Genomic DNA, 143,430 nt, shown 5'->3' with positions numbered 1-143,430 from the left:
AAGTGTTGTCCCAACAAAGATCCTACCCGCCCAAATGCTTAAAGCCATTCTCCGTTGAAGACAGAGAGGGACCTTAGGTGCAAAGGGCCTTGTGGTTGGTTTTTTTTTTCAATACTGATGATGAAATATTTCAATCAGCTGTAAGACACCTGGGTTGGGTGCCCTTGTGCCCATACATGGCTCTGGGGAATCCCACTGTTTTAATTTTCTGGTTCAGATTCTTTGTGGAAAAGTCAAAGGCTCCTGATGCCTGTGAGGCTTCTGTTCTGTCCTCAGGGCCACGGGAGCACCTGCAGAGCTCTCTAGACCACAACACTTAGAAACTATTGGGAACAGTTGGTAAAACATCCTTTTAATGCACAGCTGGCTTGCAAGAAAGGAAGGGGAACCCAGGGAGCCAGAACCCTCAGGGGGGAGAACCCTGGGGCAGCAAGCAGAAGCCCCTGGCAGCCCTGATATGGGGCAGGAGGGAGGGTGGCTAGGGGAGATGTGGCCCTGTGTTAGGAAGTGTGGCCTTAGCCACCCAGGAAGAGGACCTGGGTTTTGGCCTTGCTGGGGGTGAACTCAAAGTCACCCCTCACACCGGCACATAGAATTGGAGCTCTCTAAGAGCAACATTGTATGACACACAAAGAGTCAACAAAGTTCATGCAGGAAGACAAGGGAATTGTCTCCCTCAGCCTGGCTTCTAGGTGGGAAATGTCTAGGATTCTCAAAGAGATCCCCGACGTCACAATTCATTCATTCTCCAATTTGGGGAACTCAAAACATTAGGCTCCGAGCCTATAATATCCCTAAGTGAGCTGGCATCGGCCAAGGAGCAGCCTCCCTGGGACCCACGCTCCATCAGGCCTCTCAAGAGCCCCCGAGGCAGCGCCCTGCTTAAGAGGAACTTGTGTTCGGGAGGAAGTGCCCCTACACTGTCTGCCACCCCCCTTTCATTTTTCTCCTACTCTTTTCTGCTACAAGTGTCCCCTGTTCTGTGACAGAGCCTCACTTACATTGCTGTAGTGCTAGAGATGCTGCATCTGAACTATTGTGACTTTCAGTCCCCTCTTTTGTGCCATTAGGAGTTGTCTTTACCTGCCAGGAATTAAGTGAAGTCAGGGTTGGTAAGAAGAAAGGCAAGGGTAGCCATCAAATGATGTTTGGTACATATTTCTACTTTTACAGAGCAGAAGCATACCCTCAGAACCGTGTGCCCAGCAAGTACTTTATGCCTTCCAAGCCACTCCATTTTTAGTCCTGAACATGGTTTTGTACTTAAAACTGCACTACGCGTGATTCCATAGGTCACAGCCACACTGCCTGGCATCTGGAGCTCACAGACGGCGAGAACCATGGCCAGAAGAGAGGCCTGCTGGTGCAGTCCTGCGGAGTCAAGAGGAGCGTGCGGTCCTCTGCTCCTGGCCTCCTCCTCCTGCTTGGGCCTCATTAGTTTACCTCTCTTTTTTCTGCAGCCAACACTGGCAATTTTAGAAAGAGCCCGATTTCTCTGACAGTGCGACAGTGTTTTAGCAAAGTATCTGAGCAATATGTTTTTTAACTGATTAATGCCCAAGATGGATGATTCTTGACTGCTTATTATACCCATGGCTTCTATAGAAGACTGGTGGGGTAGGGGTGTTGGGATCGTATCCTGAAGTCCATTCATGAGGGGTTGGGAAGTCACATGTGATCAAAACACATGGTCAAGTGATCCACTGAGGACCTCTTCCATCACCCAGAAGCTGATAAGCCCTGGGGTGGTGGGCATAGCGGGAAGGGGGCGGGGGGCAGAGATAACAGTGTCATGAAAAGGCTCTCTGTGTCTTGCTAGGAACTTGCTGCTAAATGAAGTGCACTTTCCACGCTCTTGACACAGGCTGAGTGTCACCCCCACTCTGAGTGAAGGCAACAGAGGACCTTCCTGGCATCCCAGTGCCAGACTGTCGTCAGCCTGTTCAGGGAGGGCACATGTCTGACTCCACAGCCTCCTATCCTGAGCACTCCAAAAGAGAGCCTGATTCCTCTGTCAGCACCCCAGCAACAGAGTCAAATGGGAAACCCAATGTGGGGGTCAGACAGGTTGCAGGGTTCCTGGGCCCAGGGTAACCTGAGCATCCCCAACTCTGCAAATCCACAAACAAGTTAGCCGAGCTGAGGAGGAGAAGCGAGAGAGCTGAGACATAGGAGGAGCTCTGAGTGCCCCACAGGCTGGCCGTCCCCTGGGAAAGAGGTCATGCTGATGGCCGCCACTGTCTCAGATTCACCGCCCCTCAGCTTATGCCCCTTCCCAACACTTCTTGGATACTAGTTTTCTGTGCTATGTGATACCAGCGTCTCCCCTCTGCCTGACCTGCTGAGGTGCCCACACCTGTATGCACAGTCTTGGTGAGGATCGGGCTGCTGATGTCAAGTGTAGGAGAGGCAGGAGAGAGACAGCCCATAGGACTGGCACGCCGGCAGGCAGTGCTGGCTGGAGGGTCAAGACCTCTTTCCCAGGGCCCGCAGTCGAGTGGTGGTGCAGGCTGGGGTCTACCACCTGGAGCCAGGAGCACAGCACTGGCCTCATTTCCTTGGTGCTCATCCTGCTTGGGCCACCACTGAGGGTGATTGTCCCCCTGCCACTGGACTCAGTCTCTGTGACCCAAACAGCACTCTCTGTGTACCCTCTAAACAAAGTTTATGGGTTCCAAGTCCCGAAAGAGAAGGGAGGGCAGTGGGGAGACCCTAGAGAGAGGCATTTTGAGCTCTGAAATCGTTCCACACACTTCAGCATGAGCTCTAGTCTGCTATGAGCTGTGTAAAACTCAACTCTGACCGTTTGTCATTGACACGTTCTTCTTGTCTTTCAGGGGGAAAGTCACACTTCTTCTGACTTTCCTTAGTTATCCTGCCTACAGTCAGCCATCTTGAATAGCTGGACTCCCTTCTGCCTGCCCCCTGCCCTCCTTCCTGGTCATGTTACCTGTGCCGTCCTCCTTCCCAGTTCTCCTCGTCTGTATGGAAAACTGTTGCCACTTGTCCTGTTTGTCACCCAGGAAGTATCAGCTCCCCCAGGAAGGCCTCTCTGCATGGCCTAAAAGGACTAAAGTATTTTTCTGTCACCATGGTCTAGGATCCCCTTTCTAGGATCCTTGCTCCTGGAGGTCTTGAAGTGACTTTTTAAGTAAAGACTCGAGACAGCAAGGCCAGCAAGCCCCTGAGACTCTCCCTCCTGCAAGGCAGCAAAGCAAACCAAGCAGACTCACAGGGGTGGCTGACCAAGGCTTACCTGCTCACAGGAGCTCTTCCCCAGCCAAGCAACACATGAGCGCTCTCCAGCTCCGCCCGCACCGCCTGCTGCAGTACCCAGCACCTCAGGCGGGGCTGGTGAGCAGAGAATGCTCTGCCCAGGTGGGCAATGTCACCCGCCCCCTGCCACAGCAGCCCAAACATCTTATGTTTGTCGTCTGGTCTGTGCCTGTGTCCTCTGCTCATGTAAGCACTAAGGGGACCCCTTGATTAGCCCCAAGAAGAACCACCTTGGCCCTTGGCTTCTTGTCTCAAGTCCAGGGAAATATGACAGCAGAAAAAAAAATCCCAGGATTGGAAGGATTCTCCATCCTCACTGGGAAAGAGGAGAAAACTTCAAATCCCAGGGAGCGGAGGCCACACCAAAAGTTCTAAAAGGACAAGGCAAGTGGCCTTGGAGCTGCCTTGGACACATAGCTCTCCCTTGGGACTGAGATGCCCTGGTGCCCAACCAGCTGCCAGGCCTGTGTCCCCTAAGACAGCCACCCCCTTGGGACAGGGATTGCGTCTTCCTTGCCTCTGCCCCCCTGTGCCTGGAATATGCAGCTGCACAAGGGATAGATAGAATTAGTGAGCTACAAGGGTCCAGGCCTATTTGAAACCCCCACTTGTCCGGGCAGCCTCCCTGAGCTGTCCCTCCGCCATTATCTGCCTGCACAGAAAGGAGCTGGCCTTCATGCAGCTCCCCAGATTCTGATGCCCACTTGGCTCCAGGAGTGGAGATGGGACGCACATCAGGAAACAAGACCAACACAGTCTAAAAACCAAGGAATGCAGGTGCACATCTGCTCATTGGAATTTGTACGTCCTCTTTGCTGCAGACGACGAGCCAATTGTCATGGGGCCTGTGGCTTCAGGTGCCTCTGGTGGGGGCCGGGGTCGTGGGGAATAAGTGAGGGAAGCTCACCCTCAGCTCGGTGTTCTGTCCCCGTTTGTGCTGGATGTTTTGTCCTGTTTGGGTTGTTATCATATTCATGAATTTCTTTTTTAAAAAAAGGAATCAAAAGCCAAATGTTAAGCCACAGGGAAAACCACAAATTCCAAAAAATGCAGAAATCCCCAAAGGCGGCACACAGTCACACTCCTACCCACAAACAATAGATGTCTCCAGGGCAGCCACATGGGACTGGCAGGATGAAACAGAGGCGCAGCCGGTCTATCCTCGCATAGTAAATGGAATCAAAAATACCATAGCAGCTATGTTGAAAGTAAGCAAAACACCTTAAAATAGGATGAAAGCAGGATTTCTCAAAGGAAAATTCTTTGATTTTAATGCTTCTGTATTAGAAACGACAGAGAGAATAAAGGAAGACAAGAGGCCAGAAAAAGGAGGACCTGGGGAAAAATGAGGGAAGGAGAATAATCTTCCCAAACCACCCTGACCCTGTAAGAAACTGTGTTTGCCAATCAAATTCAGTCCTGGGCTGTCAGCAGGAGGAACACTCAGTTTTCATTCAGATCGGGCCAACTGGTTTCACCCTTGACCCAGTCTCAGTCATCTCCAATCCATTGGGAAGTAAGGGATTGACTGCCAAAGATCTGATCCTGCCATATCTGAACACCGCAGTGGCCTCCCCAGGGGTATCCTCTGGACGTGCTTTGGAATCTTACCTGTGTCCAGCTCCCTCCTCTGCTCCTGCCACAGCGGCCCATCTCCAGGCAGCTCACACATACTCTGGCCTGTCACGCCTTTGCATCTGTCTGTCTATCTGATGTCCCACCGACCCATCCCCACTTCTCTGCGGTGTCAGATGGAACTCAGCCTTTCGGGGGTAGCTCAAATGTCCCTTTCCCTGTGGGGCTGTGTTCAACTCTCCCTGGAAGTTCCCCTCTTGCATGGGGCTTTGTTTGTACCCTAGAGAAGTGTATGTTCACATGTTTTGTGATGGGAGACGGCAGCGACTGTCTTGTTCATCTTCACATTCCTGGCTCCTGCCACCCCCAGCCTAGGGCCTGGTGCCGAGAGTCCCCTCGGTGAAGGCACATTGAGTATCCCAAGAGACTTCTCATAAGAAGCTAAACAAAAGTTAGAGACTGCCCCGCGAACACGCTCTGCCCTCCATGGGTCTCAGAGACACTGCTGTCTACTAGGACACCCTGACGACCCCTCTGCCAGATGGAGCTTGTGCTGTTCACTCTTGAGGGCCCAAGTAGACTGTGGGGGAGGGGGCGGGGGGGGGGGGCATCTGGACTTTGTTAACAAATGACTGCTTCTTTCCCTGTGGTTCTCCTTGTCTGCAATGGATCTTGCCCAGATGGGTTCCCCAGGGCCCCAGAGCTGGGTCTGGGCTTAAAGCTCCATCCAGTTCGGATGCAGGGTCTCAGCCTGAGAGGAGAAAAGCAGATGCGTCCAATTATGTACCTGGTTGTTCTGTGCCACACCTCCTACTCTTGGACAACCCAAACTGAAATGTGTTACACAAAAAGGGTTGGGCACAGTGGCGCACGTCTATAATCTTAGCTGCTCGGGAGGCTAAGCCTGGAGGATTGCAAGTTCAAAGCCAGCCTCAGCAACTCAGTGAGGCCCTAAGCAACTTGGCAAGACCCTATCTCTAAATGAAATATTTAAAAGGGCTGGGGATGTGGCTTAGTGGTGAAGCACCCCTGGGTTCAATCTCTGGTACCAAAAAATAAATAAATAAAAAATTACACATGAAGACACTGTTCCATGGTCACAAGAGAAAAGTGCCACAGAGCCACCAGGCTCTGAGCATGCAGGTGGTGGACCTTCAAGCAACAAGTGGTCATAGCACTTCAAGGCCAGGGCCCCTGCATCCTGCGCCCTCAGGAGAAAGCCTGGCACACTGTCAGTGTCCCATGCACAAGTCAGGTAGATGCTGCTCCAGCCGGGTCTGACCAGAGGCTACAGGCCTCCGAGGGACACAGTCCCCCTAACCCAGTGTGACCTGTAAGTTCATGTTCAAGGAAAGCAAGTGGTAGGCATGAAGAGAAAGAACTGAGGTGGGAGCTGTTCTCAACCCCCAACCCACAGCTACCAGGGCATGTTCAATCTTTTGGAAGTCTATATCCAAAAGTTGCTTTCTCAAATATTTTTTTAATTTTTAAAACTTATATTTTTCAGTCTTCAAAAGAGTTTGTTTCAGAGCACAAGCCTCTAGAAGGCAGGTATTTCTGTGTAACAGCATTCATTACTCATAAATGTTATTTGATAAGACTGATACTAGTAGGTGAACAACCATTCCTGCTTGGGAGGGAGTTCCAAGAACAAGAACTCTGTGCATCCGGTAGGAAATTCTCTATTACCTCAATGGAGGGCCATAAATGGGTTTGCTTCCAACATAACCCTGCCAAAGAAATCCTTTCTAATAGCACTGAATTTGGAGTGCCCTCCAGAGGCCAGAGAGAATATTTTAATTTTAGGACTCAACTGGTTTGTTTGGGGAGACTCGAGAATGTGAACCATGGCTGTACTCTCTGCCTCCTGTGTTTGGACGCCTCTAAAGTTCTCTAGCAGAAAGGAGCTCGCTAGCCCTCGAGAAGGGTTGCCCATCTTCCCACAGCTCTAGCAGGATACCTTTCCTTAGGGCCAATCCAATTCTTCGACCTTAGAGTGCTGCTCACCAACTGGAACAAAACCAAGGCCAGCACCAAATGCTGGCGGAGTTTAAGTCACCTTCTTGCATTGCAGGGGCACTGTGTGTGTGAATTGTATTCCAAACCCTTTAGCGAAAGACTGCTAAAGTGCACAGGCACATTGTTGGTGAGGAATTTGACCGTGGCTTTCTGCAGGGAATGTCTACTCGATTTAAGCATCGACCCTGGAGCTCTTAAGACTCATTTGTTTTAATTTTCAAAAGAAAGAGGCTGCGTTGAATACTTGTACTTGTTTAAGTTGATTGAAGTATGACTGACTACTATGTTCTGGCCAAGACTTATCCTGCTCACAGGAAATCTCTTTCCCCAGCCAAGCAACTCACTACCATTCCCATTTCCCACATTAGCCCCTTCCTCCTGCTGTTGTACCCACCCCCGGGGGAGGAGGGCTGGGGAGCTGGGAAGGCTCTGTCTGTGCACAGGTGGGTTGCATCTTGCCCATTGCCAATTAGCCCTGTGTTCCAAGAGCTCCTGGGCCATCTTGCACTGTCCTTTGACCATGCCCTCTGCTCATTAACACAAAGGAACCTCTTACACACCCAGGGACGGGGGGCCACTCCGAAGAATTCTGTTTCAAGGGGAAGGCAAGTGGTCCCAGGGTCTTTCTGGACAGACAGAATTTTTCCCAGCTGTCAGCTGCCAGGCCTGCTGCCCACAGGACCGTGAAGCCCTCACAACAGGGAGCATGTCTTATTCACCTTTGCTCCCCAGGCCTGGCTTGTGTGGCTATTCAATGACTAGAAGCATCAGATGGGACCCAAAGTTCCAGGGAAGACCCAGTGAGGGTAGATAATGCAGATCTTTACAGCCCACAAAGGTAGGGTTGGCACCCTGGAGGTCATGATGATTAGCGGGACAAAGAGCAACCCAAGACACCCAGCTAGTACAAAGCTCATTTCTTCTAACAGGAAACAGATGAGTGGGTCTGGGGCTTGGGTGGCTGGTGGGGATTAATGCAAAGGGACATGAGCAGAAGCCTTCACCCAGATTATGATGATAGCTACAAAACCATAAGTATTTCCAAAACTCTTCAAGCTCTACATTTTAGACAGGTAATATTTTATTGTATGTAAATTATACCTCCATGAAATTCATTTTTTAAGAGTAACTGTAATCATTTTCTGAATATCTCTGCAACCTCATCTCTCATGTCCTATCCTCGGAACGGCCCTCAGAATGTTAGTGTGTCAGGGTCACCTAGGAGACCTGTCTCAACTCCCATCTTCCCAGGACCATCTACAGAAGGAGTAGATGGCAGGTCCTGTGATCCAGCTTTTAACAACTGTACTCTCTGCCTCCTGTGTTTGGACGCCTCAAAAGACTGGATGCCTCTGGGACATGATCCTAGCGTCCTCTGATCATTGGAAAACTAGCCCCCTTAGTGAAGGTGGGCATCAGATCTGCCTCCTAGATAAGAGTCACACCATGTCTGATCATCTGGGCTGCACACTCATGCCTTCAAGAGGTGCCCTCATGCCCAGCATTCCCAGTTTGGGCCTACAGCTAACATGGGAGCTATGGGTGGCAGAGCGTATAACCTGAAAGACCACAGATTCAGAGAGATACCTGGGCATTATGCCATCTTAAGTGACACTGATTAACCCCTGTGCAGGGATCTGGCCCACACCTGTAATCCCAGTCACTCAGGAGGCTGAGGCAGGAGGATCACAAGGTCAAAAACGGCATGGGCAACTTAGTGAGGTCTTGTCACAAAATATTAAGAGTCTGGGAATATACCTCAACTGTGGAAGACCCTTGTTTCAAAACATAATACCAAAGGGGAGAAGAAAACCCCTACTGATGTAGCCACACCCCTTAATAGAAAACTTCAGTTATATGGTGGTTGCCCACATGGACTTCCTAGGAAAGTGAGCACCAACTGAAAGTTGTAGTATAACTGTCAGCAGTTGGTAGGTTAAGCTCCGCCCATGTTACCAGGGTAACCAGGGAGGCTGAGACTGACCCAGGCTCTCAGGCTCAGTCACCTGGGTGCTGTAGGCTGTGCAGGACAGAAAGGAACAGCTCCCAAAGGAGCCCTCACAGCTGCTCCTCCACCAAACCCAGAGCTTGGCACAGGCTTTCAAGATGCACAGGAAGGGACTAAATAGTCTCCCCAAGGGTTTAGGACAACAGGACCTAGTAGAAATCCAACATACAAAGGGACCTCCAGGAACCGGCTCACAGGGAGGCCTTGGAGCTGCTGCCAGGCCTGAGAGGATCTACCTTCAGAACCATGTGGAGGAGAAAGCCTGAGCGGTCCTGGAGGGAGGAATGTGATGGGCAGATCCCCAGGTGGGGAGGCCCAGGTGTCTCTAAGGGGTAGAAGTGATCAGGGCCATTAGACTTGGCCCCATGATAGGAGAGACATAGGGCTCTCCCAATCTCCAAATGGATCACCTGGAAAATATATCCAGATATAATAGGACCAAAGTGCATCAAGAGAGAAGAAGGAGGGGAAACAAAGTTAAGCAGAGAAACCACCCAAAGGGATTAGGCTCGGAGGGCTGGGGAGCACGCACAAAATGTGACTCAGAGCAGGGAAAGGGGCAGATGTGGACTTAGACCTTTGACCAGGAGAAGGGAGCCTCAGCAGCAGGCTTCAGGGGAAAGGGGCTTTCCTGGCCTCTGTGCGGGGCAGCATCCTTGAGTCTCCACTGACCTTTCTTCCAACACCACCAGCTCTGACCACTACAGTGCCAAATTGAACATGGTAAAAATGAGAACATGAAGATACAGGATGTTGGGCGGGGGGAGGACTGCAGAGTGCACAGGGGCCTGGGCCGCACTCCCAGGGCACCACCTTCCCACCTGCAGATGCTTTCTTGGTTGGATTTCCTCTTTCTTCATTTCATTTTCTCTTAATAAGTTGGCATGGCTCGGTGGGTTGCTTTTTTTAAGAGAAAGTCTGAACCCATTCTTATATTTATAACTAAAACATACCAGGTTTTTGGCCAAGCAGACAATTGGGGAATCCCCGATTGAGCAGGTCCCATAATAACCATCTCATTATTAATGGCTCTTAAATCTTGCAATAATCTCTATTTACCAGATTTCTTTTTGATGACAAAAATGGGAGTATTATGGGGAGATACAGAAGGTTGTATATGTCCCTCTGCTAATTGTTGTTTGACCAGGTCATGGGCTGCTTGTATCTTTTCTTTAGTCAGGGGCCACTGAGGAACCCATACTGGTCTTTCTGATTTCCAAGTAATTTTTATTATCTCAGTGACCCCTCCTGAAAACCCAATCCATGTCTATCTATTTCTTGATCATATTTGTATTGGTGCCACTATACTTTGTCCTTTTTCTTCCTATCCTTTTTGTTTCCTAAAACCTTGTCTAGCCATAATAGTGGATGCATTTGAATTGATGTTATTTGTTAATGTTAGTCCTAATTGATCTAGTACATCTCGTCCCCATAAATTTATAGGAAGATGATCCAATACATATGGTTGTATGGTTCCCTTACATCCTTCAGGATCCTTCCAATCTAATACCATTGCACTTCTATGGGGATTAGTTGCCACTCCTAGGCCTCGAAGCGTTTGAGTGGCTTGTTTTAACAGCCAATGTTTTGGCCATTCTTGAAGAGAGATGATGCTAAGGTCTGCACCTATACCCAGTAGCCCATTAAATTCATGTCCTTGAATATTTAGTTTTAGCATGGGGCGAGAATCTAAATTTAAAGAAAGCATAGCCCAATCTACACCTGTGGAGCCTAATCCCCTGGAACCTCTTTCTACTGTATGACTGGAAAATTTATCATGTAGGCTGGGTATTATTAATAACTGTGCTATTCTATTTCCTGGTGAAATTACTGATATATCCTTTGGAGAACTGGCTATAATTTTTATTTCACCTTCATAATCGGGATCAATTACCCCAAGACTTATCATAAGTCCTTTTAGAGTAGAAGAACTGCGTCCCAATAATAAGCCTACTGTTCCTTTGGGAAGAGGTCCTTTTACCCCTGTGGGAATGATTTGAACTCCCATCTCTGGAGTTAGTACTGCTCTGACAGAGGTGCAGATGTCCAATCCTGCGCTCCCTCTAGTTTGTCTGATGAGGGATCTGATGGATAATGTGTCCTGGGCACTACCCTGATGGGGTTGCTGGGTTCCTCCAGTGCCCCGTATATTTGTGGTCGTGGGCCCTGGAGCATTAGGCCCCCCTGTCCGTTTTTTGGCAATGGAGGCCGATGCCTTTCTCCATGATATCGTGGGTAAACACCTGGTCCTTGTCCATTTTTTTATAATGGAGTACCCTCTATGGTGGTTTGAGAACGGCATTCATTAGCCCAATGTCTCCCTCTACGGCATCGTGGGCAAATACCTGGTATTCTACTCCTTTGATACCTAGTTTTGTTAAACCCTCCTCCAATGGGGCAATTCCTTTTAAAATGTCCTGTTTGTTCACAAATGTAGCATGTTTTTGGCCTGGCATTTAAGCCTGTTGTACTGCAGCCTGCCAAGACTTGCCCTTGTTCATTAATGTCTCTACATAATTTAATATATGTGTTTAAATCTCCATGTTTCCATGGTCTAATGGCCTCCTTGCACCATCTGTTTGCTTGTTCATAGGCTAGCTGTTTAATTAATGGCATTGCTTGTTCTGTATCCCCAAAAACTCTGATAGCTGTTTGAATAAGCCTATCTACAAATTCAGCGTAAGGTTCATTAGCTCCTTGTATTACCTTAGATAATTGACCTTGTAAATCTCCATGTCCTTGTAAAGTCTTCCATGCCCTAACCACATCTGCAGCAATTTGTGAGTATATGGCAGGATCATATGCAATTTGTTGCTGCTGTCCCTCATAAGGTCCCTTTCCTAACAACATATCTAGATTTCTCTGAGGATAACCGGCTGCTGCATTTCGCCTAGCCGTCTCCATGCAAAATTCCTCATTGGAAACCTTCCATAACAGGTATTGTCCTCCATTTAGCACAGCTTTACATATACTAGTCCAATCTGCTGGCGTCATGTTCAAATTGGTAATGGATTCGACCATGTTTACAGTGAAGGGGGCTTGAGGACCATAGGTTGTTACAGCCTCTTTTAGCTGCTTCACTGTTTGAAATCTAAAGCATGGTAAATTTGCTGCCCTCCTGCCTGCTCAAATACAAGGCATGCTAATCTTTGAGGTCCTGTCTCAGGATCCCATCTATCAACTACGGGGGTTGGGGGCCTCCCAGCATATGTTGTCTCCACAGGTGGAGCTGTTGGTTGGACACTTACGCCCTCTGGTGATAGAAAGGTGTTAGTAGCAGCCTCCTGTTGTAACTTCTCCCCTGATAGCCCTTCTTCCTCTAGACCTTTTTCCTTTGTCTGACTAACTCGAGAGACTTCCTCTTTTACTTGATGTAAGATGTCTTCTCCTAGACTAAGCAAACAAGATTGTACCAACATCCATAATGGTAATGTGCCAACTGGCAGAGTTCCTGGGCTTTCCTTTTGTATCTTTTTTAAATCTTCACCATGATGGTTCCATTACGATATATTTAACAACCCCTCTTTAATGAACCATGGGCTACACCTTTGTATCGTCTTAACGTATGCCCTAACTGTTCTTGATTTTACTGAGATGCCTCCTTCCTCTAGCACTTTACTTAACGCCCTTTTGGTTAGGTTCTTACTAATTTTTAATTCCATATTTCTGTGACGAAGATACCCCTCACTAAGATAATGCAAAAGAAAACCGAGACAAAATGAAACAAAAATGGAACAAAAATTCATTATATCAGCATTTCTATCCTCCTGAAATGTCCATCTGTCCTTTCTCCCTATCTGTTCCTCAGACGCAAATAGTTTTTCCTCAGATGTGAGCGGTTTTTCTTCTGTCTCACCCATCTCCAGGGATAGGCAACTTAAAACAAAAGCGAAACAAAAAACGAAAGAAGAATCTTAAAATGGCTACCCATCCTCTCGCCCTGCCCTCAGGGGCAAGCAGTTTACTTTATCACTCACCCTTAGTCATTCCCCATACGGGCCACCAAATGCCACAGTCTGGCTGGGCACAATTCTTGAGCCACTTGTCAAGCAGGAACGAACTTTATTTTTAGCACCATGCAAGCTCTCTAGGAATTCCCAAGAGCTCAACTGCCACCACAGGCACTTCCAGCAAGCACTCTCAACTGGAACTCTTAGGTCATTTTCAATTTTCCTGCTCTTGAGGCAGATTGGCTGGGTCGTGTGGGCGGAGCCAAAAGAGTCCCCCAATGAGCAGCTCCGTGGTCTGAAAGGGTGGGGAAACAGCCCTATAAGCCTCACCGCAGAGGAGCTAATCAGCTGGAAGTTTGCTGGGGCCGCTTCGGCTGCGGCTCTCAACAAGAAAGTCTGAACTCATTCTTGAGACGCCAACCTGAGATGGTCGTAGCTTCAAAGATGCCACATCTGAACTATTGTGACTTTCAGTCTCCTCCTCTGCCTTTAGCAGTTTTCTTTACCTGCCAGGAACTGTGACGTCGGGGAGGGTAAGAAGAAAGGAAGGAGTAGCACTCAAAGGAAGGTTGCTCCACATTCCACTGTGCCACCAACAGACAAGGTGGCACTGAGGTTTGAGTGGGATGAAGACTTGCAGTCCTTCTCTGAATGGCCACCTTGCACTGTCAACAAACCAGGCGAGAAGAGCTGGTTTTCTTGCCACTCACTGCAATGGAACCCTGTGCCATGACTGAGTGACTGACTGCACACGTGCCCAGCCTGAGGTGCTGGGCCAGAGCCCAGGACTTGCCTGTAACTGCCATTGCCCGGTATCAGAGAAGCCAAGCTTCCTGCCTGACCCCTCAAGAGTTGTCCCAACAAAGATCCTACCCGCCCAAATGCTTAAAGCCATTCTCCGTTGAAGACAGAGAGGGACCTTAGGTGCAAAGGGCCTTGTGGTTGGTTTTTTTTTCCAATACTGATGATGAAATATTTCAATCAGCTGTAAGACACCTGGGTTGGGTGCCCTTGTGCCCATACATGGCTCTGGGGAATCCCACTGTTTTACTTTTCTGGTTCAGATTCTTTGTGAAAAAGTCAAAGGCTCCTGATGCCTGTGAGGCTTCTGTTCTGTCCTCAGGGCCACGGGAGCACCTGCAGAGCTCTCTAGACCACAACACTTAGAAACTATTGGGCACAGTTGGTAAAACATCCTTTTAATGCACAGCTGGCTTGCAAGAAAGGAAGGGGAACCCAGGGAGCCAGAACCCTCAGGGGGGAGAATCCTGGGGCAGCAAGCAGAAGCCCCTGGCAGCCCTGATATGGGGCAGGAGAGAGGGTGGCTAGGGGAGATGTGGCCCTGTGTTAGGAAGTGTGGCCTTAGCCACCCAGGAAGAGGACCTGGCTTTTGGCCTTGCTGGGGGTGAACTCAAAGTCACCCCTCACACAGGCACATAGAATTGGAGCTCTCTAAGAGCAACGTTGTATGACACACAAAGAGTCAACAAAGTTCATGCAGGAAGACAAGGGAATTGTCTCCCTCAGCCAGGCTTCTAGGTGGGAAAGGTCGAGGACTCTCAAAGAGATTTTGAGATTCATGACTCCTCTCCAATTTGGGGAACTCAAAACATGAGGCTCCAAGCTTATAATATCCCTAGGTGAGCTGGCATCAGCCAAGGAGCAGCCTCCCTGGGACCCACGCTCCATCAGGCCTCTCAAGAGCCCCCGAGACAGTGCCCCGCTCAAGACAAGCTTGTGTGCAGGAGGAAGTGCCCCTACACTGTCCGCCCCTATGACAGTTACGGTTTCTCTCCACTCTCTTCAGCTACAAGAGTCCTTGTTCTATGACAGTAACCACTTGCTGTCACCAAGCAGAATCAGACCCTCAGAATTGCATGCCCATCGAGTACCTTATTCCCTTCCTCTTTGAAACGAGCCTCTCCATTCTCAGAGTCCTGAACATAGTTTTGTACTTAAAACTGCACGATGCGTGATTCCATAGGTCACGCCCACACTGGCTGGAATCTGAAGCTCACAGATGACAAGAACGATGGCCAGAATAGAGGCCTGCTGGCGCAGTCCTGCTGGGTTCAAGAGGAGGGTGCAGTACTCTGACTCCTGACCTCTTCCCCTTGGCCTCAATATTTGGCCTCTTTATTCCAGTCAGGAAAGTCCTTGAGCCCACAGGACTGGGTTTTCCCATCCAGGTGAGAGCAGCTGAGGCAGGATACTTCGGACACTCACTCTCTGGACAAAAGGAAATTTCTGGCATCTAGAATGGATTTTGTTCTTAGCGCAATTTCCACGACATTGCATGTGTGAAAGAACATGAATGAGTATGGAGAGAACGGTTCACTGGCCACACACACCCTAAGCAAATGAGAGTGAGTCCCCACTGATTTCCCAGAGGTAGTTTGGTTGGGTTTAGTAAGGAAGCCAAGACACTGTGCGATCCTAGGAGTCTCTCAGGGAGGCAGCCTCCAGTCTAAAGGCACCGACAATCCTTGCTGCTGCTGCTATTTCTCCTACTTTTGAGTATCTTGGTGGTTTTAGTTGTTATTTTCTCAGAAACTATTAGTCGGCCATCCTGGGCTGGGTTGCTGACCTCCTCCCCTCCCAGTGGGTTCATTTTCACGAATCCAAACATACATTCCCAGGAGTCCATGCTGAGGAGAATGTGGACGTCCTATGTCCTGCTCCTGGTGGCAGGGATGGGACAGCAGAGCTGCAAGGCCCAGAGAGCTGGGGGCAAAGCCCCATGCGCTGGTTGACAGGCTGCCCACCTGAAAAGAGCCAGTGAGGAACATCGAGCAAGAGGCCAGTGGTCCCTGGTATTTCCCCAGACTGGTTCTGTGTATGAACAAAACCTGAGGACCCAGCTAGATTGGTCTGGGGTGGCGGTAGGAGAAGTGCTGCTGGGACCTGGGACCCAGACAATTCATGGACATACCTCACCCAACCTGGTTCTTGGTAACTGGGTCCAGTATGGAACCTGCGTATTGGCAGGGAGGCTGTTCCCATACTGAGCAGAATCTACCTCCTGGAACTTATCTCTGAGTCTGTTCTGATGGCCCTTGAAGTGTTTGCAGCCAGTCATCTCATCCCACTTACATGATTCGTCCTCAGGTTTTGCTGTGGGGTTGAGTTGAGCAAAGCCTTTGGAGGGCAGCCAGGACCTCCAGGAACCAGACTGAAGATATCCCACCCCTGTGCAAGTGGTACACCCTGCTTTGTGAGTTCAGGCTCATGGTGCACTTTGTACTTGATCTAAACCTGCTCAGTCTCTGTGTCCCCAATTAGTATGCAGGCCCAGCGCTTCTCCTGGGACTTTTTAGTCCCCTTCTAGTTGTCCAAGAATTCCCAGAGAAAGGCTCAGCCTTTCCCTGGGGAAAGAATCAAACCTGTGGCTCCTCCTAGCCATAGAGTCGAGAAGCAGTGGCAGATTTCAGCTGCCTCGATCTGCTGCCTCTAGACAGTGTTCCCGTGGACCCCAGATCCCGATCAGGGAGACACTTTTGCCCACAAATAGGATGGTGTTCTTGATGGTTCAGATCCCCCCTGAGGCTGTGGTTCTGTGGACACCCAGCTGCCACGCCTCGTCTTCTAGGCTCCTCCCTGGACCACATGAAGCCTTCACAACAATGCCGCTCCCTCAGATAAGCTTTCTTTGTGGCGGTACTTGGCTGCAAAGGCCTAAGACCAAATCCAAGGCAGGCTTGCCTCCCAGGAGGAACGTGCGGTGAACCACCTGTGCACACGGGATTGGAGTTTGGCCCAAGCCCTTTTACCTTCATGGAGGGCCTACTCATCTCACATGTATGCAGCTGACAGGGGCTTCTTCAGAATTCTCCAAGCAGAGATCCTGACTTGGGCTCCACCTACACCAAGAAGCAGGAGGGTGCTTGGAAATTGCAGCTTTATGGATAAAACATTGGAAAATCAATTCTGCCAGACAATCGACCTGTGTGTATTTCTAGTAATCTGTTCTAGTTAAATTCTTTTTTTAAAAAATAAGAGTTTTAAGGAGCCTATCTCTCCAAGAGTTTATTGTATCCACTTTGGAAATGGGTCATCTCCAGTTCCTGAGCACCTTGAGGGTCAGGTTGGAGGGAAGGGGTAGAGAGCGCAGCATCCTCAGCAAGTAGCCAAAGGCAGGGACCTCTTGTGAGATGTCATTGTCCTAACTGAGCAGATGACTCTGTCTGCAGGATGCTGACTGGGCCATAATTACTAGTGCATGGGGTCACAATGCCATGTCATGTATGTGCCGAGATGGCTAATGACGATGCTGCCTCCATGTTGGAGGTGGCATCTGAAAGGCTGGCTCTCTCAGGTGTCTGGCTGTGGCATTGGCCATCAGCAGAGGAATAGCCACAAGAGCACCCATCCCTTCTGGGAAGAGGACAAGGACACTGGAAAGGCGCTGCCCTGCCCTAAGAACATCTTACAGCTAAACTGCAGAGGCCATGGCCCTCCTGAGGCAGGCTTCTGGTCCTCGTGGGTTGACCACTTTCCTTGGCCATGGGCGACCATACCTGGCTAATCCTCCAGACCATGGTCTCTCCCCTAGATGTAGCCCAGTGACCCAGGGATCGCCACCTTCTCAGCCAGCCTGGCAGGCATGGTTTCAACACTGCACGGTTGTATGACTTGAGGCAAGTTTCTCAGCCTCTCTGTGTCTCAGTTTCCCCATCTGTAAAGGGGGATAATAATACGTCCCAAACAGGGTTGGAATACAAGTCAATAAGTTGAATATCTACAAAGTATTTAGGAAGGTGCCTGGCACATGGGAAGAACCACATAACTGCTATCATTATTATCACTGCTTTTCTGGGGACATCATGCAAATGCTCTTCACCTCCTTTAGTTGTCCATGGCTGTGCTGCACAACAAGTTGAGAACCTCTGATTCAATACCTGGAGACCAGAGGGACTTGCCTGACCGAGAATCTCACCTCTTACCCGTCCCTCCATCTTGGGCTGGAAGTAATAACAAGGGACTGGGGGCTGTGTTCTGGCTCCTGAGGGCTCCCAGGCCAATCAAGGAACCTGCTGCTACCCTGGAGGTCAGGATGATAGGAGATAATGAGTCCTAAGCAGAAGCCAGCCCCTTGAGGGCTCTGAGACTTTGGGCAAGTCACTTTATCTCTGTTTCTTTATTCCTGATTTGGAAGACTGGCGCTGGATTATCTCTGAATCTCTTTCTTTTAAGCATCAATATTTCAGGAGTTGGTTTATTCTAAAAAGTCTCCAAGTGTCCCATGGATCTTTGTTATCCACCGAACCTAAATGAAGCGATTACGGAATACAAGAGACCCTCAGCAGAGACGAGCTCCCCCACAGCGTCCAGCTAGTACCCATGAGCCCACCACAGCAGGCCTGGGACACTTTGAGGCAGTTACCAACCCGGCAGGCGGAGCGGGGAGCAGTGTAAGCTCACTGGGGCCCTCCCATGGCCTGGATGAGATTTTCTCAGAATTGAACTGCAGGTTGAGGTTCTTCCTACTCAGTCTTCCCTTCCCTCTCTCCCCGCACAGGACCCAGACCTATCTTCAGTCTGAGAGCTGCCCTGCCTGCCCTGCTCCATCCCCGCTTGATTCACAGCCATTTCCCCAAGAAACAACTTGTGTGTCTCTTCCCATGTTGGCATCTGCTTCATGGAGGACCCAAGTAGATGCCTATGTTGGGCTTCCTGGCAAGCGACCTTCTAAAACTTGAGACTCTCCTAGATATGTGGCTTTGTAAATCTCTTTTTCTAATGCGGTTTTGAGATTTTCGGCTCTGTGGAACATTCTTCAAAACAACATTAGAAAATGACCTCACGCCATTACATGCTACCGATCCCGTGCTAACTAGTTATTGTCCTGTTAAGTCCCTGTCCTACACCTGTTGTGTTTGAAGCTGCCCAGCATCTTCTGAATAGCCTTCCTGCATGTGAGAAACTGCTGATAGTAGGCCCTGCCTTCCTGAGCTAGACACTCCCATTTTTCTTTGAGTCCCTTGCAATGAGGGAAGACATATGACTCTACCAGATGCTTTGGTGGGGAACTTGAATCAGTAAAAGGGCAGGGAATTGTGTGGGACGCATTCTCTATTAGTGGCAGTGACGGAGATGTTGGACTTTCCCAGCCATGGTTCCTGCTTCTTCTTCCTCCTTCAAAGACATCATCTTACTGGTTGTATGGAAACGGTGGCCCCGTGTATGGAAAAAAGGAAATGAAAAGTCAGACAATTCAGTGATTAAAGTGACCCAACCGCTGGCAGCGGAGGTGAAGCAGTGGAGGAGGTGTTTGACTCCCGAGGACGTGCCCCCCACCACCTTCGCCCTGAGTTATACACCAGGGCACAAATCACTTTCTGAGAAGCATCAGTTTTATGAGGCCTGGTTTGCCCATGGGGTATAAGAGAAAGGTCCCAGGGACAACACGGACTTGGCTTCAAAGCCTGGTTCTCTCCTACTTGGCTCTGTCTCTGGGCAAGCCTGCAGCCTTGTTCCTTGAATGCTGCCTTCACTGTTTGAGAAGAGCATTATGTAATGCTTTTCACAGCTCACAGACGATATGAAATGAAAAAGGAAGTCATCTGTATTAAATAAGTGGTGGTAAATTCCCACAAACAAGTTCTCTATGTGTGTGGCCATAAAAAGGAGACAGAGCCATATGTTTTGATGTGGGAAAATCTCCAAGGTGTTGGTGTTGGAGAAAAATCAAGCGGGTGGATTAGGATTATGTTAAGGGAAAATAGAGGGCAGAAGGCCAGCCTGTGAATGCATGCACGGACATAGAACTGTGTCTACTTGAATTAAGTAGGACAGGGGATGGAGGCACAGTCTCCTTCGTAAGCATTACTATAACGAGCATGTAGGCCAGCCTGCTTTGGGGAATGAAAACTCATTTCCTCACCACCTAAGTCTAAACCCACTACACTTTGCCATATTGCATCAATTGCTTAAAAAAAAACAAAAACTGAACCATTTCAGAGGAAATGACACTGGACACCTCATCTCTGAAGAGTCGAGTTCTCACTGCCATGACATGTCGCCCTGCACAATGCCATTAACCATTAACACCCTTATGTAACGTGTGTTTCCCTGATGGCAGAGAACTTGGATCCGTATTCAGTTCTTTTAATTTTCTCCCAGATAAACTATTTTTCTGGTATATGGTTAAATAAGCATCTGAAGACTTTCAATCTGACAGTCCCCCATCTACCTCCTTCCCCACACCTTTAGAGTACCAAAGAGATCAGAAATAGCCTTCATTTCATATTTGTCTGTTTGTTTCTTTGTTCTCCAAACTTCCTGTGAACTGGTTGTTGGACTAGATGGGGCAAAACATTTTTGGCAACGAGACATCACAGGTGAAACTGTGCACTTCTTTGTGTTGAAGCTATTCAGTTGGTGGATTATGAGATCTAGAGTATACTAATAGACAATGGTCAGCCCACAGACAAAAACTGAACTCTGACCCACGACCTGCAGCAACCCATCCAGGAAATCAGACAACCGCTGCAGCGATTTGGACCCAGTGGCCAGGACTTGATCAATGACTGACAGCGTCCCTAGTTTTTGCCCCTCCTTTCAGTTTGATAGGACCAACCAGAGAAGCTACATCTATTCCCCTAACCAGCCCCATAGGGTCGCCTTGCACATATTTAGTCCACCTACAGCTTTCCCATGCCTGCAGCCCCTGCTCAGTCAGGCACACCTGAAGACTCCCCTTCCCATCAGGGAGCTTCACCCACACACACCCCACCCCACCCCCGCCTGCCTTTGAGTTCCTGCCAGAGGCAAGTGACAGTAGCTGACTCCTTGATGCAGCAATCCAGGGAGAGCCTCTGCCTGTTCTCCTTTGGGTGGTCTACAAGTGTCACTGATGCTGAGCAACCACAGTTAAGGTGGTAATGGCCAGATCCCTCACAGGGTCGGTGACCATAAACTCTGGCTTTTCAACTTATACTGTCTGGATGTTTTGCCCAGGCACCTATATTTACAATAAAATGGTCTCATTTTTTTTCATCCAGAATTTGTGTTAATATGTGTGTCTATGGTGCATTGAAATCACATTTTTTTTTCATTTTCAGCCCAATCTATCAAAACAGAATGTGCTGTGGTTTTAAAATGATAAGGGTTGGACTGCTTTTCATTAGATATGTAGTTAATTACATTGATCCCATAAAAATAATTTTAATTTTATAATTTAAAAAGTATAAATACCATTGAAATGAGGAGGAAACCATGAGAAATGTCAAGGATAGTGGATGTGAAAGTCACCTAGTGTAGTGTAGTGAGTTGCTTGGCTGGGAAAAGAGACTTCCTGTGAGCTGGGAGGGTCTTGGTCAAAAATGCAGTCAGCCACATTTAAATCAACAATTGTAGATGAGTCCCGATACTGGAACTCAGAAAGACAAGGGTTTGCTTTTAAGCATTTAAACAAAAACAAAAACAAAAACAAAAAAACTCCTAAATCATCTGATCACCAAATACTTCCAGAGAGAGGTCTTCTAAGCCAAGGAGGCTTTTCAGCCCCACCCACTGGAATCCTGAAATCCATTATTCACTCCTCTCCCCAACCCATCAGGGACGTGTGTCCTTTCATGCAAAAGAGAAGACAGGCCCCACCTGGTCTTAGGGGCCATCTGAGGTGATGCAGGGGATGAGGCCATGCTTGCTGAGAAGCCTTTTCTGTAGCTACTTCCCAGAGCTGGGTAGGTTTGCTGATGTGGGGACCTGCGCTCCCCTCAACTTGGGGGGGATGGGGGCGGGGGTCTGGCTCTTCTCACTCCTACATTCTGTCCTGTAGGTTGGTTCAGTTGTCATACCGACTATGCCAATCAGTTAGAGGCCACTGAGTGTACCTTGGGGTGGGGGGGCACATCTCCATGCCGGGGCCCGTATGTGAATACTGAAGCAGTTTCAAGCATGGATATCATGACTGTAGCTCCTGCTGTCCTTTCTGGGGCTTTGAAGTCAATGTGCAAGAATGGGCTGTTTCTTGCTCCACTAACTAACTGCCTGGAATGGCTGGGAAACCTCCCCTGAGGTTTGAATCCCTAATGGGGGCAGGGGGCTGTTGGTGCCTGGCAAAAGGGAAAGGTTTTTGAGAACCTTAACCTCTTCCACTACAGCCAAGATTGGTTGCACATTGGCTGCACCTCGGGGGGGAGGGGGGGAGCTGCAATTGTTGCATGCATGTATTGCTCTGAGCATCCTCTAGCTGTGCCGGCTTTTGCCATTGGGTACATGCAGCCACCGCCTTGATTTGCTCGGCCAGTTTTTTCCCTGGGAGCTGGAAAGGTGGCACAGTGATGACCTTACTGAGTAGGTCAGTTCCTGTTTGCAGATGGATGTCCTAAAGGCTTTAATCAAACTCTTTGAACCTGATCAGCTCTGGCAATTATCTTCTCCATTGGATCCAACACAATGCCAAGGAGGTTGTCAGGAACTTGGTCCCAGCTACAGGAACACAGAAAGTCAAGAGTCCTATGCTTTCTCTCATATGCAGAAGGTAGAGAGAAAAAAGGAAAAGGGGGTTCTTACGAAAATAGAGGGGATACAAGTAGGGTCATTGAAGGAGAGCAAGGGGGTGGAGTGCAGAAGGGCAAGAGGAGGCACTGGGGAAATCAATCAAACTCAGTTGTGTGCATGCTTGAATATGCCACAACAAAAACAACTATAGTGTATAGTTTTACCAATTAAAACTCTTTCTTGTAGCAGCGGGGAGAGCTTTAAAGTGGGCTCAGGCCCATGAGCTGGGTCTTCAGCATTCTGCACATCTCTAGCCCCTGTGGGAGCATCAGCCTGCCCTGCTCAGTGATGAGCTCCGTGTCTGAGACTTGCCAGATCCTTGCACACATCTGGGAGGGTGACGTGTCCAGCATTACAGGCTGCTGCAGCTGCTCCTCCAGAAAATGTCCCAAAAGTATGGTGACGCATGCCTACAATCCAGCAGCTCAATGGTTAGGTGACCCTGGGATCAATCCCCTCAAAGGTTAATAAAATAGGTACTTGTCACTCGGTTTTTTAGGTACTTGTCACTCCGTTTTTCTGTATGCTTAACAAAACACTGTTGAAATCTTAAGAACTGTTTGCTAATCTTGTTCCCAGAATGTGCTGTCCCCAACTGCCAAACTGCAGAATGTAACTTCCCTCCCTGCCCTCTCCAAGAAAAGTATATAAGCTCTGCTTAAGCTGTTCTCAGGGCTCTTTGCTCTATTCGAGTGAGCTCTGAGCCCCAGCATGCTGGACCCCCAATAAACCCTTTGCTGTTGCATGAGACAGTCTCTTGGTGGTCTCTTCCTCCGACGCTCGCCTGACCTTTACATTTGGAGGCCCCAGCGAGATCCGGCAGCGGCGGACGTAAGACCCCAACGGGCTCCTCTCGGAGTAAGTAAGGCGCAAGACCCCAACGGGCTCCTCTCGGGGTAAGGCGCCTCTTTCTGGTTTCTGCTTTCTGGTTTCTGCTTTCTGGTTTCAGGTTTCAGGTTAGGGCTGGCAAAGTGGCTGTCGGTGAAGAGCGTGAGCTCTCTCCGACGGTGGCTGACAGACGTGTCACAGAGCCACAGGCCACGTCTCTGGGGGACGCCCCAGAGGACTCGGGAAATCGAGGAACAATAGTCTCCTCGACTCAGTGATATTTTGTTTCGGATTCGGTATTGCCAGCCCATCGGGTTTTGCCGGCTACTCAGTCCTGTCTCAGTGTTGAACGTTTACTGTCTGTCTTTATCGTCTGTGTCGTGTGTCCTTGCTTTCACTGTTTGTGTATCTTTCATTATGGGACAGAGCACTTCAACGCCTCTGTCCCTGACCCTTGATCACTGGACCAAAGTCCACTTAAGGGCTCAGAATCTTTCTTTTTCAGTAAAACGCCGGACCTGGCAGACTCTCTGTGCCTCAGAATGGCCTACCTTTGGAGTCAGATGGCCCCCAGAAGGATCTTTCTACTTCCCACTAATTCGAAAAGTCAGAGATATTGTCTTTGTCTTTCAGCCGGGACCACATAGCCATCCAGATCAACAGCTGTATATCTTAACTTGGCAGGACCTCTGCGAATCTCCTCCTCCATGGGTGAAGCCTTTCCTTGTCCCTGCCCCCGCTCCTATTCCTTCCCCCACAATTCTATCTCTCAAGCCTTCTGCTCCTCCTCCTCCTCTACCCTCTGTTCTCCCTGAGTCTCAAGATTTGACTCTACTGGACTCTCCTCCCCCTCCTTATCCCCTGCCCTCGTCCCCCAACCCCCAACACCCTCTAAGTGATTCCCTGCTGCTGACTCAGCCTCTCCATCATTGGAGGAGGCTAAGCCGGCCCAGCGCCCTCTAGATGACTTCCCCGCGGCACACACAGCCCCTCCTCCCCTGGAGGAAGCTAGCCCAGCTAAAGGAACTCGCCGGCGGCGAATGATTAAAAACCCTGAAGCCTCCGTGATACTCCCCCTCCATCCTTACGGGCCAATGATAGACGATGGCCATGGTGGAGAAATGCAAGCCTACCAGTATTGGCCTTTCTCCTCTTCAGACATATATAACTGGAAAAATAACAATCCCCCTTTTTCCGAGGACCCCACCCGGCTCACAGGTCTGACTGAGTCATTGATGTTTTCACACCAGCCTACTTGGGATGACTGCCAACAACTCCTAGGGACTCTCTTCACGACAGAGGAACAAAAGAGAATCCTCCTGAAAGCTAAAAAAAATATCCTCAGACCAGATGGGCGACCGACACAACTTCCTCTTGAACCGACCCAACTGGGACCCCAACACCTTTGAAGGTAGGGAGCATCTGTCCACTTATCGCCGGGCTCTAATAGTGGGTCTCCGAGCGGCCGCTAAGCGACCAACTAATTTGGCCAAGGTAAGAGAGATTATTCAAGGGCCTGATGAATCTCCCTCTATGTTTCTAGAGAGAATTATGGAGGCATATAGGAGATATACTCCTTTCGATCCTCAGGCAGAGGATCAAAAGGCATCTGTCACGATGGCCTTTATTGGGCAAGCTGCCCTGGATATTAAAAGAAAGTTACAACGCTTAGATGGATTACAAGATATGACTTTGAGAGATTTGGTCAGAGAAGCCGAGAAGGTATACTATAAGAGAGAAACTGAGGAAGAGAAGGAACAAAGGAGGGAGAAAGAAAAGGAGCAAAGGGAGGATGAGAGAAGCAAAAGACAGACTAAGGCATTGACTAAGGTCCTGGTCACAACAACAAAAAGGCCAAAAATTAAGAAACAGGGAGACAGGAAGGGATACCTGGGCCCACGCCAGGGGCCACCCCTGGCCTCAGATCAATGTGCCTACTATAGAGAAAAAGGACACTGAGCCAAAGAGTGCCCTAGAAAGAGACAGCCACGCCAGCCAGCCATTCTGACTCTGGAGGATGACTAAAAAAATCGAGGCTCGGATCCCCTCCCGAGCTCAGGGTAACTTTTGAAGTGGAGGGAACCCCAGTAAACTTTGAAGTGGATACAGGGGCAATATACTCAGCCCTTAAGGCCCCATTGGGCCCTCTATCAAATAAAAGTTCTCTAATTCAAGGGGCTAACGGCAGTAAATATCAGGCTTAGACAACTAAGAGGACCATGGACCTGGGGAAAAGAAAAATCCATCACTCCTTCCTAGTGATCCCAGAATGCCCGGCCCCATTGATGGGCAGAGATCTGCTCACCAAGCTCCAAGCCAAAATAACTTTTAACCCTGAAGGCCCCCAAATGAAATTTATAAATCCTTCAGTAAAAACTCCTATAGTCATGGCTTTAACTATGTCAGTAAAAGATGAACATCAACTCTTCACACCCCCCAAGACTGATCAAACAGGCAAGCTACCCCAGAAATGGATAACAGATTACCCGGATGCCTGGGCAGAAACTGCTAGGTTAAGCCTAGCCGTGAAACAACCTCCAATAACAGTAGAGTTAAAAACCTCAGACTCCCCAATTAATGTCAAACAATATCCTCTGAGCAAAGAAGCTAAAGATGGGATAGGGCCCCATATTCAGAAATATCTGGCCTTAGGGGTCCTAAGGCCCTGTCAATCGGCCTGGAACACTCCCCTGCTACCAGTAAAAAAGCCAGGAACCGGGGACTATCGCCCCATTCAAGACCTAAGAGAGATCAACAACAGAGTACAGGACATTCACCCCATGGTACCTAATCCATACAATCTGCTTAGCACTCTAAACCCTGAACGAAAATGGTATACTGTACTGGACTTAAAAGATGATTTCTTTTGCTTGCCTCTGCATAAAGATAGTCAGTTGCTGTTTGCTTTCGAGTGGGTAAACCCAGAAACCGGAACGTCTGGTCAACTAACTTGGACCAGACTCCCACAGGGGTTCAAAAACTCCCCCACTCTCTTTGATGAAGCCCTCCACAGAGATCTCAACAACTTCAGAACTACGCACCCCGAAGTCACCCTGCTTCAATATGTGGATGACCTGCTACTGGCAGCCGACACCAAGGAAAACTGTGAGTCTGGGACCTAAGCACTATTATCCGAGCTTGCTTAACTCGGATATAAAGCTTCTGCCAAAAAGGCCCAAATTTGCCAGCAAGAAGTAATCTTCCTGGACTATTCCCTTAGGGGCGATAAACGATGGCTCACTGAGCCCAGAAAACAAACCGTTGTGCAGATACCACCCCCATCTAACAAGAGGGCAAATAAAGAGGCAAAATTGGCAGCCCTAAACAGAGTAACCATGTTAACACTTTCCACACCGGGGGAACATAAGTCAGGAGATTTAACTACGTCGGAGCACCCCGACAACTTAACATCTAAGGACACTGACACTGAACTCCTTGACTTTACTGAGCCCAGCCTGAAATTTCAGAAAGCCCTACACTACGTTAAAAATGTACATCAACTCACTCACCTTGGTTCAAAGAAACTGCAGGCATTCCTGAAAGATCAAGAACAGAGTTTTCCACTAACCAACTCACAGCGAAAAGAAATAGCTGAACGGGTAACAAAAGCCTGTCGGGTCTATCAATTGGTTAATGCTTACCCTTCCAAGCTTCCTGCAGGAAAGCACCTATGAGGAACCAGACCAAAACAATTCTGGGAAGTGGACTTTACTGAAATTAAGCCAGCAAGGTATGGACTTAAATATCTCCTAGTCTTTATAGATACATTTTCAGGATGGATTGAAGCCTTCCCCACAAAAAAGAAACGACGCAAATGGTGGTCAAGAAGATCCTGAAAGATATTTTTTCCAAGATACGGCCTGCCTAAGGTAATAGGGTCTGATAATGGACCAGCGTTCGTGGCCCAGGTAAGTCAGGGGTTAGCCAGGACCCTGGGGATTAATTGGAAGTTACATTGTGCTTATAGACCCCAGAGCTCAGGACAAATAAAAAGAATGAATAGAACCATTAAAGAGAACTTAACGAAATTAAATTTAGAGACCGGCATAAAAGATTGGACTATGCTCCTGCCTTATGCACTGTTTCGTGCAAAAAATACTCCCTCTGTTTCTTTGTGTAACCTCACCCCCTATGAAATTCTCTATGGTGCCCCTCCTCCAGTAAGGGACCTAACTCCAACTCTAAGACCTAACAATCCCTTCCACACCCCCTTGACAGACTTAAAACTCTTGAAAGAACTCAGCGATACCTGTGGAAACAGCTGGCCACTGCCTACCAACCTGGGGATGAAAGGACTCCACATTAATATCAAGTAAGAGACTTCGTCTACGTAAGACGACATCAGGTGTCATCCCTGGAACCCCACTAAAAAGGACCACACCAGGTGCTACTTATAACACCTACAGCGGTAAAGGTAGACGGAATCACTTCCTGGATCCATGCCTCTCATCTCAAGCCTGCGCCCTGTCCAGACTCTGGCTAAAAATTGAAAAAAAACTGGTAACCCTTTCAAATTGCGTATTCACCATGTTGATAGGGCTATGGACTCTCCCCTTGACCACCAGTAGTCCTAACCCTCATCAGCCCGTTCAGCAGCGATGGCTGATCACAAATCCTACTGGACAAAAAGTATAGTCTATCTCGCATACAGCCCCCTTAGGGACCTAATGGCCATCTCTCCACCCACTCACTCCTCTCTTCTCCTGTCAGTGCCCACACCGGGTCCCACCAGGTCCTCTTACCAGCTAACCCAAAGCTCAAACCATCTGAGGACAGCCCTCAGACCCCTATCCAAGATATAATGAAAATGGCCTTTAAAGTTGCTTTGTCATCACTGAAAACGGGTTACTAAAAATTTAAAGTCCCTCACAGGCTTTTTGGGATACTCACTCCCGTCTTCCCCTCTGCTCTACCTGTTCTACTACTCAAGTTTTTGTTGCTAGGAAAATCCCAAACCCCTTTCCCATTATTCTTTTACATCTCTCCTTCCTCATTCTCAGATCCACGGAGCTGCTCTCAGCCCCGCCTTCCCCGTCTTCCCCCTCTGTACCAGGCCCACAGAAAAGTCTTAACTGACCTTCTCCAGAAGTCTTCACCATGGCTGACTTTAGGACTTTCAGCAAAAGGGTCCCTATAAAAGAGTTCAATGTAGATAAACTTCCTCTTTTCGTGTTGCCCTGTTCTACTTGGCCACTGGCTAGAAAAATCAGCACTCCTAAGCTAGACACCCCCTTACTAGTTTTTCACAAAATATATAAACAAGGCCTCTGGCCTTGAGCTGGGGCTTCACAGAGATGGCTACATTTCTAAGATAAAGAAGTTACCAACTGGGCTCCATGGTAACAGCTGGCAGGAAAAAAAAAGAAAAGAAAAAAAAGCTCTCCCCCTCCCAGGTATCCTTGAAAAGTTAACTTGCCCAGAACAACAACAACAACAAAAAAACAGAAACAAAAACTGCTTTTTGTGAACTTCTGCAGACTGTGAACTTCTGAGCCCCTTCCCTTACATGTTGGGTACAAAATTCTGAAACTACCTAAACTTGGGGTTCAGGGGATTAATTGATTACAACAGAAGCAATGCCCTCTAAATCCGCTTGCAACCAAATAGGACTGTTTCCCTGTCTTCGGTGCTATCTTAGGTACCTTGCCTTGTCCGTCCCTACAACAGTATAATTCTATATACTTAAACATTGTTTATGTTTTCATAAAATGGTCAACAGATGTAATTAATTATGTAATGGTGCAGATGTTTCCCAGAGTGCTCTATCATGACGCAGTTTCATTTAAAGATCAAATAGGGGGGCATAAAACCCGGTTCCGCCGGGAACCTGTATCCCTCACTTTAGCCATCCTATTAGGAATAGGAGTTACTGCAGGGGTGGGCACAGGAACCACTGCCCTGGTCCGTGGGACACAACAAATGACCCAATTAAAAAAACAACAATAGACCAAAACTTAAAGATATTAAAAACCTCCATCACAGCTTTGCAGGAATCTTTAACCTTTCTCTCTGAAGTTGTTTTACAGAACAGGCGAAGGTTGGACCTCCTCTTCATGAGAGAAGAGGGCCTTTGTGCTGCATTGAGGAAAAAATGTTGTTTTTATGCCGACCATACTGGAGTTATAAAAAATCTATAAGTAAATTAAAAAGACGCCTTGAAGAGCGTCAACGAGAACCAAAAAGGGTGATTTGAGTCTTGGTTCACACAGTCCCCCTGGTTAACTACGCTTTTATCAGCCTTGGCCGGTCCATTAATAATCCTCATATTATTGCTAACTGTAAGACCTTGTTTGCTCAACCATGTAGTTTCCTTTCTCCAAGCTCAAATTGGACAAGTTAAACTTATGGTAATCAGACAACAATATACCCCACTAGCAGACATAAAATGTGACACCCCCCAATAATCACTTTTATGATTAAAAGTAGCCAGAAGAAGTGGGGAATGAAAGGTTAATAAAATAGGTACTTGTCACTCCGTTTTTTAGGTACTTGTCACTCCGTTTTTCTGTATGCTTAACAAAACACTGTTGAAATCTTAAGAACTGTTTGCTAATCTTGTTCCCAAAATGTGCTGTCCCCAACTGCAAACTGTTTGCTAATCTTGTTCCCAGAATGTGCTGTCCCCAACTGCCAAACTGCAGAATGTAACTTCCCTCCCTGCCCTCTCCAAGGAAAGTATATAAGCTCTGCTTAAGCTGTTCTCAGGGCTCTTTGCTCTATTCAAGTGAGCTCTGAGCCCCAGCATGCTGGACCCCCAATAAACCCTTTGCTGTTGCATGAGACAGTCTCTTGGTGGTCTTTTCCTTCGATGCTCGCCTGACCTTTACACCCCAATAGTGCGCCCCCGCCCCCCAAAAAAACCCATACATTTTATACAGTTGTGGAAAACTATTGGAAAAAACAGGAAGGAGCAATAGAGCCAGCAATTGGAAAAGAAAATGGTGCTGATACTATGGAAAGTGCTTCATGAGAATGAACAAATTATGGCAATTTGAATTATGTTGGTGGAGAAATAATAAAGAGTAACGTGACATCCAGTTAGTAGAAGAAGTTAGGGTTAGTAGAAGAAGAAGAGGAAGAATCGCCTTGGGATTGTATCTCTGGGAGTCTTCCTCAGAAGCATGTGGGCATTTATCAGGAGCTGCAGACCACGGAGGGCAAAATACAGCAAATGCACAGGTTAAAGAATCTCTAGAGAAACACCCTCACTTGAAGCCTACCATGGAAACCAAAGACTCTCTGTGAATAAGGATAGGAGCAAGGGTGTAGGAGTCCTCAGAACTCAGAACGGAGGTGGAGGGGGTGACATCACAGGAAGCACAAAGGGCAGCATGGCAGTGAAAATAATCAGCCGCAGGTTAAAGGAAACAGGAAGAAGCACAAGAGTAAGGAAATGAAAGAGTGCTGCTGTTATTGGTGACGATAATCAACAGAGGAGAAGAACTGATAACCAGCAATCCTCCTATTAAGAAGAATGGAGAACATGACAGGTAGCTTGGGAACAACCAGTAGCTTTCACTTTGCCATTGAGATCAGCAGGGACTCTCAGCTGCTCCCCAACCTGTCCTTGGGTGTCCACCTCTAGAAGGACTTGTGCAGGGAACAACTGTAAAACAATTTCTTGCCCAGCCGATAAACACCCTCCAGAAGCAGGATATGCCTTGAGCGCCTTTTCTGGCTTGGAGAGACTGAGCTTTTAATCTAATTACAACTGTCAAGACCCAGAATAAATCCATCACCACTGCAGGAACCACGCCAACATTTTCAGCAGACCTCTGAACTCTTTGGGTCACGTGTGGTCCTTCAGATGCTAAGTGACAAAGACTGCTTTCCATCACTCTTATAATAAGTGTGACCACTAAGGACAGCTCTCTGGACCACAGAATGATGTCATTTTGGCTTCACTATGGCTGGGCATGGGTGGCACTCTGTATCTGATGAGAGGAAAACAGTTCCTTCAGGATCTGGAAGCAAAGATGGTAAAGAAAGGCACCCGTGTGGCCTTTACAGAAACACTCCATGCCACTAAATGCATGGATCAGTGCTCTCTCTCTCATGACTAGGACCAGAGTGTCACCCACAAGTGTGCACAGACTATATGATGATGGGGTGGGGGTGGGGGAGCTTATTGTTGTGGACATTGCAGGAAATTTTTTTAAATGGCAGGGAAGATGTGGATTATTCCAGAAAGGGGACAATATTAATGTGAAGGTTACCGCATGCTGTTCCCTTTCCCTTTTCATTTCCAACCACACCCAACAGCACTTTCTCAAGGCTGTTAACCCTTCCCAACTCCCGGACTTTTATGTAAGTAAACTGTAGTTCCAAGTGTTTGATGGCTCACCTCCTCCTGGTTCACTACGTGGCAAAGTTGGAGTCTGACCACCAAATCCTTCCTCAGACTTTATGCCAAGAAATGCCAAGTCGTGACTCCAGCTATTCCATCTTCAAGGCTGTGTTGGTATGCCCAAGTCCTCCTTAAAATGCTTTTGGAGACGCTAGAAAGAAAATCTCCAGGAGATGCTGATCACCTTATATTTCCTCCCTAGCAGATAAATGCCCTCCAGAAGCAGGACATGCATTGAGCGCCCAAGAGCATCTACAGACATTTTATTGAGGTGTAACACCATGTTTCCATCTCAAGATCAGCAGGATCAGATAAAATGGAAGACGGGCTCTTTCACACTGTGTACAGATATCTCTGTCACTGTTATTGGCATCTGGAGAAATCTGCCCCTGGGACCTTCAGTTTCAAACTAATTAGAAATTATATCCAAACATATTTTCTAATACAGGATGAAATGCTATAAAATGTCTAAATACGGGGCTAGGGTTGTGGCTCAGTGGCAGGGTGCTCACCTAGCAAGTGTGAGGCACTGGGTTCAATCCTTGGCAGCACAGAAAAATAAAGACATTGTGTTCCCTACAACTAAATATATATATATATATATATATATATATATTTTTTTAAATATCTAGGGGCTGGGGCTGTGGCTCAGCGGTAGCACACTTGCCTGGCATGTGAGAGGCACTGGGTTCGATTCTCAGCACCACATGAATACATAAATAAAATAAAGGTCCCTCAACAACTAAAAAAAAAATATATCTAAATACAACTCATGGCAAAACACAGGGAGATAAAACTAGGTTACAGCCATGCTTTTTCTAAGAATGCATCCAATGCAAGAAAATAAAGACAGCAGCTATTTCATCTGGAATACAGTATATTTTGTGGCACAAGCCCTCTTATTTAAGTCTAGTTTTGCAGGTCTGGCTCAGCATATTAAAATAGAATGTTCTGTGGTTTCAAAATGACAACCTTTGGCCATCTTTACATAACTTCAAAATTCCTTTTAATTTGAATTTTTTTTAAATGCCACAAAGTACCATTAAAAAACATAATAAAGCATTTTAATCCTGAGAAAATGTATACTGCACGTAAATGTCACCATGTATAGTGTCTGGCACACAGGAGGTGCCCTACAAAGATCAGAGCCTATCCCACAGCAGGACACAGTACACAAGATTCCAGGGCAGGGCGGCCCTTTTGTCTTTGGGTTCCATTCAGTCATGACCCCCAGGGCACTGCTGCCTCACAGCACTGAGGGTTGGCAGGAAGGCCTAATCCTCTGTGGAAACAACAGCTGCCTTCCTCTTGGTGACATCTGTGACACACTCTTCCCCTCCCTTCCCTGGACCACTGAAGACCAAGTGTCCCTTCCTCCAGCCTCCTCTCTTCAGGCTCAGAATACCATCAGCATGGAGGCCAGGTGAGCGCTCTTCCTGTAGAATGCCAGCAAAAAGACCTTCCATTTCCTGCAGCTGCAGGGCTGGGTCTTCTTCCCTTATCCCCCAACCCCAGCTGGGTGGTGCAAAGCAGGACCTGTGTCTGGCTCAACAATCAACAGATTTAAGTTCCCTGTTCTAGACTGCCTTTAAAAACTAACGCCAAACTCCAAAATGCTATGGGTCAGGTCACATGGCCCTAGCATGCCTATTCCCCGCCACACACCCACCCCCCCCACACACACCCTTTGGCAGCCTTCTTCTCTGAGGGGCTCTCTGGTATTTTAGTTGTACCTGAGCTCTGGCAGCCACAGGCCACACCTTCCAACTTCCCCTCATTTCCCCTTTCCCACCATCCTGAACACGGACTTGAAGCTCAAGCAGGCCATGTCAGGGGCCCTACAGTACTGGGTGATGCAACAATGTGATGCTCTGAGGTCCCACATGGTTCCACGCCAGGTAGGGGGACCCTCCCACCCAAGGCCTGAGAACATTCAGGGACCCCCCGCCCCCCGAGGGCTTAGCTCACGCCTCTTTGCTGCTCATGGCTCGGCCCATGTCTTCGAATGGCCCCACTGCAGCCAGCACCCCACAAAACACGGGACAGTCAGATGGGAAGGGAAGGGAGTCAGAGAGGGTGTGACAGCAGTAGGTAAAAGGGACCTCTGCCCACAGGAGCAGGAAAGGACCTCACGCACCGGCCAGTCCAGCCACATGCTGCACAGGAGGAATGCAGGGTGCACCTGGGGAAGGCGGGACACAGGGATTCAGGGATCTACACACCAGGCATTACTGAAATTGACCTTTATTTTGTTGTACTAAAACTTTTTGATACAAAGTAACATTTTAGTACAGAACATCCCAGGCTGTCAGATCCGTACCCGCCTGCACACCGCCCATCACAGCCCGACCTGCCTGCAACGTAGAAAAACAGCGTGCAAGCAATGCCTCGAGAATGGTCTACACTTTTTCTCAGTTGTCTGGGCTAGAAAACTTGTACCTGGAAAACAAAGGACAGCACTGAGGACTGAGACTTGTTTCTCTTTTGAACAGCTGTGCAAGAAAATATATCCCTTTTTTAAAAAAAAAAAAATGTCAGTAATGACTAAACTACAATCTAGTTTCTAGAATTACAAAGAATCAAATCAAAGACACCTTGCTATTAAAATGAAATGTTAGGAACAGTATTAAAATATAGGTCCTACCCCAACGACACTTATGCGGAGCCCGGTACAGTACCTATTAACAGGACACACTGTTTAAGGAGGAACCACATCAAATCTTCAGCCAGACTCGCCCGGCATGGGAAGTGCAAAGGAAAGAAAATGAGAGAAGCCCAAATGAGCCCAAAGTAACCCAACAAAGGCCAAAGTCAGGCCCATGCTGTGAGCCCTGGGACCAAGATGAACAAGGTCACAGGTTTTCTTTTTAGATATTCAATAGTGGCTACGCTAACCATTAAACTCCCCCTACAAGCTCTCATTCAAACATCTGAAACGTGAATGTTTTCACATCCAAAAGAACGGATGCGCCTGCCCTGCTCCGCGAAGCTGAAAAAGGCCATCGGGGCTCTCAGAACCTCGAGGGGTGCCATGGCACGCGTCCACCCTTGCTTGACACTCTGCCTAGGACCCAGCCCTGCGGCTGAGACCTGACGGGGACATGATGGACCAGGCAGAATGTTTAAATAACAAATACAGCTGAAAAAGAGTCAGGAGACCGATGAGCGCTTGGGGGGTGAAGAAACAGGAGGGAAAGGCCAAGAGGCGAGTTTGTGAGGATGCCCAAGCTGCCCTCCCGGGTATGGGAGGAAAATGCAGCGCCGGCGAGTTGGCCCCACCCAGGCACTGGTTCTGCCATCTCCAGCAGTCTGAGCACCTGAAGTGACAAAGTCCTTCCAGGAGAGGTACCGCCTCTGAGGAGCAGGAAGTCTGCCGAAGCTCTGGTCCCACTGACAAGAACCTCCTGAGGCGGGGCAGCCCGCCCCACCCCCCAACCCAGTGAGGTTCCAGGGTCATTTGGGGAACAAAAGCAACAGGGGGCGGAAGGGGTGGGGTGGGCACCAGCAGCATGGGGCGTCCACGTAAACATAACCACCAGATACTTAGAAAAGGCTTGTAAACTTGTGATCTGAAAGGCTCTCTGTGCAGCATCACTGATTGGCTGGCTATAGGAAGGTGGGTGTTGTACCCCTCTATCAAGTCTTTTGCGTTTTCTGCTTTGTTTTGTCTTAAAGCACATGTGAGAGGAGCAGTCTGCCGGCCTGGGCCCAGATCCGAGCCGCCAACCCCCTCTGTCTACACTACAAAGGAGGGGCTTCTGGAGTCCTGGTTCTGGATCCTTCCCCTGCATGTCCATAAACAGGCCCATCTCTGTTTTCAGCTGCTGGAGAAGAGCGAGCCGATCTCCCCACCAGCGGGCCGGTCCAGTCGCCGCCTGGTGCCCACTTCCCTTAGAGCGGGCAGGCGGGGATCCACAGGACTTTACTTTGTTCTTGATTGACGGTTGCCAAGATCTGAGTGCAAATGCTCGACAGGGCTCCTCCCTGGACGACCCCTGCAGAAGAGCCCCCCAAACACACACAGGCCATTCAGCTCCAAGGAAACACTGCTTTGAGGTCAATGAAAACAGTGTGCCCTCTCCACTTCGTGCCCAACTTCATTAAGCAAGGCAGGGCTCCTGTCCCACCCCACCCCGCAACTCTCCTCCCTCTGCCAGAAACTGGGCAAGAGAAGGAAAAGCAACTGCCCCTGAGGAGGTGACCACTCCCAAATAAAGTGTCTGCCCCACTACAGAGGGGTGACGCAGCACGTGGGAAGCAGCGTGGGGACGTGGCAATATCCCTTTGGCAGAAGTACTGAAGTACTCTACAGAAAATAAGGAGAGGTCTAAGGAACCAGGCGTCCGTGGCCTGGAGAAGAGTCCCAGCAGAGGTGAGGTGTGGAGCCGGGGGACCACTGACACCAGGCTAGGGCTGCTCCCAGTGTGCTCCACAGAACAGCATAGTTGGCAAAGCCCCCTCCCCCCCCCCCGGGCTGTGACAAGGAGCACTCAGAAAGTGACAGCATTTAGAATGCTCTGGGAATGGGATGGTGCAACTTTATGTCTGTTGAATGCAATAAAAAAAAAAAATAGGGATTTTTTTATAAGTTGTAGCGTTTTCATATTTCATTTTTCTAGGAGTCATTTACCTATGTGACTAAAGCACTGGGCGGTGGTGAAGTGGAAATTAAAATCGCATGCGTGCACAGTGCGTGTGCACAGAGACAAGACCACACTGGGTCCTGGACTTGCCCTACAGGAAGCACCATACCAGATGACAACGTTGCACAACATAGTTAAACCCCTGACCCCTCCTCTCTCTGGCCTCATGCTAACCCCATGCAGGTGGCTGATTCTACCCCAGCGGCTGAAATGCAGAAGGTGAGATGGCAGCAGGGGAGTGGGAGCCCCGCTTCTGCGGACCTGGCTAACTTTACAAAGCAGAGACGGTAAGAGCACAGCTTTTCCTCACCAAATCCCAAGGCAAAACTGGCCTCCCCTGGAGGGGTGGGGGACAGAGGCCACATGCACCGCTGGGGGCCTCTCAGGCTTCCCAAGTGCCCAGGACACTGCAGCTGTGCGGCACAGCGGCCTTGCTGCGAGCACTGGGGCAGACGAGGCCAGACCATGACCTGAGGCCAGCCAGGGGGCTGAGCGCTCCTCCCTGGGGAAAGCCGGACTCTGCCTGCAACTGCACCCCAACAACTCACCTGTCCAGGAGGGGGGCTGCCACCTGTTCAGACCAGGCTGGCTGTGGAAACCCGTGTCCATCCCCCCATCCAGGCTGGTCACCTACCTGTGAAGTACCTGCTGTACTCCTGTTCAATCTTCTGAGCTGTCTCAAACTGCTCTTTGGAATGCCTCTGTGTCACCTTGTCCCTCAGGTAGATGGGATCTCTCTGCTCCCTGTTGGGACAGTCGGGTAACCAGGCTGAGCCTCAAGTCTCCCCAGGGCGTTCGTCTTTGTCCAGGGCAGCAGGGGCTCCAGCAAGGCAGGGGCGAAGGCAGGGGCGGAGGCAGGGGCGGAGGCAGGGTGCTCCACCACAGAGCAGGTCCCCGGGGAAGGTGGGCACCTGGCACATGCACAGGCAGCCAGAAGGCACCGGGCACATGCGGGAGCACACAGCACAGGGAGGCCAGGCGTGGAGGGCTAGTCGTGAGCAGGACCGGGCAGACCCAGCCCCAGCCACCCATTGCACACTGAGAGGAAAGGGGGAGGATGGGAGGAGGGAGGCAATGCACACAGAGATGGCCATGCTCAGGAACTGGCCGGGTGGCCAGAGCCACAGCTGGCGTGGACCCTGGCTGAGCCACAGAGGCCAGGCACCTACTTGATGTGCTTGGCACTCTTGTAGTGGATGAAGATGACGATAGGGTAGATATGCATGTGGTGCAGGCGCTCGATGGCGTGGGGGGCGACGTCCAGGAGGCAGTGTCGGTTCTGTGGGGCGGGTGCAGACTAAGTGTGGAGGGCAGGCAGGGGCCAGTCTTCAGCAGACATCTTCCGCGCTGCTCTTCTGACACCAAGGGGGCGCCACTCCCCCAACAATCCCCACTGCCTCATCCACCTCTACGTCCCTCCACAACGGAGAGGAGATGCGAAAGAGGCAGCAGAGCCAGTCTCTCAGAGGGCCACACAGATGACCCGCAGGGAGACCTCACCCAGGAACGTCTCCCCACACGGGCAGTTCTGATAGCTGTCACAGCCCGGAACAGAGGTGAGTGGCTGGCCAGCCCAACTCCAAACTTCCTGTCCTATCTCTGCCTTGATGTAGGGACCTTCCTACAGCCCCAACCCACCCCAGCCCCACAGACACTCTGCCAGACTAGGGGAATGGGCACATGCACATTTGTGCGGCTGTGACTGGAATACATCCCACAGGTCCCCTGAGACTCCTGGGTGGCTGCTTTGCCAATACACCCTACAGCTGCCCCCTCCTCTTGCTGCCCAGTGCATAAACCCCAGGACATCAGAAGCATCAGATCCTGTCAGATCCTGCTGTCCTTCTTGGGAGCAGGGACCTGTCAGAATGTTGCTCCCAGTCCCTAAAAACTGCCGAGGAGTTCAGAGTCTGCTTTCAGGGTCCCTGTCCTAGGATGCCCCGCGAGAGGACTTCCCCCACAGTCCCGGGCTCTTCTCAGACCCCCTTCTCATGACACCACCGGGAAACTTGCGTGCTAGTCATGCCACAGGAGCACACACCCCGGGGCTCCCACAGGCCCTCGGCTCAGACCACAGGTACCTTTTCTGTGATCTCCTTTATTGAAGCCACCGTGGTCACATCAAAATGGCCGCTCCTCCGCTTATAGTCGACAAACAGGCAGTCTTTAACGCCCCGCTCAATGGCCTGCTGGGAAGCCTTCATCACCTCTGCAAGGCACAGGCATAGAGGTCAGGGTGCCCAGGGCCTGCAGAGCCCTGACGGAGCGAGGATGAACACAGCATAGCCACCCTAGGGGCCCCTACTGCTGTCCTCTCTGGGAGGCCACAGGCAGGTCCTGAGTCAGCAGGGGGTTGGCAGGTGGACAAGGACAGACACAACCCAGTGAATGGGCTCCAAGGGCAGCCCCTTACCCAGCGGGCATCTGCAGAACTTGCCAGGAGCCTCGTTTATCAGCATTTCCTTCACCACATCCAGCAGAGGCCCCAGAATCAGGACAGGCCTCAGGGAGGTGCAGTCCACCTTCTGGACCCGCTGATAGGCCAGACTCACTGAATCTGAGGGAGAGAGCACGGCAGTGTCACGGCCCAGCATGGAACAGAGGGCAGGGGTAGGACTGGGCACCCTGCCCACTGACCTCATCACCCCGGGTAGGCCCACCCCCTTCACACATGCAGAGCCAGGGAGGGTGGCACACCTGTCTGGTTTTCCTGGGACTTCCCCAGCTTTAGTGCCAGCAGTCCCACAGCCCGGGCACACGAGGGCACAGTCCCTCTTGAAGCCCAAACACACCCTCCCTCCCGGGCCATGGGTGCTGACCATCGCAGAGCTTCCTCGTGCCCCAGGCCTGCTGCACCTGCCAGATCTCCTGTGCTCCCTGACACAGCAGCTGTGACTCTGACCCAGATGTGCCAGTGGGTGACAGAGAGGCACCCTAGGCCCCGGCCCATGGGGCAGAATGGGAGGATGCTGTGAACCAGCTCTGACCATGCAGATAGGGACAATCCTTAAAATGACAAGCCTCATCTCACACCAGTCAGAATGGCAGTCATCAAGAATGCAAATAATAAATGCTGGAGAGAATGTGGAGAAAAATGAATTTTTTTACACTGTTGGTGGGATTGTAAATTAATACAACCACCTTGGAAATCACTATGGAGAAGCCTCAAGGGACTAGGCATGGAACCACACATGACCCAGCTATAACCACTCGTTGGTATTTAGCCTAAAGAATTAAAGTCGTCATACTACAGTGATATACACACATACCCATGTTTATAGCGGCACAATTCACAATAGCCAAACTATGGAACCAGCCTAGGTGTCCATCAACAGATGAATAGATAAAATGTATATTCACAGTGGAATTGTGTTCAGCCATAAAGATGTCATTTGCAGGAAAATGGATGGAACTAGAGACAATGGTGTTAAATGAAATTAGTCAAACTGAGGTCAATGGTTACAGGTTTTCTCTCATTTGCAGAAAATAGAGGAAAAGGGGGGGGGGAAGGTGGGAGCAGGTATCTCATGAAAATCAAAAGGGAGATGAGTAGAGGAAAGGAACCAGGAATGGGAGGCAGGGAGGAAGGAGGGAAGTGCTAGGGAGTGATACTGTCGGTCGTGTGCATGTACGAATATGTAGCCACAAATCCCATCATACGTACAACTATAATGCTCCAATTAAAAACGGCGGGGGGGGGGGGGGGCAAAAAAAATGACAGAGCCATGTAGCTGAAGGGACCTGGGACCTATGATGGTTCCCGAGACAGAGCTGCCTCTCCCCAGACCACCCTTCAGCTGAACCTGCACATGGCAGAGAAAATGCAGCCCCGTCGGGCTGAACCACTGCTATTTGGGCTCAAAGCAGTCAAACCAGTATCCCAGCTGATACATGAAATGAGCTTCCCCTCCCACCACATGCACAAGAAAATCCTTGCAGGAAGAGACTGCCTAGAACCAGCGAGCACAGTGCTCCTTGGCGTCTACCTGGAGTACACCGTGTGCTGGCATCTCAGACACAGAAGGTACAAATCCCTGCCATTCAAGAGCTCAGACTCTGACCAGGGCCATGAGATGGCAGCACCAGACACCAGGGCCAGAGCTGCTTGATGATTCCAGGCAAGAGCAGAGGGCCCAGGGAGCAGTGTGGTGCGGCAGCACAGAGGCTGGATGGGAGGACTGGAGACCACAGGGCAGGCCCTCGAGGATAGCAGGCTGAGCTGAGCCAAGGAGAGGGCGGAGGAGAGGTGGGGGACAAGGAGGGGATGGCTGGGTAGGAAGAACCTGAGTAGCTCTGCAGAACAGGCTGTGACAAGGAAACGGGAGCAGGGACCTGGTGCTGTGACAGGAGCAGCAACCCTGTGGGAAGCACTCAGGAAGAAGGGACAAGGCTCCCTGCCCTCACTGCACCCCAGCACATGTTGTTCTAAAATGGACGATCATCCACGTGCACCCGGCTTCCTGGGAAGCTGTTGCCGGCCAGCCAATCTGCTGTTTGAAAAGCATGGGGAGGACTTGGTGGCCACATTCACTGCCCTGGAACCCCCGTGCAACTTCTCTTTTAAAGATTAAACCTTCACAGATGAAGCCAGCACCCTCCTGTTGCCCATCCCCAGCCCCCTCCTCAGAGACCACCACTAATGTGAGCAGAAGTTTACCCTTCCATGTGTTATTCTTGTAAGGGGATTGCTATATGCTTGGGAAAAATCTAGAAAATGTATGTATGTGTGTGTGTGTACGTGTGTTCAACAAAAAAGATATGACACTGTACATGCTTTGCAATTCCTCCTCTCCCTGGGTAGTTTCTACAGCGTGCTGGTGCTAATTCATGCTGACCTCGATTCCTTCTGAAGAGCCTACATATGAACCTGCTTCCAACCCAGGTAGAGGGCTGCTACCAAGAGGCTGGGGACTTGGGCAGTTTTTGGAACTCTCTAAGACTGGTGAGACCAATATGGAGCTTAGGACAGCTCAGGCAACCAGAACTGAGAAGCCACAGTTCCAGAGGGAAGGGAAGAGGCACAGAACTGAGTCTGATATCAGCAGTTTTCCATGAAAACCACCTGCCAAATTCTTAAGCTGTGAGGAGCAAGAGGCAACAGATTTAAGAAGCCATGAATTGCAGAGTCCTTGCAGTCCTGTGGTACTGAAGGGAAATGCTCGTGCCCAAAGGAGGAGGGGCCCTGTGCAACGGCTCAGGCCCCCCAGATGACCCAGGCCCCCCGGACCAGTGTGAAGCAAACTGCACAAAAGCTGCTGCCAGTCTGAAGCCATCTCAACCCCTGCCTGGGCCAGGTGAGCTGCCACCAGTGCCGGCTCTGGAGCAGGGGTCCAGCCCTCTCCAGAAGATAGGAACATCATCCAGGGCTCGGACATTCTTAGAAGTTCTGACATTTTAATCAACAATGTCCAGGATTCCAAGCAAAAAGACAACAGACACACTGGCAGTTTCTGAAACTAAGAACACACTGGATATGACAGAAAAGGGGGATAATGCCTAGGGAAAAGGCCCCAGAAAATATCCAGGGTGGCTAAAGCACAGAGAGAAAAACAGATGGAAAGTAGAGGGGCACAGAATGCAGGGGACAGAGGCATCCCAAGGCCCATCCAAGAACTAAGGTGCAAGAGAGGCGAGAGGAGCACAGAAACAGTCTCAAAGAAATGCTGAGAGCCATAGCCCAGTAGGAATGACGCATGGCATTTTTGGTTGAGAGGTGACACCAGCAAGCCATTGAGATGATAATGGTTATGTTAAGATGCGTATTCAATTGGATATTAGACCCCTGCTGTCCTATGAGGGGATTCCCGGAGAGTTCCCATTGGTTGGGGAAGTGCGGGAGGAGGGATTTCCGGAGGAGGGATTTCCGGTTGGTGTGGTGTGTCCCGGGAGAAGGCCGCATGCGCGTCATTCGCAGGAGTTTGGAAATAAAGTTTGTTCCTGCTTGAGTGGCTTGTGGTTTTGTGCCCAGCCAGACTGCGGCAAAGAAACAATGGCAGGACTTATCCACAACGTCAAGCTACAGATCTAAAAAGTGTTAAGAAGCACGTGAGCAGGATACACCACCAAGGAAACTGCCCACAGGCAGACACCACAGTGTGACTGCTGAGAAACCGAAGATCTAGAACAGCCAGGAGCCTGGGGAGCGCGTTATCTTCTGCACAGAACTAAGAGAAAGCCCACCCTCCCCAGGAATACCAGGTGGCAGCCCCCAAAGTGCCCCCAGAATCGGCTTCCTAGCCCCCAGAACGTGTGACTGCTGCCTTCTATAACAGGAGGTAAGGCTCTCAAAGAGGAAGGGCTTTTCCTGGATCAGCAGGGTGGGCCCTACAAGCAAGCCATCAGGTGTGTCCTGAGAGGTAGAGGGAGTTTGGGGACAGACATGCATGGAGGAGAAAGTAATGTGAAAACAGATGACAGAGAGGTTTGAAGATGGTGGTGATGTGGCCTCAAGCAGAAAAATGCTGGCAGCCACCAGGAGCTGGAAGAGGTCAGAACTGAGGCTCTGCTCCATCCTTGGAAGGATGCCAGCGGCCCTCCTGACAGCTGGATTTCAGTCCAGGATGCTGATTTTGGATTTCTGGCCTCCAGAATCAATGAGAGAACAAATGCGTGATGTTTGAAATCACATAATTTGTGAAAATTTGTATGGCAGCCATAGGAACCGAATATGCAGTAAGAGCCACAGACGGTGAAGGACAACTTTAAAGTGCTTCAATTGTCAGTCCTTGTATCCCTGGGTTCTGTGTGCATGGATAACACTGCAGACTGAAAAGATTCTGGGGAAAAATTACATCTATGCTGAACACATACAGACTTTTGTCATTATTCCCAGAACAATATAATCTAACAGCAACTGACATCACATTTATACTGACTACATACTATAAATACCAGAGATAACTTTAAGTGGACAGGAGCATATGGGCAGGTTATATGCAAATACTGTGTCACTTTATATAAAAGGACTTGAGTCTCTGAATATTTTATCTGCAGAGGGGCATAGAACCAACCACCCACAGATACCCAGGGACAACTGTGAACACCAGTCATAAATTTCCATATCCAAAGAGTATTTCTGAAAACAATGTAACACAGACATTTTGAGACAACACCGTCTTCCACCTAGGGTGCCTTATATGGTGGGAGAGAATGCATCACCCACAAACCTGCACTACAAGGCATGCTCAAGGGAATTGTTCACAAAGAAAACAGAACCAGAAGGAAGCACAGAAGTGCAGGAAGGAACAAGGGTGGGGAAAGGGCACAACAGGTGGCTGTTCTACAAACCCATAATGCTGGCTTGGGTTTGAAACACACGGAATTAAAGTGGTAACAATACAAAAGTTGGGAAGGTGGTACATGGAGTTAGAGGGCCCAGTGTCACTAGGGCAGTGGTCACAGCAATGCCTTATGTTAGCAACAAGTCAAAGAAGCATGCTATGAGGGCTATGGAAGCCCCCACAAGATAAAAACCAGTAACTAAATAAAAACCAGTAACTAAGAACAAGAGATGTGGTAGGAACAGAATAATAAAAATAATTGATTGATCCAAAAAAAAAGCAAGAAGGGAAAGACAAAGAAATATAAAATGTGTTGGACAAACTACATTTTCATCAAGATTCAACACCCTGATTAAATAATAAAGGCACAAGGCACAGTGGTGCAAAACCATAATCCCTGCTACTCGGGAGGCTGAGGCAAGACGATTGCAAGTTCAAGGCCAGCTTCGGCAACTAAGCCAGATTCTTGTCTCAAAATAAAAAGGGCTGGATATACGGCTCAGTAATAGAGCACCCGTCCCCAGTATGCAAAACAAGCAAACAAAACCCAAGAATATTGCTCATTATGAACACTCATCCTGTTCGCTTTTCTGGAAATGTATGTGTACTCTGTGGTACACGTGTCACATTGAAAAGGCAGACTGCCATGTGCATTAAAACACACACACACACACACACACACACACTGCTTATAAGTAATATGTAAAGTCGAAAAAGTTTAAAAGGAAAAAGAAATTTGAGAACACCAACAAAGAAAAAACTAGTGGGAAAATAAAAAGACCACACAAAATAAACTTTTGGGCAAGAAACAATACTTGAAAAAGTACATTGTATAATGATAAAAGGGTCAACCTGGCAGGAAGAGGCAACAATCCAAGAGGCATATGTACAACTTCAAAATAAACAGTGCCCCAACCTGAAGGAAGAAAGGAAGAACAGGAGGAGGGGTACTTTTCAAAAATGCAAACACACCCACTATACACATGCCCACACAGCACAGATGGTGAGGACTGTGAGAGCAGAGACCAAAGGAATGAAGAGGGAAAAAAAAGAGAGAGAGAGAGAGACCTTGCCCTGACTGGCAGGTCAGCAAATTGAGTCTTAGAAGGGAAATATTTTAGGCTCTGAAGGTGAAAAGGCAAGAGGGAACCAGTCACCACCAAAAGGCCAAGGGTGGTTTCCACTGTGTCTAGAAATATAAAGTTCCATGCTTGCTTGACTCATCGGCTGTACAAAAACCAGATCTGGCCCAGGGGCTGTGGTCTAACGACTAGGCTTGAGACCTAATTTTTAAAATATAGAAGGAAGGACTAGGGTTGTGGCTCAATGGTAGAGCGCTTGCCTAGCATGTGCAAGGGCCTGGGTTCGATCCTCAGCACCACATATAAATAAATAAATAAAAATAAAGATATAAAAAAAATAAAATAAAGAAGGAAGAAGGGGAGGCTAGGATAGAGAGGGAAGGCAGCAGCCCTGCCTTCTGCTGCTCAGTGCCCCGCACTGTGTCCACCTAGGAGGACACATGCTCTGGACAGTGGACACACGGGGTCCCGGGAGCCACGAGGGCCCCCTGCTTCACGGGACAAATATGTCCTTTCCACGAGGCCCACATGCCAGAGATGCCTGACATTCCCTGATCCTCAACTCCAGCCCTGGCCTAGCACCCCGCCTCAGGAGGATCTTGTAAGAATCACTGATGAATACAGGAGCCAGAGAGGCCAAAGACCTGCAGACACGGCAGCCCCTGTCAATACCGAGCACAAACGAGAGGTGACGCATTTGCCTACCCACTCCCTGTCCCTCCTTTCTTCCTCGCTGCCGGAACCTGCGCTGCCCAGGCTGGCAGTGCTCCTGCTAAAACATGCCTTAGGCCTTTCTTAGAGATGTGAATGGCCAAGGGTTTGAAAGTGGAAGTCGCAGGTAGGTTCTCTGGACACACTGTTTAAAGAGGCCTGGTCAGCTGAGACACACTCTTGCCTTGCCCATTCCCTCCTGAAGCATAGATGTGATGTCTGGAGTTGCAATGATAGACGGCAGCCATGAGACCTTGAGGATGGAAGTGACACCTTAGGGCTGGGAGATCAGAAGACAGCAGCACCACCCTATCTACACAGGTGCCCACCTTGAGGCTTGTGTGCAAAAGCCAAGGGGACCTCTATTGTGTCTAAAGTCCCAGTTGTGAAGCTTCAGCAAACTGCACTAGGTGACTTGCCTTCAAAGAGCGGGAGGGAGTCGTTGGAGAAGGTGTCCAAGGCCAGGAGGTCTTTCCCGTCTTTGGACCCACTGCGTTTGTGCTTGTGCTTCCTTCGAAAGAAGGACCGGCGAGCGGCTGCTGACAGCGTCTTGGCGGCGCTACTGTCGTCTTTGACCTCGGACATGCTGAGCCTCCTGGAGAATTCTTGGTCCATCCTGCAGTCACAGGGAGTGGCAATGCTGGGGAGTGCCACGGAGACAGACCCTGGCCCACCTCCCAGCAAGGGAAGCCAGGCCTCCCCACACCACCAGGCACCTTGGGTACTACTGTGATGCCGGGACGGGCTCTCAGAGCAGAGAGATGGCCACCAGGGTGTGCTCACCTCAGTGTCAGAGGAGCGGCTGGGGCAGGCTTCACCTGCTGTCCCTACAAGTTAGGCTTTCTGCCTGGGAATTGACCGGCACAGGGCCACAGGCTGCAGGCTGCAGCGTGAAGGGTGCAAGCCAGACACAAAAGGTCACGCACCGTGTGGTCCCAGTCCCTCCAAGTCCACAACAGGGAAACTTGTCCAACTGTCTATTAGTGGCTGCTTAGGGCTGAGGGCCAAAAGAAGAGGGGAGGACAAAGGGATGGGGTGTGCTGTGGTTTGAGTGTGTCCCCCAAAGGGCTGTGTCCCCAGTGTAGCCATGTGGAGGTGGAGGAACCTTTAAGAGGTGGGGGCGTGGGGCCACACCCCTGTAACCCAGTGACCAGGAAGCTAGGGCAGGAGGATCACCAAGTTCAAGGCCATACTCAGTAACTTAGCAAGACCCTGTCACAAAAATAAAAGGGGCTAGTCTGGGTGTCCACTGACATATGAAGGAATGGATAAAGGAAATGTACTGACACGAAGAGTTTTATTCAACCATACAGAAAAATAAAATTATGTCCTTTTTCAGAAAATGGGTAGAACTGGAGACCATTGTGTTAAGTGAAATAAGTCAAACTCAGGTCAAGGGTCATGTTTTCTCTCATATGGGGACTCTAGAAAGGAAAAAGGAAAAGAGAGGTAGGGGCAGATCTCTTGAAAATCAAAGGGAGGTTGGGAAGGCAGGGAGGGAGGGGGAAGGCCTGGGGAGTGATACTGGCCAAATTACATTGTTACACTGTGTGCACGTGCCAGTATGAAGAACTATCCACCCCTATGTGCAGCTGTAATACGACAACAAAAAATGTAGAGAAAATAAATAAAAACGCATCCACGCCAGCAAAAAGAAAAGATTAAAGGGGGGGTGCTGAGACTGCAGCTCAGTTGTACAGCACCCTTGAGTTCTATCCGTAGTACTAACCTCCTCCACCCTACCCCAAAAATAGAGGTGCAGATTAGTGGAAGGTGGTTAGATCACTTGGGGCTCTACCCTTGGAGGGATTAAGGTAGTACTCATGGGACCTCAGTTAGTTCCTGTAAGAATGGGTTATTATCAAAAGGCCAAGCCTAGCCCCTGAGCTCCCTCCTTCCTATCTTGCCATGTGACCTCTCCTTGTATACAAGGCTGGTCCCTTGTGTTTCCCTACCACACTGTGATACAGCCCAGCGGAAACTCTCTGGAGACAGAACCGATGGGGCAGGCACCCTAATCTTACACTTTCAGCTTCCAGAACTGAAAGCTAAAAACCTCTTTTCTTTATGAATTATTCAGCCTCAGTTAGTTACAGCAACAGGAAACAAACATAGGTAAGACAAATGGGTATGGAGCTTCTTTCTGAGATGATGAAACTATTCTCCAATTAACTGTGAATATCGGTGAACACACTGAAGACCACTGAATTGTGTACTTGGGGACTTGTAGGATATGTGAATTACAGCTCCATAAATCTGTTTTAAAAATAGTGATGCCGGGGGCTGGGGACATGGCTCAGTTGGTAGAGTGCTCACCTTGCATGCACAAGGCCCTGGGTTCAGTCCCCAGCCCCACACACACCAAAAATAGTGACACCTCCTGACTGGCCACTCAGCTTCTGCACCCTGACTTATGACACCACCTGCTTTTTGAACATGCGACACTGGCAACAGGGATAGCCCAGAAGCTGACATGAGCAACAGGACCAGTCCTCCAGGAGCTCAAGCCCGGCCTTGCCCTGTGGGACAGCTCTGTGGCCGGTGGACCCTGCGGCCCCACCCAGGGAGAGACACTCACACATATTTGCTGGGAATCTGCCCACGCTGGATCTTCTGGGCGTTCTCATCCAGCTGCCACGCCATCCAGGACCCGAACGTGCCCTGGGGCAAGGTGTCGTCCACGTAGAGAATGTCGTCCTTCCTAAAGCTCAGCTCATGCTCCACCTCGGCCAGCCGGTCATACAGGGCCCTGGACCAAGGGACGGAGGGAGCTCCATCAGGATGCGGCCAGTGGCCAGGGGTGCACCAGACTCTGAAGGCTGTTGCTCTGCTTTGCCCCCACTCTGTCAGGAGCAGGATCCCATTCTGGGCTGGCTCCCAGGCAGGACACCTTGGCTATCCTCCCTATCACTGAGGGAGCTTCTAGCCCAGGAACAGGCTGTATCTTCCTCTTCCAAATGGGCCTTTCCCATCCGCCTCCCTCCCAGGAGTCAAGGCCCCTGGTTCCCACAGACAGAAATCTCTGGAGACACAGCCTCTCCCGCCCTCAGGACAAGAAGCGGAATTCATCAGCTTCTCATCCTTCCTGTGGTCTCAGATCGCAGGAAATGCAAAGAAAGCTCTGACCACTCACAGAAAACGCTTGATGCCCTCCCCACGTGCCATGTTCTACATGGTACTTAAGGGCACCGTAGACACCTGAAGCCCACACAGTCTGCACATCTCGGTCAGGAGCAGATCCAAGGAAAATGGGGCTCTACAGCCTCCAAATTCCCTAGGCCCCTAACCCTAAAAAAGGGAACTCAAATGTTTCCTTAGGTTCTCAAGCATTTTTCTAACTCAAAAGAATCCTACCTAGGCACAAGTAGTGCCAATCACAGCCCCAGCTTTGGGCACAGAGCAGAGAGGCAAACATTCACCAGGAGCAGTCTCCACTGAGAGCCCCTGCCTGGCCCTGAATCCCCAGCTGCTGGTACCTGATGTAGAAGCTGTCACCAGGCAGGCCCTTGATCCTGGTGAACTCCTCTGGGCGGTACTGCACCTTCAGGCGGACACTGTCTTTGGGCTTCAGCATCTCCACGTAGACCTCCTCCACCGTCTTATTGCGCACATCCAGGTTGCCATACTGTCCAGGGACAGAGAAGCCGGGGTCAGAAGGGCAATGGCCAGTATGCAGTTCTGGCACCCACCAAGGTGGAGATTCAATCCCTGATCTGAGACTGCCCACCTCCCCTGTGCAGGGAGGGCCAGGTCCTTATGGTCCTCCCAGAGCCTGAGATCTGCACACACTTCCTGGTCCCCCTGCTCTGCCTTCTACAGCTTCTCCTAGGAAAAACCCTCAAAGAAGGCTTTTCCCAACATGGCCCTGCCTCTTGCTTATGAAACTACCTTTACCATCTGTAAGCCATCCCCTGGGGAGACAGGAGTGCCATCGAGAAGACGGCAACCTCCCTAATCAGAGACTTGCTGCTGGCAAGAGACGCATTTCCTTTCAATGCCAGAGCCAGGACCAAGCCCTCGCCTTCTTTTGGTGGCCTGCCTTACGGCAGTGACACCCCAGAGGGGTGTGGCAGCATCGCAGGTTCGCAAAGATAAATAATCAGCCCTGTCAGGTCACCAGGTGAGGGGTGTGCTCCTCTGTCCTCTGTGCCACCTGAGATGGCACCAGCCCTGCCACAGGGACAGTGACCTAGCCCACTCAAGAGTACTCACCTCGAGGATCAGATCCCCTGGCACCAGGCCATCGGGACCCCTGGCAGGACTGTCATCCTCCACTTCGGCCACAAACACCCCGTGCAGGTTTCCACCACACAAATGCACCCCAAGGTCCAGTTGAGACTTCTTGATGAAGACAATGCGTGGTTCCGGGGTCTTCTTGTTGGCATCTCCCATGATCCTTTTAGGAAGGAAAAGGGAGTTTCTCAATCATGCGCAAGGTGGGAGGAGGACAGGAAAATAAGTGGCTAGAGCCCCAGCTGTTTCTGCTTGCTCTACGGGTCTCAGAGCCCAGGTTCCCTAGAGGCCCTTGCCACAGGCTCTAGTTCTACTGATGCAGGGCACGTGGCAGGAGGTTGAGGGGCAGTGAGGGTAAAAACATGGCTTAGGTCACAAAGACAGTTGGGGACAGAGGTAAAGCCGAGGCCTCTGCTTCCAGATCCAGCCATGGCTTTCACGCCTTGGGAGGCATCGCCCGCCTGCCCTGCTCACCTGCCTCAGTCCTGCCTAAAGAAAGGTAACGTGGGTCTCATGGACCAGAGCACAGCGGCTCACTTAGCAATGTCTCCCAAGCAGTTTCTGCAGACCAGGACCTGCACCGACTGGGAAAGGGACCTTGTCAAGGAGAATTTAGAACCAGTGAGGGCAGCTGGAAATAGGCTAGCAGAGAAACCTACTGGAGGGAGCGGGAGCAATAGTGGGGACTGATGAAAGGAATCCCAGGAGGGAAACCAGCCTATGATTAACATCTTACTGCTGCAGGTAAGTTCCAACGGGACACAGTGAAGAGTACAGAGCTGGCCTCATTCTGCGTGATGCCGAGGCTTTGCCTGAAAAGGGGGCCCTCTCTAGGCTCCTCCAGGCCCAGACCAGGCTGAGGGGCAAGCAGTTCTCATGAGGGCTCCTGCCTCCTCCTGATGCTGCTCCCTCCTCCTGCTCACCCTGAACATCTATCTGCACCTAGCAGTCACTTCTCCTGGCCACATGGCTGGTGTGGCTGTACATATCTGGGCCCTGGCCTGTCACCTCCTTGGGAACAATGCTGCTGCTGATGGCCAGAAACCTAGAGCCTGGCTGGGTGATGACTATGGGATTGTGTCTCGAGAAAGAATCAGAAAATGAGTGAATGAGAGGGGCTGGGGCTGTCGCTCAGTGGCAGAGCACTTGCCCAGCACATGTGAGGCACTAGGTTCCATCCTCAGCACCAGTAAAAATAAATAAATAAATAAAATAGAAGTATTTAAAAGAGAGAGAGAGACAGGGCAACAAATGAGTCAGTGAGAAAACAAGAGAAAGAGGGAAGGAAAGAAGGAAGAGAGGAAGGAAAAAGGAAAAGTGTCTCCCCCTTTCACCCTGGACACCTGGGTATGTGGTCGGCAGCACAGTCTGAGATCAGCTGCCTGGCACCCACACCCCTAAGGGATGTGTTCCATCCCACTCGGGCTAGGTGGACAGAGGACAAGCCCACAGCATGCATGTGCTGACCTGGAGCAAGGGGTGTTCTGCTTGGCTGGGGGTGTGCCAGGACCCTCGTCCTGCTCCATGAGCGGATCAATGACAGAGGGGTGCTCTGGGGTGGTGCTACCACTGCCCTGGAGAGTGGCGTGGGCACCGGCAGGGTCCAGGTGGGAGCTAGGGAGGGAAGACAAGAGGAGTAAGGAAAAGCACAGAACATGTGGCACACACCACCCCGGGGCCATGCCCCCACCAGGGACAACTGGGTTTGCACTGCAAATAGGGAACAGGTCACACAGCACTGAGCCCTGGAAGGGAAGATTCATCAGGTGCTTGGACTGTGTCACCTGCTCCACAGGACTGCCTGTCCTCAGCTCAGGAATCCTCTCCAAAGGCATCCAGCCTAGGGGACACATGAGGTCACTGTCCCTTTTCCTGGCTTCTGCATCCTGTCTCTCTGAGCCATGGAGTAGGACCCTGCAGGACACACTGCCCCTCCTATCTTCTTCCCTGTGACCCACAGCACAGGGGCACATAGAGCAGGCATCTGACACCCGCTCGTGGACAGAGCCAAGCACTGTGTATGAAGCCTGCTCCAGAGCCTCGGTTACTAGTTATCATAGGGCCCTACCGGCAGTGGGCCTCCCGCCACGTACGTATTCCCACACCCCATTTCAGGAGGAGAGATACTCTCAATGTGTGCCCTTTTCCAAAAGCCCAAGGCTAGTCAACTCCCCTGACCAGCAACAGAACCCCCAGCATTCGCTGTGGACACCCCAGGCCTCCCCATGGTGAGCAGCACACCATCACACCCACCCCTTGGCCCCCAGCACTCACCTGGAGTGGGAGTGGCTGCCAAGCTGGTGCATATGTGGGTTGTACTGGGCCAGGATGGTGATGGTGTCACACTGTTGCCCTATGATGAGCCGGGCCTGCTGCTCTGTGGCACTCCGCAGGTTAATGCCATTGAACTGGAGAGACACCCAGGGTGGGCTCAGGGATGGGGCGGGAGCTGTGGACATGGACTTCAAGCACTGCTTTTTCAGGGGTGGAGGAGAAGAGAAGAAGGGCCATTCCCTCCTACCTCAAGTAACTGGTCCCCATACTCAAGGCCAGCCTGGTGGGCAATGCTGCCGGTGGTCACTTTGGAGACGTAGATGCCGCCCTTCTCTCCACTCACAATGGAGATGCCCAAAGGCTCTGAGCCCTTCTGTACCTTCACATGGCGTGGTTCCTCCACGTAAGGCCTGGGAAAAGAGCCAAAGGTGTCGAGGACTCAGACACAAAGGACAGGCTAGGGGAGGCAGATCAGGCATGCGCTCAGGTGTACAGAGAGGACCCTGGAGCCGGGTGCTGCTATGATGATATGGCTGGATGGGGACACGATGAACCAGCTTCGATATGAAAAAGGATACATATTCCCAAAACTTCATGCAATACAAAACAGCACACCCAAATGGACAAGGAAACACCCAGCCCCAAAGACACAGGAACACCAAAATGCACGTGGGAGAAAACTCACATATCTTCATTTTATGAGAGAAGCTTCATTTATGAGAGAAGCTGCCTCACAGCATGCAATTTCCAACCCCTGAGGGAGGGGTCCTCATGACCACCCCCCCTCCAGGAAAAGAGATGGCTCCTGGGATGACGTTCACACCAAGAAGAGATGACATAAAACGTCAGTCTTTGTATATACTGGCTACATGGGGGTGACGCAAACTGATCATGGAAATTAAGCTGCTGCAAACCCAAGCCATGGAGAAGGAGGGAGAGGGAGGCAGAGAGCAAGGCTGGGACCATGCACCTGCTGCCCAAGGGCACCAGGAGGCAGGGGCTCAGGGGAGCCTCGTGTTGGGCCAACCTCAGACTCCTCAGCGAGGAGGACCTGGGCCTGGCGGCCACAGGCAGCCTCAGAAGAGATCTGTGGTGGAAGAGACATCTGGATGGCACCAAAGTTGGAAAGGAGAGAAGGGACACTCAGAAGGAAGACGACTCAGACGCCTACGACTACAGAAAACAGACAGCGAGCGACACAAAGTGCCCCCCCACCCCCACGGCCCGAGCTTCACCAGCCCTGGGCCTTCTTCCTCTGGGACACGAAAAAAAAAGTGAGGCCAAAAACTAAGAGAAGGGTGGTCTGATGCCCACCCTTGGGTCCCCTCTAGAGCCCATGGACAGATCTGTGTGGCAACAAATGAGTTGGGAGGGGGGCACTTGAACCAGCACCCCTGCCACAGAGCTCCGGCAGCCCACAACCTCAGCAGGCCTCGGCCTGGGTCCCGCTGCTTAGGGCCAGGCCCTCTTAGAATAGCAGAAATTAAAATGCTGGGCTGGGGCTATAGCTCAGTGGGTAGAGTGCTTGCCTTGCATGCACAAGGCCCTGGGTTCAATCCCCAGCACCTTAAAAAAAAAGACAAAGAAATTAAAATGCTTACAATTCTTTGTTCACTCCCACCTTCCAAACCTACCCACTTTATAATTCTTCCCTTGACCTGCCAACTGCACCTGAGCTGGCCTGCACCAGTCACTTGTACAACTCAACAAGTACTAGAGTGCCAGGTCAGGTGCAGTTGGCAGGTCAAGGGAAGAATTATAAAGTGGGTAAGTATGGAAGTGGTTTAGAGCGGTGAGAACCTGTAGCCGGCAGCCGCCCTAACGCCATCCACACAGTGGGGCAGGAACCAGAGTGGGCTGAGGCTGCCTTCTTGTGCCAGCCCACAGGCACTGCACAGCTGGCTTCTGTCTACGGCTCCTGGTTCCTCACCGTGACTACCCTGTCCTCTGCTCCACCTCCACCCAAACATGTTTCCCCACAAAGGAGCAGGTAACCTGCTCATATAAAAGCCACTATAAATGATCCTCCGAATCAGGAGTGACTAACACCCAAAGAAGTAGGGACCACTGTGGACTGCAAAAGCAGATGGGACAATGCCACACGGAGCCCACATGCATGTTTACGTCTGTACCTATGCAGATTTCTGTGGAGGGCCTTGCCCAGGAGTGAGTGTGGTGATCTGAGATGATCTTTATTTCTCAGTCTTCTGAATGATTTAAATTTTATACTCTACACACGAGCTTTCTTGGAACAACAATGCTGCTTTGTAAAACATGTTAATAAGTTATACTTATAATGCTCTAAATCACTTAAAATATAAGGTCAGGGTTGGGGATGTAGCTCAGTGGCAGAGTACTCGCCTAGCACGAGCAAGGCCCTGGGTTCAATCCCTTGTGCCACCAAAAGAGAGGAAAAAATAATAATAACTAGAGGAAACATGATTATGTATATAAGATGACAAATAATAAAACATACATTAAAAATGTGTGTGTGTGTGTGTGTATGTGAGTGTATAACAAGTGAATTTCTGAGGCTACAGGTAACTTTTTTCTTTTTTCTACTTTTCTAACTAACTCCCAAATTTCTATGAGTCTATGAGAGTGAACTTCAGAATCAGGAAAAAGGGATGATGTTTAATTAATAAGCTGTTGCTCAGCCAGGACACACGTGTTCAATCTTGTCTTTAATTGCACAATAGCACTGGGGGACAAGGATGTGCATACTTTTCCCTCCGGGGGAGCAGTCCCTGGCTCTTTTGCACGGCAGGGTGCTGACGGGTTGCTTGGTTGCATGTGACACATGCACCCCCTCCCGCTGGGGCCAGGCTGGGCCACAGTTCCTACATAAGTACCTCACAGAAAATACTAGTGACTTGCTGGAACAAGGTACATAGGTGCTAGATGACCTAAAGAAGATTGGCTGAGTCCCGTTTCAAATCAAAGCAAATTCTCCAACCCAACGCCCCCCCCCCCACGAGCAAGCCCACCCCACACCCAAGCACTGGCTAGTGGTCCAGATGTGCCATCCAGTGGTTGGCCCAGGCCACGGATTCCCATGCACACTCACCTGTCCTTCCTCCGCTCCCCGAGGGACGCAGGGTTGACAGCAATCCTGGGCAATGTAGAGGCAGAGGTCTGGGACTGGCTACAAGTGGACAGGGTGTCAATGTTGAGGGGCGACTGAGGAGGGGTGCTGCATTCGGAATGTGACAACGAACCTGTCAAGAGAGGAGAGGCGCGAGGACATGGGGCCCCACATCAACCGCAGGGTCTGGACGCTGGGCTGCAGCTGCCTGCCACCCCCCAGCATCAGGCCCCGCCTGGGCTCAGGACACCTTTTCCCACTGACTGAAAGGACTGGCAAACTACAATCTGCACCCAGGGAACCCAGGTGGGGACAAAAGGAGGCAGCGGGATGAGCAGCGGCAGGGGCATGCCCACAAGTGCTTACCTCTGTCAGAGCCCATGACAGACCGAGGGTACCTCGGCGTTAATGGGATCTTAATGCGTTCTGCCTTGAACTGCAAGTTACTGGAAGACCCTGTTCCAAAAGAAGATGGGACATCAAGCCTTGTGATTAAACACCACCCCCGACCCCTCCCATGGCTTGGCAGTCAGGATGGTAGCATGCAAAGCTGGGCCTGCCATGCAGCTCTGAGAGAGCCTGGATGTGGAGCAGTTGCAAGAAACAGATACTTGGCCTCTAGTATTGGCAGAAGTGGGCAGGCCTGGAGTCTGTCTCCAGAACAGGAGCACCACTCATGGAGACCCACGAGATACAGGCAGCTGCTCGGTCTCCTCTCCCCAACAACCAAGATTTCCCCAGGGTCTCCTTACAAGGCCATATAAGCCTCTCCTCTAGGTGACCCTGAGCAAGCAGCCATACAAACACCCCAGGATAGCCAACAAGTTCAGGGAGAGGAAGCAAGGATCCGAGGGGCCGCAGGCTGCGGGCAAAGAGCACAGCTCCGGGTGCAGCATGGGTGTGAAAGTCATCGGCCCTCGAAGGAAGGAGCTGTGCTTAGCCCCAGGAGAGAGAGGAGCTCATGTGGGCAGCCCACCACGAGATCTGGGCATTAGGATGCAGGTGCCCACTGCAGCCCAGGGTCCAAGCAGTAATTACCGAGGCGGGCGCTGGAAGGCAGCGAGTTGGACCCGTGGGAGGCTCTCATCTCAGCATAGTCACTGCTGGCCCTGTGGCTGAGGTCCAGGCTCAGGCGGCCCTGGTGCTGGACACTGGGAGAGAACCAGAGGGGAGGGTTTGTGAGGACCAGGACCAGAGGTGGCCACCAGGGATGAACTGTGACGGCCTAGGCCTCCCTCACCACAGGCCCAGGACAGCAGCCTGCCCCACCACTTCTCAGAGGTGGCATCTAAGAGGGCCACAAACACAGGGCAAGCCAGAGTCACCTCCAGGTCAATGGCAGGGACAGATTGCGCTCACTGGAAGGAAGGGTCTGCTACAAGGAAAACAGGCTCTGCAACCCAGGTGGGCCCAGAACAAGGACAGGGAGAGGCCGCATGGGCCCCAGGACCTTGTAGAAGTACTACATGAGTCACTCTCAACAGTGTAACCAGGAAAGCAGAGAGTGGTGGCAGAGACCCCGGCTCCCTGCAGTCAGGTTCCCACAATGTACAGAGACGCCACCTTCCTGCTTAAAGCCCTCCTGTGGTCTCCGCCATACTCAGAGTAAAACCCCAACTCTAAGCCAGGCTGCGATGGCTGTCTGGGACCCCAGTTACTTGGGACGCTGAGGTGGGAGGATCACAAGTTTGAGAACAGCCTGGGCTGAGGCCATGTCTCAAAATAAAAAATAAAGACCTGGGGGTGTAGCTCAGTGGTAGAGCATTTCTAGCCTGCACAAGGCCTTGGGCTCAATCCCTGGGACTGAAATGGGCGGGAGGTTGGGGGGCTAGGGAAAAGAAAATCCAACTCTTTATTATGGCTGTAGGTCCTATAGGGTTTGTGCTGGCCAACCTGGGGTCTCCTCCTGACTCACTGCCCACCTGCCAAGCTCCCAGGATTTCAGCCTCAGCATCAATGACACTTCTGTCTGGATGCCCCACTCCAGTTTGTGCAGTTTAGTGGTCACTGTCTTCTCAGACATAGCCCAGCCTGTCACCCTGTCTTACTGTCTTCAGAGCCACTCTGCACCACTTCAAAGTACCCTGTACATGTTTATTTGCCTCCCACACTTGAACAAAAGCACCTCATGAGTAGGAAGCTCATCTCTGTGGTCCACCACGGTCTCCCCACAGAACTAGTCTAGTTCTTGGAACATAAAAGGTACTCAATAAAAATTTGTAAGAGTGATCTTGAGTCAGCCTACCCACTTTTTGACAACTTGGGTTTGCTAATTTATTTAATTATTCATTTTAGTTTTTATTCCTTCCCCCTTTTTAAGTATTTATTTATTTAATTATTTTTTAAATTTATATTTGACAGCGGAATGCATTACAATTCATGTTACACATACAGAGCACCATTTTTAATATCTCTGGTTGTACAAAGTATACTCACACCAATTCGTGCCTTCATACATGTACTTTGGATAATAATGTCCATCACATTCCACCATCATCGCTAATCTCATGCCCCTCCCTTCCCCTTCCACCCCTCTGCCCTATCTAGAGTTGATCTTTTTTAATGCTAGGTTTCTCATTTAATAAATGAGATTCATCAGTGCTCTACACAATCCAAGGAAGTTGTCTAATAATGAAATACAGAAATGATCCCTGAATGCAGTTTTGCCCCATTCACTTTTGAAAGCTCTCATCCCTACAGCAGAGGCAATATAAAAGTATTTAGCTCAGAAGCCTGAGGGAAGAGGGTGTGGCTGAAGGTCTGAGCATGGCAACGGGACCTGAGCTGCTGTCACTATCACCTGTTGAGAATCCACGCTGGTGAACTCACAGAGGAGCCCCAGGTTCCCTGTCCCTTGGCTCCAGTGCTGCTCCACCCAGCCTCTTCCCAGCTAGCCAAGGAAGCTTCTCTGCCCACAGCCTCTCTGCACCTGTGGCACTGGACGACTAGAGCACAGGAAAGGGTAGGGTACCTTTGCATACCTGGGAGGCAAGCCCTGGGGACCAGTATCTCGGGGCACAGGTGGAGAGCTGCAGGGGCCAACCCTGTGGCTGCGCACAGTGTAGATGGGGTTCCGCAGGATGGAGCTCACAGCAGTGCTGGGGGTCATGCTCCGGGGAACAGTTCCTAGAAATGGGCTGGATGAGAACAATGGCCCCCAAAGCACCTGCCCCGACAGCCCTGGACTTGCCTACACCCTCTCCTGTATACCAGGGTGGTGGCCACGGTCTTTTGGGGGAAAAAACTCTATTATAGGGAAATAAGAGTTTTAACCACCAATTTGCTAACTGGCTTTGGCTATTGGACTTTCCCCAGCTGTAAAAAGGGAGATCCCTCTTGCACCATTGCCCAGGCTGCCATGGGGACAAGCAAGTTAGTTCCAACAAACTAAGATATGACATGGATGACCAACCAGTCTGGATAGGGCAGCAATTCCTATTTCTCTGGGCCTCGGGGTTGAAGACCCATGACAGCCATGAAATATGTGCCTCCCCTCTCCCTGGAGACCACACAGCTGACCCTTCTCCCAGCACCTGTCCAGCCCACTCACCCACGGATGGCCTGTTGGGGTAGAGCGGGGGGTTCCCATGCCGGCTGGAATGCCCTGGTGAGTAAGGGGACCACTCCTGCACCTCGGGGGAGAGCTCTCCACTAGCTGGGATGCACTTCTGCTCCTGTAGAATCAAAGACGAGGAGTATTTTCTGGAGATAGTGGGTCTATGTGCAAGTCAACTTCTGTCCCTCACGCAGGAGCTCCTTCTACTCCAGCATAGGAGGTGAGCAGTAGGGCAGAAGTCACCGCCCACTCACGTTGCCTCACACAGCTTCCTTCACAAGCCCTTCTGAAGACAACTGCAAAGGAAGACTCTACCCTTTCCAAGAAACAGCCTCTGGGGGTGGAAGGTGAGCAGGTGGGCACGCACCCGGCTCACAACTGCATGCCTCAGCATATACACTGGTGCCTCAGAGGGTCTTGGCTCCCGGCAATCGCTCCCTTCTAGAAACAACTACAGCACACATGATCAGACCACCCTGCTGCCTGTAAATAGTCTCACACATGTCGCTCATGTCTTCAAACCCTTCAAGTGCAAGTCTGTGTCACTTGACTTTGTGGTACAAGTTCAAAGGCTTCTTATTGAAAAAGCATATCAAACGCTATGTCCTCTGTGCTTCCCTCCACCCCAGCCCACTCCCCCACGTGCACACTAGTTAACAGTGAAAAAGCCTGTCAAGCACAAGTGGGGACGCCAGTGCAGGGCCACTCTGCAGGACTCCCATGGCCAACTCCCCCCACCTAGGGCTGAGCTCTACCTCCAGGAATTGAGCAGGAATCACTACCGGAGCAAGCTTGGGCCGAAAACTAGGCGCAGACTTTGGCCGGCGGCGCTTCTGCCCCAGCTCATCTGCCTTCTGGGAAGTGAGGTCCTCATCACAGGACTTCTTGGCTGGCAGGTAGGAGGAGTCCCCATCCCCTTCAGGGTAGTAGCTGGAGGCGATGCGGACCCTGGCCTTGCGAGGGGGTGATGCATGCATGGGTTCTCCGAGGTCAGCGTCCGGGGGCGGGGCACCTGGTGGGCTGGTAGATGGAGAGCTGCCCACCAGTGTGGCCTCTGACTCAGAACTGGTTTCCAGTCTGTGCTGGAACTTGATGGAGTCACTTCTCCTGGGGGGCTTTGGGGGTGTCAGAGGCCCCATCCTCTTGGAGGGCTGGGGGGAGTGAATAGGCCCAGGGCCTGGGAGCAAATAGTCTATTTTGGGGGGCGTCTGGGGACGTTTAAAAGTGTTTGGGTCAAAGATAGACTTTCTTTGCTTTGGCTTCTTGTAAACGGAGAGCTTCTCCGGCCCTGCTGTGGAGCCGAGCACGGCCTTGGGCCAGGTCCCACCACTGTTGGAGCCCTCAGCATCCACCTTGTCCAGAGGGGCCTCCACTACCCCACAGGGGCCCACCTCAGTCTCAAAGGGCAGCAGGGGCCGCCTGCTCCGCATGTCCACCAGCCCGTAGCCACGTTCCCCAGAGGCATCGGAGTGGAAGGAGCTCAGGCTGCGCTCGGAGGTGCTGGGACAGGTCTGGGGGGAGACTGGAAAGGGGCCCCCAGGGAATGGTTTGTGTAGAAAAGAGGTGCTGCCTCCGGGGGGCCCCGGCTCCTTCCTGTCTTCCAGCCCAGCGCAGAAGAGCTCCGTCTGCGTGGAGCTGTGGTGCTGCATCAAGTTCCGCTTGTGATGAGCCTGGGCCTCCAGGCCATGGCTCCGAAGACTCAGCATCTTATCAGAGTCCTTGATGTTTTCAAAGATGTTCTGGCCGCTCCACGAGGAGCTCTGAGGGAACACCTAAGCAGGGTTGCAGAGGGGTGAGAAAAAGAGGCAGCAGGGCCTGGAGTTGCCACTGGTAATCGTCCCCACAGCAGAGCAGGATGGGCCACCCCCCCACCCAAAAGGGACCCACAGGCACATGCAGGCGAACGCACATGCATGCACCCGGCCCCTGATGGTGAAGTCTCCTCGCGGCCTCCGTCACTTTGAATGCACAGAACTATAAAGTTCTCTGACTTTGAGCACTTTCTTTGATCAGTTGCACAATGTTCTATACACTGTCTAAACACTAAAAATCTCTCACAGAAAATGCAGGTGATGGTATATTGATCAGCACTAAAAGGACATGAGCTGTCAAGCCACGGAAAGACACGAAGGAACCTAACGCACGTTACTAAGTGGAGAAGGCCATGGGGAAAGGCTGACTGCGGCATGACTCCAACCACATGACCTACTGGGAAGGGCAAGAGTCTGCAGGCAGCGCAAGGATCAGTGGTTGTCAGAGGCCTGAGAAGGGAGAGATGACTGGGCAGAGCACAGGAATTTGCAGGGCCATGAAGCTATCCTACATGACACTGTCATGGTGCATACACATAAGGATACGTTTGTCAAAAGCCACAGGATATACGGCATCAGAGTGAACCCTCAGGCTGGGAGGGAGCTCAGCAGCAGAGCGTTTGTCTAGCATGTACAATGACCAGGGCTCAATCTCCCATATCACACCAAGGTGGGGGAAAAATGAATCCTCGGGTAAACTGTGCACTTAAGTTCACTAATGCATCAACACTGGCCCCTCAATGGGAACAAGAGTACCAACTAACACAGATGCCAATAACAGGGACAGCCTGGGGTGGAGGGTAGGGAGGTGGTGGGGCTTGGTTCAGGGAATACATGAGATTGCACCAACCTCAAACAGCTGCCCAAAGAGCCTATTAACTTGATAATAACTGAGTAGTTTAGAAAACTACTCTTAATGAAATGGATGGGCCTATTTTTTTCTAACTTTCTAAGATTTATCTTTTCAGCTAAGTAGAAAAATTGACAGGAAAGTATAATGAATACCCACCAACTGGACTCCATAAGATTTTACCAAGCTGTCTTGAATGTCTATCTATAGTGATATTGCAGATCACTGGAAAAGTTAAGCTGTAGCTTAACATTTCACTAACAACTTTAGCTTGTACCTCCTCAAATAAACTCATCCCCATATATAACTCCAATGTCATCATCAGACCTAAGTAATAATTCTCTATTGTCATCCAATTATCCAGTCCAGATTCAACTGTACCCACTGTCCCCAAAACGGTCTTTTCAGCTGTTTTTTGTTGTTGTTGTTTTTCAACCAGGATACAGCCAGGACCCAGCCAGGCCTTATGCACACTCTGCATTTTGCACATTGGTGCCTTTTTTTCAAGGATCCCCACGATGCTGAGCAGTATGCTGGAGTTGGAGCTGAGGTTCTGGCCACCGCCTCAGTGGTGAGAGCAGAGCTGGCTGCAGGGTCCTTACCTTCAGGAGGGAGAGGGTCAAGGAGTCCTGGCAACTGCGCAACAGAGATTCACATTCATTCAGGGACTTGTTGTCCAGTGCGATGCCATTGATCTAGGGCCAAACAGAGAGCTGTTCAGATCCACTGGCAGGGAAGCCTCAGCCCTCTTCTCAGGGCTGCCAGGACAGAGGCTCAGCCACATACCACCCATGGAGGACAGCAGGCCTGGTTGTTCAAGGTACCAAAGTCAGGAGTGGGTGAAGGAGTGAAAGCCCCTCCCCAGTGAGGCCCAGAGTCAGTAAGGGGCTTCTGAGCAAATGAAACCCAAGCCTTCACAGCATTCCGGAAGAAGGAGCCTTCCTCCTGGGACCAGAACACCAGAGACCCCAGGGAAACATCCAACCCTGGGATGCCCAGATCAGCAGCGTGGAATATCCCAGCTTCATCCTTCGTGTATGAAATAGCTGACAAACATGCATGTTGAGACCAAGGCCATGCAAGGTCGTGTAAGCCAGAAAACACCACAGGCAATGAGGCACTGCCACTGTTGAGAGGAGATCAACAGCCCGAGATCCGTCTCGAGTCTGTCCACATCCCTCAGATACATTCAAACCTTTCCTCAAAGTACACGTGTGACAGTAGATGGCTAAACTGTGGAACAATGTCATTACTCAGCAATGACAAGGAACAAACTGTTGACATATGCAACCCCCGATGGTCCTCACAGGCTTGATGCTGAGTGAAAAAAAGCCACCCCAAAGTCACCCACTATAAGGTTCCATTTAGACGACGTTCTCAAAATGACAAAATTATAACGAAGAACAAATCAGGGGCCAGAAGAAAGGGATACTGGGGCAGAGGGGGGCCTGACTGTAAAGGGGTGACAGGAGGGAGGCCTCTGTGGTGGTATCCCCTGGTCCACATCTGACTGTGGCAGTGGTTACACAAAACGATGTATCAGAAAACCACAAACCACGCACACCTGCTGCACCACAGTCAGCTTGCTGGCTTTGATGGAGGGGGAGCCGGGTGAGGGGCAGGTCAGACTTCCCTGTATTCTCTTAGTAACTTGTAACTATTTCAAAGTCCAAAAGTCTTGGAATGGTGAATGAACTATAACCCCTTCTGAGAAGGAGATGTTGAGGCAGGAGGATTGCAAGTTCAAGGCCAGCATGTTCAACTTATTTTGAAAATAAAAAATAAAAAAGGGTAGGCATATAGCTCAGTGGTTAAGTGCCCCTGGGTTCAATCTCCAGTACCACAGCAAGAAGGGGGAATAAAGCAAATATTATTTCTAAGTGGTAGCAATACAAATGTTTGTTATTTCCTTCCTAGACATTTTCTGTATTTCATAATTTTCTAGTGTTTACTGCAGTAGTATTTTGACACCGTTGGGGGGAATAATTACTTTTTGAATGTTAACATGGTGCAATGCCCAAGAACAAGAGATGTATGAAAACTCTGCTCGTGACTTCTTGCTCAAATGTCTCATACGTAACCCAGCCATCTCGGAGCAGCAGACAGCCTGGCTCCGTCCTTGAAACTCACCGCCACAATCCTGTCTCCCACGGCGAGGGACCCTTCTTTGGCAGCAGGGCTTCCAGGTACCACAGCAGCAGCATACACTCCACTCTCCAGACTGATGCCGCTGTCTGCAAGCCACAGGATGGTAGTGGGCAACCCTGTTCTGGCTGCCCCACCCCATTTTTTTTTTTTTGAGGTACGGGGGATTGAACCCAGGGGCACTCAATCACTGAGCCACATCCCCAGCCCTACTTTGTATTTTAGTTTGAGACAGGGTCTCACAGAGTTGCTGAGTGCCTGAGGCTGGCTTTGAACTTGTGATCCTCCTGCCTTAGCCTCCCAAGCTGCTGGGATTACAGGCGTGTGCCATAGCACCTGGCCCCACCCCATCTTGGTTAATGAAACTTATAAAAGGGGAGGTCAGCAGACTGCACAATGTCCAGCCCAGTACCCCCACCTGGTCACACCCATAAGGGGGCTCAGTCACACCCAGTCTGGTGAATCAGACACTCGAGACCCAGACAACCCCCTGCCAGGAAAGCACACAGGCTGCATTTAAATGGCATCAACAACTCATGCCTGAGAATGATGTGCTTCTGCAAACACGCAAGCCCTGCCAGCCAGAAAGGACACCTGCCACCTCTGCAGGCTCCCTACCTTTCTGTCCACTGAGGTTTATGTGCAGGGGTGTGACCACCTTCCCACCCAGGGACTTCCTCCGCCGCACGACCATGTTGATGGCCCCCTCTCCATTGAGGAGGGCCTTGATGGCCTGCTTCTTGTCCTTGTTGATGAGGTCCACATCGTTGATTCTCAGTAGCCAGTCGTTGACCCTGAGGAGAGACACAGCCCGACTGGCAATCACAAGGATCCTGGGCCCTTTGGGTCACCCCACCACTCCCATTCAGGGGTCAAATGCCAAAAAAAAAAAAGCAGTTGCCCTGCGTTCACATTCAGAAAGAGCTCCTCTCCCTGGAGCATACAGTGGTTAAGTTTACAGAGGCTGGAGCTAGACAACCTGAGCTCAAATCCTGGCTCTGCCACTTACTAGCTAGGGGACCTAGCTGTTCTGTGTGTCAAGTGTCCTCACCTATAAAATAGGACCAACAATTGCACCGACTTCATAGGACTGCAAAGATTAATCAACTCATTTATATAAAGTGCTTAAACCAGTACTTAGTAAATACAACTCATGGAATGAGAATGTGGCACAAGTCCTCAGCTTCAACGCATCCCACCTGAGCCCTCTGCCACCCAGAGAAGTAAAAGACAACCCTTGGTAACTAGAGAAAAACCAGATTCAGAGGCAACTGAGAGACACAGTGTCTCCTCTTAAACCAATCTTAGCAGTTGAGCCTGAGGCCTCAGAGAGACTCTGAATCCCCAGATGCTGGGATCCATTCATCCCAGCACTACCTGACTCTCCGAGTCCTCTGCATTGGACCCAGTCATCCTTAACTCTTACCTTAAGCGGCCATCAGCAATGCTTCCTTTGTCCACTTTCGTGACAAATATGCCACAGTCCCCTGGGAAACAAGGCTCATTCACACCTTCTGCCATGTCAAACCCAAGTGCCTTCAAGTCAACCTCCTCCTGTCGGGACAGCAGCAGCACACTTTACCAAGCAGTGAGCAGAAACATTTGGCTCCTAAGCCCCCAAGCCACACTCACTCAGTCCCCAGAATGGAAGGCTGGGGGGAGCTGCAACCTGCCTGCTCTGGCCCCTGCAGACACACATCCCTGCCAGCACCTCCCCTGCGCTCCACTCCTCCCTCTGCTGTGCGACGCAGCACCACTGTGAGGCACGGGACACCGACTGCTACAGCCCATCTTGGACCGCTGCAAGAAAGGATGGACTCCCACCCCAGGGGAAAAAGCAGGTCCTTAGGCTGGGGCTGGGGCTCAGTGGTAGAGCACTTGCCTAGCATGTGTGAGGCACTGGGTTGGACCCTCAGCACCACATAAAAATAAACGAAGATATTTTGTCCATTGACAACTAGACAAAAATAAATTAAAATTTTTTAAAAAGCTGGTTCTCTGAGATGGTAGCAGTGAAACAGAGACACTGCCAGAGGGCCATCCCTGGTCTTCATGTCAAGCACGGGGAGAAAAGCCATCCAAGGCAGCTCACCGTCTCCCTTTCAAACTCGACGACTTCTGTTTCCCACTCCATGGAATCTGTATCGATGGCCGAGTCGTGGGAGCTGTGGGCCATCAGCTGCCGGAACCGGGCCTCCTTCTCCAACTGGGATTCCATCTGCTCCCTGTGAACAGAGAGAGCTATGGCAATGTCCCTTTGGAAAGCAAAAACATCCCCTGGCATCACAACTCCACACCAAGGTTGCCATTCACGAAAGCCCTTCGGGGCTCCTTTCTTGCCCTCTATCTAGACCAGCTTCCGCCACGCCTGGAGGGCCAGCCAAGGCTTCCTGGGTTATCAAAGGGCTTTCACAGGGGATTTTGTAAAAAGACATATTCTCCCCAAATTTATCGAGAGGCTTAAAACAGTTCAGGTCAAAATGCCATTGAGACTTTTTTAGATACAGACAAAATTATTCCCAAATGTACACGAAAAGGAATGAGAACAGCTGACCATTTTGAAAATGGGACAATCAAGGGGGAGGAGTTGCCCCACCTGGTCTTAAGACTTACTGAAAACCAACTACTATGAAGACTATGTGACACCGCAGAGAGACGGACACACAGATCAATGGAACAGAACAAGGGACCTGGAAATGGCACCACACAAATACCAAGGTACAGATGTAATCAAGAAGAGGACAATCCCGGGGACTGGGGGTGTGACTCAGTGGTAGAGCACTTGCCTAGCAGATGTGAGAAACTGGGTTTGATCTTCAGCACCACAAAAAAGCAAATTAAGGTTTAAAAAAGAAAAAAAAAAAAAAAGACAGTCCTGGGTCAATGATGCTGGACAGCAGGACACCATGGAAAAGAGGAACCTCAACTAAAGCCCTTCCCTCCACACAAACTCAAAACACATCACAAATTCAAATGCATAACATGAAACTATAAAACTTTTAGAAGAAAAACAATAGAATATCTTTAAGTTCTAGGACTATGTGAGGGGTTCTTAGACATAAATCATTATGAGTATTTTTTAAAATAAATAAATTAGTCCATCAAAAATTTAAACTTTAGCTCTTAAGAAAATCTAACAAAGAGAATGGGAAAAAAAAAGACTCAGAAACCCATCAACCCCCCAATGACTCACATGTGATGCCCTTCTTTCTAAAATCTGGGCCCAGGCTACTTTTCCAATTTATCCACGATACCCACTGGGCTCCTGGCATCTGTGTGAACTGCTCTTGTGTCCAGCAGGCTCCCAGATCTGCATGGATGGCTCAGCTGGGCTCCCCCTGGCAAGTTCTAGAAGGCTTCTCAGCCTCCAGTCCTCTTTCCAGGCCAGTGCAGCCAACGCTGTGCACAGAGAGCTCGGCACGCTGTTCCGTCTGTCTCCACGACGGCACACCAGACAAGAGTCTGGTTCTAGATCGCATCGTGGTTACTGGACTCATTTTTAAACTCTGAACTTGGTATTGTCAGTCCTCTGCTAGTGGTCCCAAGTGTTTAGATGACGCTCTGGGAGGGTATTGTGACCAAGGAGAGAGTGCCTGACACCCCACCTAGTCTTAGAAATGGCATCCATAGAACACAAGCAGAACAGCCCGTTCCACCCCCACCGGCTTATCACAGGCTGCTGCTGTCTTCCTGCTAACAGGGGGACGGAACTGACACCCATTTCACAGAATGACAAAGTGAGGCAAGGTGAAGGGACGGATGCAAAGCCTGCACACAGGGACAAGCCCAGTGTGTTCTGGGTTCAGTGCTCTGCAGGGAGCAGGGATGTCATGGTCACAGTACATGCCCACCCAAGCCTACTTGAGCTCCTTAAGCTCCCGGCTGACGTCGTTCTTCTGTTTCCGAGTGTCATCCAGGCTGCGCAGGGCCTCAGCCAGCTCACTCACTGCCCGGTCCCGCTCCCGCCGCAGGTTGTCACACAGTGTCCTGGCAGGGAAGGCAGAGAGCAAGGTGACCTCGAGGGGCAGGGGGACGGAGGAAGGGCTTATGTCAGCAGCAAACAGCTCGGTAGGCCCCTTCCCAAACACCTGCAGGCACATGCCTCACCCCCAGAAGGAGTGCTTGGAAACCCCACAGTCACCAGGTTCCCAGTGACCTCTACTCCTTCTGCTCCACTCTTGGTAAGCCTCTGCACGGGCTCACTTATTCTAACTCAGGCTTGGGAGAAGGGAGCGGCTCTCCTCTGCAGTGATGCACCCCAGATACCTGGAAGGCTCCATCTTCAGCACTCACCTCATTCCCTTAGCCACCTGCATGCAGGGCTTTCTAGACACACCCCAACCCTGCACCTAGGCTGGGAGCCCACTCAGACAGAACCTGATCCCCACACATCTCGGCCACCCTGAGCTTTGCCTAGGTGCAACGTGTGAGCTCAGTGGGACTCTGCAAAAGGGGACCACAGCCCATGTCAGCCATCCAGGGAGGTGGGGACACATGACCCATCAGGAAGCAGAAGATGGCTATGCTCTTTGCCATCTCCAGAACTGGATGTGTCCAGGGGGGCTGGTCCCCACCTCTCCACAGAGTCAAACCTTCCCTGTCTTGATCAGAGCCCAGTTCAGAACTGTACGCTGGAGAAACATGCAGCTCAGGTCAGAAAAGGAGCAGACAGGAAGCCCCACTAAGCCTCAGTACTCCCTCCATGCCCCGGAGAGCACCTCGCTCCTCTCCACTGGTGGGGCCTCTGACCAGCCCCCAGGGCCATAGGTCTCCACCCAAACAGCCTCAGGGGATCTTCCAGAAACCCCCCAATGACCTCTCTTCCCAATGCTGACCTCCTCATCACCTGGAGAAGCCCCATTCAAGCTCCAAGTTCTAGCCTGGATGCCATACTTTCTCAAGAGAGCTCCTCATACCCCAAGTGCCCCGTGTGCCCGAGGACAGCCCTGGCTGAGGCCCCAGACATCACATCCATGCATCCCCCGCTGCCCCCCATCCAAGCTGCTCAACATGTCATGAACATCATATGCACCTGGGAGCCTCTCTCAAGGTCTTTATGCTCAAGGGATCTACAATCCTGCACACAGTTGGCACCTAGTAAATATGCTGAAAGAATGCATTTCCCAGTGTGCTACTGTCATGAGAAGCCCTCAAAGTGGCCGGCCCTGTGCCAGGGAACACTTCTCAGGGGTCTCACCTGGACACAGCACACACTCAGGATGTCCGGGGTGAAGTTAAACAAGAAGGAGAGACACAATGCAAAACTCTAAAGCCAAGACGTGAGGTCTGAATGTCAGCCAGGGGTGAGAGGGAGGAGCCCAGGTCCCTGCCACCCTACCTGGACATACAGTGTCCAATTCTGACCCTCCCAACAGACCTTAGAGTGACCTGGGGAAACGTAAGCTCACGCCTGGCCCAAGGTACCCATACCGGATGCTGTCGCGCTCCGCCACAATCTTGTCCCGCTCCTGGAAGGCCCAGTCCCGGCGGCACTTGGCCACATCGGCCTCCTGCAGGGCTTCCTTCAGCTCCTGGCACAGAGCCTTGCACTGCTTTCGAAGGATCTCCACCTCCTTGTTGGCCCTCCCAGCATCCATTGTCACCGTGTCTTTGATCTGGGGGCAAGAGACAGGTATGGGGGGGGGGTGCTGCTGAGACTCCTGGAGTAGAAGTCCCCTCCTCACAGTGCAGGGGTGGGGCTGCTCCTCTAGAGAGCTGCAATGGAGGGAACACTAAGTCCAACACACCCCCTCCTACACGGGACCTCTACACGGCACACTGACAGACATGGTCAGACCACAAGTGGCACTAGGCGAGGGTCAACCCAGACTCTCACAGTCCCACACCAGCCTGCACCTGAACCCCAGGCCCTACCCAGCTATGGCCTCGTCAGCCTGGGTGGAATGTCCCCATGAGTGCTTTGCCAGAGCTCGTCCTGCCACTTCCGTGGTTTATATCTAACAGGCCACTGCAAAGCGCTGAAGAGCCGTCAAGATTTCAAAAGTGTGCCATGTGTGAATGTCACAATGAATTCCGCTTTTATGTCTAACTATGATGTACCAATTAAAAAATAAACTTAGAAAAAGGGAGCTTTGGGGACAAAAGGTGATGATGTGAGGCAGTGAAGGGGCCAAGGGTTGGTCATAACTTCTCCTCCCACCTGCCCCCCATGTCTGCAGTACTAGTGTCTATAATGCGCACACTGAGTTTTTATAAAAAATGAAAATACTCCAGAATTTTTGCTTGTGAATACTATGCGTCAAAGTTTTTGGGTTTTCTTTTGTCTTTTTGCAGTACTTGGGATGGAACCCAGAGGCATTCTACCACAACTACATCTCTACTTTTTCATTTTATTTTGAGACAGGGTCTAAGTTGCTAAGGTTAGTTCTCACCAGGAGGCTCAGTGGGGAAGGAGACCATGGAAACCGGTCATAAGCCTAGAATAGGCTCATAACTAACCTTCGTTGCTCAAGTACAGTCAGCAGGAACCAGGGGGAAATTTGGACAAAAAGTGTTTTGTAACCCAAGAGTGACACGGTGGCATGCTTTGCTCCAAACTCCTGTTGCCCAAGATCGATGCTAATTATTTTAGTTTCGGTTTTCCCCTATTTTTATGCTGCATCGAGCATAAAAATAACCTTGAAAAAATTAAAGACTATTTGTACTAATTCTATCAATAATTTGTTATAATAAATAATACATTTAATGATCACATTTTTTAAAAAATCTACATTGTGTTGAATGTTGGGTAATATACGCATGCGTGGTTTTAAATATGAAACCTGTTAATATTTGGTTTTCTGAAAGGCTTTTCCATTTTGCGCTGGATGATAATCTCAACCCAGAGACAGAGGTGGAAACATACAGAAAAGCCCACGCTGGGGAATGGAGCGTGCTCCTGCCCTCTCCGCCCCCCACACTCCTCTCCATGGGCTCCTTGGCACTGTTTTTCTCCAAAACAAATTCCCCCCAGTTTCCTTAAGAGTTTTAGAGTGGGGGTGGGGAATAATGAGATATCTTTAAAAGGACAGAGGAATTTGGAGGACGAGACTGGAGTAATCTTTGCCCGATTCCTTGATGGTGCTAATGACGAAGCCCAGGATCCTGGCGATGACCTGCCCCAGGTCCCGCCACAGTGGAGAGTGGACTTTCAGTCCACTCTGTGCCCCCCACATCAGACCTCAGTCCTCATACACACTGCCTATGACTTCTTCCTGCCTGGCTTCGGTGCACTTGGAGAAGAGATGGCAGAGCCCACTCCAAGGTCCCAGAGAGAAGATGGGATGCAGGTGTGGTGGCTTTCAACAGACGGCTCCCAGGTGGGGCAGCTGGCTTCTATTCTGGCAGCCCCTGCTGTCAGAGCCCTCTGCCCAAGAGTCTGAAACTCATCACACTGCTCAGCCTCCACAGCCAAACTCAGCTCCTCAAACTGGACTTGTGGGTGGATATGCAACTGCATTAGGAGGGCTACAGGGACAGAAAAGCCACTGTGAGCCAGAGTGGCTGTGCTGGCCTTCTATGTGGCAATGTTCTAATAGTGGGGCTCGGGGGGAATTAGAACCTGGGGGAACTTCTTCCTCCATCCTCCTAAAAGCAATGGCCTTCACTAGACCAGGCCAGCTGATGGCAGGGAGAGCCACCTTGTAATGACAGTAGCCCCTGAGGATATACCCGCTCTGGGCACTGGACAGAACAGAGGCCTCTCAGGTCATGAACAACGAAGAGGGAGGCACAGAGAGAGGGGGACAGAGTGGAGAAAAGCTCCAGAAAGCACCACTCCCTGGCTGGGCAGAATCAAGACCTCCTGCAACACGAGAGCTAGACCAGCTGGGCTCCTGAGGAGGGTGGGGTCTGACCCCAAGCTGGGATGGCCAGGGCCACAGACCTGGCCTCCCCTGGGTGGCAGGGAGCAGTACTATACATGGAACCACAGCAGCAGCGGGAGAGGGCGCTGGGGTTTTCAGCTCTGGAAGCCTCAGGGTGGGGGAGGGGGTTCTGGTCACCTCCTGCCTGCTGACTCGGAACAATGCCTGGAAAGGGTTCCTGTCTCAGCTGACAGGCAGGCTTGAGGCCCAGCCAACACCCCCTGTGCAGGGCAGGCGCTGGGCTGAAGGGCACACCTGAGTGCTGGGGGAGGGGGGTTGGGTGCTCTACTTCCCCATGTTCCTACATGTCCACGGCCTTCACAGGTCACTCCTATGATCTCAAAAACCCATCCACGTGGGCTCTGTGTCCTATCACAGGTTGTGTATAAACAACCTTCTGTGACCTTCTAGTCTGGTGACTGACTAGGTCTTTTCAGAGTTTTCTTCTGCTCCATTTTGTTTTTCTAATCTGATATCAACATTTCACTCAAGATTAAGTGCTCAGACACAAGGATGTGAAAAGGAGCCCTCACCTTTGACACTTACTGAGCTCTGGTGTATTAATAATAATAATAAATTCCTTCTCATAATGTTCTTTACAAAAATTTCATCAAAGTAGGGGCTGAGAGTGTGGCTCCGTGGTAGAGCGCTGGCCTAGCATGCACAAGGCCCTGGCTTCCATCCCCAGCACAAAAATCAATAAATAATAAATACAAGAAAATACTCCTCTTCACATTGGCTCTCACCTTAATGGTCTGCACAGGTCTCAGTCCCCTTGTATGAAACTGCTGTTATTTGGCCCATTCGTAAAACAGTGTCACAGCATTCACCCTGGTCCTAAACAGGACAGTAATGAAGACCAGGGGGCAGTGGCAGGGCACGATCTGTTATAACCAGGCAGATCACTCCGAGCCACACTGACCCACACAATGCAAAGAGAATCTCCCATGCTGTCCTCACCCCAGCAGAGTAGGGGTGCTCAGGGGAGAAGCGTCAGTGCTAAGGTGTCAGTGGGGATAGAGGTGGCCCGGTAGGAAGATTGTGAAGAATCCATAGATATCACTCAGAGATGAGTTGAGTGACCTAGTCTCAGTGCCACTGAACACTCCAGTCCCCCAACCCCAGAGGAACCACCCCCAGGGGGCTTTAGAAGGGGGCCAGGCTCAGCCTATTAGCACATCTCAGCAGGGGCCTGGGGCAACCTTGTGAAGAGCAGTGTTGGTCAGAAGTGCCCAGAGGAGGGCTGGGCTGTGGCTCAGTTGGAGAGCACGTACTTTGCATGTGTGAGGCCCTGGGTTTGATTCTCAACACTGTATACAAATAAAGGAATAAAATAAAGGTCCATCCAGAACTAAAAAAAGAAGAAGAAGTGCCCAAAGGATGTTCCTCTGACCCATGAGGCCAACAGATCTATGGTTCTAAGAACTTGGACTTGGGGGCTGGGGTTGTGGCTCAGCAGTAGAACACTCACCTAGCACATGCGGGGCCCTGGGTTCGATCCTCAGCACCACATAAAACTAAATAAACAAAAGGATTGTATCCAACTACATTTAAAAAAAAAAAAAAAAAAGGAACTTGGACTTGGGATTTGCTTCATAATGAGCAAGTCTGCGACTTTCAGCACAAAACTGATCTGAGCTTAAAGGGTGACTTTGGATGTGACAGCACCTGGAGTGTCATCTGATTTCTCCCAGGATATCTAGGACTGTGGTTGGACCTCCCTTCCCATTGGACCCACCCTGCCGTATCCCACTAGAGCTGAACACTGAGCCTGAGCCCAGCAGTGACCTGCCAGCACTTAGGCCTCCAGTGAGAACTCTCTGCTGTCATTCAGAAGCCTGTCCAGCCAGCCCCAGGAGCACTGTGCAGCCCCGCCTCTTGCTGAGGCATAGCCTACCTGCCGCAGCGCCTCCATCTCCTCGCTGGCCGCCTTCTTCTCAGATGTGCTGCTCTTGAGCTTGGACTCAGCCAGCTCCACCTCGGTCTGCAGCTTATCCAGCTCAGAGATGACCTGGTCACGCTCGCTCATGATGAGCTTATACTCGCTGTACACTGCATCCCGCTCCTCCTTGTACTTCTCGGACTCCTTCGCGGTTTTGACCTGCGTGGTCCTCAGCTCCGTCAGCTCTGACTGGAGCAGCTCCATCTCCCACTGCAGGTCCTTGTTCTGGGCCGTGGCCTTGTTCAGCTCATGGTGAATGGCCTCGAACCTGGGGGAGGAAGGCGGCGGGATGTGGGAGGGGCGGCGCCTGCCTGGTCAGCTGTCTGGCTGCTCTTCTACCTCCCGCCAGCTCCACTGTGCTGAACAGTCAAGCATGAAGTTTGGGGTGAGGTCATTCTCTGCACCCCAAGGGAGAATGGTCACAGAGCACCAGTGCTGTGGGCCTGGAATTTTTACAAATGCCAGAAGTTGAACTGAGGACAACGCACCCCCTGCTCTACTAGAAATAACTGCATATTCCTTCTACGTCAAACCACTTTATTTTGAAAAAAAAACAAAAAAAACAATGTCAGAATCTCAACAGAGGACACAGAAAAGCCTTAATGATGATTTGCTGCAACCTCCTCATTTTACAGACAGGGATGGTATGGCCTGGCACTGTGAGCAAGGGACCAAGGTCACGAGGTTAGCTCGGTCTGCCTAGGCCAGGTTGCACCTTCCACACGGACAGGCAACCTGAGAGTCAGAGTTGCTGCTCTAGAGTAGCATGTCCCAAAATGTGTTCTTAGAGAACAGTAATCCTGCAAGGGGCTCCATCACAAACCACCTATGTGGGTTCCCTGATGGCCTCTACATCTTGGTCCTCTCTGGGACAAATCAAAGCTCTGGCAAGTCCTGCAGCAGGGAAATCCATCTGGGCTCAATCCAGCAATTCCCCAACCTATTTATACCCAGAGAACACCTTTCAAGAAATGCTCCCGAGAGCTCGAGTTCTACAGGAATGCACTTAAAGCAATACCGTCAGAGGGAGGGGATCACATCTCTGAAGATGATATTCCTTAATAAAAAATGAAAATTGTAGGAGACACGGTGCCTGAAAACTGACAGGAGGAGAGGGTTGTGGGGAGACCTAAGAGACAGAATGCTCAGAACACAATGGGTTGCTCAGATGGGAGAAAGAAGATACAACTCCCGAGACACATTAAGTGTCAAAAAAAGTTTCCCAGACAGAAATACCTGTTGATTGACAAGCACTACAGCCTGCGCCGCCTTCCCCCGGCTGCGGCTGGGAGTCTGGCAGAGAAGACGCATCTGGCTCTTAGGCCGCTCTCCTCCCTACCGCCCTCTGCCAGGGTCCTACCTCCTCAGGGACAGGGCGCACTGGTGCTGCAGCTGGATGGCCGTGTCCCTCTGCTGGGTCAGCATTTCCGTCTGCTTCAGCAGGCGCTGGTTCTCCTCGCCCAGCTGCTCCAGGCGGCTCAGGTCTGAGTTGTGGATGGCAACCTTCTCGCTGTACCGTTTCCGCAGGGCATCGTAGTCCTTCTTGACCCCCTCCAGCTTGTCCATGGCCGTGTCGTACAGCTTGTTGAGGATCTCTGATGACCCGTTGTGCTTCAGTACCTGGCCACAGGGAGTTATGCTCACAAGAGGCGGGGGGCGGGGTGGACAGGACAGACCTCCTCCCTGGTGACAAGGCGTGGGACGGGCCTCCGGGAGTCCCAGAGGTGTCTGGTCCTACGAGGTGTCTGGTCCTACGTGCCCTGCAGTCGCACTGGGCTGATTCATCCAGATTTGCTCATTCTCAAATATTTATTGTCATGCAGAGAAAAGTTAACGTGGCAGAGCCGGAGACGCTCCGCCTTGGACAGGCTCACAGCAAGGCTGACTCCTTGCTGGGTGCGTCCGGGAACCCACACCAGCAGCATCTCTCAACGCTGATATAAATCGTCCCCTACGTGATAAGAGTGGCCCGTGGTGCCCAGACTACACAAGCTGTGTGGCTTGTGCTACTTTCTCTGGGAGTCTAGAATCTTGGTACATGCTAGGCAGTGGGCATCCTGGTGACCAGCTCCCAGTGAAAAGCCCAGGCACTAGGTGTCCAGCAGATGGCCCCAGAAGCCCCATTGGACGTGGGCTGTCACGACTCTGTGCTGGAGGGGTCGGGTGTGTCCAGTGTGACTGCCCTGGGGAGGACTCTTGGAAACCTGCACCTGGCTGCCTCCGGACTTTGCCCCACGTAGCTCTTCCTCCCTTTGCTGATTTGGCTTTACGTCCCACGGTTGTGAATTTTTACCACCACGATTACACACTGGACCTTGTGAGTTCTCCCAGCACATTGCAGAATCCAGAGGTGGTGCTGGGGACTCCTGAAAACAACACCTAAAGTGTCTAGTATTGTTCTAAGTGCTGGTGACACCAGGCAGGGTGGAAAGAGACTGTGCTCCATGGACCTTTGATCCTAATAGGAGGATACAGGCACACAGATCAAATCAATTGACCTCAGAGCATGAGAAAGGACATCAAATAAAATAAAAATAAAATAGGATAACAGGCTGAAGAGACTGAGCAGCAGAGTGGAAGGCTAAGGTCTAGGGATGCCTCTCTAAAAGGGTGACATCTGTCTGGATACAAAATGAAGAGCGGCCAAGAGCACACCTGGCAGCTGGGAGAGTAGATACAAAGGCCCTGGGGCAGAACCAGCAAATGTGTGCTAAGAACAGCAAAAAGGAATAGGTAGTATAGCTGTAGCCACCCAGTTCACAGAGCCTTGGAAAAGAGCCCACAATGAGGATCATGGCCTGAAAGAAACAGGAAGCCATGGAGAATTTTGAAGCACCCTACTCTGAATTACAGAAGCTAAAGTTCACTCGGGATGCTATTCAAGAGCAGGGGGAGATGAGTTAAAAAGCTGTGAGGGGGGCCTGCCGACTTCTGCTGAAATCCTCAGGGGACCTGAGCCCTTGGTGAGTCACCAACTTGAGGGTTTCAGTTTCCTTATTTCTCAAATGACAGGAGAGAACCGGAAAGGCTTGCTTAGTGCCTGCAGCTCAGCAGCCTGGGATCACCTGGCTCACTGCGCGTGGGCTGAGTTATCACAAGATCTTTGCAGCCCAGAGAACCGGGACCAGAGAGCATGGAATATTCCTTCAGAGGCAGAGTCGGCCTCAAAAACACAAGTACCTCGAAACAGAAAAGCGCATGTTGTTTAAAAATCAGAATCACCCAGATAGGGAAGGAGCTCGCTCCCCTAAGACCTAGGATCAGACCCCAGGACCGCAGCCGGTCAGAGGCGAAGTCCGGTTCAGGCACCGGTTCATTCTTGTGCCTTGCTTGTCTTTATTTATTTTTTAAGTAGAACTCTTCCCTTCAAAGGAAGTCTTACGAGGTTGCCGAAATACAAAACTCATTTTAAAAAGTGGCTGATGAGGGGCTGGGGTTGTGGCTCTGCGGTAGAGCGCTTGCCTAGCACATGCGAGGCCCTGGGTTCAAGACTCAGCACTACAAAAAAGGAAATAAATAAAGTATTGTGTCCAAATACAACTAAAAAATAATTTTTTTTTTTTTTAAAAAGTGGCAAGTAGGTTCCTCAGCAGTTAAGACCTCCATTGTTCTATTAAAAAGTTTCCCTGTGGCAAAAGAGGAATACACCCCAAGACACGGATGGAAAACCAGGTGCTGAGCCCCACACTGTCCTCTAACATCTTCCTTTAGGGAAAAAAAAAAAAAAAATCTTCCACACGTAGAGAAGAGGATAGCTAATAATGTAACAAATGTTATATACCCAACTGTTTAATCTTAATATCATACTGCGCCCCAAACTGTTTACAGAGAAGTAGACCATTACAGAGGTTGCTAAAGCTCCCAGCACACCTCTCTGGCCTAGTTTCCCATTTATCCCATCCCCACCAGAAGGACTCGCTCCCTCCCCCAGCCTATTGCTGACCACCTTCGTGCACAATGCGACACTACCACCAAGGCAGGAGCCTCTCCGTGGTTTCATGCCACTGGAGGTGATTTTTTTGCATGATTTCTTTCTTTCTTTTTTTTGGTGCTGGGGATTGAACCCAGGGCCTTGCGCATGCGAGGCAAGCACTCTACCAACTGAGCTATATCCCCAGCCCCCCAGGTGCTTTTTATTCACTGCTGATTTTGAGATTCAGTCAAGTAGACGCAAGTAGCACTTCATTGTGTGAATATGTCACACTCCTCCTTCTGATCCAGAGATGGTCACACTGTCTCCACATATTTGCTAATATTAATAATACTGTCCTTAGGCTGGGCACAGTGGAGAACACTTGTAATCCCAGTAGCTCAGGAGACTGAGGCAGGAGGATTCTGAGTTCAAAGCCAACCTCAGCAAAAGTGAGGCACTAAGCAACTCAGTGAGACCGTGTCTCTGAATTAATACAAGATAGGGCTAGGGATGGGGCTCAGTGGTCAAGTGCCCCTGAGTTCAATGCCTAGTACCCCCAAAAAACAGGGTTGCACACACATCTCCTTTTCTCTAGGAGCAGAGTGGCTAAGTCTTGGGATATGGATTTTCCACACTTACTGGACAGCACCAAATTGCTCTGGCTATGCCAATTTACACCCCCACCAGCTGTGGGAGAAGCTCTGAGAGTGACTGACACCAGCACACCCTTGCCAAGGTACAGTACATTCAGATTTTTTTTCTTTTTATGTTATTGGTGGAAAAACACAACAACATAAAACTGACCCTCTTGCCCATGTGAAGCATTTCTAAGCGTGCAGTTCAGCAGTTTTATGTACATTCACTCTGTTGTGCAACCAATCTCCAGGACTTTTCCCATCTTGCAAAACTGAAACTCAGTACCCATTAAACAACTCCATGGTCCCCCTTCCCAGCCCCAGACAACCATCACTCCACTTTTTCTCTGTGAAGCTGACCACTTCAGACGCTTCCCATCTGTGGGATCAGACAGTATTTTGTCTTTTTGCGGCTGGCTTATTTCATGCAGCGTAATGTCTTCAAGGCTCACCCACGTTGGAACATGGGTTGGACCGCCTTCTTCTTCCTCAAAAATATTTCACTGTATATCCTGAAACACCACATTTTGTTTACCCATTCATTCCCCAATAGACACTTGGTTTGTCCTGCCACTCTTGGCTACTGTCAAATGGTGAGGTTTTTTAAAGTACTGCCAATCTCATAAACAAAAACATGCTCTCATTTTAAAACTCATAGCTTGGACTTGGAGCAACTTTCTTTATGTTTATGGATTATGCATCTTTCCTATGAATTATATGTTCCTATCCTTTGACTCCTGGCTTCGTTCCCTCCCTCTCTTGACCTTTCTCTCCCTCTCCTGTCTCTGGAGCTATTTTCAAATTCCAGGCACTAACCCTTTCCTATTTATCTGTAATACAAATGTCTCCAATATATGTCTTAAGTTGGCTGGCAGGGTCTTTTGTTGTGCCCCAGTTACACATTTTAATATGCCAAGATCTATTAGTTTTATGTGTTGGTCGTTTAACAAATTCTTCCTACCTTGAAGTCATAAAGGGATTCTCCAGTGTTATTTCTAAAAGGTAGTCAAGTTTTATTTTTCCCATTTAAATCTTTAAACTACTTGGAATATATTTCTGGGTGTGGTGTGAGATGAAGATTATCCTTTTCCATCAATCACCTGAGCAACGAGAACTGGGCCCAAAGCACCAGACAAAGTGCCTGGAATCTGTCCTGGTGCAGATAGTGTGATCTGGAGGACACCAAGGGCCTCACCCGACAGTGCCCTCTACCTAGAGTTGAGAAAACAGGGGCTACCTAAGTCACTCAGGGTGGAGGGAGAGCTCTCCAGACATCTGTCAATCACCAAGAACTCCCATTCACGTCTGAAAAGGTCGGCCTCCACACGGGGTTGCCCTTATTTGTGAACAATACCTCAAAAATGCCGGCTAAAAACCAACTTCAGATGCTTTACACTCTACACAGCCCCTAAGCCAGGTAAGGACCCTCACTGGCTGGGAGGGGGTCTGGTTTACTGCAGAACAAAGAACCTGCTGCCATTGTCGGAGTGTCCCACCAGGTGGCAGTCTTGGGTGGACAGCCCGATGCCTTCCTACAGTTGTACCAAGCTTTAGTAAGAAACTAATTTTTAAGGTGGCCTTGACAGGAGGCAGAGCAGAGGCCTCCTTCTGAGCTCAGCAGGAGCCAACTTTCCCAGGACAGAGTAGGCCATGGAGTCTATAACCAGGGCAGGAAAATGGTTCCCCAAATGCCCTCCCCTTGAGGAGCTCATGACAATCCAGAGACAATTCAGGGCAGCCAGGATGTGCCACAAATTCCTAGTGAGACAGGCAGGTCAGGGAAATCCCAGAGCAGAACCAGGAATCCTTTCTGATAGTTAACCTAGCAATGTGGAGGGATCCTAGGGTCAGAAGAGACCTCCAGGGAGCCATCAGGCCCTGGCCTGTTTCCACCACCATCACCTCCAACCTCAATGGGCCACACAGGTGTAAACTCTGCATGAGGACATCCTGCATACTCAGAGGGGAATTCCACCTCTCTGAGCCCCTCTACCTCCGACTCTCACTGCCGCCCAGGAGTCAGAGACTCATCCCTCCCACAGCACAGCAGCCAGACATTCAAGGAGGCTCACAGACACTGCCTCCCCCCAAACGTTCCTCAACTTCTCTTACAAGCAGAGCTCAGAATCATGCCTGGGCTGTCCTACACGGCCTCGGAAGAAACATGGGAGATTGTGGCCACAGTTGACTCAGAAGAAGTGAAAAACAGTCCAATTAGTCTACAGTTTTTCCTTTTCGTCTTTTTTCTTTATGTTCTCAGTAAACAGTTCCACACACAGGCATGCACATGCACAGATGCACACACAGCTCCGGTCAAATGTCTAGCTCCCCAGCTAGAGATGATGGAAGAGAACACCTGGGATACTTGAAAAGGAAAGTCAACTTTCGTGAATTAATTAGGAAAGAGAAAAGAACATTTTATTTTTTAGCCTATTTATTTTTTATTTTTGGTACAAGGATTGAACCTGGGGGGGTGCTTACCATTGAGCTACATCTCCAGCCCTTTTTTTATTTTTTGAGACAGGGTCTCACTGAATTGCCTAGGGCCTTGCTAAGTTGCTGAGGCTGGCTTTGAATTTGTGATCCTCCTGCCTCAGCCTCCTGAGCTGATGGGATTACAGGCATGCACAACCCTGTCTGGCTTTAGCTTATTTGTTTGTCTATTTATTTATTTTGGTGCCAAACTTTTAGGTGCTTTACCATGGAGCTACATCTCCAGACCTTTTATTTTTATTTATTTGCAGTACTGAGGATTGAACTTGGGGACTTTCTACCACTGAGTTACTACTCCCCCAGCCCTTTTTGTTTTTATTCTATTTTTATTTTGTTGTTTGTGTTGTTTCGTGTTTTCCTGAAAGTTGCCTTTAAAATTTTTTGTTTTAACCTCATAATGTATCATGGATTTTCTTAATTTTTCTGAAGGTCTCATCAAGTGGCTGAAGCTGACCTTAAACTTGCAATCTTCTTGCCTTAGCCTTCCAAGTCTCTGGGATTACAGATGTGGGCCACCACACCCGGCAAAAAAAAAAAAAAAAATACATTTTAAAGGTAGAGAAAGGAGGAAGAGAGAGCAAACTCTTGAGACCTTTTAAGTTTCCCAAATAAATCAGCAGGACCTATGAAAAGGAAAATGTGCATTGCCTTGAACCCAGTAATTTTAGAATTACTAAGAATCATATTGAAAACATAAATACTAAAGAGCATAAAGATAGACGTATGTGTGACCTGTAATCCAGCTGAGTGGGAGATCAAGATAGGAGGATTGCGAGTTGAAGCCAGCCTAGGCAACTTAACAAGACCTTGTCTCAAAAAATAAAAAGGGCTGAAGGTGTAGCTCAGTGGTAAAGCAGTTGTCTAACATGTGAGAGACCTCGATTTGATCCCCAATTAAAAAAACAAACAAACAAAAAAAAAAAAAACAAGTATATGTGACCTCTTAAAAACTGTTTGTAATAAGGAAAAAGTCTTGACAATCAAAATGCTCCATACACAACGCAGAACAGGGGTCAGACATTACTGACAACGAAACAGAAATGCCCTGTTGGATGTTCAATGTCACAAAAAATTTAAGAAAATCCATGATACATTATAAGGTTAAAACAAAAAAAAATTTAAAGGCAATTTTCAGGAAATAAAACTTTATATATGTGTTAAAACACGAAAAAACAACAAACAACAAAAACAAACAAAAAACTAGTGTCCACAAGGATATTTCCAAAGGGGTTCACGTAGAGGTTGGTCATTTCTAGAGTAAGACTGAGGTGCGGGAAGTACCTTTATTATTGTTTGAAGGTTTTTTTTTTTCTTTTTCTTTTCTAACCAAAGAATATGCATCATTTTAGTAAAGAAAGAATGATACAAATCCTCCTCCCCTTTGCTTCGCCAGCCAGGGCCTGTCACCCTCCACCCAGGATCTCCTGGGCATGCCTGAGGAAGCCTGGAAGAATCCAAGATGGCGCATTCTAACAGATGAACAGGCCCCTCCCCTCGCACATACACACACAGAACAAAGCACCTATCTGCTGCTCTCAAGTGGGAGAGGGGCCCAGGCCCAGGCCCTGGCCCAGGGCTGCCTCATTTCCTCTGAGATAAATCATGCAGAGGACTAGGAGGCCCCACAAATCCCTCAAGCAAACATGCAAGTCAAATAGCACCATTTACCCTGCAAGGGCCTCTTCAAGTTTACAAGGCGTAGGAGGAACCAGGCAACAAAACCAGCCTTGTCCAGGGAGGCCAACCTTTGCCCTCAGGCCCAGTGGGGAGCAAGCTGAGGCCATCTCTGTCCCCTGCTTCCTCTGCCACTGGCCTACCCTCCACCTGGTAACTCCAAAGCTAGGCACCTACTCCAGAGCCTGACAGCTCAAAACCCCATCCCTCCCTCCCAAGCCTCCCCTCCTAGTGGGGCCTGCAGGTGGCACTTGCTGAAGATCATCAATCTGGCTGACATGGAGGAACTCAACAACCAGGACTCATCCAGAGACCTACCCACAAAGGATTGCAGGAAATGGAATGCGGGGTGGGGAGAAAAACCCTCCCACAACAGTTGTTGGGTGAATATGAAAGGGGAAGAGAGGAGAGGGATGGGGAAGGGATGACTGCACTCTGAATGTATGTAAAAAGCGTGTTGAAGCCGGGTGCGGTGGCGCACACCTATAATCCCAGCAACTCGGGAGGTTGATCCCAAGGAGGAGGATCCCGAGTTCAAAGTCAGCCTCCATGAGACCGTCTCTGATAAAATATAAAATAGGGCTGGGGATGTGGCTTAGTGTTTAAGCACACCTGGGTTTAATCCCTGGTTAAAAAAAAAAAGCATATTGGTGCTTAGGAAGCAAGAGAATGGGAAATAAAAATTAAAGAAAACATTCTTTTTAAAGAGAAGGTGGCAACTACTCTCAGCCTTCTTTGTCTTTTACATTATCACACATTCTCTCTTTTTTAGGGGTACAACTCAGCAGCCATCCTATGTGCCCAGGGATATGAATCTTCAAGGTTTCCACTAATTCCAGAGCATTTCCACCATCCCCAAAGAAACCCGTCCCATTGGCATTCACTCCCCATCCTCCTCCCCCATCCCGTCCCAAGACAATCACAAATCTCCCACCTCTCAGGACTTCCCTGTGCTGGACGTCCCCTATGCCTGAAATCACAACACGTGGTACTTTGGGACTGTTTCCTTTTATTGCTACTGTCGTTTGGATCTGAAATGTCCCCCAAAGGCCCATTTGTTATTAAAAGGGTTGGTCTCCAGGCTGTGGTGCCACTGAGAGGTGGTGGAACCATTGGAAAGTGGGGCCTGAGAGGAGGATGTAAGGTCACGGGGACATGACCTCAAGGGGACATTAGGAACCCAGCCCCTCCTCCCTCTCTGCTTCCTGGCTGCCGTGGCATGAGCCATGTCTTTTACCATGTGCTCCCACCACAATGTACTGCTTTGCCACAAGTCCAAAAGCAATAGGGCCAAGCAACTGTGGACCAAAACCTCCTGAGCAAAAATAAACCTTGCCTCCAAATGAGCTGATTATCTCAGATATTGGTTTCAGTAACAGAATAACATTAATAACATTTGGCATGTTTTCAAGGTTCACCCACATTATCACATATATTATTTTTATGCTAAATAATATTCCATTGAGGAGATATACCACATTTTACTTATTCATTCATAAGTGGGTGGCCATTTGGGTTGTTTTCACTTTGGGGCTGCTTTACAAACATCCTGGTTTCTGTGTGGACTATATGTTCAGTTCTCTTGGGCATACACTTAGGAATGGATCATGTGGTAACTTGTTTTTTTTTGAGGAATTGCTACACCATTTTCACAGTGACTATACCATTTGACATTCCGGCCAGTAATGTACAAAGGTTCCAGCTTCTCCACATTCTCAATGAGGCAGATTTTAATCCAGACTAGGCAAGTCCAGAATAATAACAATAACGAGGGCAACCTGTTGAGTGTTGAATGCACAGGCACGCGGTGCCAGTTAGGATATGTGGTATCATTCTGTCTCCAGACATCACACGAGACCAGTTCTGCTGCACTGAGAAAGCCCCACTCTCACATATCCTAGCATGGCCGCGGAACTTCCCCTGGATTAAGAGCCACAAACACATTTGCAATTATGAATCTCTCAAGAGTGAATCCAAACTAAGCCCCAAGGCAAAGGTTAACTGAGCCAAGTTTATACTGGAAGAGAGGGTAAAGAAAACCAGCAGGCAGTAGGTGAGGGAACAGAGCAGGGTACAGGTGAAGACAAGGAAGGGCCACCCACCTCTCTGGTGGGCAGTCACCACCCATGCAGGGAAGACCCTGAGTCTTCAGCTGGCTGTTCGGTCCCTTGGGCACCTTGATTCACCACCGTAACTAACTCCCTCTTCATTTGCCTCAGAACACTCAAAAGAATTTCTTTGAAGGTGAATGTTTTTTGCCTCTAAAAAAACCCCTGAAAGTCTTGGGAAGCTCTGTGGACATCCAGGAGGGAGGTCTCCTGAGGAGGGTGGGGATTCAGGTGGTACAGACTAGAACTGGAGCAGGCTCTCTCCTTCGTGTCTATCTCATTTCATTCTTACAGCAATGCTCCAAAAGCACCCTTCACACACCTCCTGAACCCTAAACGGACAGGGAAGACGGTGAAATCCTGCAGTCCCCTCTCTGAGGCCGCACCACAGGTGGAGGCAGTGGAGTCTCCCAGGATCTGCATGGCTCTTGGCCCCAGAGTGGACTCCTGCTGCCCTAGCCTACATTTATTTCCCCTTCAGGAATTTTTTTTCCATGACCAAGACTCCCACAGGCAGGCTTACAGGTAGATATCCCTGCCCAGGTTCTAGGCTGGACCAACATAACCAATTCCCTCAATCCAGAACTCATGAAAAAGATTACTAACAGCTCCAAGTACATCTCTCTCGTGTCCCTAACTGATTCTGCTCTGAGTACACCACCAACGACCTCAGTAAATACCAGAGAAAGAAAATAAATGATGGAAGCAAATTTTTCAATAGAATAGAATTCATAATGGAAAATCCTGAAATAGCCCAAGGGTCAGCCAATAGGTGAATGGTTAAATCAATTACAGTGCTTTTATGTAACTCAGTGCTTTGCAAAACAATGAAGTAGAATCTTTACTAAGACAAAATGACAAACATGATGTATTAAGCAAAAAAAAAAAATGTTAGCAACAAAATGTACTATATGATTCATTTTGTGAAATTAATAAGATACAAAAGGGCTCTAAGGTACAGATAAAAATCTCAACTTCACCCTGGCAGTACACTCACCATAGTGATTTCTGCAAAATGAGACTAATGAAGCCTACTTATTTTTTAAATTTCTGTACTGTTTTGTTTTTTGTTGCAAAATACATATTAATCTTGCAAAAATTGAAAAAATAAAAATGAAAAGAAAACCATGTCCTTTTTTCTTTCTGAATGATTTAACCTTAAAGCCAATAGTGAGACAGGAAGCAAGGAGGGTGGGGGAAGGATGCCTGCTATCAGGGGCTGGGGTGGGGGGTTCTTGTTGAGTCATGTACTGGTGGGAGGAAAGTGTGGGGTATGAGGACCTATGAAGGGCAAGAAGAAATTGGTATGGGGAAGACTGCAGAGGGGATGGGTGGTGGGTTCATAAAGGGGGACTGATCATGTAAGTAAATAGATGAAGAATAATAGGAACCATGGGCTAGGGTTGTGGCTCAGTGCCAGAGTGCTTGCCTCGCACTTGTGAGGCGCTGGGTTCAATCCTCAGCACCATATAAAAATAAATAAACAAAATAAAGATATTGTGTCCATCTATAACAAACAAACAAAAAAGTTACAAAAGAATAATAGGAACCAGCCAGGCATGGTGGCACATGCCTGTAATCCCAGGGGCTCGGGAGGCTAAGACAGGAGGATCACAAGGTTCAAGGCCAGCCTCAGCAACTCAGCAAGGCTCTAAGCAATTTAGCAATACCCTGTCTCAAAATAAAAAATAAAAAGGGCTGGGGATGTGGCTCAGTGGTTAAGTGCCCTTGGGTTCAATCTCCAGCACGCATGCACAAGCACACAAGCATGCGCGCACACACACAAAGAATAATAGGAATCAGGTTTCCCAGTGTTGTTTTAACGGGGAGTTACAAAACTGAAAGGAAGACAACTAGAAAGAACATGGATGACAAAAGTGGAAGTGTCGGTATGAACTCATGTTTTTGTTGTTGTTTGTGGTACTGGGATTGAACGAGGAGTGTTCTGCAGCTCAGCTACAACCTCGGCCCTTTTTGGAGACAGGGTCTCACTAACTTGCACAGGCAATTTGTGAGCCTCCTGCCTCAACCTCTTGAGTTGCTGGGATTTCAGGGAAGCAACCACTGTGTCTGACTCCTAGTTCTCAAAAATACATATCTAGATACAGAAATATAGATGTGAACTGTGTGGGAACTTGGTTCTTCCCTACCTCTGTCCTCTGTAAGGGTCTGCAGCAGTGATACTCCAATAGCTACAAGCATCCCCAGCTCTCACATCTTGCTTCCTAATACTATTCTCCATTAAAAGGAATAAGAACTCCCTGGAGAAATAAATGACTGGTACCAGGGTCCAGGGCAAGGAAACTATAAAATGAGCCTGGAATACCTCTTTTGCACAGAGCAAGAAAGTACTAAAAGAACGAGGGGGCATATTGAAAGAATGGAAAAGCAAGCTTTTCTTTTTATTTGTTTATTTAATTTAAATTTTAAGTGTGTGTGTGTGTGTGTGCATGAGTAGCATGCTGGGGATCAAACCTAGGATCTCGCACATGCTAAGCAAGCACCCTACCCCTGAACTACATCCCCAGCCTGAGAAGCAGCTTTTAGAAGCTATCCCTAGCCACAATGGATTATAATCCACTAAGTGAAATATACTGAGGTCCATGTCGAAGGAAACAGAGACGCTAGAAAGAAGGGAGGAAGGGAAGGAAGAACAAAAGAAAGCCCTCTGCTGTGGAGAAGCCTGGAAGAGATGCCAACTTAATCAAAGAGAACGCCATCAGTGGCAGGTCTAAACAAACTAAGTCCCCATCAAGAGAATGCAATGAGAAGCCCACATCATCGTCTCTTGGGTATTCCCATTAAAAAGGCAGAGACTGAATCAAATCGAGAGGATCAGACAGATCCAAGTGGAGGGGCATCCTACAAAATAACCAGCCTATAACCTTTAATAGCATCAAGGTCATGAAGGTCTAGAAAGGTCTGAGAAACTGTTCCGAATGGAAGGAGAGCAAAGAGATGTGACAGCTATGGGCAATGCTTTATTCTAACTGGATCCTTTTCCTTTAAAAGACACTCTTGAGACTGGCAAAGCTCCATGGGGTCTGACAAACTGGATGGCAATCGTGCGTCAACATTAATGTTTGCATTTCTGTGGTATTGGAGAATATCCTTGTTTTAAGAAATACAGGAGTGCATCTGGGTGTGATGAGGCAGAAAGTTGGCAAATTACTCTTGAATGATAAGGCAGTGGGGGGAACCCCGTATTAGACTTCCAAATTGTCTACAACTTTATAGCAGTTTTGCATTTAAAAATTCTTAATTGTAAATGAAAAGAAAGCAATAAAGGTAACATTATGCTAAATGAACAGAAAAATTTTGGTTGTTACACAAGCTTACCCAAGACTCCCAGAAATGCTCTCTGCTGGGGAGTCATTCTCTCCTTGGTTAGATTACCACAGTGCTTAGAGGAACCATCTCTCCTTGGAAATTTCTCCCAATACCAAGTCCCCCACCATCCTCAGACAGAGCCAGTAAGCAGTGGAGCTATTCTAGATTGCAAGCCACAGGAGGGAAGCGAAACTCGGCCTATGTCACTCACAGAAGCCAGTGCTCTGACTCGGCCACTGCTCATACCTCTGTCCATGTGAACCACAAGCTGGCCAAGGCCAAAGAAAAGACCATCTAGGAATGCAGGGAGCATCAAGAGCAAGAGACCACACTCCCACCCAAAAGCCAAAGTGAGGACTGCTCCACTGCTCACTTGCACAGGGCTCTAACATTTCCAAACTTCTTTGCATCTATAATCTGACAAAATCCGCACTAGGAAATAAGCTACAGATTCCCATGCCTCTGCTACCTGCCCCCTTGTGTGGCATTCCAAACTGCCCACCCTCCTTGGTAGCCCCTGCAACATTCACAACGCTATGCAATATGTGTGGTTAACACTGGTCTCCCTCCTGGGCTGCAGCTTCCGGGAGAACGGGGGCCAAGTGTTCACCAACATCCCGGAGTCTCCCACACGGCAGACTTCCCAGGAGTATTTGCTGAATGATCATACGAATGAAAAACTGGATGAATGGGTGAGTGGGTAGGTGGGAGGACAGGGGGATGGCTGACTTAGTCCGCCCCCAGCCGCCCAGCCCTACCTGCTGCTGCTGCGCCCGGAGGTCTCCGATCTCCTTCTGGTCCTCCTCATGGAGCCGCTTCATGTCTTCCCAGGACTGCTGCAGTAGGTTCCGCTCCCGCAGCAGCTGCCCGTTCTCCCGCCTCAGCATGTCCACATCATCCTTCAGCTGAGTCTGGTCACTCAGGAGCCGGCTGTGGAGTGTGCTGAACCCCCACCCACACACAGTGAGTCCCAACCAGACTCTAGCACCCCATCTCCAGGCATTGCCAGTCCCTCCAGCACCCAAGTCCCCAGTAAAGATCTCAGACAGGAGCCCCCGGCAGCAGGGCCAGCAGCACTCAAGACACAGGCCAGAAAGTTGGCAAATTACTCTTGAATGATAAGACGGTGGGAGGAACCCTGGGCCAAAGCCTGTGAACATCCAAATTCCAAAAAGACTCAAACCACTTTTTTAAAACCTGGCATGAAAACGGGCTCATGTATCACAGGGAAAGGACACAAGTCCCCACCTGGCACAGACCTGGTTCCTACAGGTACTGGGACCTCAGAAAACATCAGAAGGCAAATCCCTACAAGGGGGCCAGAAGACCCAAGGAGAGATGCCTGTCCCACAGGTACAAGGTGCAGGAAGGCCCCTGGACAGAGTCCCAGAGATCTGCCCGACCCCCCGCCTCACGTTCACATGGCTCTGCAGCTGGCAGCAGATGACGGAAAGGGTTGACATTCTCCCTCTACCCTTAGGAAAATGGAAACCCAAAGGCACAATTCCTCTTGCAGAGGCAGGAATACAACCAGAGCCCCTGGCACAGGTCCAGAGATAAAGAAGGGCAGAAAGCAGCTGTTCTGCGGGTGCCAGGCCCTGCCGCGCGGGCACACTTACTGGTAGAAGTCGGTCTCCTTGGCCACCTCCTCGCACCTCTTCAAGGCATTGGTGTGCTGGTTCTGGAGACTCTGCAGGTCCGACATGGCCCGCACACACTGGATCTTCAGCCTCTCGTAGTCAGGATTCAGTCTGTGGTAGGGCCTGGCCCCAAAGTAAACAGCCCGTGAACACAGGCCCCAAGAGTCACATTGACCTGGGGTCAGCACCCCCCACCTCCCTAGTGCTTGTTAAACTCAGCTAACCCAGCTCCCCAGACCAGCAGAAGCAGGATCCCTCAGATGAGAGTAGCCTTGACTGCCTGAACCTCTCTCTCTTGGAGAGCCAAGAAGTGGCTGCCTTGCTTTCTGGGAGGTTCTGGGAGTCTGGGTCTACCAGCAACCTGTGATGAAGTTTCTCCTGTCTTCAGAACAGTGATTCTCAATCTTGGGTACAGATCAAAACAACAATGACAAAACCTGTTACGTCAGCATCTCTGGAGGTGGGACCCAGACGTCGGAATTTTTTCTTCCCCCAATGCTAGGAGTTGAACCCAGAGCCTCACACATGCCAGGCAAGTGCTATACCATGGAGACATACACCCTGGCCCAAATTTCTTTTTAAATTCCCCCTGGGGGTTCCAACGTGCAATCAAGGTTGAGAACATTGACCAAGAACACTGGTTCTCAAAATGGGCCTCCCAGATTTACAGCTCTGGTATCACCCGGGAACTTGTCAGAAATGCAAATTCTCAGACCCAGTCGCAGACCTCCAGAATCACATGCTCCAGAGAGAGGGAAGGTTAACTAGCATAGTGTGCTTTAACCAGCCCTCCAGGGAAATTCTGTGCATGCTTAAGTTTTGAGAATCCCTTCCCTAGAGAGAAATCAGCAACCGTTTTTCAAAAAGGGCCAGATATCGAATTCTTTGTGCTTTGTGGGCTACAGAGTACCCTTCTAGCACAAAAGCAGTTGTGGACAATATGTAAATAAATGAGCATGGCTGTGTTTATTTGTGAAACAAGGGACTGCATTTGGCCTTGGGGCCACAGTGTACCCACTCGGGTTAGGATGTCCACGTTTTCTCTCATCTTGTCTTTGTGCCATCTGACTAAGGAGCATATCCTCCTAAAAACCACTTCAAGAATCAGGCTTTGCGGATCTGGGGTTGTGGCTCCGCAGTAGAGCACTCGCCTAGCATGTGTAAGGCCCTGGGTTCGATCCTCAAAACCACGTAAAAATAAATAAAGTTATTGTGTCCAACTACAACTAAAAATAAACATTAAAAAAAAAACAAAAACCAGGCTTTGCAGCCCTAACATATACCAGAAGCACAGACCCTTTCGTAATAGGAAGAAGTTAAATCAAACTGTTTACACCAATTCTCTGCCCTAAGACGCCCACCAGCATGGGAGCTAAAGGATAAATGGCTCTCCGTCCCTCCTCCATCAGGAAGTCCTCCTGGATCATGCAGGTACATAGACTCTCTGTGTCCCACTCAGCGGCTCTAGTATGTACCTCTGAATCCCAACCCAAAAAGCTAAGATCTCCTTCAAAATAATAAAGACCCCAAGTGGACTGAACCCTTCCTAAGACACAGGTGGCAGAGAACAGTTAATGTATTCACAAACCAAAGAATATTCCATTCAGCAACAAGGCAGGCTGGGGTCTTCTAGGAGACAGAGCAGGTACGTGTACACACACACACACACAGCCCACCTCTCAGATAAGCACTCCACTCCAAATGCCTGATGGGGACATACCACACACCGCCTTCTCCATCTCTAAGCTGTGTGACTCAGGCCACAGCCTGTTTTTTATCTGGAGGAAGCAGGACAAGCCTGTCTGCCCCCTCCCCTGCCATAGCCTCCAGGTTCTGCCTCTGGGGAGCACTTAGGGATGTGGGGTTTGGACACCCTGGCCTTGCAGCCTGGACCCTGAGAGCTAAGGGTAAGTGCGAGAGGGGACAGCACTGACGTCAGCACCCTAACCCCTGCCCGTGAGGCTGGGCAGGCGCAATTAATACCTCTTATCAAAGGTCGTCCCGTGGGTCGCAAAGGCCAGGCGTTTGCGCAGCTCATTCCTCTCGCGGGTCATCAGCCGCAGCTGAATGGACAGGTTCTCCACCTTCTCATTCGCCTGCCGGTCGGTGAGGAGGGGCGGCGGGGACGGCGCCTTCCCAGTGGTGCCTGTGGGCAGTTACACGAGTGAACTTGCACTTGGACAGTACTCAGGAGGTGCTGGCACTCTTCTGAGGTCATGGCTACTCACAGCCCCACGGGCTGGCTCCTGAGCGTCCCCCTTCACAGGAGAGAACACCAAGCACAGACAGCTGAGGCCAAGCTGCCTGGCCTTGGCTGGGGACACCCACCCTCTCCCCAGCCAGCTTTGACACCTCCAGGAGGAACCTCTGTGGCTCTGCCTGATCTAGAAATGCTAGCTATCCCCCAGCCCTGGGCAAGGCACAAAGGGCAGGACACACATCTCTGAGCCCTGAACAAAGACCTGAGGAGGAAGACACACTTGGAACCCAGCAAAGCTCCCAAGGAGCCGGGCAGCTGCCCCAAGGCCACGTCCCTGTCCTCCCCACTGCAGCAGAACACTTGGCTCAGCTTCCCAGCAGTCCCCCACCTCTGCTGGACCTGCCCTCACCAGTCTTGGAGCGCCGGCTTGGAGGGGGCTGCTGGCTCATGGCCGAGCTAGACGTGATGCTGCCCAGCCCGCACCATGCCCTCACTGCCTGTCCCCAGACCCTCATGCCTACTAAGGACAGACATCATCACCACCTCTGACAAAGTCAAATCCATCTCTAGAAAAAAAAACAACTCCTCAGATGTCCTGGAAAAGATGGATCCATGGCGCTTTATGGTCAGCACGGTGGGTACCTCCACCTGGTGCCTCGTCTAACCCTCGGAGACCTCGGGGAGGTCAGATGAGCTCACGGCAGCCCTCTCATGGGATCAGGGAGGCCAACTCACCCCAGCACGTGCAGAGGGAAGGAGGCACAGCTTCGCCCCTCCATACTGTCCTACTCACCCCCTCCTGCCGATCCTTGGAGGATGACAACTTGTGCAAACCAAGCGTCCCCCCCGGACAAGAGCCAGGGCTTGCTCCTTCAAGGAGTGCCAGGGAATCCAACAGCACAGGCGCCTCAAGCCCTGCGCCTGGCGCCAGCCGGGGTTTCAGGTGGTAGTGTCGGCCATCTGGTCTAGGACCCCCGAGTGCTCTTTACTTCAAAGCCACCACCACAACAGCCAGGATTCCCGTGCTGTAGGCCAGCCTCAGGGTCAGAGCGTTCTCAGGAAGTGGGCTGGGGGCCAGAGTTTCCCAGGAGTAGCTCTGCTCCTCGAAGCGGCTCTACTCACAGCTTCTGAAGCCTTCCCTCCCCTTTCTCCCGCGAGACTGGTCTCCTGCCCCCAGCAGCTCTGGAGGTGGGGCTGGCAAGGGCTCTGAATCTCCTGCTTCAGAGTCCCTGACTCCGACAGGTGAGGCTTCCTCTGGACACACCTGATGTCCCTTCTGGGCATGCCTACCACTTACCTGCTCGTCAATCTCAAGGGGAAATTACCCACGGAGGATCTACCAGCCCAAGACTGTGGGCTGAAAATACCAGAGGAGCACCCAGAAAAGCCGGTTCCAGAGCTCACAGTCATGCCCACCCACACAGCAGCAGCCAAAGAGGACATCTCAGGCATTAATTCAACCACTGCAACCACCCCACAGATGGAGCCATAGCAAGCTCCCCACCTTACAGGTGAAGAAATGAGGCCCAGCTAGGTTAGATAGTTGACAAATGCTCCCAATTAGCCAGGACAAGAGGAGAGACTGGGACTCCACATGCTACACCCCGCACCTCCCTACCTCCCTAACCACGTGCACCAACATCTTGAAGGATGGTCAGCCTGCGGTGCGAGACTGTGGGGAGCTCTGGGTTCTGGTCCCCACAGAGTCCTCCCTGAGCCCTAGACAGATGGTTATGGGTTAAATTATGGTCCCCAAAAGCTTTTTTTATATATTGTTAGTTGTTGATGGACCTTTTTTTTTTTTTAATATGTGGTACTGAAAATCAAACCCAGTGCCTCAACATGGTAAGCAAGCGCTCTACCACTGAGCCACAACCCCCGAGCCCACCAAAAGATATGTAAGCACTAATCCAGCAAATGTGAAGGGGAACGTTATTTGGAAATAGGGTCTTTTACAGATAAACAAGTTAAAATGAGGTCACATTGGAGCTAGGTGAGCCCCTAAACCAATAGGGCAAGTGTCCTTATTAGAAGGGAATATGTGCAGACAGACACGCACGCACACGTGCAAACACACACACACACATATACACACACACACACAGATGAGGACAATGCATCCAAAGTCAACACGCTGAGGACCAAGGGCAAACCACCAGGAGCTGGGGAAGGGCCTGGAACAGATGCTTCCCAGCACCTTCAGAGAGATGACCTGCCAACACTTTGATCCTAGACTTCTGTTCCCTAGAACTGTGAGACAGCGGCGTTCCTGTTGTTGAAACACCTGGTCTGGGGTGCTTTCTTATGTCAGCCCTGGCGAACTCTTGCAGACCAGACTGATGCTGGTACCTGTCGGCCCCTCTCAGCACACTCACCTCCTGTACCCCAATAGTCACTGCCCCCCCCCCAAGATCCAGGAGCCAAGGGACCACATCTGCCCTCGATCACACGTCCACCCCAGGCCCAGGAGAGAAGTTCAGGATGTGCATTGACAATGGGACATCATCCCTGGCCAGTTCTGGAATCTCAGGCATGAGACTCCCCCCGGGGTTAGTTTTCCCATCTCCCTAGAGTGGGAAAGTAAAACACCTGCACCAAATGACCTCTGTGAGCCCTTCCAGCCCAAAACCTCAGGACTCAGCACTACAAATGTACCCATCCATCACAGAGGGGACACCAGAGACCATCCCAGGGCTCAGCACAGGGAACGGGCCTGAGGTGCTGCAAGGCTGTGGGTGCCTTACAACCTTCCTGCTGGTACGTCCCTAGAGAACTGAAGGAGGGCCGGCCTCACTTTGCAGACTTCAGGAACCCAGGCTCAGGGAAATATCCAGTTAAGCATGGATTGGCTGTTCCTGTCCTCGGGGCACTCTGCCCTTCTTACAGAGGGAAGCCCCCAAAAGGGTCAGTCTCACAGAGAGTGGTCACGAAAGTACTATGAGGCCTTTGAAGTGTGTGACAGGTGCGGACAGGCTCATGAAGAAAGCAGATGCCCCATCAAAATGTAAAGGCAAAACATCCCCATGCCCACCCCTCCTAGAACCAGGGCTGGATTTTTGCTGCCAAGAGAGAATGTGAACAGCATCAACACAGATGATCCCACGAATGGTCTGCCAGCTTCCCCTGCCAGGAACCCTTCAGGGCTGTCCCGTTCACACGCAGAGCCCTGACCCACCTGCCATCCTGCAGGAAGGAGGGCATGGGCAGAGGTACTCACCCACACTGCTGAGGGAGCTGCTGCTCTCTGAGTCCGAGGGCATGATGGACAGGACACTGTAGGTGGAGCCTAGGGACAGAAGGGAGACCATTTGTTACGACTCCAAGGGGCCATTTGTCCATTCCCCAAGCACTGGCAGAGAAGCCCACCATCAGTCAACGTGAGGCCAGGAGCCAGCGCCAATCCAGGGCCTGTGGACCTGCAGTTGAGGGCAGAGGTACGGCTGGCAGGAGCTGGACTGGGGGGCTTCCAGCCAGCCTTCTGCCTCACCTTACCCCCCATGTGTCTGCTCCAGAAACTGATGGGCAGGGGAAACTGGAGTCCTCTTGTTGGGACACCTGGGGGAAAACTTAGTCAGGGGAGCACACTAGCCACAGTGGGTTGTGGGCTTTCCTCCAGAGCTTTGTCAACATGGCTGGCTTCCGTGCAGAGGGCAGCAGCATGCACTCAGCACCAGCCAACTCTACTCTTTCCCTGACTGTCCTGCTCGTATGTCCTCACTGCATGTAAGCTCAGTCCTGATTTAGTCAGTGTCGGCCTCTTAATAAAAGTTGCTCACTGGCAGCACAGCTCAGTGGCAGAGCATGCACTTAGCATGCCTGAGGCCTGGGTCAAATCTCTAGCACCAGAAACAAAAAAAGAAATCACTCAAAACATTATGAGCAATTACACTATCAGAGAGCCAAAGAGCAGTGCATGCTTTGGGTAGTTTTTTGTTTTGCTGTTGTTCATTCCAGGTGATTTGGTTTCAATTCCAGTATTTTCAAAACCCGATATGACCTGACTGGCATTAGGAAAAACCTCTGGATTAGCTCGGTTTCTGAGCCGGCCCTGCTCATGAACCAGAGGCTGGTGATACGGAGTGAATTGCTTCCGTCTTCCGGACTCTGTTCCCCAGTCTGTACGCTGGACAGGTTCAGTCCCATGGTTCACAATGCCCCGTCCCATCCCATTCCCACTGAGCAGTGCAAACAAAGAGTGAGCTTTACTCTTCAAGGCCGCAGCTAATGCAAAATTTAAAAAGAGGGCAAATCGGGGCCATCGGGAGACAAGACTGGGAGTCACAAAAAGATCAAGGGGCAGAGATGCAGGTCCCCCAAAACAATATCATGGGAGGAATAGGATGTCTTGTTCTTGGAACCAAAGAACCACACAATGAAGAAGGGTACCGACTGGCAGGGCGGGGAAGCCCGAGGTGGGATTTTGCAGGAAGGGCTTAATGCAATAAGTCTGAGGACTCTGGGCCAGAAGGCTACAAGAACTAACGAGATCTCAGGCTCCAGAAGCAGAAAAGCAAGTCCAGATTTAAGGAGTTCTCTTCCATCTCAACACACCCTCAGATGGGAAAGGGGTGAAGGGATGGGTCAAATAGGAAAGGAAGGCAGGAGGCTCCCCAGAGGAAGAGGCTCTGAGGCTGTGGACAGGAGAGACCCCCAGGGGACAGGGATACCTTGGGTGGAGGATGAGGACCATATATGAAGGGCAGAGATACAATCTTAATATAGAGGCATGCCAGTGAGCTCACAAGCATGCCCATCAGGAAGAGATGAAGGGGAAGAGAAAACCAGAAAAGAAGGGACTTTAGGAATGGCAAGGCCAGAGGCCAGGAAGGACAACCGCCTCGTTATCAAGCTTTCTGTGAATCTCTGAAGAACCTGAGGGTTTAGCATGGACTGCAGGGAACGGGAAGGTTCCCGCCTTCCTACAGTGCTGTCAGAGGGATTCAGCATGCTCTGCATGGTCTACGGAGCAGAGATGGGAACAGGGGTGAACCGTCTGCATGCTGGGCTGCCTCGAGATGGAAGGTCAGGAGGGAAGGCACAAGGCCAGCACTCACCTGGAACAGGTGTCCTAAGGGCCACGGCACCTCACGTGAAGGGAGATGGAACCAAAGTACCCCATCCACCCTAAAATTACCCACTAAATGGCCCTATTAAAAGCGAATAAGCCACATTCAGCCTTCTGTATTCCAAGCCCAACACACACCACTATTAACGGGTTTTTTAATTTTGTTTTTGTTTGCAATTCTGGGGATTGAACCCTGGGTGCTCTACCACTGAGCCACATCCTCAGCCCTTTTCATTTTAATTTTGAGACAGCGTTTGGCTAAGCTGAGGCTGGCCTCCACCTTGCAATCCTCCTGTCTCACCCTCCCAAGTTGCTGGGATTACAGGTGCTGGCCACCACACCTGGTTTTCCATGCTATTCAATTTACCATGCATTTAACACCTCTACGTTTTTGCTCTCAATTAAACAAGGAGATTCACAAATTTTTTGAATCATCTCTCTTTCCATACGATAAGCTCAACGCACTCCAGGCCACCCACAGTCACCAACAAGGAATAAGAGTCAAACACCATGTCTACTTTCCAACCTCAACTGTCATCTTTTAAATCTCCTTGCTCTCTGTGGGGGCAAGGAAGGCTGGCTGGCACCTTGGTGGGTTGTTTTCCAAAGATGCCTACTCGGGAAAGCAGGTACAAATAAACTCTCCCTCTCACACCTCCAGGAACCTCCGTCTCAGCTCAGCCCTGCCTGGGACGCAGGCGGCCAGAGCCCTGGTCCAAGCACTGCGGGAACGGAACGCTTTGCTCCTTTCTCGTTACTGGCACCGGCAGTGCCCCATCTTCCAGTAAGCCGCCCTCCTCTTCAGATCGTCTCTCTCCTCCCCATGGCCAGTTTCCACTGTTAATTACACTTGGCAGGCACCCTTTCTTCTCTCCACCCACCTCCCTCCCTAGCTGGGGGAGTCCACGGGCCAACCAATACATTCTGTTCCTCTTCCCTGTCCCCAAAGCCCGACGGGGCTCTGGGGCCTGACCTGGGGCAGCATGACATCTTTATCTGCATCTCTGGGCATCACCCCACCCAACCCCAGGCAGCTGGCAGGGTTCCCTGGGGCCAGTGGGGGTCGTGATTAACATTGGACAGGGTCCAGTTATCACAATGTTCCCAGAGCCTTGGACATCACAAAGGGGGAAAGGCCCAAAGATGACATTGTCTTGGTAATGCTTTGTCTCTGCAGCTGTTGTCTTAGGCCTGTGTGGTCAGAACCGTCTGGAAAAAGCAAAAGGAGAAACTCTCCCCCTCACCCCCTCCCCCCCCCCAGTCACGGATGTCCTTTCAAAGTCAGTGGCTTCACTTCCGTGGGGCTGAGGGGTGGATGTTGGGCGTCATCGACCTCTAGGGTTTCACAATCAGATTCAGAGGTCACCAGAAGTCCCTTCGCAGCCAGGCACTCAAGGATGCCCTGCATGGCCCCTCACTCTGACTTGACCCAATCCTAGGAAGGGTGACAATTCGTCTGGATCCCCTAAGTCACCTCACCTTCTTACCTACCCTGAAACCTGGAACAGCCCAGTGTCATGTTGGGCCCTCAAAGAGGGTCCACCTCACAGAAAGGCCCAAGCCACTGAGGACCACAGGATCAGCCTGGCTCCCCCCCTTACCCCCCACCCTGCAGGGCTGCAGGGTGCTCCCCCCAACTCCCACATGCCTCCCAGAGAAAGTGGAGTCAAGTGGAAACAGTTCCAGAAGACAGGAGCTGCAGGCCAGCTGTTTGGATGTGTGGGACAGAGGTCACACATGGGGGACTCTTCACTGTCACAGCGATTGCCAGGGGACCTGGAGGAAGGGCAGGTTTCGGAGGGGCCTGAGACTCTGCACAGCTAAGGGGACCCCAGGGCACATGGCCCACAGCCCATCAAACCAAGCCTCCTCTGAAGCCCTGGGGGAGGCGGAAGCCTTGGAAGGGAGCCGGCCTGGTGGCCCTGTGGGGCTAACCCGGCCCCGGGCATTGTCTGCGTCCCTTGGAGCCCAGGCCCTGCTTATTCTGTTTACTCTGTGACTCAGCCCCATTGGGTCACTGAGCCCACTTCAAAAGAACTTCCAGTAAAATCACCCTAGCGATAAGGGAACACCCCAGGCTCCCAGGCTCCTCGGGCAGCCCGCCAGGCCCAGCAGGGATGAGAGTGTCCCTTGGGCACCCCTCAGTTCACCTGGAACCTTCATCACCCTGTAACTCCTGCCACAGCCGGACTTGCTCCACCTCTGAGCCAGCACAGGGTCCCCCACCTGCAGGGGGTCCGGGCCAGCAGGAAGAAGGTGGCTTGCCGGGCCCACCCTACTGCTGCCTCTCCAGCTCACAGCTGACTAGCACATGTCCCTCAAGCCCCCCACACGTCCTGTGTGCTGTGTGGCCCTGGGCCAGGTTTTGAAGGAGACAAGCCAGAGGTTCAGAAGCCCCAAGGTTGCTTACCAGCTGTGAGACTGGGGGGGGGGGGGTCATTCCCCTGTCTGGACTTCAGGGCCCAATGACATGTGAATGACTAGAACACAGAATAACTAGCACAGATCAGCCTGCCTGAGTTCAACTCCCAGCTCTGTCCCTCACCAGCTGTGTGCCCTCAAGCAAGTAGCTGAGTCTCTCTGTGCCTCCATATGCCCACCTATAAAATGGGATGATAGGAACACTAACCTCATGGAGCTGCTATGGGGGCCAATTTAGTATATGAAAAAGCGCCTAAAACAGCACCTGGCACTACCAGTGTCTTGGGTGTTAGTCATTGTGATTATGGCAAACCAGTCCTGCAGAAGGCCCTTCCCACCCTGACTTTCTTGATTCCTAGATTACCTAAATTGAAAGCCCTGACATAGTGATGAGGTCACAGGCCACAGAGGCAAACTGCCAGACTGTATGGCACTCTCTAATAACAGTAACAGCAGCTAATAGGTACTGAGCACTTAGGTACTGGGACTGTGCTAAGCACCTTGCATGCATTGCCTCAATTAACTCCCATAATAATCCTGAGGTTGTCATTAGGTCCCTTTTACAGAGGAGAAAACTAAGGTTACAAAATTTAAGCCACCTGTTTGAGCTCATGATAGGGCCCCTACCACAGAACCCCAGGCAGTCTCCTTCAGAGCCAGTCCCCCAACCCCTACATGCACTGCTGCCGCTGGGCTCTACAGCGAGGAGCCGTCAGGGAAGACTGCAGGAAGGAAGGGGCCCAGAGCTGGCCTGGGAGGATGGTGGATAAGCACATGAGAAGCAGTATCTCCCCCTGTGGGTGAGAAGCCTTAGAGCAGGGCTGCTGGCCCCACTCGGGGCTCCCCAACTGACTCCCCAAGAGTGGGCATGCCTCCTGCCCCCACCCTTCGGGGGCTGTACTCCATGCCCTCCTGGAGCCTCCCTGGGTATCACGTGGACATACGTAAAAGCGTGGAAGGGTGTCGGGAACAGGGTTCAGAACCCTCACGCGCTGGGGTCCTTCCTGAATGTCCTACTACACCCTGGCTGTTGTCAGCAGTTAAGTGGGCAGGGTGCTTGTGGCAGGAAAGGTACTATTTATACACATGACTCCACACAATCCTCCTAGGAGCCCTACGAGACAGACTGTGACCATCTTCAAGGAGGCCCAGAGAGGCCACAGAACCCACTGAAGGCCACAAAACTTGCAAGCAGTAGGTCTTGTTCCAAACACAACTCTCATCCATGGACCCGGAACTCCTGCTTTGTTTCCAAGAAGATCAGAAAAATCGGAACTCACCAGATCCTTGTCCCGGTGGACAGCAGACCATGTGAGCAGCCATCTCCCGGCCCAGTGACAACGCTCAGGGCACAAGAGGCATCTGAAGGGCTGTGAAGTCACTGAGCCTGAGGAGATGTGTCCAGCACTCACCCTACAGCACCTAGCCCTTCCCAACAGTGGGCAGGAAGAAAAGCCACCGTGAGAGAGATGGTTCTAGTCACCTGTGTGCCTCAGGACCAGTCTCGTCCTTGAGTCCTGGCCTCTCTGACCCGTCTCTCCTCCAGTCACTGACTTCTCCAGGTCCCCCTTGGAAAGACCAGTATGATGGCTAGAACAATCTAAAGACATATCCCTATCCTCGGTCTTTAGAAGACAGCAGGAAATCAAATGAGCCGCTGAAGTTTCCAGAACCTGTTCGTGATTCTGTTGCTTATACCAAATGCAAAAGTACTTCGAACAGTGTCCCTCCCCCCACTGTTCCCTTCAGGCCACGTCATCCCCCCAAATGGCCATGCTCCACTAATCCCAGTTCAAGGTAAGCTGAGGAGTCAGCCAAGGAAATGACAGCTCTGGGACAGCTTAAGCCCTGCAGTGTGATCAGGAAGGTGGATATGACACCCAGGCTGACAGGTCAGGGACATTCCATCCTCAAAGGCCACCGAGAGCAATCACCAAGGAAATGGCTCTTCCTCATCAGCAAACCAGTGCTGTTTCTGCCTCCTCCCCCTTCAACGCCTTCGCCGTCACCCTCCTCGTCTGCTTTGTGAAGTGCCTTGAGAATCACTGCCCACCTGGCAGCCCAGGCCCCAGGAGCAGCAGCCCGGGCTCTGCACTCCTGGAGAACCCCCTGCCCACCAAGATGCGCCCGCAGAGTCTGAACTCACCAAGACCACAGCCACGGGGGCGGGAAGCTCCCAGTGCTGGTACAGTGGAAAGCGGGGGGATCGGTGCTGCGTGTACCTGGGCGCTCCCTGGTTTGGGCACCCCCTAGGGCAGATACTTTTTCTGAGCCTCGGTTTCCTCATCCGTGCACTGGGGCTCAAGGTCTTTACACAGTCTGTATGGCACAAGTGGCTAAGCTGAGCAAAGCGGCTGCCAGATGCCAGAGGTGCTCTGTAACTACCAAGGAACTGCTTACAAATGACGTATCTCTCCTGCTCCGGTGGCCCCATCTCCTTCCTCCCCGTCCTCTTTACCACTAGCTGCTTCTCTTCCAGGAGCTCCTTCCCCTTTCTTCTACTCTTATTTAAAACTCAAAACAAAAACACTACACACACACACACACACACACACACACACACACACCAGGAAAATAAATCAAAATACGGGAGCTTCCCCTGCATCTCCGTCCGTTCCACTTGGCCCAACTCTTGGGGCCTCGAGTGGTCCAAACCACACAATTCTACACTCTCTCTGGTTCCTACAGGCAAAAGTTCCCGATGCCCAGCCCTGAAATTCTAGAATGCCCAAGATTTGTGAGCAAGGACAGAAGCGGGCAGGGATGAGCTCCAGGGCGCTGTCTCCAGCAACTGTGAGCAGGAAAGAGGGGAAGAGGGAGGCCGGAGAGCAAGAGAGCTCTCAGGGTGTGCTCGCAAAAGTCCCCCTGAACCACTGGTCATGGGGTCCAGTTGGGAGGGGGCACAGGAGCCTGTGCAGAGAGTAGGAGGTGAGGAAAATGGGGCAGGGGGGAGAGTGGACAGACATGGGGGCTGGGGTATTTGGGTGGAGTGTCTGGGAAGATGAGACCATTAAGAGAGGCAGAGAGCTGAAGAAAAATCGGTTCAGAGAAACAATGGGTTGCTGAGGCTCAGACTGAACCAAAGAAAATCCCTGTGCCGTCTGACATGGTCAAGACAGGGTAGGTGGCAGGGTCCCTGAACAGGGTGGTCCACAGCTGGTCCACCTCCAGAAACAGGATTTCCCGGTGGACGGCACTGGGGAGGTTTACTTTAACTAATTGCTAATTGGAATTAAACCTTAAGTTCTGATCTGTTTCTCTAAAATCTTCAACTGACTGAGACTGAAGGGGTCCTCAGGGGAAAAAAAATCAAAGGATTTCCATGGATTCACTTTTTGAGGCCCTGAGAAATAGAGTCTAAGAAGAGTCTGGCCCATCAGAAGGTCTTCTAATCCAAGATCCTCTCAGATAAGGTGACAGACACCACGCAGAAGGGTCTGTCATCATTTTATAACAGTGATCCTTGGTGGAAAGAGTCCATTCCTGAAACTGCAGGGACATTTCATGAGGTTGTGCAAAAAGGACAGCTGCGTATGCTCACTGCAGGGATCTACACAAGTACCAAGATTCGCCTCTGCTACACGCCACGTCTGACCTGAGCTACAGGCCCACCACCCCCACACACGCAAGCAGGGGCGGCTGCTTGTGCCAGCCACCCCCTAACCCATCAAATCAAGGCACACATCTCGAGCAGCCTTCTCCATGAAACCCCAAACAAGTTCCAGCTTTACAGCTATTATTTCAGCGAAGCCAAGTGCTCACATCTACCTGGAGTGCACGGCCAGTCTTACCCTCCAATGCTCAGAAAACAGGCCCCAGTCACTCTTCCCTCGATTGAGCTCCCCCGATCCTGGGCAAAATCTGTTCACACAATGTCTTCAGATTGCCACAACTCAACCACAGGAAATGGGGAAGGAGACCAGAGAAGCATTTCAAATGCACAAAAGGATGTGGGTTCTTTCACACTTGGGTAGCCCTCAGAAGAAAATGTCGATCTTGAGTAACAAGAGAAAAAATTTCCTTATTTTGTATAAGGAGGAAAAAAAAAAAAATCCACATGTGCAACCACAGAGCACAGCAAATGAAACCAAAGTGCCCCAGGGCTCCTGGCCCACTGGCCACCTGTGGTAACCCTTACGGCAAACAGGCCCAGTCTGTTCCCTAGGGACTAGGGCCCCAAACTTGCATCAAGGCACCTGGTCCCAGCCCCTGTGCAAGACAAACGCGGGTAGAGATTTTCAGAGTCTGGGGTAGATCAGGTTTCCAGGCCGACTTCAGCCTTTCTGTCCCTAAGGGACCCCAAAGGCACCCAGCCTTGACCTTCTACAGATGTCCAGAGGAGGGCAAGTGAATCCAGGTCCCATGTTGAGCTGGGGTCAGTGACAGAAGTTAAACTCAAGCCAACCTAAAAACTCTGATGGGCAGGACGTGGAGATGAAGTGGGGGGTGGGGGGCTAGCTTGCAGCCTGCTGGCACCTCCAAGAAAAGCACCTACTCTATGAGCACCCAGAAATGCTGGGTTCCAGGACCCCTTCCTCCCCTGAGACTGGTCAGCGCCTCCAGCAATCCAGATTTTTAAGATGCTGGTTGGTGATGCTGGTGAGTGGGTCAGTCTGGGATTCCCATAGGGCCTGCACGTGCAGCTCAGGGCTTCCTGACCCTAGCTAGAAGTGCTCAGGACCCCAAACCACCCTCAGGGCCCTCATGACCACAGAACCATGTAAGAATAGTAACAGTGACTGTCACAGGCTGAAATGTGTCCCCACAAACTTTTATGTTGAAGCCCTCATCCCCAGTACCTCAGAATACAACTGTATTTGGAGAAAGGGTCTAAAGATGTGATGAAATTAAAATGAGGCTGATGTGATGGGCCCTAGCCCCACATGCCTGGTGTCCTTGTAAAAAAAGGAGATTAAGGGGCTGGGGATGTGGCTCAAACGGTAGCGCGCTCGCCTGGCATGCGTGCGGCCCGGGTTCGATCCTCAGCACCACATACAAACAAAGATGTTGCATCCGCTGAAAAAACTAAAAAATAAATATTAAAATTCTCAAAAAAAAAAAAAAAAGAATCTTTAAAAAAAAAAAAAAGAAAGGAGATTAAGACAGACAGACGGAAGGTCATTTATCAGAGACCCAGGGAGAAGAAGACTGCCTACAAGCCAACAAGAGAGACCTCTGGAGATGTCAACCTTGCCTCCAGCTAGATCGTGCACTTCCGGTCTCCACAACTGTGAGACAGAAGATGTGTGTCATGCAAGGCGCCCATTCTGCAGTGCAGTTATGGCAGCCCTAGCAAGCCATAGTTAGCCCTAGTTAAGACCATCTGCCCAGTGCTCAGTCACCTGGGCCCTGTGAGCTTCTTCCAATAAACATCAACCACGAAATAGCCATGAAAATCGTCATTTGCAGACATTATCTTACTTGAAACTCGTGCGGGAGGTACTGCTATGAGCTGCTAGCCCTATCTTTCAGATAAGAATGCAGAGGTTCTCGGGGTTAAAGAACGAGACCCAGATCCTTCAGCTAGATGGGGAATGACCAGGTGCACCTGCCTTCAAGCCCTGTACCCTTCACAACTGCTGAGTTGCCTCTGTATCCTAAACCCTCTCTCCCCTGCCTTTCTCCTCCCACTAAGCTGCCAGTGGGCTCCCGCCTAGATGAACCCTGGCTGAGGCCACTTGCCTTCTCTCCCAGCTACAAGCCCCCAGCAGATACTTAAGGGGAACCCAGGCTTTCTAGGTACATAGTCCTAGACTCTTTTCCTTTTAATAAGCACTGTATTGCATTGGTAATGAGGGGGGGGGGTCATCGTTGAGGGAAAAGAAGCTAATGCAGTTAAGAGACTATTGATCTTCAACTTGTATGCAAACAAACAAGTGATCAAAAGGAAAATATTTAGAACGACTGCTATGAAGGAAAAAAAAAAAAAACACAAGCTGCCCTTGCCAATGTCCCATCAGTCGAGATGAGATAAGGGACTCCTGGGGCAGAAGTAAGGCTGCTGCAGCCAGTAACCCCAGCCAGGCCATCTCTAGAAAATGTCTATTTTTAAAAGCATGTTCCATTTCATCACATCTCAGAAAAACAAAGAGGAGACCTCGAGGAGCAGAAAAACAGACTTCGCAGCGACCTGCGGCGTGTGTGCGTGAGGCAACAGCAGCCGCCCCTGGCCAGCCAGCAATTTTCATCTGAAAAATGCAGATCTCTAGTGGCAGACGGGGCCCAGACACTGAGCGACCATCAGCACGAGTCCGACAAGGTGCCAATTTTCATCTTTCCTGGGGCCTGCTGGGCTCCCGACTCCTTGGTTTAAATGGAACCGGTCGGGATGTTGTGCCAGCATGTGTTTTCCTCAGAGGCAAACATTCTCAGTCTACGACTTGTTCTTTCATTTTCCGAGAGCTTTGTGTCCCTGGTGACTACATCAAAGATGAGACAGGCCGGTGGGGAGGAGCGTCGGGAGCACCAAAACAGAGCCAATGCAAAGGGCAGGAAGGGCCCAGTGAACTGCAAGGAAGCAAAATGCAGCAAGAGCCTGTTCCTCAGCTCCCCGACCTGAGGGACCCGTGTGTGTGTGGCAGGAGGAACAGTGCGCTCCCGCTCCCCCTGCTCCCCCAGCACCTCTGTGTTAGATGCCCTGGAGGTCCCGGAGGGGGAAACGGTGCAAAAGAACGTGCAAAAATCTGGTGGAGGACAGCAGAAGTCCCATGTGAACAGGGAGGGGGTTTAAAATATTGCTAATATTCATCAGGCAGAGCTTTTGGACATAGTTAATGACACTGACCTTCTGGAACCATTTTAAAGTACATTTTCATTCTAAGATCATTCATTCATTGGGGCCTCCTAAAATAGTCTCCAAAGACAGATAGCAATGTACCCTCATCCACTGCCACACCATCACTGCGTGTCAAGCAAATGGAATTCAGAGGCAAGGACATCTGTGAGGACCGTTCAACCCATTAATAAATAACATCCTCCCAGGCTGGGAGTGGAGCTCAGTGGTAGAGTACTTACTTGCCCAGCATGTGCCAGGCCCGGGATTCAATCCCCAGTGCTGCCGGAAAAAAAAAAGAAAAATAACTTCATCTCAAGCTTCATATGATAAACCTATGCCACACTGGCCTTTTGTCATGTGTGAGGTGCTGGGGGTTGCGGGGCACAATAGAGAGACCCCTTTAAGAAAACTGAGGAAGAACTCCCCAAATGGCGACATTTAAGTCTTCAAAAGCTTCACTTCTTCTATGTTTGCGTCAAGGGGTCAAGGTAAACACATGGCCATGAAGAAGGTCTACAGCCCACACACACACCCTCCCAAGGCCTGAGCCAAGCCCAAGAACCAATGAAGCATCCATAAGAGTCACTAGAAAAACAGCAGAAAATGTGCCCCCATCTTCAAGAAAAATGGCATCTGTTCCAGGTCCCCAGCTCCAAGCTGGCTGCCGTGTGTGCCGGCCACCTCACCCAGGGCTGACAGCACCCTCCGACCACACTCACCACAAAGGCCACTTGTTTCCCACGAGTGCCCAGAATAGTGGCGGAACCAGTCGGCCCAGTCTAGGACTGTGGTCCTGTGGATGGGTGGTGACCGGGGCACACTGTGACCTCAACAGATAATTAGCATGGTGGTGTTGAGTTACCAAGCTCCCACAGGTCACCTGCCACACTGGAAACTGGGCAGGATTCTGCTTCTAGACCCAAGAAGAGGGCAGCAGGAGTCAGTTACAGTCCATCTCCACCTCTGTCCCTGCCTCTGCACACGAATAGCCCCCAACACCAGAGGGGCAGGAGAACAGGCCTCTAGAACTTGCCACATGAGTAACCTGGGCAGGTCTTAGGATGGGGGCATAGTCATCCTATGGGTTGTTTGGAAATATGTCGGGACATGGTTCTGGTAGGCATGATGATGGGGTAGGAACTGGGGCGGGACCAGAGATGATGAGCATCCTAAAAGTACAGAGGACTCAAAAGCCCAAGGTCTCCTGTCGAGGGCCATCCGTGGACTATGTGTGGACCAGCTCAGCACGGAAGCCCACTGAGTGGGAAAATCTGGTATCTGCTAAGTCTATATACATATACATGTGAACGCCCACCCAGCTCTGCCAAAGGTCCCACATAGCACCGGAGATGGGGTGACCTGCTACAACCCCCAGCCACTCAACCTCTCTAAGATGGGTGTAACCTGCCAAGAGGCCAATCAACCTGTGGACTGTGAGACATCAAGAACCAAGAGTCCACCCATGAAACCTTGTCCCTGCCTTTGATGTTCCCCCTTAAATAAACCACAGGAGCTATTTTCTAGTTGTCTAGCTCTAGCTCGTGTGTGGGCTGGGCCTATCAGGTGCCCCAAGCTTCCTTTAAAACTATTTTTTCTGATTCTGTGTCTTTTGTTCTTCATTACTTATTGTAGACTTTAATTTTCCTCCAGTGGCTCACACCCTCCGTGGGAAGGAACTAGGACCCCTTAGCGGGGTGCAGGCCGCCTCCCCACACTGGAAGCAGCTCCATTATCCCAGCTGTCCTTACCACACCTGAGCCACCCAACTCAGCATAAAGCCACAGCAGATGTGGCAGTAGGAAGGAACCAAGAGCCACAAAAAGAAGAAAGGAGAAGGGGAAAAAAAAATAGTCTGGGAGACACAGAGACACACAGTCTACCTGCCCAAAGGGTGATGCTAAGGTAAAGGGGAGACTCAGAGGCAAATGGGGGCCAAAGAAGCGATGGGCAGCTGGCAAGCGACACACCAATGAAAGCAGGCAGCTTCTCACACTGAGGGACAGCGACCACCCACCAGGACCACAGAATGTCTTCAGCTGGTGGGACTCCTGACTACTGACCCACCAGCTCCAACGTCCACCTGTCCTACCTCCACACCCTCCTCTCCACCGTCACCATCTGGCAGCACCCCTCCCATGTCAACTATTTCTCCCCCCTCCCAATTCACCTTGGGTCTCTAGGGTCCCAGTTCTGCCACCCACCAACATGAGCCGGGTGTGTGGCGCCTCTCTGCACCTCCAATTCCTCATCCTGAGCCATGGTGGATGAGGAACAACCACTCTTCAGGGAGGTCCAGCATGGTCGTTCTCAACTACTAACGTCTGCAGGCGCCCCCTCCAGAGAGCACTTTGCAGAGCCCAGCTCTGTGCCATCTCTGAGCTTCCCAGAGCCCCTGCTCTTCCCTCCAGCTACAGACTGAAGAGTGACTTCATAAAGGCACTCGAACCCTCCCAGGGCTACCTTCTACAACCCAGGCCTCCAACCAGGGTAAGGGGCCACTTGCTCATCCCCGCCATTGCCCAAGCTCAGGAGTCCTCACCTTGCTCTCCGTTCCCAGCACCACCACCTCTACCAACACCTGGGCCAGCCTTCTAGGCCCTGCTCAGATGGGACTTCTCCAAGCATCTGCTCCACTATCCAGCTGACCTCTACCAGTCCTGACTTCACCTAAGCTTGGGGACCAACCCAGCTTCAGGGGCAAGTGACTTCTGCAATCTCAAGAGGCCCCACCATGGCCTCACACTCTGCTGTTGCTGTCCTGAAATCCACCATGAGCAAGAAGCCCATATTTCCATTTGGCTCTGGAATTGCAAACTGAGGATCCAGTCCTGCTGAGAACTCTGCCAGGAATGAGGCTGTGGTTTATGTCCATGTCCCACAGCAGAACTTGTGACATGGTGGGACTCAGGAAGAAGGAAAGGAGGTGAGCCTCCAAGTCTGTGAGCAGCTGCCACCTCGGGGAGTTGTGCATAAGCCAATGTGCTCACTTCTATACACACACTCTCACACACACACACACACGCACACACACAAGGGCGGAGGGCAACAATGCTGCTCAGGCTATTCCCCAAACCCACAGTCCCGGTACACAAGACACCATGAGGGCACCTGGACCCCGTGGAAGCGCAGCGCCTCCTTGAGGTCCCAAACCCTGGGTGGCTGCCAGCTGCTTTGTGGACAGTTCATTTCACAAAGCTCCAGTATGCAGGAAAGTTGGCTCGGAGCATTCTGCCTCTGCCCCTTGCTGGCTATCATCTTCTGCATGGGGTCCAGAAGGAAGGAATCTTCTTGTGCGGCCGTCACCATGCCAGGCCTCTCGTTTTCTGCATGATACAGGCCCACCATGACATGGGCCCACAGTGACCACTTCGTCCTGCCCTCTAATATGTATCAGTGGTGTTCACAAGTTCCAGACAGACACACCCACAGGCCAGACAAGGAACTAGGGATGGCAAGAGCTTTCTGGGGACACCCCAGTGGATGAAATCACACCCAGCCCTGGCTCTGGTTGTAGCAGCATATCTGACACGTGCCCTCAATCTCTTCCTTCCCCGTGACCCATAAGCAGCCCGCTGGCACCAGCCCACAACCATAAGCCAAGCAAACTTGTGGGAAAACATTCCCTCGCCATGCAGAACAAATGTAGTTAGCCCATCACAGAATGAGGAACTGCTCGTGAAAAGACAAACACAGAGGACGCAACAGGCTCCTCCTTCACGTGACTTGGGAGCACTTAACACAAAATTTGGGCTGATTTTAGACATGTTCCCACCTTCAATGGAACACTGTTACCATGGAGAGTCACAGAACACAGGATAGAGAGGACCCAGAGATCAAGTGGTCTAATGCATGCATTGGACAGATGGGGAAACCAAGGCTCCAGCAGGGTCAGCCACTACCTCCCTCTACTCTCAGATCCCGCATGTCCCTGCAACTGTGGGCAAGCTGCCACCCACTCCAGCTGTGAGTTCCTAGGTACCAGGTGTTTCCTTACTCAGCTCTATGGCCACAGTGCCTTGCGCAGGTCCATGCAATCAGCGGTACGCAGCAAAGGGCTGCTGTACCTCAAAACAACATGTTTTTAACAATAAATATACACAATTTTTATTTGCCAGTTTTTAAAAAATGAATTAACTGAAAACAGAGGCCAGAGGTATAGCTCACTGATAGAACATGTGCTTAGCATGCATGAGGCCCTGAGCTTGATCCCCAGCACCCAAAAATAAATGATGAAAGTAGAGGGTTGATGAATAAATGAAGCTCAGAATGGCAGCCACTCAGCCAAGGGTGAACAAAGTTGGACCCAAAGCCATGGCTTCCTGCTTTCCTCTGCGACTAAACACCACAGGTGCTAAACTGGGTGAAGGAACGCCAACTTCAGGATGAGCAAAACTGGGATGCTGTGTGGTACAGGGCCAGGACGCACGGGCAGAGCAGACCTGCTGCAGCCCTGCCTCTGACATGGTATGTGGCCAACTGGCCTGCATGTCTCTGAGCCTTAGTTGCTAGTATCAGAACCAGAAAAAAGAGAAAATGAAATGAGTATGTACACTGCAGATCTAACAGGCACTTCGTTGGCATTATTGGAGAGCAAAGGTGGTCCCTCAGGGATCCCCAGAGATGCTGCTCCACCTCTTTTACCCACCAGCTCATTTATTCCTCCAGAATCTGGTTAAGTGGTGAGAACAGAAACGGTTGGCCTCACTTTACTCATGGGAAAGCAGGTCTCTAGAAGCCATCAGCAGGGACTGCTTTGAGTGCCCCTGGAAACCCAGGTGCTATCTACTGCTAAAACCCAGGGCACAGCAAAGAGGCCCAGGAGTCCCTGCCTCCCAGACAGCAGCACCTGCCAACCCGTGTCCCGCTGAGCAGCAACACCTGCTGTCCACAGCCATTTCTTGGAGGCCACAGGGAAGCATCACCTGTGGAGTTTCCTAGACGTTGGGGCAGGATTAGAAATCCAAGTTCAGATGGCCCAGCACAAAGAAGCAAAAAGTGACCATGCCCTGCAGCCTGGAGTCTGCAGACTGTGTCACCTGCTTTCTAATTTTCCCTGGAGGAAATACAACTAACAGGGGATGTGGGGAGGGGCCAGACTGAACCCCTTCCCTCAGACTGAGACCCACTACTCCCCACTGTCCTATCTTCCCCCAAAGTGGCCATCTTGGGTCCTTCCCACAGATGAGCTGACCTCTCCATCCCTCAGGCAACCAGAGCGAGTGCTCATAACCTCAGTTCCTAAACCCCAGGCCACAGAAGGCCTCATATAGAAGATGGTACAGAACCGCTAGACCCGCCCCATATGCTGCCCCGGTGGTCCAGGGTCCCCTTACCTACATGGATCTGGATCCCAGGCTCTGGTGTGTGGCCATGAACACACATGCAGAAACAACAGCAGCAGGGCAGTATCTGCAAGGATGTTGAGGACCCTAGAGGCGCTGAGGTTGACCTCTGCAGCCTGACTGCCTGGCTGCGAGACCCAGCTCACATGGCCACCAGCTGTGTGACTCAGGGCACATTCCTTAACCACTCAGTGCCTAACCTTCCCCACTTCTAACACAGGCATGATGAATCTCCCAGGGCTCATGGTAAAGAGGCTAAAACAAGATAACACTTAGCACCGGGCCTGGTATAAAGATAACAAGCCCCATTCCCCCCCACCCCCGCACTATGGTAATAGGGTTGCCTCTGGGACTATGTGTGCTTTTTTTCTTCATTAAATGAATTTTCTACATGAATGTGCATATTCTATTATCAGCAATGAATAAAGTTTGTTTGTTTGAGATGTGATAAAAAGAACAACTTAGAATCCCAATAACCCTTTCCTCCAAGCAGCCCTCTCACTGCAGATTCCTTTTCGGGGAGGGACCTTTGGAACAGGGAGTTCTCCAGCCCAAGGCAGCATGACCATTCCAGTACCTTTTCTCCTGCCCGTCCAGAAAGATTCCCATGTGACCTCCAAGGAGGCCCCTGCTGGCCAGAGCTTCTTCCTCCTTGGGGACCTTTCCTTACCTGTCACCACCCCTTCCCCGCACAGGCCCTGGCCCATCCCAGGAGTCTTGCACCAGCTGTGGCTTCCTGGGGATGGGGCACTCACCAGCCCCAGCTGGTGGGCAGGAGGGCAGGACCACACTCCTCCTCTGCTTCCAGAGCACTCCTTCCACCTCATCCCTTGGGTTCTCAATACAGCCCTTTGAGACCCGGGCCTGGGTTCAGGGAAGTGGTGAGCCAGTCACACAGATGGACTAACGCCAGCCTCCCTGAGCCCCACAAGGCTCATTCCAAGCTCCTCCCAGCGCTGCCCACAGCAGACCCAGCCAGCAGGCCTGACCCCACACAGACCTGCACTGGCCTCTGGGGGCTGGCCAGCTCTTCCTCCACCACCACCACCCCCCCCCCACTACACACACTCTCTCCTTCCTCCTCCCCAGCTGGTTCTTTGGTCCTACACTGGCCCTGGAAGGGCCAGCCCTTCTGAAGGTATCCAGAGGCAAGGAGAACAGTAACCCCACACCAAAAGTGGGAGGAGAGGAGAAGGTTTGCGTTTGTAGAAAATGCTACTGGTTTTTCTCTGTTTTATGTCAAATGACCTATAACCCTTCCCAGCAACGGTACTTTTGAGCCCTGAACATTTAAAAGAATTTAGCGGGACAGTTTAAATTGTCCAGACTTGAAAGTGTCAGATTTCATAAACCAAAGAAACTCAGAACACACAAGCCAACCTCAACACAAGGATACTGGAAAAGTGTCTCAACGGTTCTGACCACAATTCTGAAAAGAAAGGAGAGCAGATCCCCAAAGCCCCTCCCAAGTTTCAAGAATCCTAAGACTGCCCGGGAGAGGCTACAGAGTGCATGCCTATGTGTCTGTCATAACAACGTGTTCTCACAAAGCCACCGATGATCAACTTTATACTCCATGCTTTAAAAAAAAATAATAATACTAGCATAACAATCAAACAAAAAATGTTTATTCAAGCATCTGTTTAAGAAAAAATAAAAATAAAAACCTATAAAAGGCATGTTTGGCTTGCCTAGCATGTACAAGACCCTAGGTTCAATCTTCAGCACCAAAAAAAAAAGTCTACAGGTTACAATTGGATCCACTCTGACTCCCTTGGGCCAAACAATGGCAACTTGTCACTCATGCAGGAACAAGTCCTGGTTGTGCATGCTTCAGTGGAATGCGTTCTTCAGGGCTCAGGGGTGACATGTCCAGAGGGCAACAACTTCTTTCCAAATGGATCAGGAAAACAACTGCATGTGTGACACGTGGAGAGAGTGAGAAAGAGAAAAGGCGACTGACGGCAGGCGCCGAGCTCCCGCAAAAACCACGGAGTGCATGCTGCACCTTCCTTCCCACCTCCTGCGGGTCTGAACATCTCCAAAACAAACATCCAAGAGGACAGACAGCACTGCTAAAAATCTGTTTAAAACAGCAAAGTCTGAAGTAAAACAATCCCACGGCCCCGATAAATCTTTAGAATTATTGTTGCCATTTAACTATGGATTCGAAAATAGGAGAATAATATTGCACGATACACCCAAAAAAGGGAAATATCATAACAGAATCTGATAACAAACAAATGTTTAGGAAATATACAGAGAACAATACCTAAGGAAAAATCTAGTGTACTTTTTTGGAAGGGAACTGAGGATTGAACCCAGGGGCACTTAAGCACTGAGCCACATCTGCAGCCTGTTTTATTTTTTATTTTGAGACAGGGTCTTACTAAATTGCTTAGGACCTTGCTAAATTGCTGAGACTGGCCTCCAACTTGGATCCCCCTGTCTCACCTTCCCAAGCCACTGGGATTATAGGAGTACACCACCATGCCTGGCTAGTATGCCATTTCTTTCACAGTGGTAGAATAAAAAACAAACCCAAAGTACATGATTCCCAAAATGAGGTCCTATTCTCAAAGGTAAGAGACACAGGGAGGAAGTTTAAAAGATGTTCTAGTGGAGCCAGGTTTAGTGGCACACCCTGTAATCCCAGCGACTCTGGAAGCTGAGGCAGAGGATGGCAAGGTCAAGGCCAGCCTGGGCAACTTGACAAGACTCTGTCTCAAAAAAAATAATAAAAAGGACTGGGAATAGGGACTGGGGTTGTGGCTCAGATGTAGAACGCTTGCCTTGCACATGTGAGGCCCTGGGTTCGATCCTCAGCACCACATATAAATAAATAAAATAAAGGTATTATTTAAAAAAAAAAAAAAGGACTGGGAACATAGCACAGAGGTAGAATGCCCCTAGGTTCAATCCCCAGTACCACAAAATATTAATATTAATAGTAATAACTAAGGAGCTGAGGTTGTGGCTCGGTGACAGAGCATTTGCCTAGCACATGCAAGGCGCTGGGTTCGATCCTCAGCACCACATAAAAATAAATGATTAAAATAAAGGTATTGTGTCCAACTACAACTAAAAAAATAAATAATAAAAACTAATAAAATATTCTATCAAAATATTCTGGTCCCCTTGCCTTTGGGTACCTGTTGATGGTGGAACTTCCAGGCAGGGCCTTCTCCTCCCTCTCCACTGCACACGGATAGTACAGCCATGTGGGCTCCCCCAGATACCCTCCAAAGACCTGACTGCCTATTCAGAGTCCAGGCAGGGCCACCCAAAGCAGCTGCAAGGAAGCTCTGGCCTTGCGGCAGCTCTTGCTGGAACAAGCACCTTTGTCCTGGCACCAAAACAGCCTCCACCATCTCAGACAGTGCTGTCCAGCTACCAGGCATGGGCCGAGAGAGTCCTGCACTTCCCCTGACCTCCCCAAGGCCTGGATTGCCTCTCTGCAGCTCCACCCCACACCAGACTTCAACCCTTAGTTTCCTGGGACTTTGTCTTACTTGAAGGAAGAGGAAAGCAAATGCTCCCAATTTGCTCCATAGAATTTAAAACACTCTCTGCAGAGGAGAGGCTGGTGACAAGGGCAAGGAGACATAAATAGTGGCACCATCTGAAGAGGGACTGCCCTGACCAGGTTCCAGAATGTGGGGGCACAGAAGGGGAGGGAAAGGACACAAAGGCACCAAGGAGCAGAGGCCGGGATGTCCTGCACAGAGCTGGCCTGGGCTTGCTGATGAGAGCCAGCAAAGGCCTGCTTTCTCCTGCCAAGGAAGTTATCTTTTAATCCGACCCCCAGACAACACCACCTGGCACCAGCGCAGGAGCAGCTCCCAAGGGCACGTGAGTCACAAGGCTGAGTCCCAGGTCTGTCCCTTCAGGCCAGGGCTTGCCCTGTGCTCCTGAGGAGGTAGCTCTGTCCCTCTAAGACCTAGCTCCTGATAGGCCTATGCACGCCTGGGAGGCACAGGTGGGAGGTAAGGAAGTGGAGAAAGTTGATGGGCTTTCTGTGTCGGGTCACCAAATGCTACAAGGACCTGAGGACAGAGACCCATGAACAGACAGAGCAGCAATCCTAGGACCTTCCTCTGACCCAGAAGTGGTGAGCACATTTGTAGCTCCAGAAACAGCTGTCCTCAACTGGCCGTGGCTGAGCACTGGGCAAGCTCAGCAGACAAGAGCATCCTGACTGGCCAGCGAGGGAAGACAGGCAGCACTGCCCCAGCATTGCCACTGCTCAACACGAGGCTCTCTGATGACTCGGGAGCAAGCCTGGAATGAGGCTGCCCCTGAATTGAGACTCATGCCCATCTGCAGAGCTCAATTTCCAATCCCTGTAGTCAGCCAGGTTGGAGCTGCAACAATATCTAAGGTTCAGTAAGGTTATTCCCGACCTCACGCAAAAGGCTCAAAAATACTCTCCCAATGGGTGAGGTGGTGCACAGCTGTAATCTCTGCTACTAGGGAGGCTGAGGCAGGAAAGCTGCAAATTCAAGGCCAATCTGGACAACTTGAACAGACCCTGTTTATTTTTCAAGATGAAAAGTGAAAAGAACTAAGGATGTAGCTCAGTTTAGAATCCTTGTTTAGCATGAAAGTTCAATCCCCAGTACTGGGGGGGGGGGGGGGGGTATGGCAGGGCAGGGGAGTGGGGTACATTGAGGACATATATAGTTCAGTAATAGAACACTTGCCTAGTATAAGAGAGGCCCTGGGTTCAACTCCCCTGGGGGGAAAAAACCCAACTCCATCCCACAGGATTTTGAAAGGGGTAGGAGAGGGAGTTCCATTGGGAAGTTTTGAGGTTGTCAGATGCTCAGATCATCCAAAGGCAATTGTCCCAACACTGACCAATACTCAGTGCTACAGCCCTCTGCCTTAAAGGCAACTGGATCTGCCAGTAGAAACTGGTGTCCCCAAATTCCAAAATCTCACAGCCCAGAAGGCTGCTCCAATTTCCCACTCTAATCCAGTGGACATGCGCTCAGGATCCCAACAGCCAAGGGTAAGATCCTGACTCATTAGCTGAGGACTCAGCAAGTGACTTCACCTCTCGATGCCTCAGTCACCTCAGTCCCCACAACGGTGAAACTGGACAACAATACTTGCCGTGAGGATCGCAGGTTCTGTCCACGCAAGCTCTGGCACACACGGTAAGTGATTACTAAATGTTGACACAGCACAGTCTGAGTCCACAGGCTCTGGTCCAGCTTTCTGCCCCTCTCCTGACACTCATCCCACTTCTTCATGGCCAGACTCCTACTTGAGCAAGTGTCCAGTTCTGCAAGCTGTCTCCAGAGAAGCCGACTCTCCAGGAACACACTCCAGACCTGGTCTCCCCTTCAAACACAGTTCTGCCATGCCCTCCCCGTAGCCCACCAGAGCCGGCAGGTGAGGAACACAGCAGGAGAACATGACGGGAGGGCTCTTCTCCCCCAGCCTGGCCTTGACCTGTGTCTTAAAAACAGCACAACAGCGAAGGGGTACCATCTTATCAAGTCCATGCTCCACAACGGCTTTTACGGCTCCCTTGGGCTCATTAGGATAAAGTCAACAGCCTCACACAGGCAGATAAAGGAAGGGAAAAGACACTTATTGAGCATTGACCATGTACTATGTAAGCTCTTTGCCACCTACCTTACAAGTGGGATATCATTTAAGAACTCCCTCTGAAGTGGGCCACACTACCTGCATCTTACAGGCAAGAAAGCCAAGGCTCTGAGACATTAGGCAACTGTCTACACCATGCAGCTCAGAAACGGCAGGAGCAGATTTGGAGGCCAGGTCGTCAAAGCCTCCAGGCTGGGTCCATAGTACAACCCAGCCCCTGTGCCCTTCTCTGGGTCACCTACTCCAGCCCCTCTCTGACCAAGCCTTGTCCAGTCACACCAGGGCCCACAGTCACCCAGGATTCCCAGTTTCTTCCTGCCAGCTGTGCATCCTCAGGCATGTGCACCTCTGCCTGGAATGTCCCTACTCGTCACCTGGCAGGCTCCAGTCTGCCCTCAAAGCCCAGCTCTCAAGTGGCCAACCTCCTTCCTGAAACTGATGCTTGCTCCAACTATCTCCTCCATAAGACAGAAATCACTCCCTTCCTTGGAATTGTTTCCAGGTGCTCTGTCCCCACCTATATAAGAGCATGACTGACCAGTCCCCATGTCAGCTGCACTGCAATCTGCTCCCTAGTGTGGATCATTCATCTTGCTGCCACCAGAGCTCAGGGTGTTGGCTTGAACAAGTGAACAAATGTGTTTCCTTCTAGACTTACCACATAACAGAGGGTAGGCAGGGTGGATGGACAAGTACTAAACAGCCTGTCTAGAGTGGCCCCCTGGAAGTTACCCTGGCTGAGAGCTCGTCCTTGGCTGGCTACACCAGAGCAAGCCTGGTGGACACCAGCAGCAGTCTGAGGAGGCAGCACATCTGCTCAGCAAAGCCTAGGCCTCCGAAGGAGACTGCTGTTATAGCCATGGCAAGGCAGTATCAGTGACATCTCAGGGCCACAGTGACAGCAGGGACCTCGGGACTCCTCATCCCCCTGACACTGGCTGGGAGGCCCTCCTGAGACTTAGCGCCAGGACACCTGACGCGCTCATTCCTAGGCATAGGCTGCACCAATCAAGGGGCAGAAGCAACTCCTCTTTGTTAACCTGGACAGGAAGACCTCGGAGCCTAGGCCAACAGCACCCAGCAACAGTGATGTGTCAGCCCCAGTGAGGTTCCATTGGGAAGAGAAGGAAAGACGAGCTCTCTGTCCTGACCCACTTCTCCCAGAGTTCCCACTCCAGGCCAGCCCAGGGCAGCACAGCCCAGAGCCAAAGTCAACCATGAGATCCTTCTCACCTTGTGACATTGGTAAGGGACATACATGTGCATTCATGCTAGAGAGGACTTGGAATCACCAAAGCCACTCTGCAACTCCCACCTCAGAGATAAGGAAAGCAGCTCCCAGGACTAGGTCGCTGAGCTATGCTCTCCTCACCCAACTGTCCCCAACCTAGGTTCACATCACAGCTCTCGCGCTGCTTTCCTTCCTGGGCAGGCCGGGACACTGAGCAGATACCAAACACCATTTGCAAACCCCGGAGGGCTGGGGATGTAACTCACTGGCAGAGAGCTGACCTGGGTTCCGTCCCTGGCACAGCACACACACACACACACACACCCACATACACAGAGGAATGAGTAAAAGCACATCCTGGGGACCAGCCAACACCAAGTTGGCTCAGGAAACCTGGGTGTGGCTCAGTTTTCACCTTTCAGGTAGTTCTGAGGGGGCCAAAGATTGCACCTAGAGAAACCTGGGGGTGGCTCAGAGTCAATGCACGGCCTGCCTGGTGATTCCTATCAACAGCCACACCCTTGCCGGGCTCAGTGGTGGGCACCTAAAGTCCCAGCAACTTGGGAGGCTGAGGCAGGAGTATCACAACTTAGCGAGGCCCTAAGCAACTTAGCAAGACCCTGTCTCTAAATAAAATACAAAATAAGTGTGGGGGAGGGAGTGGCCTGGGGATGTGGTTAAGTGTCCCTGAGTTTAATCTCTAGTACAAAAAAAAAAAAAATCTACACCCTGCAGCCCAGAACCTCCACTTCCTGGAACTTACTCTGAAGAAATGAAGATCTGAGCACAGGAGACGCACTTCTTCAGTACTAATGACACGCGAGAGGGGAACACACTTGCTCCAGTCAAGGAAAACTGGTGACGTCAGTTTTTTTCTTTTCTTTCTTTTTTTTTTTTTTTTGATTAGTGCGTTATTATTATACATAATAGTGGAACTCAATGTTTTATATTTGTACAATAAATAATATAGCTGGGCACGGTGGCTCACACCTGTAAGCCCAGCAGCTCAGGAGGCTGAGACAGGAAGATCTTGAGTTCATGGTCAGCCTCAGCAATGGCAAAGTGCTAAGCAACTCAGTGAGACCCCATCTCTAAATAAAATACAAAATAGGGCTGAGGATGTGGCTCAGCGGTTGAGTGCCCCTGAGTTCAATCCTTGGTACCAAAAATAAATAAATAAATAAGTGAATGGATAAACAAATAAATAAAAATAAACAATATAATTTGGTCAATATCATTCCCCAGGAAGTCCCCTTTCATTCCCTTCCTCCCTCCCCCTGGTCCCTTTCCTCATCCTACTGGTGAAATAAATCTTGACAGAGCAACACTATGCATTCATTGAAAATGACCCCTTTTTACAGTAGAAAGAAACTGACCTGACTTTCTTATGTATATATGTGAATATACCACAGTGAATCTCACCACTATGCACATCCACAAGGCACTAATCAAAAAAATAAAATAAAATATATAGCAGAAAGATCAGTAGAGTAGAGGGAGGGGAACAGGGGGAGGGAGAAAGGAAGGGAAACACTAGGGACTGAATTTGAGCAAATTATATCCCATGCCTTTATATTTATGCCAAAATGAATCCTAATGTTATGTATAATTAAAAGGAAACAATAAAAAGAAATTAAGAAAAAAAAAGGATGCCTCTTAGGTGGGTACAGTGGCACACACCTATAATCCTAGTGACTCAGGAGGCTAAAACAGGAGGGTTGCAAGTTCAAAGCCAGCCTTAGCAACTTAGCAAGACCCTGTCTCAAAATTAAAAATTAAAAATGGGCTGGGGATGTGGGTCAGTGTTTAAGCACCCCTGGTCAAATCCCCAATTAAAAAAAAAAGTTGCTCCTGATCCCAAGCAGGATTTTATCTGCCTGAAGCCAAAAAACTCCTGTCTCTTTGTCTTACAGGGGGTTTGCAGTACATGGTGTTATAACCTCAATAAACACATGAAATTGAGCCACTATTTTTATAGTTAAAAATCTTTAAGGACAACCAGCCATACTTCTCCAGTATGGGCAAGATGAGAATGTGGGTTTCCGCAAGCACTGCTGACACATACTCAAATGCCCTCATTTGAAACAAGTGCTTGTTCGCCTCTTGCTCCTACAAATCTTCTAGGTGATTATTAAAAGCACCCAGTTCCTACTACATCAACTGTCCTGTAAACCACAGTTGCCCCTCCCCTCCTCCAGGTGACTCAGCTGGACCTGTAGCAGCAGGGATAATTTTTTTTTGGTGGGGGGGGGGCAGATATCAGGAATTGAACCCACCACTGAGCCACATCCTCAGCCCCCCATTTTAAAATTTTTATTCATTTATTTTTATTTTGAGACAGGGTCTCACTAAGTTGCTTAGGACCTCACTAAGTTGCTGAGGCTGGCCTCAAAAACATGTAATCCTCCTGCTTTAGCCTCCCAAACTACTGGAATTACAGGTGTGCAACACTATGCCAGGCAACAGGGATAACTCTTTACCAAGGCCGTTTTGGGGTCAGAGATCTGTCTGAGGATGCCAGCTCAGCCAAGATCCACAGTGCCAGAAGCTGGGTGAAGGGGCACAGCTGAGGTCCTAGCATCAGAGACAACAGTGGGACAGGAAAGCTCTTCTCTCTTCTCTCTCCTCTCTCTCTCTTCTCTCTCTCTCTCTCTCTCTCTCTCTCTCTCTCTCGTTTTATTTACTTCCTCCCTCTCTCTCTCTCTCTCTCTCTCTCTCATGCTCACTTCTCTTCCCACACCCATGGGCAACCATTTGTTCACCTCCATTTCTGTGGTTCTGCCAAGTGGGTATTTGGTAACTTACACAACAGCACTGCTTTGCTCATCTCACTCCATTTCTTACGTTTTCTCAGAGGAGCGCGCTCAGGAGGCATCACATTGCCTGTCACGTCTGGGTCTCACCAGTAACTGTGGAGACTGCAGGCTCACACTCATCTGCACACGTCTGCTCTCCTGGGATGGACAGCCAGCACCACCTCCTCTCTATCACATACAGAAGGAGGAGCATCCTGGACCTTTCCCTGGGGACTTGCATGAGAACTAGGAGGGAGTGGCACCCAGGAGAGGGGCTGCCAGGACGGGGCTTTGCTGGAATCCTGCCAGAGGCTGCAGGTCAGCTGCACCAGCAGAGGCGGGAGTTTCTGCACCCCACCTCCGCCATCGATTGACCTTATCCTGCTTTCTACTTCCTGCCTGCCTCAGAGGTCGAAAGGGTTGGAGCCCAAGGCTGTGTTCTGGCATGGCCTCTTACCAACCTGCCTGAAGCCTGCCTGCTAGGGGAACGGAGAAAGGCAGGTGCCCTGGAACCTTCAGGGGCATGAAATAGAAACAACTGCTCATTAACAAAAGCCTCTGCCATGAAGCCACCCGCCTTCATGGGCTGCTGGAGGCGCAGACTTCACACACTGGCTCACAAACTGCCCTGGATCCCAACCGTTCTCACTGGCTGAGGCTCCTCCCACAGAGGCCGGCTGTTTGAGATGGGCAGGAAGGGCACAGAACTCCACTCTCTTATTTGCCGTCATCTGTTCCTGCTACCAATGCCCATGATGCGCATTTCATGCCACTCATCCTGTGAGGTGACAACATCTGAAGCGGTCAACACCTGTGAGGTGAGTCCCCACAAGGTCAAACTGCTCGACAGGTTGCTGACACTTCCCCCCAATCTCTGTGCTCACCGCATTTTAGGCCAGGAACCAAGAATCTGCAAACCCACACTAGTGTGTAGGCCAGACCCTGAATGTGGGACCAGTGGGCAAGAAGGGTATCTAGTGGAGACACAGGTGTCTCAAACAATCATCTAGTTGATCATGGAAGCAGAAGGTGAACAGACACTTGTTGTAAGTCTGGCATGATGGTATGTGTCCCCTGCATGTCACAGCTGGGCTCCCGCCCCACGGTGGAACTTACCCATGGGGCTAAGGGAACAATAATAAAGATAACAACTTATGCTTACCTAGCGCTTACCTGTGCCAGGTGCTGCTCTCAAAGCTCTACAAACAGTAACTCCTTTCATCTTCACAATAGCAGGTCCTATTATCATCCTCACCTCATAGAAGAGGATATTGAGGCACAGAATGAAAGCAGCTTGCCCTTGAACTAGCACCTTGGTTAAATCTATGCTCTTCACCATTCTACGAAACTATTCCCAAGGATCCTGGCCTTCCCCATCTGCACCCTCACCTGTGAGGTCAGGTAAGGACCAAGTGAGAAAATAATACAAAAATGATTGACAAAGGATCCCAGGCAATAGCAACGCCTGCCTCCTGCCTGCCTCCTGCCCAGCGTGGGACCCACTGGGAGCACATGACCATTTACCTGCAGCAACAACCTGCCTTTCCTGCCAGCTGTGAAAGGAGCTGGTATCATGGATCCCATTTGCGAGATGAGGACACCAAGGCCTGGGCGGGTTACAGGAAGGAGGTGGCAGTGAGGACGCAGTTGGAGAGTCACAGTCACTCACTTCCCCTCAGCCACCTCACTCCTCAATCATTCCTTCATCCTCCCCAGAGAAAAGGTCACCACATGGGAATGCATCTCAAACTCCCCAGAGGACTCACGACTCTCAGGCCCAAACTTCCCAGCTATCATTCTCAGACTGGAAACTTAGAGATAAGCCAGCATTCCAAACCATCCAAGAGCTCACAAAGAGGCAGTCAGATCCCTAGGGGATGTAGGAAGACCAGCTGTCCATATCCTTACCCACATGGCCCTGGCCACAGGGTCCTCCTCCACATGACAAAGACCACGGTCAACCTCATCCCCTCTCCAGCCCCAGAGAGGACAACCGGAAGCAGCAGCCTGGCCTCACTCCCCAGCCCTGGCTGAGGAGATGTACCAACTGGACGCCTAAGTCTCTATAGACCTCTATTCCCAGAAAGGATTCCCTCCCACACTCGGGTAACAGCTGGCTATACCCTGAGCCCTGCGCTCACCAGCCTGCCTCCCTCCCTCATCTCTCCAGCACCCTCTGTCATGCATCCAGCCCAAGTCCCTGAACACTCTCCCTCCTTAGGTACCCATTTGTCCAGACAGTTTCACCTGCTCATTCAAGTTTGGACTTTCCAATGTATGTGTGTGTGTGTGTGGGGGGGGGGGGGGGTGACTCAGCAAAGAGGGGGAGCAGGAACCATCTTCTTTTTATTGATCTTCCAAGAAAACCTTACAGATTTTTCCACACAAAGGCTCTTAGCCATGAGCTATCAACCACAGAATGGAAGGTGAGAAGCTGGAAGTCAATAAGCTAGTCTGAATCCTTTTTAGTATTTCTAAAAATTCCAGAACAGGCACAGCAATTCAAAAGGAACATCTTGGGGAATGATGGGATGAATATTCCAACTAAAAGAACAAATCCAGGCTCACTGTGGGTCCGTGGTGCTGCCCATGGATGGCACCAGTGCCCTCCTCACCTCTGCAGGCTCAGTACTTGGTAGAACTGGGTACAGAGCACTGACCGGGAACAGACTGACAGACAGATATACGGACAGATGAAATCTGGGTCTCAGTCTGGCTGGGCTCTACTCTACAGCCATGGGATCCTGAGCAAGACGAAGCTGTGACCAATTCTATGGGTTTTCCTGAGAAGCCTTGGTAGGAGGGAGGCTGGGGACAGAACAAGGTTACATGCGATTTCACAACTTTCCACAGAGAGCCAGAGCGGCTGATCCCTGTTTTGTTCCCTCTCCCTGGGCCCATAAAATGGGGGCTGAGGGGTGGGGGAATAGGACCAGATGTATAAAGGTCACCTGCCATTTTCTATCAGAAACAAGAAGGATGAATATTCCCACACCCAGACCCTGAACTCTGGGCTGCTGGATCCAGCTGTGTTCAGGGGAGGAACCCACCACCAGCACGTTTGGGTTTGTTTACTTTCTTGCTTTTTCCTAGATCCATTTCCTACAGAGATTGGCCATCAGGGAGGGCCCCAACTCAATGTCCATGGGGACTTTATCCTCTTATCTTTATGAAAGGCTTTTTTTTTTCTCCTGGGGCCAGAGGCTCAGGGCATCATTTTCCTGCTTGAACTTTGTCCTGTGACTAAGCACTAAGAAGTCACAGGAGTTGGCACCCAAAGTTTTTGCCGTGTCACAAAAAGAAACACAGAGGTCCTTCCTGCCAATGTCAGACCCATCCTCTGACTCAGCACTAAATTTAGATGTCATGTCCGATGTTTGCATCCAAAAAGTCCTGCCGTGTGACAGGGGCTCAGAGCATGGCTACTGAATGAATGGGTGCTGTGAGGAGAAAGGCTGGGGTGGTCCAGGCGGAGGGCACAGACATCTCAACCTGCCCTTCCACAAGCCTGGAGAAGAGAACAACTGAGCTTTTACAAAGAAACGGACAAGGCCTCCAAGCTTGCCCAGCCTCTGAGCAGTCGCTGACCTGGGAAAGCTGCAGGATTCCCAAAACTCACCTAGTTTGCCCATCTATAGAAGGCAAATGCCAAGGACCTGGACTCACCGCTCAGGAGAAAGAGCTCACAGCTCCATGAACTAGGATGCCCTGTTTACTGCCCATCCTCACTGTAAAGTCTGATGTCTGCTAAGTCAGGTCCAGATCAGGAAAAACCAGCCCAGGCTCCGAGCCTCCTCCTACTTGCTCCCAGCCTGGGAAGAGAGCTGGATTCTGTGTCCAGCTCTGCCAGCATCAGGCCACTGAGATCCTGGTCAAGTCCCTTTGTGTCCTTGCTGCTTCTCACTTATAAAATAAGGATTTGGGCAAAATAGTCTCTAAGATCCTTTCCAGCCACTGTACTCATCAACCATTTAAGAAAAATACAGCAGAAGGGGCTGGAGGTACAGCTCAGTGGTAGAGCACTTGCAAGGCCTCACAGCACAAAAGAAGAAAAAGAAGGAAGGAAGGAAGGAAAAAAGTAAGAAAGGAGAAAAAAGATAGGAAAAGCACATGTCCTGGCAAGAGGAGAAGAAAAGATAGGCGACTGGGAGAAAAACAGAGGTGGCCACAAGGACTGAAAAGGTCCTTATATTATTTTTTAAAAATTAAAGTATCCTAAACTATTTACTGGCTTTTACATTAAAAGATGTGAACAAAATTTCTTTCCATTTGTTTTGCTATCTCATCACTGAATATTGACTGGGCAGATTTTCACATTTGGAAAGCAATCCAGGACTGGAGGATAGCTCAGGTAGAGTGCCTGCCCAGCACACACAAGCCCAGGTTCCACTGCAGCAGAAGCACCACAAATGTGAGAGTGCGTGCGTGCATGTGCATGTGTGTGTGCGTGTGTGTGCGTGCAGCATGTGCACATAACATATGTATGTATGTGTGTGTGTATGTGTGTGTGTGTGTGTGTGTATATATATATATATATGATGTGAATCTATTTGAAGGTCCCAGGCCACCTTAAGGTGCAGACAGGTACCATTCAGAGCAGTAAACTCAAGCAGACTTTGAGACAGATACCACAGCTGTAAAAACCCTGAGGGCAGAGAGAATGTACCCTGGCTTGAGCTGGTCACCAGGGCTGTGGCCCACACAGACAGCCTGGGACTCTACTGCAGGCTACATGTGAGCAGGGCTGTTTACGCATCAACAGCTAACAGCACTTGGACAATGCAGGGTAGGGTCAATGACAATATTAAAAAAAAAAAAAAAAAAAGTTGTTTGTGTTAAAGGTAACCACTTCTCATAGAAACTGATCATCTGATGGGGTTTCACTTTACTCCCTCTCACATCACCGTCTTGAGTAGCAAAGACTGGCTTTTTTATTAACCACCTTATGGTCATCTGTCATTTTTAAAAGCATGGTTTATCCCCAAAAGAAACCGACAAAGGTAAATAGAGGAAGCAGGCAAAGACAAAAGCACTCTGTGAAAACATCACTGTCAACGATGGCACTCTGGGACCAGCTATGGCTCACCCGCCCAGCTGGGCTCAGACATAGGATGGGGAGGCCTTCCGGGGACTCTTCTCTTTCCCAGGATGGGGGGCATCATAAACAAAAGCAGCCAGGTCATCGGTTTTCAAACTGTGTTCCAGGGAACCCCTGGAGGATCCTGGGGGACCTTGTGGAGGAGGTTCACAGAGGCCACAAAAAAGGGGCAAGCTCCAGCCCTGATCATGCTACAGTGCCTCTTTTGTCTATTTACACAGCTGACTTTCCCCTTCCACTAAACAAAAGGGATCCCATAGCTTTTTTTTTTTTTTTAAATTAAGTCATAAAGGACATTTAAGTCATTCATTGTCCACAGCAACCCTGTGAGGAACTGAGACCAAACAGCTCAGGGTTGAACAGCACAGTTCATTCCCCAAATAACCACCTCTACTCCCCCAGGCTCTATATGAACACATTCAGGGAAGGCCAGTGCCTGGTAAAGGATCCATTCCACGGCTAGGTGGCACCAAAAAGAGTTCCTCCTGAAACCAAAGGCCCAGGCCCGGGGAGCCTCCAAAGACACTAACCAAATGCAGTGGGCAGCCCTTGCTCCAATCCTATGGAAAGAGCCACCTGTGAAAAGACATTTTGACACAAGGAAAACTGAATATCGTCACCTATGTTTGAAGGGCTTAGGAAAGATTTGAAAGGAAGGAAGAGAAAGGGGAGAAAGCAATAGCTTATGCTGAGCTCAACTCTCCCCCCAGGGTCTTCCAGAAGGCAGCCCACGTCCAGCATTCTGGGGCCAAAGAGACACAAGCCCCCTCCTCTGCCCCGAGTCTATCTGGAAATGGATGTCTTTGAAGACCCTCTGAAAACTCTTCCCAAGGTCCTTTTGGAACAGAACTCCTCACAGGGCATGGTGATGCCTCCTTGAATTGGGGACTCCAGGACCCAAGCCTCGTGAAAGTGTGTTCTGAGCTGCCCAGAGAGGCACAGGCTTCTCTTGCTGTGATGCCAAGCATGGCCTGTGCCTGTGCTGCCTCCTGATTCCAGGCACAGGCCAGGGCTGCCTCTCTACTCAAGGGCAGATGGCTCAACAGCAGCCTGACCCTGCCTCAATAACTCACCTCCAGCCTCACCAAGATCCTGGGAAGGGGGCCCACTAGCCCCTCTTCAACACCAAGAACAAGGAGGCCCAGGATATTAAGCTTGGGATAGAAGAGCCAGGATTTAAACCCCAGAATCTGGGCATCTCCAGATGGGCTTATGACACTCAGTTATCTCTAGTCCCAGGCCCTGGCTCCGAAGCTCCAAACCCACAACAATGTTCAGGCCACCTAAGTCACTCATCCACCTTCCAGAAGCAACATGACACCCTCAGGGCAGAGACCATCTTCCCTCTTTCCCAGCCCACTGCCTCCCACGGGTGCAGAAAAGACATGCCCCCCAGTTAACATGTCCAAGACCCATAGCAATCAAACCACCAGGACGGTCTCCACACATCCGTCCAACATGTCCCCAAAGCCTCAACAGTGACCTAAAGCCCAGTCCTACTCACTCAGTCTTAGAGAAGACCACAAGAGATTTAACCATCCCAAAGAATAATGATGAAGAAATCAGACTTCATTCTTGTTGACCCAAATCGGGGAAACTAAAAATGAGGTCTACTCATCCTAGAACCACATGTGACTGACTATTTCAGCTGGTAATAGAACTTAAAAGAACAGGGAAGCTTAAAGTTTAGGTGCTCCAAATGAGAGGGAAATGAGGGAAATGCAAAATGTTTCTCGAAAGTACATTGGTCTGAACACTAACATCGCAAAAGGATTTTCATGGAAAAGGATTCTGTGGTCAGATCAGCTTGGGACCATTCTAGTGAAGCCCCAAAGCACAGTGGCTCAGGAGTGCTTCCAAAAGGAATACAGCTAAGGAGACCGGAACTACTTAATCCAGCACTGCACAAATGCCCTTGACCACAAAACCCAGTCAGAGAGTTACAGCACCATCACCGTCCCACCAAACCAGCATTCAGAACAGGTTTCCTGGGGAAGTGCTGATCTAGGCCTTTTAAAAGAAAAATCTCAATAGCCTTGTTACCCTGGGTTCCAGATGAGAAACCAAACCAACTCCAAATGGGATAAAGGAATGTCTACAAAGCAGAAATAACTGATTCAAGACCTTTGGAGACAAAGACACTAGTACTAGAAACACAACGGAAAGTGTGAACAGCTCTGGGCTGCCGGACTTGGGTGCTGCAGGTACTGTGTGGTAACCTCACCAAAGGAAACACAGAAGACAGCTGAAATCGAAATCTTTCTATAAAGTCCAAAGGAACTGTCCTGAGACTTCCCAAAAACCTACTGGGAGAACAAAATATAAGCAAGCACATGTTTTAGAAGGAAAAAAAAAGGAAGAAAATGTTGGAATTAAGGTTCCACCCACACCCTGGTCAAGGTGTTGTGGATGTATGGATTTTCTTAAGTGAAACTAAAAGTGAGAGCTGGTGTGGTGGCGCATGCCTGTAATCCCTGCGCTCAGGAGGCTGAGGCAGGGGGATCATGAGTTCAAAGCCCATCTCAGCAACTTAGTGAGGACCTAAGCTAGTCAGTGAGAGCCTGTCTCTAAATAAAAAATAAAAAGGCTGTGGATGTGGCTCTGTGCTTAAGTGCCCCTGAGTTCAATCCCCACTACCAGAAAAAAAACTAAAAGCAAGGGCTAAGGGGGTATGGGTCAGCAGTAAAGCATTTGCCTAGTATGCACAAGACTGTGGGTTCAATTCTGGGTACCACAAAAAATAAAATAAAAGCAAACAACAGAAGGGGTCCTTAAAAAAAACTGAATGGAGAATTTCTGTACAATCCAGTAATTCCACTTCTGGGTCTATGCTCCACAGTGAAAACTGTATACATCCATGTTCAGAACAGCCTGATTCACAATAACCAAAGGTAGATGCAACTCAGGTGTTCATCAACAGTGAATGGAGAAACAAAATGTGATGTATACATACATGGAACATGATTTGGCCTTGACACAAAATTCTAGCATGTGCTACATACAACATGGATGAACCTCGAGGACATTATACCAAGTGAGATAGCCACTCACCAAGAGACAAACACTGCCTCAACTTCCCTTGTAAAACATATCTAAAGCAGTGGAATTCATAGAGACATAAAGTAGCAAGATGGTTGATTGGGGCTGAAGGGAGGAAGCAGTAGGAGTTAATTGTTTAATGGTTACAGAGTTTCAATTTGCAAGACAAAAATTTCCAGAGATGCACGGCAGTGCATGGCAGTTACACAAGAATGATGGGTATATTCTTTTTTCTTTTCTTTTTTTTTTGTACCAGGGATTAAACTCAGGGGTGTCTAACCACTGAGCAACATCCCCAGCCAGTTTTATTTAGTATTTTGAGACAGGGTCTCGCTAAGTTGCTCAGGGCCTTGCTAAGATGCTGAGGTTGGCTTTGAACTTGTGATCTTCCTTTCTCAGGCTCCTGAGCCACTGGGATTACAGGCATGTGCCACTGTGCCCGACTGCAAATATTCCTAATAGCATGGAAGTGTGTACTTAAAAATAGGTGAAACAGAATTTTCATATTACATACATGTTGTCACAATGAAAAAAATCAAACAATGGTTCAATTGATAAATTTTATGTTATATAAATCTTACCACAATTGGGGGATAAAAAAAAGCAAATAGGTTATGACCCTTGGTGTGAAATGAATGTCAAAGTCAACAGTCAAAGAGTAATTATCCACAAGGGTCTAAAGGAACAAATCACCAAATATCTGTATTTTAAAATGTTGCTGCAGCTGTTTTTGTAGATCTCTGCCTCAAAAAAAAAAAAAAAAAATCAATAGAAACACACAATTCACTGACATACAATCTGACCAGGGCAAATGGTATAAAAAAGAAAAAAAAATCAATTTCCCTCCAGTTCTAGTTCCATCCCATTTAAAATTCCCTGCTGAACACCCTCAGCATCCCTACCATGCAGACCAAGCTGCAGCTCCGCACTCTTACTCCACACTGCTTCTCTGAAGCTCACATCTCCCAGGGCTGCAGGAAAGTACACAGGGCCTCCTCACTCTAGGGCTGCGGAACATACAAGTAATTGGTAGGAGTGGAACAAAAACCCGAGACAATATTTCTCCTAGTCTGCTTACTTTTTCAGGAAATAGAAAGCCAAAACCAAAATCAATTGACACTATTGCTAAATCAGATTAATAGTAACCTCAGTGTGGAGCTGGAGGGGACCACAGAAAATTAGTCCAACCCAACTGCTCCCTGGGAAGGACTCAGAACCCCACAGGACTTAGCAACCTCGCAGTCAACACTCTATTCTTCTGTTTTTATTATTGAACTCAAACAAACAACAAACAAAAAACAAAAAAACCCAAGCCCCAAGAAGCTAAGAGGCTCAGCCAAGGGCAAGACATTGCACTCAGGAGATCACCACTCAGGGCTCTTTTGAGGACACCAAACTGACATTCAAATTCCAAGTGTAAAAAGAAAAGAACTCTCCAAATCTACAACAGGCAATGTGGGTGCTCCACATGGCTCTTGGCAGCCAGCCTCACACTGCCAGTACCTGATGGGTGACCTTGGGAACTTCAGACACCAATGTCACACCACCTGCTTCCATCAAAGACATACTGTGGGTGGTGACATCTGTGTGTGCATCTGGGATTCGCTCAAGTCTTTCTCCTCTCCCACAGCCTTCTGCCTCTGTGAAGTTATCCCTTAGGAATCTGTATGTGCATTTGTAGAGGGTCTGCAGAGGGACACACCATTTACTCTATGCACAGATGACATCCGCTCAACAAAAAGTTGTTCAACACAGATCTTGGGTCAGGCTCTTTCCTCAGCATTACGAGTAAACAGCTCATCCAGCACCAGGGCCCAAGGGTGCAGGAGCACATTCTGCTCTAGAGACCCATAGCCACAGTAAGAGCAACCTTGACCACTGGGTGGCATGTTTGCAAAGTATTCCCACAGAACCCTCAGAAGTACCAGGGGTTCCTGGTTTTCTGGCTCTAAGGCTGGTTTCCAGCCTCCTGCTGCCACTGTGATGCTGCACAACTCACCATGACAACAAAGTACTCCTCCTTTTTCTTACCAAAGGCGGCCAAACAGCATCGTGAAGCAGTTGATGTTTGCTGTGTTCCCCGCGCACCCCCACCCCCAGGAGAAATAGCTTTATATGCACTAAGAGCCAGAGAAGGAGAGTAGGATCTGAGATCCCAGAGATTAGGAGCAGAGATTAGGTTCCAAAATGGCAGCCCAAGCTCATCAACTGAACAGACTCTGCTTCCCAGAAGCCCTGCAGGCACTGCCACCAGCCAAGGGCTTGCTATGAAATGTACGTGTCACCAAACCACACAAGTCTGCCACCACTACAGAAAGGTACAGGTTTTGTTCCATCATTAGATTTCGACAAAACCTCCCAGTTACAAGTACTACAAAAGGAAAAATAATAATATTTGCATTTTGCCGAACTTAAACTTGACCTTAACATTTGGCTCAGAGCTTTCACCATCTCCAAAAACATAGCTCCCCTGCTAACTTCTCCAGCTATAAGATCCAGCCAAGCAGTGAGAAGACAGCCTTTGCTAGCCCGTGGCAATCCTCTCCCCATTTAACCCAGCCTGTCGGGGCTCAACAGCAGGGTGAGGTGGGGTAGAGGTGGAGGTGGAATAACTTCCCCCAGTATGACACAGCAACTGGAGCTTGATGGGACAGCAGAACCGGTGAGACCAGAGGGTCCAGGCCCTGTGTCCAGTCCATCTCTGCTGGAAGGGGAGGAAGAGGGATGCTTGGCAGCCTGTGGTGCTCGCACATCTTTTTCTGAGCTTTCTTGTGTTCCTCTGTGTCTCTTGTCCATCCTCACTCCTGAGCCTACTATGCTGGATCCAAAGGATTCATAGGATACAAGCCCCGTAGAGGTGCTAGGTACAGAGGAGGGCAGGGATTGGAGGGCTGGCACCCTGAAGACCCTGGCTGTGCACAGGATGAGGGACCCACCTGGGGGGAAAACTGCATTCCCCCAGAAACCCTGAGGAGTGGGCAAGAGGGGCAATGGAGTGGCAGGATTGACAGGCTGTAGATGGGCAGGACTGGAACCTCTAGGGCACCAGACATTGTGGGGGATATGATTTGGCCCTGGCTGCCTAACACTGGGACTCCACATGTTCAGTAGAGGTTACCTGGGCCTTTCTATCTCTAGCTCTAATTATTGTTTTAATTACTTTATAGGGCACAAGAGACTTAGAAAGGTTAACTGTCTTGCTCAAGGTCTGACCACCACCAACCCTCTCTAGCAATGACCTCGTCTACTAACTGTCTCATCATGCAAAGGTGACACCACATGTAGTGGCTGTATCTACACACGGTTTCTCTTACTCTGGAGAACTGCTCCTACACCCTCTAAAAAGCCATGTGGCACTGGAATAGGCCACCAATCCCATCACCCTGCCCTACTGGTTGGTTCCACTGCTGTGCCCGGAGCCAAAGCTGGGCCAAAACCTTAGTTCTCCAGCCCCAGCCACAATGACTGGCCTCATGTGGACCTGTGGCTCTAATTGACCAATCAGAATTCCTCCCTGAGATTCTTCTGTCTCAGCTGATTGGATAGAGCTCAGTTTCTTCTCTGACCATGTGCTGTGAACATAAAGTCTAGAGAGGCCTGGGGACACATTCCAACCCCATGGTTAAGATTGAAGGATTTAGGGGGTCAATTGGCCCTCCTCTACTCCAAGATTTTGTGTTGCCTGAAGACAGGGATAAGTTCTGAGAAATAAATCTGGGGCAATTTTGTTGTGCAAACATCACAGAGTGTACTTACACAAGATCAGATGTCTACACCACCACCAGGTGATATGATTTTACTGGACCACCATTGTGATGAGGTCTGTCATTGACTGTAATGTCATTATGCATCACATGATTGTGTTACAAATAATCAATAAATATTTCTTTCCTGCCTAAAATAGTTTGAGCTATTTTTTTTTTTATAATCTGCAATAAAGGTATCCTGAACTAATATAAACAGAGAAAAATAAAAATCTTCCCTTCAGGGGCTGGGATTGTGGCTCAGCGGTAGAGTGCTCACCTAGCACGTGCAAGGCCCTGGGTTCAATCCTCAGCACCACATAAAAATAAAAAAATAAAATAAAGGTATTGTATCCAACTACAACTAAAAATTAAATATTTAAATTAAAAAATCTTCCCTTCACTTAAAAGCACTTATCAACGATGACTTTCAAGCTCCTCTGCCACCTCCTCCAAATAATACAATATTAAAAAAAAAAGAAAAGAAAAATTACAATGGTCGGAGCTTTTACTTTCTGCCTTTTCTCCTGATGACCCTCCAGGATAGAGGGTAGCTCCTACCCAAAGGGAACAGGGGAGAGAAAAAAGGTCCAAGTAACCTCTACTGAATAATAAATAATCCACACCTGTCAATCTGTACTAGTCCTGCTGAAAGAATCTGGCAGGTTTATTCCTTTAAAAAAAAAAAAATGTCTTCCAGGGCTAACTTCTATCACACCTAAAATCCAAGTAACATCCAAAGCTCTCACTCAGCCATGCACAGTGGTGCATGCCTGTAATCCCAGCAGCTCCGGAGGCTGAGGCAGGAAGATTGTAAATTCAAAGCCAGCCTCAGCAACTCAGCAAGACCCAAGACCATGTTTCTAAATAAAATACAAAAAAGGGCAGGGATGTGGCTCTGTGATTAAGAGCCCCTAAATTCCCAGTACCAAAAAAAAAAAACTCATTCAGCCTAGTGGCACAGCCCTACTGGTTACCTGAACATCCCCATCTCCCTCCACCCACAGCCAATGCCAGTCCCTGCTCTGCTGTGTCTGCGGCCCAGGCATCCTACCGTTTCCCCCTGTGTGCTCCACTCCCCTCCACCCTACTCAAGTGCCATTCTCTGTACAAAGCCTTCCTCAGACACTGCTGTCTCCATTCTCTGAAGTCTGCTGAAAGCAAGCCAGCTTTTCCCTAGGAAACTAGGGAGGAGGACCAAGGAAAGTGGGAGCTCTGAGCACATGGATGAGAAGTTTAGGCGGTGACCACCAACTTCTGCCACTTCTGCTTCCCAAGAGAGGCTTGGTGTAAAATAATTTGGGAAGGGCCTCCACATTTAGGTGGCAATTAGAGTCACTAAGGATAGATGAAAGTATTTGCAAAAAGTATGTCACATAGCCAGGCACAGTGGCACATACCTGAAATCCCAGCAGCTCGGGAGGCTGAGGCAGGAGGATGGCAAGTTCAAAGCCAGCCTTAGCATGCTAAGCAACTCAGTGAGACTCTGTCTCTAATAAAATACAAAATAGGGCTGGGGATGTGGCTCAGTGGTCGAGTGCCCCTGAGTTCAATCCCTGGTACCAAAAAAAAAAAAAGTGTGTCACATATATTGTTTTTGGTTTGCAGTATTATACAGGGACTGAACACAGGGCCTCACACATACTAGAACACTTGATCACTGAGCTTCATCCCCAGCCCTTTTTGATTTTTTTTTTAAGTTATACATGGACATAATATCTTTATTTATTTTTAGATGGTGCTTGGGATCGAACCCAGTGCCTCACATGTGCGAGGGCGAGGCAAGCGCTCTGCCACTGAGCCACAACCCCAGCCCATTTTTTACTTTTTGAGACAGGGCCTCACTAAGTTGCCCAGACTGGCTTCCTACCTGCAATCCTCTTGCCTCGGTGTCCCAGGTAGCAGACCATAGGTGTGTGTCACAGCAGTACATAGTTTTAAAAAGAAGAGTAATCTTGCTTGTGTTTGTGAATCATTCGATAGGTCCATCTTATGATGTCCCTCTCCTAAGTACCCCCACTCCCCCAACAAGGCAGCAAGCTGAAGGAATGATATTACACACCTCTGCCCAGGGCCAAGCACAGGACCAGGGCCTCTATCCTCCCCCAACACACCTGCCCTCCAGGAACTGAGGCAGACAGCAGAGCACCCGAAGTCCCAACTTGCAGATTGAAGACACTCAGCTCACCCAGAGGCAGGAAGTTGAGATCCTCAAGGAAGAAATCCTTCATTTTATAACTGCATCAAAGAGAAAAGTACTTTTTTCTCTTTGTTGTGAAGGTACAAATTAGATTCACCAGATTCTGGTACAATGGGGAAAAAAAAAAACACAGGAGATCTCAGAGGAGAACAGCTATTTTCTCCCCACCCCAGCAGCTAGACCAAGGTGTTCTCTTTTTTTCCCTATGATCAATGGTCAAGGACAAGAAAACTCTTCAGAATTCCAGAGTTCTCCAATGACAGGAAATGTCCCAAAATTATAGTGGGAAGGCCTGATCGGGTAACAGAAAAAAACCACCCCAGACAAGAAGTCAAGAGCAAGGAGTTCAGCCTCACCTCTGGCACTAGCCAGCCCTGGGACTTCTTCCTCAGTAAGGGATAGGGCCCTGGATACCAGAGTAACAAAGACACCATGCTTTGCCCTGGGGTTGCCAGAGAATCAATGAACAGGAAAGTAAGATACAAAATGCTAACCGGCCTTGCAACTACCAATCCTGGCACTGGAGCCCATTCTTCCCCCAAAACCCAACACTGTATATTTCTTAGTCACCTCTGTACCCCCAGGCCTCAGCGAGTCAGCTAACTGAGCATGAGTTGCCAGGTGGATTTGATTGGCCCACCTGCCCAGGAACACTAAGTCCGTGCCCTACTCCAAGGTCCTTCAGGTTTCAGGCCCCACACAATTGGACTGCTGGCCGACCTTTGCCTTGGGCACCACAGACTCCCATAGCGCACAAGTGCCCACCGGGGATGGACATTCTCGACCAGAGGCCCACTCAGTTGTGGAATCTACGACAAAAGCTTCCTAAATGGGTGATGGCACCATTTCCAATGTAAAGAGATGGTGATAAAACAGCTTCTGCTTGATGCTCGGGTCCTAGGGAAGCCAGCCAGCTCCTCCCTCAGGCTCCACTGGGCCGCAGGCCGACTCACTGGCAAAGCCTTGGAGGGGAAATCACTGGGGAGTGGAAGCACTCAGGGCACAGTGCTAGGATTCCCGGATCATGGCCCCTTAGGGGTAAGACCAAAGCCTCCACCCCTTCAGCCACAGCACCTCTTACACACTGTGCAATGCCCCATAAGAAGGGCTCCCTGATCTAAAGAAAAAAAGTTTGGGGACACTACTTCGGAGCAATCCATTCCTTGGGAAGACCCCAGCACCCCACTGTTTACTCACCACGTCACTCCTTTCCCCAAGAGGCTTCAGGTGGCATCTCGCCATTCCAAACACTATCCTAATTTTTTCCTAATGTATTAAATAAAATGAACTTAACTTCCCCTTGAAAGTTATTTTTCTAAGGATTTCGTGAAGCCACAGAACTCTGCATTGTGGGAAAATAGATCTGAAATCACTGCCCTTGGGGATAAAATCCAAACCCTACTCTATCCCTTTCTTGGCGGTCAGGACTAGCTCCTCGAACTTCTGCCTGAGGCCCCACCTTCTCCAGGAGGCCTGGTCAGGGTGGATCCAAATTAACAGCAATTCATCCACTACATTACCTAGACCAGAGACTGAAGCTAGCACTGATTCACACACATCCCAATGAAGACTTGAGTCCATACTCCAACTTCTGTGCTTCCTCCCTCTGAAAGATTTCTGGAGATAATCTTGGATAAACTTCCTCCTTCACAAAGACAGAAGTAATTAAAAAGAAAAAAAAAATTGCCCTAATAAGACCCTTCCCCCATTCCCACCCTCAGGGCCACATCCAACAGCCCCTTCTTAGCATCTTCCAAAGCATAATCCCAGGAAAGCACTGTATTTGCCAGAATGCAGCTTTGAGGGAGAGAGGTATAAGAGAGTCGGTCACCCAAGGTGGAGACAGCAGGACTACTGATAGACAAGCTCTGCTATGTGACGGACAGTTTAGATTCTCTATGTCAGTTTCCTTCAGCTATAAAAACTAAATGGAGATGGCCCATGTAGTTGAGAGCTATTACAAGGAACACCTTATAAAATCACTCCCTTAATAACTGAGGCTTTTAACAGCCACATAAATGGGTCTCTTTAGCCTTTGCCCTACAAGTTGCTAAGGGCAGTTTTTCAGCCCTCTCTGCTCACTTCTTTTTTCCTTTTACATATGTGTCTTCATTTATTTTTATTTTATACATCAGTTAACTCTTAAGGACAAGACTTAGAAAGGATGTACTTGCTGTTCCCTGGCTCTGAATGTGTTAAACAAAACAATATATCATAATTCAAAACTTGTGGCGCTCAATACTTTCTGAGCATTCCAGCCAGTCCAAGCTAGACTTTTCTCTCTGGGAAACAGGAATAATAGCTAGTTCGCATGGTGGTAACAATTAAACACTTGGTAAAGCAGAGTGCCTGCCACAACCGTAGGTGCACAATAAATGTTAGTTCTGCTCCTTTCTCAGTGCAATGCTTTCTTCCTGGCATCCACACTCCCTGATCCGTCCAGAACAAGACAAGCACTCCTCACAGACTCCCAGCAGTACCCCTTCCCTACAGGCACACTGAAAAATCATTCACTTCCAAGAGAAAGAAGGGGTTCCAAAGGGTACCAGCCACCAGCCTTCCTCCGCAGGCAGCTCAGTGCTCTCGGGACAGAACTGAGCTCCAACAACCACTACTAAGATTTTCCCATGTTGCAATGCAACTTCCCCCAACTTTTCCCGACCCAGTTTCCAAAGAAACCTGGGCAGGCTTTGTGCAAAATCAACCACAAGTCTAGATGAGCTGAGACTGAACTTCGGGCAGAGGGAAGGGAGCTGGGTCAAAAAGTGAAAAGTCCTGAAAGCGGGTGGCAGGGACCAAAAGGCAGTTGCACTGGTCCTGGCTCAGGCTCCCTTCTTCTTGATTGTGCCACTGGTTAAATGCTAGCACAGGCTGCCAAAGGACTAGCAGACGGTGAAGAGTCAGAGAAAAGAAACCCAACGTCCCTCCAAGGCACCCCTCAACCCCGACGCCGCGACTGGACCTGGTGGCCTCCGGGGGACCCTGCAGCCGTGGCACCTGGGAGGGAGAAGGCCTGGGGGAGGGGCAGCATTGTTCACAGAGACCGGCGGGACTGGAGAAGGAGGTGTGAATTCGGGGTCCAGGCGTCGCCCGCTCCCAGCAGGGGCTAAAGGAGAGAAGGTGTCACTCGGGGCGATCGCCGTGTAGCGCAGGGGCCCCAGCGAGATCCCCCTCGGCAAGCTGCCGAAGGAAGGAATAGAGGTCGAGGCGAGAGGCCGCGCGGGGGTCTGACACTCACCGGCGCCCTCGGCGGGCTGCGGCGGCCCGACGACGCCGTTCAGGTAGAGAATGGGCAGCAGGTGAGGCTGCGTCTTCTCCAGCGCCGCGCGCAGGTCCTGGAAGTGGTCCCGCTCCTTGGCCAGGAGCAGCTTGAGCAGCAGCTCCGCCTTGGCGCCTCCCGCCTCCTCGTCCAGCTGCCGCCGCTCGCCAGGGCTCAGCGCTCCCGCGGCCTCGAGCAGTCCGAGCACGGCTTCCACCTCCGTCATGGCCTGGGCCAGGCTCTGCTGACACTGGGCGAGCAGCTCCCGGCGCTGGGGCTCCATGGTGGCGGGCCGCGCCGCCCCGCCCCGCCGGACAGCGCCCGGGCTCCCCAAGGCAGGCGAGCGCCCGGGCGGCAGCCTTAGCGCGCCGGGAGCCGCGAGGCGGCGGGGGCCATGGGCCGGTGCCGGGCGGGCTGGGGCCCGGGGCGGCGGGCGGCTCAGCAGCGGCCGCCTCCCGGGCTCCTGAGCGCAGCCATGTTGGCTGCAGCGGCGGCGGGACTAGAAGAGGAGGAGGAGGAGACGGAGGAGGAGAAGGAGGAGGCGGAGGTGGGGACGGCGGCCGGGGCGCGCCCCGAGGCCCGGCTCCAGCCGGGCATGCCCCCTCCCCCTCGCCTCGGCGCACGGCCCGCCTGCGCCGCCCCCCAACACACTACAACTCCGGGGGAAAGTCGCCGGGCCCCCGACGGCTCCGGCCCCGCTCGGTGACCGCCTCAGCCCGTGCGCCCGGCCCGGCTCACCGGGGCCCCGCAGCCGCCGCCCGCGCCGCCATGGCCCGCGCCCCGCGCCGCCGCCGGCCCGCCCCTCCTGGCCCTCCCCTCCCCCGGCCGGCCTCCGGAGGCGGCGAGCGAAGGGATGGACCTAGAGGAGGGGTCCCGCCCCCGGCCGGCCTTCGAGGCTAGGACACCGCGCGGGCTAGCTCTGCTGGTCTCCCGAGGCCCAGGCGCAAACCGAGTCGGGGACGCCGAGTTAGGCCGGGCACATGGCCAGCCCCCAAGCTATTGGAGACCCCCTTCATAGAAATCCTGCCCCAATTCGGGGTTTCCAAAATAAAGAACTCCAAAATCAAGGTCGGACCCGATGGAGAGGGGATCCCCGAAACTTGGACATCTTCAATTTAAGACCTCCCTGGAAACTGAGATTTCCACATTCCACGGAGCTGTTATATTGAAATTTTTCCAGTAAAAGCCCCTCAACTGAGACTCTGTTAATAGTTTATCTTCCCCTCTTCTGCATCTGAACCCAGTTGGTCCTACAGTGTAAAGGGGTTTGGATGCTGGAGGAGGAAGGTTGTGTTGCTAGATGAGGAAGAGTGGTCAGGGTTGACTGTGGAGTCCCTGATCTTGGTAATAGGAGAGGTGCTCTCCCTCTAGATATCCCCCCAGATTGCATTGCCTCTCAGAAGGAGGTAAAATGATGAGCTACCTTCTTCCCCTCTGACCCCCAGAGAATCCACAGCCAGGCTCTAAAACCAATAATTTCTGCCTTTCATTATAACCATCACAGACCACTATGCCCCTGACTGATGCCAAGGTCTTTCAAAGCTGGAATAACAAAGGATTGCTCTTAGTAACCCCACCTACTCTACTCTTGGTGTAGAGGGCCACCTCGAATGTCTGCTTATAATACACAATCTCATTTTCAAATATTTGCTAGCTGGTGACTTTTTCTACTGACTGTCCATCACTTCCATCCCCATACTTCTTTTCTCCCCAGCAAAAGCACAGTCTTCTTAAATATTCTGCTTCTTTGATAGGAGAAATCATGTTTGTTTAATGGAAACAAACTCTTCTACATAAGATTTAGGACAAGAGTACCAGAATTTGCCCCTCAGGAGCTGAGCGTGGTGACTCATATCCCAGCAACCGAGGGATGCCAAGGCAGGAAGATGGGATCCGGAGTTCAAGATCAGCCTCAGCACTCACTGAGGCCCTAAGCAACTTAGTGAGACCCTATCTCAAAATAAAAAATAAAAAGAGCTGGGATGTGGCTCAGAGGTAAAGTGCCAAAAAAAAAAAAAAAGAATTGCTCTTCAGTCTTACACTCCTCTCTAAATAGTTGTACAATGTGGGAGCAAATCAATTACCCTTGCTCACCTGTTCTCTCTTCAAAGACAGAGGAAGGGGAAAGAATTAGATCAGGGATTCTAAGTCTTGAACTTGAATAAAACCAAGAGTGTCAATGAAGCTTTTTGTATTTTTCTGGGATGGAGGCCCATAGCTACACTGAATTTTTATTTTATGTATTTTTGTGGTGCTGGGGATTGAACCCAGGGCCTTGTGCATGTGAGGCAAGCACTCTACCAACTGAGCTATACCCCCAGCCCATACGTTGAATTATTTAAGGCCAATGTGACTGACCATGGACTCCAATATAGTGGAACTATTTAAAGATACCTCCCTGTTCAACCAGTCTGGGCTTCTACTGCTGAACAGGTTTTAGGAGAGTGGAAGCTGCCTGTAGTGCCAGAGTCCTGCAAGGGTCCCAAGCTCCTCCCTCCCTCTCCTGCCCCTAAGACATTGTTCCTCTTTCTGGCCATCACTTCCCTTATAGCAACCACAGTTCCAAAATCATCTTCAAGATATTCACTTTCCAGAGAACATGTGGAACATCTGTTTTCAGCTGGATGAATAGAAATCCAAATGACAAAAGGAAGGTAGAAGTGGAGATGGCAGAAGAGGAAAAGTTGGAGACTAATTTGGTTTATGGTTAGAACCAATTGTAAGTCCCAAATCCAAAGGGTATCTGAAACAGGAGGGGACAGGAGACATGGTCTCTCAGAAGCTCTGTGAGGAGAATGTGTGTTTCTTCCCTGGAAGCCTTCCCAAGAAGCAGTGAGGAAGCCCAGTGGCACAGAATGACCTCATTTAAACTTGATTACATCTGTAAAGACCCTATTTCCAGATAAGGTCACATTCATAGGTACTAACATTTAGGACTTGAACATATCTTTTGGTGATGGTGGGGACACAATTCAACCCAGTATTAGGCACAAAGGATGTTGTGTATAGGAGGTACTCCAAAGAATAGACACTTTCTCCCAGTGTCTGGGCAGTGATGAACACTCTTTTTGTAAATCTTTACTTTTAGCAAACTCTTGGGGTTTATGCAAAACATGAACCCTGGAGGAGATTGTTTGGTTAAGTTTTAGGATTGCTTTAACTAATGACCTTGCTATGACTTTACTTCTGTAGGTTTTTGTTTGTTTCAGTGTTGGGGCTCAAATCCAGGACTTTGCATATGGTAAGCAAGCACTCTACCTAGCCCTATTTCTGTTCCATACTTTTATATTCTTTGTACTTAATATTGGGTTGAACTGTGTCCCCACCACCACCAAAAGATATGTTCAAGTCCTAAGAGCTAGGACTTGACCTTATCTGACCTTATCTGGAAATAGGGTCTTTACAGATGTAATCAAGTTTAAATGAGATCATTCTATGTCATTGTGCTATGTATCTATCCCTTTCATCAATACCAGTCTTGTTTACTGTTGCTTTGTAAGAAATTTTGAAATCAGGAAGTGAGAGTCCTCCTAATTTGTTATGGGTTTTATTTATTTTTTTTCTTTTCTTCTAGATTGCCACCATTAATCTGTCTCTTAAAATCAATATGAATTTTAATATCAGCTTGTTAGTTTTTATAAAAAACTAATCTGTAATTCTGATAGGGATTGCAATGATTCTATAGAATAATTTGGAGATTATTGCTATCTTAACGATATTATATCCATGAGCATTTATTTAGTAGGTTTCTTTTTTGTACTGGGGTCTGAATCTAGGGCACTTTATCACTAAGCTACATCTCCAGTCCTTTTTATGTTTTTTATATTGAGACAAGGTCTTACTGAGGTGCTCAGGCTGGCCTAGAACTTGCAATCCTCCTGCCTTATCCTCCAGAGTCGCTGGGAGTATAGGTGGGCACGGCTGCACCCAAGAGTGTTTTTAATATTTTTCAACAATGTTTTGTAGTTTCCCAGAGACAAGTTTTATACCTAAGACTATTGTACATTTTTTTCTTAATTTCATTGTCAATTTGTTCATTGCATTTAAATAAAAATATTAATGATCTGTATATTTTAATAACAAGGTCATACTGGATTAGAGTGGGACCCTATTCAATGGCTGGTGTTCTTATAAGAAGAGCAAAAATTCAAGCACAGAGGCACACCCACAGGGAAGAATGCCAGGTAAGGAGGAGGCAGAGACTGGAGAGATATTTTCTACAAGCCAAAAAGAAAACTGGAGAGACCCCTAGAAGCCAGGAGAGAGACCTGGAGCAGAGGCTCCCTGAGAGACTCCAAAAGAAACCAACCTTGCTCACTCCTTGCTTTTAGATTTCTGACTTCAAGGACTATGAGCCAGGAAGTTCTTGTCTTGAGTCCCCCAGTCAGTGGCCATTCATCACGGCAGCTCTGGGAGCCTCCTGCATGTCCCATCAGGATGGCAGTGTGAAGGAGAAGGTGGCGTCCCCGCTTCACAGATTGCCCCCATCCCTCACCCTTCCACTGCTGAGTATTTCCCCACTGACGGTCTTAGAAAAAGAGGCTCCCTCCTCCTTGAGCAGCTGCCTTGCTCTGGACCATCCCTCCATACTCCCTGCCTCGCCGTCTACCTGTGTTCTGCCAGGCCTCCTTCCCCCTTTCTCAAAGATCCTCCCTGTTCTGCTCCCCTTTCCTTAGGAAAGAAGGGGACTCCCGTGTCAGTGCTCTGGTTGGCACTTTGGAATCCTGCTTGGACCACCGCTCCCCACAGGGGACACTGCGGTTTCCCGTGAACCTTCGGATGCCACCCATGGGGCCTTTCCTTCACACATCTACTAGCCCCATCCCATGAGACATCTTCCCTTCTAGATCATCCTCCTGGCACACTCTCTCTCCTTTCTCTGGCTCCTTTCTCTCTGAGGCTGACTCCCGTCCTCTTCTATCCACATGCCCCTTCCCTCCTCTAAAGGGAAAGTGCTATGTGACGCTGACTGGTAGTGTCCCCAGGGTGGCTACTTACCTTTCTGGAGCCTATATTTCTGCATCTTTAAATTATGAACAAACATCACCCATCGGTAGGGTTTTAGGAGAATTAAATAATAGCACCGATATGCCAGGTGCTTTGGCACATGCCTGTAATCCCAGCGGCTTGGGAGGCTGAGGCAGGAGGATCATGAATTCAAAGCCAGCCTCAGCAACAGCGAAGTGCTAAGCAACTCTGTGAGACCCTATCTCTAATAAAATACAAAATAGGACAGGGGATGCGGCTCAGTGGTTGAGTGTCCCTGAGTTCGATTCCTGGTTCCCCAAAGGAAAAAAAAAAAAAATCCTACATAATAGTACTTAAACGAGCCCTTGACAATTCCTGGCATGGGTGGGGGGGCATGTGAATTCCCCAATATGGCAGTCATGCAGGCCTCTACTGCTGGTCAGAATGCCAGAATGAAAGGTTTGCTTAGCCACTTACTAGCTGGATAAAGTTAGATAGACTTCTCTGTGCTTCAGTTTTGCCATGTGTAAAATAGAAATGTCCAACCACTTGCAGTGGCACACGTTTATAATCCCGGAGACTCAGGAGGCTGAGGCAGGAGGATTGCAAGTTAGCAGCTAGCCTCCACAATTTAGCAAGCCCCTGTCTCAAAAATAAAAATAACTGGGGATGTAACTCAGTGGTAAATTGCCCCTGGTTCCATTCCAGTATGCCCACAAAAAATAGAGATGTTGATAATAATATCACAGTACTGCTCCATCCAGGGTAATTGCCGCTTCTTCTAGCATCCCTGTAGGAAGACCGAGTCTGCAGTGTGTAGCAACAGATTTTGCACAGACGTTTGCAGTTTCCTGGATGAACGGGTTGGATTCTGGCTCAAAGATTCCATTTATCT

The 143,430-nt window shown here is 50.1% G+C and overlaps 1 protein-coding gene and 1 long non-coding RNA gene across 4 annotated transcripts; one reads left to right on the top strand and one right to left on the bottom strand.

Annotated features, from left to right (window-relative positions):
• The first annotated feature begins 22,894 nt into the window (after positions 1-22,894).
• Positions 22,895-29,945, top strand: LOC131424030 (uncharacterized). Its single transcript, XR_009226401.1, has 2 exons — positions 22,895-23,231; positions 27,382-29,945. It is a non-coding gene; the product is annotated as an uncharacterized LOC131424030 (long non-coding RNA).
• Positions 29,946-33,738: 3,793 nt separating this feature from the next.
• Positions 33,739-137,909, bottom strand: Dlg5 (discs large MAGUK scaffold protein 5). Of its 3 annotated transcripts, none has more exons than XM_046419772.2 (32): positions 137,547-137,909; positions 94,198-94,266; positions 90,764-90,926; positions 88,760-88,903; positions 87,899-88,082; positions 74,348-74,607; positions 72,943-73,255; positions 68,611-68,795; positions 67,042-67,167; positions 65,273-65,405; positions 64,607-64,731; positions 63,799-63,974; positions 63,166-63,269; positions 61,638-61,730; positions 59,130-60,146; positions 58,369-58,492; positions 57,800-57,944; positions 55,857-55,969; positions 55,185-55,274; positions 54,801-54,951; positions 51,981-52,143; positions 51,734-51,867; positions 50,927-51,073; positions 49,439-49,622; positions 48,703-48,851; positions 47,805-47,975; positions 45,646-45,842; positions 38,567-38,710; positions 38,235-38,362; positions 37,323-37,432; positions 36,788-36,897; positions 33,739-35,505 (listed from the first exon to the last, which is right to left on the bottom strand). In XM_046419772.2, the coding sequence occupies exons 1-32, from the start codon at positions 137,848-137,850 to the stop codon at positions 35,402-35,404; spliced, it is 5,760 nt and encodes a 1,919-aa protein (XP_046275728.1). In that variant the 5' UTR covers positions 137,851-137,909; the 3' UTR covers positions 33,739-35,401. The 3 variants fall into 3 exon arrangements, with proteins under 3 accessions (XP_046275728.1, XP_046275727.1, XP_046275729.1); XM_046419771.2 differs by having other exon boundaries at positions 64,607-64,734; positions 137,547-137,908; XM_046419773.2 differs by having other exon boundaries at positions 59,157-60,146; positions 64,607-64,734; positions 137,547-137,908.
• Between the last annotated feature and the right edge of the window lie 5,521 nt (positions 137,910-143,430).

The sequence above is a fragment of the Marmota monax genome, unplaced genomic scaffold, assembly GCF_021218885.2.
Source record: "Marmota monax isolate L192 unplaced genomic scaffold, Marmota_monax_Labrador192_F-V1.1 WCK01_AAM20220418_F8-fsc00019, whole genome shotgun sequence".
Taxonomy (NCBI): Eukaryota; Metazoa; Chordata; class Mammalia; order Rodentia; family Sciuridae; genus Marmota; species Marmota monax.
This window is presented reverse-complemented; position numbering and strand designations above follow the sequence as displayed.

Bases quoted from the DNA above. Each gene is read 5' to 3' on its own strand.
- Dlg5 (XM_046419771.2), bottom strand. From the start codon at position 137,850: ATGGAGCCCCAGCGCCGGGAGCTGCTCGCCCAGTGTCAGCAGAGCCTG. The intron at 68,796-72,942 runs GTAGGCTATGCC...TCTTGCCCCCAG, and splicing joins AGATGGAGGCGCTGCGGCAG to ATCAAAGACACGGTGACAAT. The intron at 51,074-51,733 runs GTGAGTGCTGGG...TTCCCTCCCTAG, and splicing joins GGCAGCCACTCCCACTCCAG to CTCCCACCTGGACCCTGCCG.